This window comes from Aspergillus costaricaensis, assembly GCF_003184835.1.
Source record: "Aspergillus costaricaensis CBS 115574 unplaced genomic scaffold BO79scaffold_59, whole genome shotgun sequence".
NCBI classification, from domain to species: Eukaryota; Fungi; Ascomycota; class Eurotiomycetes; order Eurotiales; family Aspergillaceae; genus Aspergillus; species Aspergillus costaricensis.
In genome coordinates this window covers 1-138,681 of record NW_020291859.1, presented here as the reverse complement: position 1 = coordinate 138,681, position 138,681 = coordinate 1, and the positions used below count along the sequence as shown (strand labels likewise).

At 42.5% G+C, this 138,681-nt stretch overlaps 39 protein-coding genes across 39 annotated transcripts; 23 read left to right on the top strand and 16 right to left on the bottom strand.

Annotated features, from left to right (window-relative positions):
• Positions 1-6,821: 6,821 nt before the first annotated feature.
• BO79DRAFT_278171 (MCT family MFS transporter) lies at positions 6,822-8,232 on the top strand (the record flags this gene model as incomplete). Its single annotated transcript, XM_025687872.1, has 3 exons — positions 6,822-6,915; positions 6,949-7,178; positions 7,250-8,232. 3 exons carry the CDS (start codon positions 6,822-6,824, stop codon positions 8,207-8,209), a joined length of 1,284 nt encoding a protein of 427 aa, XP_025534147.1. The 3' UTR covers positions 8,210-8,232.
• Positions 8,233-29,748: 21,516 nt separating this feature from the next.
• On the bottom strand, positions 29,749-30,781 carry BO79DRAFT_222696 (alpha/beta hydrolase; the record flags this gene model as incomplete). The annotated part of the gene is made up of 2 exons (XM_025683565.1): positions 29,749-30,543; positions 30,674-30,781. The coding sequence occupies 2 exons, from the start codon at positions 30,779-30,781 to the stop codon at positions 29,749-29,751; spliced, it is 903 nt and encodes a 300-aa protein (XP_025534146.1).
• Positions 30,782-32,243: 1,462 nt separating this feature from the next.
• On the top strand, positions 32,244-40,317 carry BO79DRAFT_278164 (putative polyketide synthase; the record flags this gene model as incomplete). Its single annotated transcript, XM_025687871.1, has 15 exons — positions 32,244-32,628; positions 32,706-32,823; positions 32,912-33,028; positions 33,082-33,101; positions 33,203-33,513; positions 33,575-33,658; positions 33,718-33,841; positions 33,907-34,530; positions 34,623-36,032; positions 36,120-38,170; positions 38,229-38,306; positions 38,373-38,447; positions 38,531-38,868; positions 38,926-39,406; positions 39,472-40,317. 15 exons carry the CDS (start codon positions 32,244-32,246, stop codon positions 40,315-40,317), a joined length of 7,062 nt encoding a protein of 2,353 aa, XP_025534145.1.
• Positions 40,318-41,222: 905 nt separating this feature from the next.
• On the bottom strand, positions 41,223-43,070 carry BO79DRAFT_278163 (nucleotide-binding domain-containing protein; the record flags this gene model as incomplete). Its single annotated transcript, XM_025687870.1, has 1 exon — positions 41,223-43,070. The coding sequence occupies one exon, from the start codon at positions 43,068-43,070 to the stop codon at positions 41,223-41,225; it is 1,848 nt and encodes a 615-aa protein (XP_025534144.1).
• Positions 43,071-43,378: 308 nt separating this feature from the next.
• Positions 43,379-46,508, top strand: BO79DRAFT_291329 (acetyl-CoA synthetase-like protein; the record flags this gene model as incomplete). Its single annotated transcript, XM_025688982.1, has 2 exons — positions 43,379-44,000; positions 44,062-46,508. 2 exons carry the CDS (start codon positions 43,379-43,381, stop codon positions 46,506-46,508), a joined length of 3,069 nt encoding a protein of 1,022 aa, XP_025534143.1.
• Positions 46,509-46,806: 298 nt separating this feature from the next.
• On the bottom strand, positions 46,807-47,648 carry BO79DRAFT_278156 (GNAT family N-acetyltransferase; the record flags this gene model as incomplete). Its single annotated transcript, XM_025687869.1, has 2 exons — positions 46,807-47,567; positions 47,621-47,648. The coding sequence occupies 2 exons, from the start codon at positions 47,646-47,648 to the stop codon at positions 46,807-46,809; spliced, it is 789 nt and encodes a 262-aa protein (XP_025534142.1).
• Positions 47,649-48,110: 462 nt separating this feature from the next.
• BO79DRAFT_161236 (aminotransferase class I/II-fold pyridoxal phosphate-dependent enzyme) lies at positions 48,111-49,586 on the top strand (the record flags this gene model as incomplete). The annotated part of the gene is made up of 3 exons (XM_025679012.1): positions 48,111-48,933; positions 48,978-49,120; positions 49,170-49,586. 3 exons carry the CDS (start codon positions 48,111-48,113, stop codon positions 49,584-49,586), a joined length of 1,383 nt encoding a protein of 460 aa, XP_025534141.1.
• A 326-nt stretch (positions 49,587-49,912) lies between these two features.
• Positions 49,913-50,812, top strand: BO79DRAFT_161304 (type 1 glutamine amidotransferase; the record flags this gene model as incomplete). Its single annotated transcript, XM_025679016.1, has 3 exons — positions 49,913-50,150; positions 50,225-50,460; positions 50,525-50,812. The coding sequence occupies 3 exons, from the start codon at positions 49,913-49,915 to the stop codon at positions 50,810-50,812; spliced, it is 762 nt and encodes a 253-aa protein (XP_025534140.1).
• Positions 50,813-51,061: 249 nt separating this feature from the next.
• Positions 51,062-52,781, top strand: BO79DRAFT_278155 (H+/oligopeptide symporter; the record flags this gene model as incomplete). The annotated part of the gene is made up of 3 exons (XM_025687868.1): positions 51,062-51,332; positions 51,384-51,750; positions 51,797-52,781. 3 exons carry the CDS (start codon positions 51,062-51,064, stop codon positions 52,779-52,781), a joined length of 1,623 nt encoding a protein of 540 aa, XP_025534139.1.
• An 884-nt stretch (positions 52,782-53,665) lies between these two features.
• BO79DRAFT_241300 (uncharacterized protein) lies at positions 53,666-56,637 on the bottom strand (the record flags this gene model as incomplete). Its single annotated transcript, XM_025685105.1, has 5 exons — positions 53,666-54,312; positions 54,371-54,659; positions 54,710-55,136; positions 55,188-56,093; positions 56,631-56,637. 5 exons carry the CDS (start codon positions 56,635-56,637, stop codon positions 53,836-53,838), a joined length of 2,106 nt encoding a protein of 701 aa, XP_025534138.1. The 3' UTR covers positions 53,666-53,835.
• A 465-nt stretch (positions 56,638-57,102) lies between these two features.
• BO79DRAFT_278151 (uncharacterized protein) lies at positions 57,103-64,791 on the bottom strand (the record flags this gene model as incomplete). The annotated part of the gene is made up of 4 exons (XM_025687867.1): positions 57,103-58,480; positions 58,532-58,947; positions 58,999-59,283; positions 59,341-64,791. The coding sequence occupies 4 exons, from the start codon at positions 64,786-64,788 to the stop codon at positions 57,109-57,111; spliced, it is 7,521 nt and encodes a 2,506-aa protein (XP_025534137.1). The 3' UTR covers positions 57,103-57,108.
• Positions 64,792-65,629: 838 nt separating this feature from the next.
• Positions 65,630-67,370, top strand: BO79DRAFT_278148 (MFS general substrate transporter; the record flags this gene model as incomplete). The annotated part of the gene is made up of 2 exons (XM_025687866.1): positions 65,630-65,836; positions 65,898-67,370. The coding sequence occupies 2 exons, from the start codon at positions 65,630-65,632 to the stop codon at positions 67,368-67,370; spliced, it is 1,680 nt and encodes a 559-aa protein (XP_025534136.1).
• Positions 67,371-67,615: 245 nt separating this feature from the next.
• BO79DRAFT_161248 (NAD dependent epimerase/dehydratase) lies at positions 67,616-68,752 on the bottom strand (the record flags this gene model as incomplete). Its single annotated transcript, XM_025679013.1, has 1 exon — positions 67,616-68,752. The coding sequence occupies one exon, from the start codon at positions 68,750-68,752 to the stop codon at positions 67,616-67,618; it is 1,137 nt and encodes a 378-aa protein (XP_025534135.1).
• Positions 68,753-69,005: 253 nt separating this feature from the next.
• BO79DRAFT_278136 (uncharacterized protein) lies at positions 69,006-70,486 on the bottom strand (the record flags this gene model as incomplete). Its single annotated transcript, XM_025687865.1, has 4 exons — positions 70,233-70,486; positions 70,112-70,175; positions 69,704-69,943; positions 69,006-69,424 (listed from the first exon to the last, which is right to left on the bottom strand). Exons 1-4 carry the CDS (start codon positions 70,269-70,271, stop codon positions 69,006-69,008), a joined length of 762 nt encoding a protein of 253 aa, XP_025534134.1. The 5' UTR covers positions 70,272-70,486.
• Positions 70,487-70,734: 248 nt separating this feature from the next.
• BO79DRAFT_69374 (uncharacterized protein) lies at positions 70,735-71,173 on the top strand. Its single transcript, XM_025689622.1, has one exon. The coding sequence runs from the start codon at positions 70,774-70,776 to the stop codon at positions 71,047-71,049; it is 276 nt and encodes a 91-aa protein (XP_025534133.1). The 5' UTR covers positions 70,735-70,773; the 3' UTR covers positions 71,050-71,173.
• A 2,620-nt stretch (positions 71,174-73,793) lies between these two features.
• BO79DRAFT_278134 (F-box protein) lies at positions 73,794-75,495 on the top strand (the record flags this gene model as incomplete). Its single annotated transcript, XM_025687864.1, has 1 exon — positions 73,794-75,495. One exon carries the CDS (start codon positions 73,794-73,796, stop codon positions 75,453-75,455), a length of 1,662 nt encoding a protein of 553 aa, XP_025534132.1. The 3' UTR covers positions 75,456-75,495.
• Positions 75,496-76,375: 880 nt separating this feature from the next.
• Positions 76,376-78,067, bottom strand: BO79DRAFT_278133 (putative isochorismatase family hydrolase; the record flags this gene model as incomplete). Its single annotated transcript, XM_025687863.1, has 1 exon — positions 76,376-78,067. One exon carries the CDS (start codon positions 78,065-78,067, stop codon positions 76,376-76,378), a length of 1,692 nt encoding a protein of 563 aa, XP_025534131.1.
• A 352-nt stretch (positions 78,068-78,419) lies between these two features.
• On the top strand, positions 78,420-80,407 carry BO79DRAFT_278131 (class I SAM-dependent methyltransferase; the record flags this gene model as incomplete). Its single annotated transcript, XM_025687862.1, has 4 exons — positions 78,420-79,241; positions 79,412-79,479; positions 79,523-79,655; positions 79,718-80,407. 4 exons carry the CDS (start codon positions 78,420-78,422, stop codon positions 80,405-80,407), a joined length of 1,713 nt encoding a protein of 570 aa, XP_025534130.1.
• A 4,342-nt stretch (positions 80,408-84,749) lies between these two features.
• Positions 84,750-86,746, top strand: BO79DRAFT_161290 (monooxygenase; the record flags this gene model as incomplete). Its single annotated transcript, XM_025679015.1, has 5 exons — positions 84,750-84,981; positions 85,044-85,120; positions 85,192-85,514; positions 85,599-85,933; positions 86,004-86,746. The coding sequence occupies 5 exons, from the start codon at positions 84,750-84,752 to the stop codon at positions 86,744-86,746; spliced, it is 1,710 nt and encodes a 569-aa protein (XP_025534129.1).
• An 8,094-nt stretch (positions 86,747-94,840) lies between these two features.
• Positions 94,841-96,508, top strand: BO79DRAFT_278128 (sugar porter family MFS transporter; the record flags this gene model as incomplete). The annotated part of the gene is made up of 2 exons (XM_025687861.1): positions 94,841-94,956; positions 95,015-96,508. 2 exons carry the CDS (start codon positions 94,841-94,843, stop codon positions 96,438-96,440), a joined length of 1,542 nt encoding a protein of 513 aa, XP_025534128.1. The 3' UTR covers positions 96,441-96,508.
• Positions 96,509-97,354: 846 nt separating this feature from the next.
• BO79DRAFT_241297 (DUF453-domain-containing protein) lies at positions 97,355-98,681 on the top strand (the record flags this gene model as incomplete). The annotated part of the gene is made up of 2 exons (XM_025685104.1): positions 97,355-97,795; positions 97,860-98,681. 2 exons carry the CDS (start codon positions 97,355-97,357, stop codon positions 98,679-98,681), a joined length of 1,263 nt encoding a protein of 420 aa, XP_025534127.1.
• A 119-nt stretch (positions 98,682-98,800) lies between these two features.
• On the bottom strand, positions 98,801-101,148 carry BO79DRAFT_205071 (C6 transcription factor; the record flags this gene model as incomplete). The annotated part of the gene is made up of 4 exons (XM_025681830.1): positions 98,801-100,470; positions 100,544-100,875; positions 100,929-101,014; positions 101,077-101,148. The coding sequence occupies 4 exons, from the start codon at positions 101,146-101,148 to the stop codon at positions 98,801-98,803; spliced, it is 2,160 nt and encodes a 719-aa protein (XP_025534126.1).
• Positions 101,149-101,416: 268 nt separating this feature from the next.
• On the top strand, positions 101,417-102,548 carry BO79DRAFT_278114 (mitochondrial carrier; the record flags this gene model as incomplete). The annotated part of the gene is made up of 5 exons (XM_025687860.1): positions 101,417-101,449; positions 101,509-101,577; positions 101,645-101,788; positions 101,843-102,015; positions 102,071-102,548. The coding sequence occupies 5 exons, from the start codon at positions 101,417-101,419 to the stop codon at positions 102,537-102,539; spliced, it is 888 nt and encodes a 295-aa protein (XP_025534125.1). The 3' UTR covers positions 102,540-102,548.
• Positions 102,549-102,959: 411 nt separating this feature from the next.
• On the bottom strand, positions 102,960-103,872 carry BO79DRAFT_278109 (uncharacterized protein; the record flags this gene model as incomplete). The annotated part of the gene is made up of 4 exons (XM_025687859.1): positions 102,960-103,178; positions 103,233-103,426; positions 103,519-103,614; positions 103,680-103,872. The coding sequence occupies 4 exons, from the start codon at positions 103,870-103,872 to the stop codon at positions 102,960-102,962; spliced, it is 702 nt and encodes a 233-aa protein (XP_025534124.1).
• Positions 103,873-105,246: 1,374 nt separating this feature from the next.
• Positions 105,247-106,368, top strand: BO79DRAFT_278105 (SDR family oxidoreductase; the record flags this gene model as incomplete). The annotated part of the gene is made up of 3 exons (XM_025687858.1): positions 105,247-105,453; positions 105,522-105,980; positions 106,028-106,368. The coding sequence occupies exons 1-3, from the start codon at positions 105,423-105,425 to the stop codon at positions 106,366-106,368; spliced, it is 831 nt and encodes a 276-aa protein (XP_025534123.1). The 5' UTR covers positions 105,247-105,422.
• Positions 106,369-107,420: 1,052 nt separating this feature from the next.
• BO79DRAFT_212018 (TauD/TfdA family dioxygenase) lies at positions 107,421-108,958 on the bottom strand. Its single transcript, XM_025683122.1, has 4 exons — positions 108,626-108,958; positions 108,077-108,563; positions 107,703-108,008; positions 107,421-107,640 (listed from the first exon to the last, which is right to left on the bottom strand). Exons 1-4 carry the CDS (start codon positions 108,873-108,875, stop codon positions 107,481-107,483), a joined length of 1,203 nt encoding a protein of 400 aa, XP_025534122.1. The 5' UTR covers positions 108,876-108,958; the 3' UTR covers positions 107,421-107,480.
• Positions 108,959-109,802: 844 nt separating this feature from the next.
• On the top strand, positions 109,803-111,954 carry BO79DRAFT_260362 (fungal specific transcription factor domain-containing protein; the record flags this gene model as incomplete). Its single annotated transcript, XM_025686404.1, has 5 exons — positions 109,803-109,813; positions 109,882-110,657; positions 110,757-111,150; positions 111,203-111,494; positions 111,553-111,954. The coding sequence occupies 5 exons, from the start codon at positions 109,803-109,805 to the stop codon at positions 111,952-111,954; spliced, it is 1,875 nt and encodes a 624-aa protein (XP_025534121.1).
• A 438-nt stretch (positions 111,955-112,392) lies between these two features.
• Positions 112,393-114,267, bottom strand: BO79DRAFT_278097 (uncharacterized protein; the record flags this gene model as incomplete). The annotated part of the gene is made up of 5 exons (XM_025687857.1): positions 112,393-113,320; positions 113,382-113,530; positions 113,584-113,625; positions 113,681-113,882; positions 113,939-114,267. 5 exons carry the CDS (start codon positions 114,265-114,267, stop codon positions 112,393-112,395), a joined length of 1,650 nt encoding a protein of 549 aa, XP_025534120.1.
• Positions 114,268-116,292: 2,025 nt separating this feature from the next.
• On the top strand, positions 116,293-116,907 carry BO79DRAFT_183341 (uncharacterized protein). The gene is made up of 2 exons (XM_025680266.1): positions 116,293-116,427; positions 116,488-116,907. Exon 2 carries the CDS (start codon positions 116,499-116,501, stop codon positions 116,700-116,702), a length of 204 nt encoding a protein of 67 aa, XP_025534119.1. The 5' UTR covers positions 116,293-116,427; positions 116,488-116,498; the 3' UTR covers positions 116,703-116,907.
• A 2,484-nt stretch (positions 116,908-119,391) lies between these two features.
• On the bottom strand, positions 119,392-120,888 carry BO79DRAFT_161228 (uncharacterized protein; the record flags this gene model as incomplete). Its single annotated transcript, XM_025679011.1, has 1 exon — positions 119,392-120,888. The coding sequence occupies one exon, from the start codon at positions 120,886-120,888 to the stop codon at positions 119,392-119,394; it is 1,497 nt and encodes a 498-aa protein (XP_025534118.1).
• Positions 120,889-121,638: 750 nt separating this feature from the next.
• Positions 121,639-123,279, bottom strand: BO79DRAFT_212016 (cytochrome P450). The gene is made up of 2 exons (XM_025683121.1): positions 122,186-123,279; positions 121,639-122,079 (listed from the first exon to the last, which is right to left on the bottom strand). Exons 1-2 carry the CDS (start codon positions 123,239-123,241, stop codon positions 121,723-121,725), a joined length of 1,413 nt encoding a protein of 470 aa, XP_025534117.1. The 5' UTR covers positions 123,242-123,279; the 3' UTR covers positions 121,639-121,722.
• A 1,564-nt stretch (positions 123,280-124,843) lies between these two features.
• Positions 124,844-125,305, bottom strand: BO79DRAFT_260358 (EthD domain-containing protein; the record flags this gene model as incomplete). The annotated part of the gene is made up of 3 exons (XM_025686403.1): positions 124,844-125,008; positions 125,078-125,150; positions 125,232-125,305. 3 exons carry the CDS (start codon positions 125,303-125,305, stop codon positions 124,844-124,846), a joined length of 312 nt encoding a protein of 103 aa, XP_025534116.1.
• Positions 125,306-126,048: 743 nt separating this feature from the next.
• BO79DRAFT_241293 (Zn(II)2Cys6 transcription factor domain-containing protein) lies at positions 126,049-128,171 on the top strand (the record flags this gene model as incomplete). The annotated part of the gene is made up of 3 exons (XM_025685103.1): positions 126,049-126,066; positions 126,366-126,446; positions 126,504-128,171. The coding sequence occupies 3 exons, from the start codon at positions 126,049-126,051 to the stop codon at positions 128,169-128,171; spliced, it is 1,767 nt and encodes a 588-aa protein (XP_025534115.1).
• A 198-nt stretch (positions 128,172-128,369) lies between these two features.
• Positions 128,370-129,500, top strand: BO79DRAFT_205056 (Kelch repeat protein; the record flags this gene model as incomplete). Its single annotated transcript, XM_025681829.1, has 2 exons — positions 128,370-128,568; positions 128,638-129,500. The coding sequence occupies exons 1-2, from the start codon at positions 128,409-128,411 to the stop codon at positions 129,498-129,500; spliced, it is 1,023 nt and encodes a 340-aa protein (XP_025534114.1). The 5' UTR covers positions 128,370-128,408.
• A 404-nt stretch (positions 129,501-129,904) lies between these two features.
• BO79DRAFT_161283 (uncharacterized protein) lies at positions 129,905-130,432 on the bottom strand (the record flags this gene model as incomplete). The annotated part of the gene is made up of 1 exon (XM_025679014.1): positions 129,905-130,432. One exon carries the CDS (start codon positions 130,430-130,432, stop codon positions 129,905-129,907), a length of 528 nt encoding a protein of 175 aa, XP_025534113.1.
• A 1,404-nt stretch (positions 130,433-131,836) lies between these two features.
• On the top strand, positions 131,837-132,082 carry BO79DRAFT_205054 (uncharacterized protein; the record flags this gene model as incomplete). The annotated part of the gene is made up of 1 exon (XM_025681828.1): positions 131,837-132,082. One exon carries the CDS (start codon positions 131,837-131,839, stop codon positions 132,080-132,082), a length of 246 nt encoding a protein of 81 aa, XP_025534112.1.
• A 930-nt stretch (positions 132,083-133,012) lies between these two features.
• On the top strand, positions 133,013-133,904 carry BO79DRAFT_241290 (WW domain-containing protein). Its single transcript, XM_025685102.1, has 2 exons — positions 133,013-133,183; positions 133,262-133,904. The coding sequence occupies exons 1-2, from the start codon at positions 133,116-133,118 to the stop codon at positions 133,794-133,796; spliced, it is 603 nt and encodes a 200-aa protein (XP_025534111.1). The 5' UTR covers positions 133,013-133,115; the 3' UTR covers positions 133,797-133,904.
• Positions 133,905-135,341: 1,437 nt separating this feature from the next.
• On the top strand, positions 135,342-137,150 carry BO79DRAFT_291317 (aminotriazole resistance protein; the record flags this gene model as incomplete). The annotated part of the gene is made up of 3 exons (XM_025688981.1): positions 135,342-135,586; positions 135,658-136,167; positions 136,233-137,150. 3 exons carry the CDS (start codon positions 135,342-135,344, stop codon positions 137,095-137,097), a joined length of 1,620 nt encoding a protein of 539 aa, XP_025534110.1. The 3' UTR covers positions 137,098-137,150.
• Positions 137,151-137,475: 325 nt separating this feature from the next.
• On the top strand, positions 137,476-138,375 carry BO79DRAFT_212013 (seipin co-factor family protein). The gene has a single exon (XM_025683120.1). It carries the CDS (start codon positions 137,590-137,592, stop codon positions 138,268-138,270), a length of 681 nt encoding a protein of 226 aa, XP_025534109.1. The 5' UTR covers positions 137,476-137,589; the 3' UTR covers positions 138,271-138,375.
• The last annotated feature ends 306 nt before the right edge of the window (positions 138,376-138,681 follow it).

Sequence of the window (138,681 nt, the reverse complement as noted above, 5' to 3'; positions counted from 1 at the left end):
TATAAAGTATATTTTATAAATAAATAATTAATTATAAAAATAAAATTAAAAAAATAATATTAATTAATATTACTTAGCTAGAAGAGCACCTGTTAATAAATTATAATATTAATTATTTTAATAATTTATCTATTATATATTATTTTGGTAATATAAAAAAAATAAATAACTTATAAATTTATAATATAATTTATCTATTAATTAAAATCTATATAAATCTTATTATCAGAATTTATAATTATTGTACTAGTAATAGACTCTGCTTTATAATTTTAAATAAAGTAATTAATTAATCAGAGAAAATAATAATTAATATTAATAATAATATTTTAATATATTATAATATTAATTTTAATCCAGGTTAAATAATTTTAAGTCTCCTGCTAAAATATAATCTGAAAGTATTTTAAGATCTATATTTATTATATTCTCAGATTAAGTTTCTAAAGATAAAATAATTTTATTATAAATAATATATCCTTCCAGTTCTTATAGGCTGGATTATCTAAATATATATTTATTAAATATTTTATTAATATAGTAATTTCCAGTTATTAAATAAAAAATAAAATTAATTAGAAATAATAAATTAGTAGCTCATCTATTTTCTAAAAAAAATAATAATAAATAATTTTAATATTATTATTAATATAAAAATTTTTATAATATATATTAGCCAGGATCACCAGACTATCTTTAATATAAATAATATAATAATAATTAATATCTATATTTATATACTATAAATTAAAAAGCTTAGAAATATATACTAATTATCTAGCTGTTATATAAATAAATATAACTAGTTTCTTTTTAAATTATATTATTTAAATAAAATATATAGTTATCTTAAAAAGATAAAAATTATAAATCTGGATAAATTTATATTAAAATATTATTTTTATCTGTACCTATGTAATAAGCTAGTAATATTTTATTATAAATTATATAATATACTAGTCCTGTAGAAAAGTCCAGCTAAAAAAGATATAATATAAATTATTATAAAGATATTATTATAAGATAATAAAAGAATTCTTTATAAATAATAATTATAATAAAATATTTTTAATCATATTTACTAGATAAAATAAAAATTTTTATAAATAATTTATAATAAATTATATATTTTTATATAGAATCTTATTATTTTTTAGCTATATAATATATCCAGATATATTAATATTATAATATATCTATAATTTATAAGTACGCCAGTTAAGAAGAATCTATATAAATTTATATATTTTCTAAATTATAAACTTTTATATTATAAATTTAATATATTTAGAAAAGATACTGCCCAGTAGAAAATATATAATAAATAAAATAAATTATTATATAATATAAATTAAAATACTAAAAATAAAACTGAAAATAGAATCAGACTATTAAAAAAAATATTAGAATTAAACTAGCTATTATATTGATTATAATCTATACCAGTAATAAAATCTGCTAAATTCTTATTAATACTAATTAAAATTTATAAAATATTATTCTACTAGTGCTGCCAGACTATAATAATCTGTTATATTATTAGATTAAATTATAGTATTTTTTATATAATAAAAAACCGGGTAAACTTAATTATATTTAATAAAATTAATAAATAAATTTCTGAATTTTATTATTTATTTTCTCTACAGTTAAGAATAGTTATTATATAAATAAGAATATTTTTATATTTATTACTACAGTAGTGTTGATTAAGCAGTTTAATATAAAATTTAAAATAAATTTATTTTTATAGATTTATTAATTATAATATCAGAAAATCCTTCTTGTGGATAATATTATTATTATAATTATTATTATTATTAATAATAAATATATTATTAAAGATCTGTACAGCCTGCTACAACTATATTTATTTATTTTATTATTAAATAATAAATATATAAAATAAATTATATTATTTATATAACTATTAGATTTATATAAAAAAAATAAGTATTTACTACTATAAAATCATATATTTATAGATATTTTATATATTTATATATTCCAGTAATATATAATATAATAATTTATTAATTTATATTTATACAGTCTTCAGCTGGATAATAAATTTATAATATTAAATAATTTATTAATTCTTCTATACTAGCTAATTAAGAATATATTAAAGAATTAATATAATTATCTTTATACTAGAGTTAGTATCAGGAATCTTTTTTAATTAGAACCAGTCTAGATAATTAGACTTTGGTTAAAAAAAATCTCTGGTAAATATTTTAGATTTTAAATTATAATTTATTAATAAAAAAAATAATACTAGTCTAGATAATCAGAATCAGATTTTAATTAAAAAGAATCTCTAGTAGATATTTTAAACTTTAAGTTATAATCTACTAGTAAAAAGAAATAGTATATAAGATTTATTAAATTATATATATTAGAAAAACTAATATTATAAAAAATATTATTAAATTAGATTTCTTATAGATAGATTATTTATTATTTAAATTATAATTATAGATTAGTATCAGTTGCTGTATCTGGTATAATAATATTTAAAATTTATATATTTTTATAGATTTTTTATATCTAGAAAATATACTCTACAGTCTGTTATATATTAATTAATAATAAAGATATTTTCTCAGATAATTTTTTAAGTAGATTAAGAATATAGATATAATAAAAGTTTTTATATATAAAAAATATTTATTAATAAATAATATAATAAATTTATATCTGTACTTTAATCACAACAATCTATATATTAAATAATATTAGTTTATTAATATACTTATATTAAGATTATCTATAGACTTGATATCAGTAATTATATATAATATATATATTATATATATTATATAAACAGGACTGGCTATTATAATAATATTATAGATTATTTATAAATTCTAAAATAATAAGAACAGATTCAGAAAAAATATAAAAAAAAATAAATTTAATATTAATAAATATAATACTATTTTATTTCTAGATAAGGAATATTATTAACTACTATTTATTAAATATAAATTATTTTATATATTTATTATTAAGATATCTATAAATCTTATTTAATTATATTTTATATTAATAGTCACAGTATATAAAAAGATATAAAAAATAATATATATAAAAAAAGGATTCAGCTTTAATATTACTAGATTTTATTATATATTTAGAATAGCTAAATCAAAAAAAAAAAGAAAAAAAAATATAGAATAAATAGAAATATAAGATAAAAATAAGATTAGAAGAGAGGATTAGACTACAGAAAGTAATTATATTATATATATATATATATATATTTTAACTAAGTTTATACATGATTAGAATTTAGGGTTAAAAAAAATATTATTTTAATAAAAATATTTCTTTATTAATTTATTAAATTTAAATATAATTATTTACTTTACCAGTATAGCAATACTGCTGAGATTTAAAAAAATACTAAATAAATAGTATAATTCAAATATATTAAAATTTTAATAGAAAATCTTTTTAAAATATAATAATATTATAATCAGAAATATAATAGTATTATACTCTCCTGTTCCAGTAATCTGACTAATCAGAGTAGATTAAAATATTTGGGATTTTTATACTCTAATAGTATTACACTGCAATGTCATTACCCCTCTGGTATAGGTGGGTTAGAATTCTTAGAATCTATAAGTATATTAATATATTAATTAGTATAATATTTATTAGAGTAATGCTTATAAGTATAATATAATTAATATTTATTAAAGTAATATTTATTACTGTAATATTTATTTTTATAATATTTAATAAATTTAATTAGGTTTAATGCCTGTGGAAAAGTATATTAATCTAATTTAAATTTTTATTATATATACTAACCTGATTAAATTTCTGTTATATATACTAATTAAATTTAGAAGTATATACTGCTATCTTTAAATACTTATAACTCCTCAGAATAATGGAATAAAGAGATAAAAGTTATATTATTATATTCCTTGTAGAAAGTCCTATTGAATAATATTATTTAAAAACTTATCAGACATCATTTGACCGTTGTCCTGTTGTGACAATTTCTCTACTAGAAAGTAAAAATTGACAAGCTTGGTCACTCCTTTCCCTGACAGCTGAGCATGAGCTGCCTTAGAGCCTCCTGACTGCCCTGCTTACTCCGTTGCTTCACTTGGGTATCAAACAAGACTATTAGGACCTCTTAGCTATTAAGGAATTTACTAATCTCACCCGCCTGCGACTTCTCAGCAGCGACCCGCTATTCTCCGGTGAGCATGGTCGTATGTATGCACAAATCTCGCTTGCTACAGTGGTTAGGAATCACCAAAAATATTGTAATAAAACAAACAACAACCTGCTTCTATGGAATCAATGACTTGCTAATTGATTTATTATAAGTTTCAACCATTTTGACACACTGATTATACATTACCAAAAGCAGTGCTTGCCCGCGGAGTAAAATATCAGAAGAGGAAGAGTTGATTTTGTTACTATTATGAATAACACAGTCATATTGCACTTGAACTTTCCTCTATTATGGTATTTTCCGTGACTACAGATCCTTCTGATACTTCGCAGATGCCAGCTGCATGAGGGATGTTTTGTCTCCTAGCGTAGGATCTCTTAGTACTAGCTGTTCTGGTAATGGACATTCTGTCATAACAATATCTCAGTATCTATGTCTCTCATCGATGGGCTTCGACATGTCGAATCTGGCTCCAAGATAGACCATCTGTTACAGAACCGCAACCCAACCCATTTTCTTCTTCTCTAGAGAAAAACATTTCCATGGATGATAATGCCTCACGTAATTAGTAGTCCCAGATCCGAGCCTGAAAGAGGGGTGATTCCTGTGACAGGATGCACATCTCCTTAATCAAACACTGATTAGGATCCACTAGCAATGACCGTAATAAAACCATTTGACACGAGATTAGGATCACTGATAAACTAATACAGATCAGGGCCAGGCTTCCTTGCTCTCTGATCAGATGGTTTGGTAACTACAAACAAGTCGCATTCAGGCTCTGCGCCGATATCTGCTTGATCCCACAGAGGAGGTAGCAGAGATGGTTGCGCAGTTGATCGCAAGATATGGTTGAATTAATGAATCAGTACTGTCCCAGATAGTTGTGGATTTGTTCCTAGCACCGCTGAGTGTCCTGGCAAAGTTGTTGCCATGTCTTCCCTTTCATGTCGGCAAAGCTCTCCAGGCCAACCTGCGGGTCCCAATCCTCTTCACTGCAGCGGATGATGTCCTCTAGTTGCCGAGTATCCCCAATCGTTGCCGGTAGCGAGGACTCCAGACTCACGTAAGAGATTAAAAGAAGGAGTTGGTGGAATGAGAACCGTGTTGTGATTATAGAATTGGCACCAGGGGGGCTGATTGATTGGATCATTTCAACCTGAGATAAGAAGTTCTTCGTGCAGGGATAGTTAGAGAGGGAGTGAGAATTTATAAGTCTATGTTCTATAATTCATATGCCGCATCACTCACAATGCCTTAGTTGTTTCCTAGGTTCTTTACCTTTCATATGACGTATCATGAATCGTGATTGAATCTGCCTTGTATGCAAACCCATAACAGAGCTTCTATAGCTGCAAGGAGCGTTACTCTCATGTCTAACATCCTTCCCCCTAAGCACGCTAAACTCTGCTAACCATTTGGGCGAACTGGGAACAGACATGTTACTATTACACTAACAGTTCAATTCCCCATTGCCTTTGGCAAACCATGAGACACCAGACATTATCATGTTTATTAGTTATATAAGAATCTATAAATTATAATAGTTAATTATATCTGAATAAAGCCTGTGTATTTATAAGAATTAATAAATTAAAAAAAAATTATTCATTTTTTAGAGATTAAGCTATTTTATATATTTTTTAAAATTAATTTTTTTTAATAAATTCTATTCTTTCTCTATTAATCTTCTACTAACTTTCTATTCATCTTTTAGTTTTTTTCTTTTATTTTTCAGCTGGTTCCTGTCTTATCCCTAGTAAATCCTATATTTTAATTATCTTCTTAGAAATTACTGTTAATAATTCTTTAGGTTTAAGAGATCATGTAACCTGTATATGACAGCCATGTGATAAGGCATGGAATGACCAAGGTCTCACACATATTATGCAGTAACAGAGATGGAGGGATGGACAGGGAAATAGTAAATTGCTTTTATTGGTTGCCTAGTAATGTTTTTGACTTGGTTCGCATTATTCACCGACCAATGGATGATCATACGCACATTCCTGCTGTTGTAGATCCAAACAAACCAGATCATGTTGGCTTCCGTTTTCTGGATATAAAGGTTATTTTTTCCCCTCTCTATTGAAAAATAGGTTCATCATTTTCAGTTACCTATAGAAGGCGAATCTTATTACAACTATGCAACAAATAATCGACATTAAGGAACGTGTCCTATCGATAATGGGTAACCCAGAAATGCTAAGAGATAGCCACTGTAGTGGTCAAGGCTGAGGAAAAGATCATATGGCCAAGGGGAAATAATACACAGAAAGTGGAAAAGGTTTCTTTGTTCCTGATGTTCCGAACTACCTTCGGAGATCGGACCTCCAGACTCCGTTTCACCCGCCCTCAACAACAAACCACACTCGTGTCCTGTCTACTACTAATGCATCTACTAATACTATTACGGAATACAACAGTAATGCTATATGTCCACCCGAGATGATTGTCCGAGAAAAAGAAAAAAGCAATAACCTGTGGTCTGTTGATCACAATTTCAGCTTGTAGCATATATAGGATACCGACGAAGTGGTAGTAGTGTTCCAAATGAATATCGTTGGCCCTACACTGACAATTTCTCTTCCATTTCGTATCGCTGTCATTTATAGACACCATGGGTGCTGAATGGGAGGCTTCTTTGGAGGGAGAGACGCAGGCGACGACCAACGTCGAGGCCAGCGCTCCGGACAACATACAAGCTGACGAAGGTCAATCCAATGCCTCCCTCGCTGGTGATCAAGCCCCCGATGGTGGCACCAAGGCATGGCTAGTTGCAGTGGGCGGAACATGTATCTTCTTCGCAACCCTGGGCTTTGCGAACTCATACGGTGTACTGCAGGAGTACTATATGGCTCACCAACTTCGAGAATACTCGGCCGACGATGTCACCTGGATTGGATCAGTTTCTGTTTTCCTTCAGTTTGCATTTGGCTCTATAGGAGGACCAATGTTCGATCGGGTAGGCGCATGGGTAAGTTAGCTGACTGTTCCCTGAACAAAGAAGGATCTTTCACATCATCCTAACATGAGTTTTCCAATTAGCTCATTCGACCCGCCGCCGTTCTTTACGTCTTCGGTATGATGATGACCAGTCTCTGCCACAAGTACTATCAGTTCATCCTAGCCCAGGGAGTTGTGCTAGGCATTGCGAATGGCTTTCTTCAGTTCCCCGCCATGGCCGCCGTATCCCAATACTTTGACAAAAACCGCGCTGCTGCCCTCGGTGTGGCCGTCTCCGGTTCTTCTATCGGAGGCGTGGTGGTCCCAATTGCGTTGACCCGAATGTTTGACCACACCTCACTCGGATTCGGCTGGTCCATTCGAATCATTGGCTTCATCATCCTTCCCCTCCTCGCCTTCGCATGCCTCACGGTGACTGCTCGACTCCCGCCTCGCCGCACGAATTTGTTCATCGCGGATGCCTTCAGAGACCCAACCTACCTGATGATTGTCGTCGCTCTCTTCTTCATGTTTCTCGGAATGTTTCCTCCTTTCTTCTTCATTCCCACCTACGCCGTTACTCGTGGTATGGGAGTTACCCTAGCTTCGTACCTACTTGCCATCCTGAACGCCGCCTCAACCTTTGGCCGTGTCATCCCCGGCATCCTGGCCGATCGATTCGGCCGCCTGAACGCCTTTGCCATCGGCGGCATCACCAACGGCATAGTCACTTTTTGCTGGAGCCGGGCAGAGAGTAATGCAGAATTGATTGTCTATTCGGCCGTCTTTGGTTTCACCTCGGGGACAATCATCTCCGGGGGCTCTGCGGCCTGCACGATCTGCACGAAATCTTCCCAAGATGCAGGCACGTATCTTGGCATGGCGTTAGCCATTGCCGCTCTGGCAGCACTGGCCGGTCCGCCCATTGCCGGCAAACTCGTGGATGTCTATGGAGGATACCTCGAGGTTTCCATGTTCTCCGGTGCTACTTGCATATTTGGGGGTATTGTTGCACTTCTGAGCAAGGCAACCACTCCACAAGGACTTTTTGGGAAGATATAGGATTTTCCAACATTTACTCCGTGGCCACCTTATTTTCCTCTTCTTCTTTTCGAATTTCTCTCTGTTACTTTCTTCAAAATTTGTTCGTAATCCAATTCATGGTCATTATTCGTTTTCTTTCACCTCATTGAGCGTCCTGTATAGGATTGTACTGTCTTTCCCTAACTTCGAAGTATATATATGAAAAAAGCCGAATCAATACCGCAATCAAAACATATGTAGAGTTAATCAAATAACGAGGTACTGATATGGACATCAACAAAATCTTATCATTACCTTCTCACTCATGTCCAAATTGGTAGTATCATAACTTTTATCATCACTTTCTAGTAAAAGCTTCCTTATTCCTGGAAGCACAACAACGCCAGTAGAACTGTAATATGCATTTGCCGCTCGTGAAAAAATAAGTACGTACAACTGGACATCTCAACCAAGAACGAATCACATTGTCACATCATGATTGAACGCCCTATAGATTGACTGGGCACGGGGTTCGGGGCTTACAGTCCGGCGATCGGGAACACGGAGGTCGGAGACCGCATGACCGATGCATATTGTATTCCAAATGATATTCCAAACTTGCGACCGGCATTGCGAGGCCTGAACTCCTGACTTGCATACTATCGTCGATCGAAGAAGTTTCGGGCTTCGCCGTATGCAAATCGACGACGCTATCGGCAAGATGTGCTTGCGGACTTTTGTCCACGTTGACTACTTACTTACTCTTGCAAATCCTCTAAGCAGCTCGTGAGATTTGTTAGGATCCTTACTGGTCCGTGATTTGGACGGGATCGGTGGATGTAGTATCTATCTATTTAGTAAGTTGGCGATAAGCTGTGTTTCTTGCTTTTCGTTGGAAGTCTTTTGTCCTTGCCCGCCCAGCCACCGCCCCTTCGGTTGTCTTCTTGTCTATGTAGATTATAATGTAATCTGATGCACAACTTTAGTATACTGTATATATTGAGTGGCGGAAAAACACTTATCAGATTTAGATAGTATTTATTAGTCTTTTATTTTCAAACTTACAGTATCAGTAATCCGCGTAGTTGCTTTAGATAATGCATTTACTCCATCGAAACTCCGATATACCTAGAAAGTATACATTCTCAAATCGATAGACAAGAGTGAGAGTTTGGGTGTAGATTATATAATTTTCTCGTGTACATTGCCGAAAATAATATCCATATGATATGACTTCATGCATCTATTAGTTCACTTGTAGGTGATATACCATATATGCTACTGCTTTCTTATAGATTAATGAGATAAATATGGATACTACTATATCTACATGTTGACATCAATTTAGATAACTGTACATATTGCATAGTGATTGATATCATTATATGTTCATATGTACAGATATAATTTCGTTATTTTTCAACTAGAAAATATATGAATAAAGAAGATTATGAAGGATCATAATATGATAGGATCTACTTGTCAGGATAGAAAGCCTGTTGACTAGATAAGAAATCAGTTACTGAATAATATAGATTTATCTAATAATAATAAAGATAGCTCAAATTTATAAAATAAAGTAATTCTTAAAAGATGATTAGTTCAAGTAAAGAAATCAATATTTTATAAATATTGAAAAAAGTCCAAAATCACTATTAATACTTTTATATAGTTATTATTATAATAATATATTACTTCAGTATTTTTACTCCTGTCAACTGGATTATTTTAATATGAGAAATATTTTTTTGCTGGAATAAGTTATCTGATCTAAGTATGAGAAAAAGTCTTATACATTCCTGGTTCAGAAGAATAGAAATCTAATAATAAAAAATAAAAGTCTTATAAAATATATGCATGATTTCTGTATAATTTTATATATATTCAAATATATTTATATTAGTAGACTCTCAATAATATAAATGAGATAAAAGTTTTCTATCTATTATTTTTCTTTTTCTTCTCATTCTCTTTTTTACAATGTGGATATTGTTTTATTATTATTATTATTATTATGAGTATTATTATTATGAAAAAAAATTAATGGTATATAATTTATATATCAAGGAGTGATTAAACTATCTAAATTGGAATATATATGTTGTTTAATGTTTATATATTCTTATAAAACAGTTTAAATGTAAAAACATGGAAGCCCAGGAAACCTTTAATCTTAATTATATTGTCAATATAATAATTTTTCATAGTAATAATGTTTTAGTTATTAAAAATTAAAATAATTATAACGTAGTAGAATAATTACAAAGTAGTAAACACTTATTCAATGTTTAAACATATTTTAATTAATATATTTAGATACCCACTGCTACTTTTAAACATAGTAGGCCGCTGGTGGAAGTTGCCGGGAGTTATGGCCAGTTGCATAACAGTTCCCAATAATTACTAACTAAGATAAATTATAAGTATTCTGTTATACTGTATATAATAATTATATTAATATTTATATATTACTTTGAAACTATATTCAAGAAAATAATAAGAGATTAATTATTTAAAGCTTATTTTATAATTATTTATTACTATTAAAAGTCTATTACTTTTCTATCTTTAATCTATGTATAAAAAATTATATTATTATTTCTCTTTTATACTGACTGAGTTTTCTATAGATTATTTATTATTATCTTATTATTAATTTATTATTATTTTACTTTCTTCTTATATATATTATATCTTTTTTTCTTTTTACTCTTTTACTTTTTCTTCTTTTTATATTATTCTTTTATTTTTTTTTCTTTTTTTTTATTTATTTTATTCTCTTTCTTTCTATTTCTCTTATTTCTGTTTTCTCTTTCTATATTAAAGTAAAATAACTAAAATAATAATAGATTAAATTAAAAATAAGCTAGAAGACTTTTATAAATAATATAAGAAGATAATATTAATATAAAAAAAATAAATAATAAAAGCAGTATAGAATCCTTCTTAATAAATAATAATATAATAAAAATAATTATAGCAGAGATAACTGCAGTACAGAAACTAATTAAAAAAAATAAGAAAAAATTATAGAAATTACTAAAATTTAATTCTGAAGATAACTAGAAAGACTGATTACTATCTAATTTAATTAAATTTTACTAGCTTAAACTTTAGAATTATATAATAAAGAATTTAATTAATAGTCAGAAGCAGGAAACCAGGCTTACCTGGATTTAAAAGTTTATAATTAAAAAAAAATATAAGATATTACTAAATATAGCTATTAATATATTAATAAAATAGAATAAAATCTTAATAAATATCTTATTTATTTCTTATATAATATAAGATTAGAAAATATACAGAGACTAAAAAAAGTATTTTATTAAAAAAATCTTTTTAAGAATATTATAAATATAGTAATATAGACTTTAAACAATATTCTAATATAAATATATAGTTTATTATAAATTAATAAGCTAAGTAATAATAAAGTTATTTTCAGAATAATCCTACTAGATGAGAATTCAGAAATATTTTATAAAAGATTTTTATAGCTAATTCTAATAATTAAAATAATAAAATTATAATTTATTAAAATATATAAAATTAGAATATAGTAAGTGGCTAAGATAAAGACTAATTCTATAATTAAAAATAAGTTAAATATAAAAGAGATTCTAAAACCAGTATTAAATAGAAAATTCTTATTATTATTATTATTATTATTTATTACTAATAATAAGTCTTCAGGTTTATTAAAGACACAGTAATTATAAATTCTAGTCTAAAAATATAAATTATTAAATAATTAATAAAAATTAATTTTTAAATACTAGTTAAAGATATTTAATTTTAAAAATTTATTTTAGATTTATACCCGCATAAAAGCTACTCTATAATTATTAAAATCTTAAATTATAACTTAGGCAGAGAAGATAATTATAATTATTAAAAATATTAAAAATAATAAAAATACTGAAATTACTAAAAGTATTAAAATTAGTAAAAATAATAAGACTATATTAAGAAAATCTAAGTATATAAAGAAAAAGATAGATATTTTAAAAATATTTAATAATTATATATTTAAATTAAATATATACTAAGTTACAGAGAATCTGTAATAATCTTTTAATAATAATATAGATTTAAATAATCTACTTATATAACTGATATTAAAAGATTATAAAAGGATCTTAATATATAAAGAATAACTAGATATTTAAAAATATTAATTTAATAACTATAAAAAGACCTGCAGGAATCTGTATATTAAAAATCTAGTAAATTTTTATATAAAAAAAATATTATATAATTAGAAATTAAAATTCTAGTAATTTATATATATTAATTATATTATTAAGATCATATGACTTGGTTTATTATATAAAATAATTATTATAGATATTATTAATATTAAGAAGATCTGGAAGGCTGTTATATTTCTTTTATATATAAATATTTTTCTAGAAATATATAAAAGACTTTTACAGCTGATATAATATAATAATTAAATAAATTTAAATATAAACTTACTATAATTAAAAAAGATAAATCAGACTCTCTGAAGAACTATTTTATAATTATTATTATTTTATCTTATTTTATTAAATAGTGGATAGATGAGATTATATTAATAATTAAAAAATTTCAGATATTATTTTATTATAGTAATATATATTACCAGACCAGAAACTATATTAAGAATAAGCTAATAAAAAAATATAAGATCTTTAAAGATAAGTTAGTAAATATATATATTATTATAATAATTTTTTATTAAATATAAAAAGCCCGCCATGGTCTTTAAATAATAAAAACTTAGTATATTAATAAAAAAAAACTATATAATCCAGCTAATTCTTATATATTTATAGATTTCCTAGGTAATCTGGGGGGATGCTTTAAAATTATTATATTTAATAAAATTTATTTATTATATAATAAAAGATTAAATATCTTATTTACTTATATTTAATTATATATTAAATTCTGTATTCTGTTAACAGCTATATTCTTTTATAATAATATATATAATTTTCTAGAATATATAAGATTTCTTTTACTCTTAAATCCTGATATAAAAATAATATTTACTAGTAATTATATATAGTAAATTATAAATACTACTTCAGGAATATAGGATAATTAATTACTTTATAATTAGAAATTTATAATAAAATATATTCTTAATAAGGAAGTACAAGATACTAATATTATTTTATATTAATTAAAGAAATTATTTTAATATTTTATAATTTAGTATATACAGAGCTCTGTACTATTAATTAAATTAAATAATAAAATTAAAATAAATATTTTTTTTATATTTAAAAAAATATTATATCTAAATTTTAAATTAAAAAAGTTTGCAGTGTACCAGGCTTATAAAATTATAAATTATAAAAATATTTTTATTATTAACTAGAAAAAGCTAAGCTATATTTATTAATATATAAATTATTTTTATAAATTAATTCTAGATTTATTATAATTAGATTTTATTAATATAAAAAGCAGTCTGTCTGCTTTTATTATTATAAAATTATTTAATATTATTAAGCAGTATAAGTAGATAACTTATATATATTTAAATCTAAAGATAAAGACTATAATAAAAAAGAATTTTATAAAAAACTTCTATATATAGATAAGAAAACATTATTTTACTAATATTTTATTTAATAATAATAATAATAATATATTATAACTTAATACAGGAGGCCTGGAATGGCTTCTATAAAATATTTTTAAAATATATATTATATTATTAATTATTTATAATCAGATATTTCTTAAAAAAGAGAAGTTTCTTATTTAGATTTATTTTTCTAAAGAGAAGATATATATTTCTATTATATTTATTAAAATTAACTTAAATTATATAATTATTTATATTAGATTAATAACCAGAAAAAGATTTATTATTATTAAATTATTTACTAGAAATTTTAATAAATATATAATACTAATTATGAATTACTTAATAAATTCAGCTAGTTTAAATTTATAAAATCTTTATTATAATTTATATTTATTTTCTCCAGTTATCTTAAAAGCTATAAAAAATTAAACTATAAATTAAATACTGTATATAAATTAAACTTATATAATTTTTATATATAAATATTATATATTTAAAATATTTAATATTTATTTAATAAAAAGAAGTATACAGAAAGTTTTATTAGATTTTATTATAATAATATATACTAAACTAGCCCCCGCGCTGGATAATTCAGAAAAGAGATTTTTAATTAAAAAATAAATTATATAAGATAGAGAACTAGTAATACTGAATAAAAATAAGAAATCTTAAAAAAATAATATTATAAATACTGAATTAATAATAAAGTAAATAATATATAAGATTATATATAATTTTATAAAAAATAACTGAAATCTTTATAATTCCTAATTATTAGTTATCTTAATTCTATTAATAATAATATAAAGTGTTCAATAAAAGACTTTTATAAAATATATTATAAATATAAAAATAATTATAAATTATTAATTATTCTAATATTATATTATATATTTTTAATTAAAATATATTAATATAGAATATATATTATAGGTATTATCCTGCTTGAGCTTATTTTCTAAATAAAACTAGATATAATTCTTATAAAAATAAAAATAAAATCCTAATTCTTAGAAATAATAATCTTTTAATAACTAAAAAATTTATATATAAAATAATAGAAAGTCTTAATAACAGCAGTATAATTAATATTATAAATATAAATAAATAAAATAATCTGGCTAATATTTATACAGGTAATAATATTCTAAGATTTATTAAAAATATTATATATACTAGTCTGGAGATAATCAGTATTAGTATAAGATAATATCTTATTAATATAAATAATATAAAAGAAATATATATAAATATAAAAATAAAAATTTTTCTTATTAGTAATCTTTATAAGACATCTAGATAGATATATTAGTAAATAAAAACTAGATATAATAAAATTAATAGATTAGTATACTTATTAATATAGATATAAATAGTTTTAAGAATCTTAAAGAACAGCTACTCATACTTATTAAAAATAAGATAAATATAAAAAAAAAATTATTAATATTAGTCTTTTTATATTTTAAATTAAAAATATAAATATTAAGATTAAGAATATTATAATTAAACCAGGACTTAGAATATAATTTTAATTTAAAAATTATATTAATTATTTTTATTCTTATATTATATTATATCTAATAAAAGATTTTTTTTTATATAATTATACCTATCTTATTCTTATAATAGTAGTAATATTTATTTTAATTACTAGAAATATAGTAACTATTCTTTTTATAAAAAATAAGATTATAATTATATTATAAAAGACTTCTGCAGATAGCTCATGAATAATTATAAAATAAATAAATTAAGAAATATAAGAAGCTGGTAGATATTAAAAATAATATAATTAATTAAAAAATAGATTAATAATAATATAAAGATTTATTAAAAAAATATATAGAATAATATAGAAAAGCTATAAATATATACTTATAATAAAAAATATACTTTATATATAAATATATCTATATATCAGATATTTTAATAATATCTGTTTATTAATATACTATTAATAATAAAAAAATAATACTTAAATTATAAATACTTTCTTATTTTTTTTTATTTATTTTTATTATATAAAAGCACTCAGTAGCTGGTTTTTATATTATAATATTATTATATTAGTATCCATCCTATATTCCTACCAATATTTAATAAATAAAGATAATAAATATTATCTAGAATAGATTTTAAAGATATTATTCTAAAATATATTAATTAATATTAATTTAATACTAGTTTTATCTTTAATAGATTTACTTTTTTTTTTAATTAAGATTTATATAAGAAATACTGCCAGCATCAAATATAATAAAATAAATAATATTTTTTAAATATTAAATATTTATATACTACTGATAATAATAACTTTTAAAAAAAATATTATAATTAAAGATATATCCTGAGTAAATATTAAAGATAACTAGAATAAAGAATAATATAATCTAATTCTTTTAAAATTAGATTTTTTTATATAAGATTACAGAGAAGAAGATAAATAAATTAAACTTTTTATTTTTTTAAAACTAGAATTTAACTAGTTTATTCTAGTCAGGATATATTACTATAGCTGTAATAATATTAAATACTATTATTATATTATTATTATTATAAAGTTCCCGGGAAATCTTAATATTTATTTATTTTTTTAATAAGTAAAAGCCTAATTCTGATAATTAAATTAGTAAAAATAATAATTCTTAGTTATACTAATAGTCTTTATAAGAATAGTTACTTGCTGATTATAATAATTTATAAAAAAATAAATTAATTTAATTAAAACTAGTTATTCCTATTAACTTATCTAATTAAATTAGAGTTTCTAAATCAGATAGTAAGATATTTGAGGAGATGACTTTTTATATATAATAATAATTTATTATTATTTTAGATAATAAAAGAATAATATAATTAATTAAATAAATATTTTCTAATCTCTCTACTACTTATAAAATATATAAAAATATAATAATCTATATCTATAATCTTTATAAAATATAAAAGAATAAGTTTTTAAATTTAATATTAAAAAAATTTAATAACTAGATTCTCATTCTCTTTTTTTAACAGATATAAAGAATTTATTAATTAATTAATTTTATTTTAGTTTACCAGGTTATAGCTAGCTAATTTAAATTTAATTAAATATTTAATATCTTTTCTTAAGTCTAGTAGATGTTGTTTATTAATAACTATTTTAATTTAAATAAAGATTAGTTATAATATAAATAAAGAGAATAATAAAAGATTTTTATAAATAATATTAATTAATATCAGATATTACAATCCAGCTTATAATATTAATTTATTTTATAAATATTAATAAATAATATTTTATAAATATATCCAGCACTGCTTTATTAAATAAATAAAATTATTATTTTATTCTGTATATCTTTAATAATTTATATAATTATAATAAATTTTAGAATAAGTTTAATATTAAGGATTTTTCCTGCTGTTTAGTATCTATAATTAAAATATATTATATTTATTTAATTATTAATATAAATAAATTTACAGAAGGTAATTCTGCTAGAATATATAAAAAAAAATATTTTTTTCTAAAAGAATCTAATAGATTAAATTACTTTAATAATAAAATAAATATAGCTAGATTTTATTTATAAAAACTGGGACTGGCTATTCAGAATAAAAATAAAATAATTAAAATTATATTTAATATTAGTAGACAGGGGCAATAGCAGAATAATAAAAATAAAGATAAAAATAAATATAATACTGATAATAAATATAGATATAAAAATAAGAATAAAAATAAGAATAAGAATAATAATATTAGATAAAAGTTAGAAGATATAAATAAAATAAAAAAAAAATATTAAATTAGAATTTAAATAAATAAATTATAATATCTACAGAATATATTAGATAATAAATTATATTAAATTATTATAAAATTAATAATTATAAAAATTTATATTTTTATGAAAAATTATATCTGAGTATTATTATCTAAATAATTATTAAATTATTCTTTTTTTCTATTTCTTTTTATTTTATATTTTTAATAATAATTTTTCTAAAATAACCTGCTATAATACTGATAATAAAATATTAATTATATATTAATTATATATTAATTATATACTTAAAGAGATATAAACTTATTTAAAATTTTTATTAATCTTAGATTATCTTCTTTATTTTTTTTATCTTATTATATATCTTTTTAATTTCTAATATAATATCAGTAATTTTCTTGATGACTTCTAGAATTATAATAATTTTTTCTAAAACTTTAACTAAGAAATCTAGAAATTTAAAAAAATTTTTTATAATAAAAAAAATAGATTTTTTTTTATAAAGGAGCAGGCTGACAGAAATAAGAATAATTATAATAATAATAATAACTATAGCAGTAGATATAATAGTAAGTATAATAATAATATAAAAGATAATTTAAGATAATAATATAAGAGTTAGACTTAGTAAAAGTACAGTAATAGAAGTCTTAATAGAAAAAAATAAGATAATAAAAAAAAGAGAAAAAAAAAGAGAAAAAAATAGTTTTTATATAATTATAAACAGATCCTGCTGCAGATTCTGTTATAGATTTTATAATAAATTATAGTAAATAATATAAAAATATAATTATAATAATAATACTAAGATAAAATTATTCAGATAATTATTTATAAAAAAATTGAAGACGGTAAGCAGAAGTAATAAAATAAAAATAATTAATAATAAATTATAAATAATATAAATTATATATATTACTAAGTAGATAATAAAAAGCTGTATAATTAATATTATAAATCTAGTAATTAATAATTAATTCTATCTATTATATTATAATAATTATAATATTAAGTCTTATTACTAAATATATAAAATCTTATGAAAGACTTTTGCAGAATCTTCTAAATATTAGAAAACTAATAATTAAATATTAATAGTAGAAATTAAAATTATATTATAATTATAATAATACTGATTACTAAATAGTAATAGTATTTAAATATATAGTACTAGTATTACTACTATAATATTATAATAATCTCAGATATATATCTACTACTTATTATAGTTAACTATTAATAATACTACTTAGTAGTAGTATTCTACTTATTATCTTTTTATTTATATAATCCATGATATATATCTATTTTAAATAAATATAAATATAATAAACTCTTAGTAATCTTTATAATGGTATTAATTTATAAATTATTAATATATATAATACTTATCTTTCTATAATTAATATTTTTAATATTAATATCTTTAATTACTATAGTAGTTATACATATAAATCTTTAATAATAAAAATATATTTAAATTCTAGAAGGTATTATTTATTAATAATATAATTCTAGATATTATTAAATTTTTATTATAATTTATAAAATTTATAAAAACTATCTAGAACTTCTATTTCTAACTATACTTTTTATAAATTAATTTTTATTCTTCTTTATGCTCTGCTATTTAGCTTGAATTATATTTTATTTTATTTAATTAATTTATACTGATTAATAATACTTATTATATCTTATTCTTAAAAGACTAGTTATTAAAAATTAAAATATAATATAAGTTCTTCCCCTGCCAGGTATCTAGATAATATTTTTATATAAATAAAATCTATTTAATTAAAGTATATTAATATTAATTTTAATAATAACTAAACCAGTGGCAGTTAATAATTCTAATATAAATAATTTCTATATTAATTCTGATATTTATACCAGATATATTATTAGTACTGATTCAGATAATAATATAAAGATAAATATTAATAATAATAATAATAGTAATACTAGTATAAATATTAATAATAATACTAGTTCCAGTAGTAATACTGATAATAATACTAATATAAATATTAATAATATTACTAGTTCTGATAGTAATACTGATAATAATACTAGTATAAATAATAATATTAATTTTATTAAAAATAATATATCTTTTTTTAATATAATTTATAAAAATATTTTTTTTTTAATAATCTAGAGAGTCTTCTGATCATACTTTTTTAAAAGATTTTTTTTTATAAAAATAAAAATAGCTAGTAGAAGTCTTTTATAAAATATTTTAGATTTAATATTAATTATTCTCAAGATTAGTTCTCTGAATTTATTATTATATTTAAATTATAAATTTCTACTATTTTAATTTCCTAGAGTAATTATATAATATTATATAAGATATTAGCCTTGACTATATTACTTAAAAAATTTAAGTTTATTTTTAAAAAACTAAATATTTTAAAGAGATATATATAAGATTTTCTATTTATATTATTAATAAAGATATGTTTTATCTCAGTTAATTCTAAGATTTAAAATTTAATTTTACTAATTATAAAAAGTTTTTTAAAGTAAGAGATATTTATGTAGTATATTTATAATCTATTATATTTTTTTTTTTATTTTATTATCTGATTTAGAATTATCTAAGCTATATTTTAAAATAATAAAATATTCTGATTATTTTATTAAGTTATAATATTATTATATATAAAACTTATTTTTTATTATTATATTCAGCTAGTATATCTCCTGTCTAGATTCTGGAAATATCTTTTTTTTAAATAATTTTATTTAATTTATTTTCTGGTTATAATAATACTTTAATATATTATTTTAATATAGCAGAATAATATTTATTAATAAAAATATTTAGTTTTACTTATATATATATAATTAAATTATTTATATTATCCAGCCTATTCTTAAACCATATTAGCTTATTAAAATTTAAAATAAATATAAATACTTTTTTAAACTTACAGATTCTTATATTAATAGTGGGTATTAATTAATGGAAAATATAATATTTAAGATTTTTCTTATATTAATTAATAACTATATTAATTTCTAGTTTATTTATATAGATTTTTTAATTATATTATCTGATAATATTATCTTTATTTATTATATTCTAACTCTCTGTACTAGATAGATATAATTATATATTTTTATATATTTATTCCAAATAAAACTTGAGCTTGAGATATTTAGATATAATTATTTTATATAATTATCTTATCAGTTATAAGTAAAGTCTCTCTTTTTTTTTTAATAATTTTAAAGTCTATTATAATATATTTAAAGCTTTAAAAAAGATTTATCTGATATTAGCTGGCCTGTCTTATTAAAAATAAAGATATTTAATTAATTTTTTTATTATAATACTAAGCCTTTATAATATTTTATTTCAGAATATTCTGGCTAATATTAATATTAATTTTAAGATTATTATAAAAGATTTTTACAATACTCTTTATAATAAATAAATAATTATTACTATATCTATTATAATATTTACTGGAGATATACTATAGTAAGCTAAGAATAATAATATACTTAGCTATAATATTAATATAGAATATTAGATTTACTACTACTCTTAAAAAAAAATTAATTTAAAATATAATATAATCTTCTATAACTAATATTATTTTTAATATTAATATTATTAAGCTGAGGATAATCATCAGGTAATTATTTTTAAATAATAAAAATATTTTAATATTAAAAGAATATAATCTATACTTTTATTAATTAAATAAATTATTCTAGCTTTTAATATTGTTCTGAGCTGTTTATATAATATATTTTATTTTAATTAAAAAGAGATTAACTATTATTTTCTAGAGTATATTTAAAAATTTTTTTTATTTTTTAATATTACTAGCTTTAATATAGCTTTATAGAGAGTAGTTTAATCTATTTATTAATCTTAATTTTTTTTTTAAAATATTTAAAAACCTGAATATTATCAGAGCTTGGTCAGAGAATTATTATTTTATTTATTATTTTTTAATATTATATAATTATAGTCTAGTTTCATACAAGATTCTTATTATAGATTTAATTATTAATATTATTTCTTTTTTCTATTACAGATTTATCTTTACTCCTTTAGTAGTTAATCTATATTTATATAAAGATTATATTTATTATTATACTTATTTTAACTAGCTAAGTAGTATTTTCTGATAATATATATATTTAAATATTCTACAGTTATTATATTTTCTAATATTTAATAATTATTATTTTAGGACTGACTAATTCCCAGCTATATATTTTTAGAACTTATAATATTTTATATAGTCTAATTCTTCTTTTTAATAAATTTAATTTATTAATTTACTTATATATAACAGGAAAATTACTGCATGATTTTAGTATAATAATAAAGAATAATAAATAAATAAAGTATTTTAAAGTACCTATTATCTATGCTGGTTTTTATTTTTATATATTTATTATTAAATATAATTTATTTATAAACTATAATATTCTAGTAGATGAACTGAAGTATAAATAAGTATTTATTTAAATATATATAATCAGTTACTGATACTTCTTATAAAAATATTTAAAAAATAGATTAATTATATCTTACTGCCTCGGCTTATAACTTATTTTTTTTAATTAAATTAGTTTTATTATTCTGTATACCTGGGCCTCGCCAGTTTCTAGTAAAATAATTATTTAATTTTATTTTAAATAATTTAAAAATTATATAAATCCTGCCCACGTCTTATCCAGAAATATATTTTTATAAATAAATTTAATATTAATATACAGGTTTTAATAATATATTTTACTGAATTTTATTATTGCTCTTTTTCTGAGTAGAATATATTAAATATATTATTTTCTATTTATTAAAAAGAATATTTTATCTTAATATATGTTTAATATAATAAATCTAATTTATTTTATTATTATTATATTAAGTTCTATTCCCGGTGAATCTTTAGTTATTTTATAAGACTATTATAAAAGTCTTTTATAATAATCTTTTATATTAATACTATATTAATTATCTTTTTATTTATAATTATTCACAGATAATTACTACTGGAAATTTTATTAAATATAGATCTTTATTAATATATTTCAGCTATAATATAAAGTATTATTTTTAATTATAAATTTTCTTATTTCTTTTAATATAGTATTAGAAATCTAATAATTTAGATTAGATAATAATACTCTCTTACTATTATTTTTCAGAGAATTAATTATTATTAGAATTATAAGATAAGATTGAACAGGCATTTATAAAAAATATATATAATAACTTTAAATAATTATTAACTAGTAATAATAGACTGGATTTAATATATTATTTATAAAATATTAATTTTATATAATTATTATTCTTAATATAATTTTATATAATTTTCAAGATTCTTAATTATAAGAATATATTATTACATGAATAATATAATCAGTAGATCAGAAATATTTATAATTTATATATATTATTTAATCCTATAGTATCTTTTCTGACTGTAAGTAACAGATATTATTAATATATAAAATATTAAATAAAAAATTATTTATTTTATTAATAGAATTTAATAAGTATTATCGAACAGTATATAACTTTATAATAGTAGAATGTAATTATCTGATTTAGATAAGATTTATTAATTTAAAATAAAATTTATCTAAGAATAATAGTAAATAATCTTTTTATAATATATAAATAATTAATTACTACTATATATAACTGTTAGTAAACTATACAGTAACAGTAAATAAGAATAAGTAATTACAGGTAATAATAGTGAATGATAGTAATATATTATTATTAAATATTATTAAATATACTACTACCCTCACTACACAGCCCTTCGGGCCCCTATGAAAATATTATTAATTTAATTTATATTCTAAAATAGTTTTTTTTATGACATAAAGAAAAAGCAGAATAAAATATATATAAATTTTAATGAGAAAAACCCTCTATAATATTACGCAGTATATAATACTTTTGAATGAGCTTTTTATATAAATGTTATCTATATATTAATATTATCATAGACATAGCTTCTTAATACTATAGAAATCTGTATACAATATGAAACTTATTTATAAATTAACATATTAATATTATATTAGTCATCTACAGTTAATTATGAAATATATCTACTTTATTATTATAAACTTATTAGAGTAAATAGTAAAAACTTTATTTTATACTAGATAATAGAGTGGTTAACAGCCAGGGTAGGGTAGGTTAATGGAAAAATTTATACCTGCTGTCAGATTAATGGTTAAGTATAAGATTTTCTTATATTTAATTACAGAATAGCTAAAAATAGGATGATTAACTATTTTAATTATTTTTAATATTAAGATTTATCTATTATATTCTTTTAGGTTTTAATATAGGTAAGATATACTTAGATTAATAATTATTTATTTTAATTATTTATATCTTTACTAATAAATAATATAAGACTAATTTTCTTTATTTTATCTTAATAATTAAAAGAAAGAAAATAATATGCTTTATTTTATTTTTATTTATTTAATCTAATATTATCTCAGGTGGTAGTAATAATTAAATTTATAAAAAAATTATTTTTATAATATAAAATAATAATAAATATATATATTTATAGCTTTATTTTAATTATATATTATTAATAAATTATTAATATTTTTTAAATTATTTCTCCAGGCTGGTAAATCCCTCTAAAAACTATTCTATATAATAATAAATAAATTTATTATTTTTTTATATATTTAAAATACCGTCTAAGTATTTATAATAAATTTAAAAATTATAAATTATCTGTATTATTAAATTATAATATTTTATATAATTTTATTTACTTAATTTATTTAAAAATCTGTATTCTCTATAATCTATTAATTATAAATATAAAAACTCAGATAATATTTTTTAAATAAGATTTATAAAAGACTTTTACAGACTTTACTAATAATATTATTATAATAATTATAGAATATCTTTATAGAATTTCATTTTATATTACTTAATAAAATCTGATTATCTATTATATTAAAAATATTCTATATAATAATTACTAGATGCTGCAAACTCTTATCTATAAATCAAATTAAAAAATATTTTTAATAAAAATTTATTATTATTAAATATCTCTAATATATGCAAATATAATAGATTATATTTATATTAATATATATTTAAAAATAAAATAATATTATACTAGTTAAGTTTTTCTTATTTTTTATTTTCTTTAATTTCTTGTACAGATGGATAATCTATTATAAATTAATTATAATTATAATTTATTAAATTTATTTTTAAAAAATATTATTAAATTTTTTTCTTTTATCTTATAGTTTTTTATAAATTATAATAATAATCAGATAAAAAATAGCTTTTCAGTTTATATTATCTTTTCTTTTCTAAATCTTAATATTAAATATATTATAAGAAATTAAAAAATTATCTTATATCCAGCTCTTCTGGAAAAGATTTTTATCTTTTATAATTAATAAAAAATAATTATTTTTAGTTAAATTTATATATAAGATCAGAAGCCATTCTTTTACTTTAATTAAGAAAATAATAATAGTATAGGCTTGCTTTTAAGAAAATATATTATTTTTTAATAATATTTTTTATATTTTTTATATTATATATTTATATATTCTAATTTCTACAGTATCCAGCAGTTAATAATTTCAGGATTAGTTTTATAAATTATTATTTTTATAAAAATTATAAAAAATAAATATTCCAGTATATCTCTAAGTGAATTATTAAATAGATACTAAAGAAAGAATTATTATAGATATATAATTATTAATAATATTTTTATAAGTAGGTCTTTTAATAGATTATTATTATTAATATTTATTATATTATTTTTAGACTTCCACTGTCTATGATAAAAGAAATTTTTATAATTAAATATTATATTTTTTTATTACCTGCTGCCTGTTATTTTATATTATTAAATATATTTAATTTAAATTAAATAATTAATCTTATTATTCTAATATATTTTTAAATATTTATTCTTTCTTATCAGATACAGATTAAAGACTATTTTTAAAACTATTAGAGAAAATATATATTTAATTATTATTAAAATTTCTAGATAGCGGGTGCAGGTTAATTATAATTAATTATTAAATTAATATAAATTAAAAAATATTTCTTATTTTAACTAGATACTTTCTAACAGAGAATATGAATTATTATAAGATTCTATTAGACTTTTAATTAATATCTAGATTTTATATTAATAAAAATTTAATTAAAATTATTTTAAAAATTTTATAAAAATACGACTTGTCAGCTGTTAAATATAATTACTGATAATATTAGTAATAATAATATTATATTTAATATTATTATATTAGAACTCTGGGCTTAACTCAGCTAGAATATTTATTTTTATAATATTTTAATAAATTCTAAATTTCTAATCTTATAAAGATTATTTAAAATTAGTATTATATTTTCTGTCTGGTTTATATTATCTAATTTTTTATTAATATCTTTCTTCAGAAACTCTGAATTAAGACTGCTAATAAAGCTGTTAAATATATATAAGAAAATAATAATAAGAAACTAGAGATCTCTTCTAGTATTTTTTAAATAATTAAGAAAATATATAATAAAAATTATTTATAAAAAACTTTTACAGGATTTCTTAAGAATTATTCATAAAAGTCTTATATATTTTATTTTTTAATCTATAGAAGCTCTCTTTAACTGGAGCTGAATCTTAATTCTGATTTTAAGAGTTTTTTTAACCAGAGCTAAGCCTTGATTAATTCTGATTCTAGAAGTTTTTTTTGACTAGAGCTAAGTCTTGATTAATTCTAACTTCAGAAACTTTTTTTAACTGAAGCTAAGTCTTGATTCTGGCTCTAGTTAAAAAAGATTTCTAAAATCAGAATTAAAATTCAGCTCCAGTTAAAAAGGGCTTCTATAAACTATAAAATAAAATATATAAGATTTTTATAAATAATTTTTATATTTTATTTATTATATAATTAAATTATGTCTAGTTATCAAGAACTTTATCTAATATTAAAACTATAATAATATTAATTATCTTTATCTTATTTTAATAAAATAAAAGTAGTTAGAATACTTACTTAAATTTTTATATTTCTTTTTTTTTATTTTTTATTTATCAGAGAACAGTGGGCCTATAATCTATAAAATTTATAATATTTATAAAATCTTTCTAATTATCTTAATTAATCTATTAATCAACTGGCACAGAAATAAACATTTTAAAAGAAAAAAATTCTCTAAAATCTAGAAAATATATATTAGAAATTTTATAAATATTATTACTAGATTTATCAGGCTAAAAAATATATTTATATAATTATAATAATTCTAGATCTTATATAAAAACTTAAAAAAATTAAAAAGACTGCCTGGCTAGATAATAATATTAATTAATATTTTAAATATTAAATTATTTTAAATATTAAATTATTTTAAAAAAATCTTTTATTTTTATTATTAATAAAATTTTATTATTAATATATTATTTATAATCTCTAGCATATTTTTACATCTAGATAAGATCTTTTATAATATCTTAAAGTACTAGAAATTCTTATCTTCTGTAATAATTTTTAAGAAATTTAAGATTTATCTTAATATTAAAATTATATAAATTATTAAAGATTAAAATAATAAATTAATTATATAAAAAATTATACTTATATTAATAATTATCTAAAAATTACTAGATACTCTGATATTCTTACTTATTAAAAATCTTATTATAATTAGTTTTAGTTTTCTATTCTCTACTACATAACTAAGAACTTTTTAACTGTTATAATTAATAATATTAATATTAAATATTTTTTTTATAATTCTTAAGATATCTGCTATTATTACCAGAATTATCTATATTTTAAAATTGTTAAAGCTCTTATATTCCAGATATATAATAATTATTTTATTATTATTAAAAAATATCAGAATATTCTTAATAATTGTTTTTTAAATTTTATTATATTTACAGCCAAGAATTAAGAAGATAATAAATTAATAATAATCTTTTATATTAATAAAAATAAGAATATAGATAATCTTAATAATAATTCTAAAAATAAAATATTATTAAAAAAAATCTAGTTTTTCTTTAAGTTAATAATATTATATATATCTAAATACAGATAAATACTTAAAGTATATAATTTTTTTATTATTATAATTATTGACCAGAATAATATAAAAAATAATTTAAATAATAATTAATATATTCTTTTCCAGTAATTTAATCTAATTATTATATTCAGATTTCTAATATTATTTATAAGAATTTAATACAAGAGTTATTAGACTGCTAGCTACTAGCCAGAAAATTAGATTATTATTAATTAATAATTAATTTAATATCTATTTTAATAATATAATAATTAAAAATATATTACTACTAGTATATTATTCTTACAAAATCTTTATATAAATTATTGATTAACCTATAATTATTAATCTTTTAAATATATCTGATTTTCCTAACCAGTAGTTAAAATCAGTTAAAATAATTTCTTAATTATAATCTATCCTTAACTGTATAGTTAAGAGAATTTCTATACCTTAACCTAACCGTCAGGTTACAGTTAAGGTTAGGTTAAGGTATAACAGTCAGGTATAACCACTCTATCATTATCTAATAAATATATAAAACATATTATAAATTTATTCATATTTCTTAGATAAGTATAAGCAGTATACTTAGAAACTAATATACACCTATAAAAAAACTGTTAATCGAGTATTATGTATAATATATAATATAATAAAATTACAAAGTATGATAAGCAGGAAGATTAATCTATCATAATACTCTACCTTAGTAACAACTTAACAAGAAATTTATAGATAGAACAAATAAAAAATATTATCACATATCAGGTACAGATTAGAATAGGGTTTAAATCTATAAATCGAAAAACTAGAATGTAGATCATTACAGGTATTGAAAGTATGATTGAAATCAAATATATAATTAATAAATTACTAGTATTCCGCGTGTCTACTCTAATGAAAATATTATAAGACGAGTAACAGAAATACTGAGAAAGTTCGTATAAATCTTTTATTTTAATATACTGAGAATAAAATATAAATCTTACAAAGAACTTCAATATTCTTATGACTTATCACGATATTTTGAGCTGCATTTAGCTTCTTGGAAATATAAACCAGGAATACTAAAATAATACAAGGTTTGAGAGAAAGCTTAAAGAGATCCCAGGTAATAATTCTATGCTTTTTATACTGGTAGTACAGCCTACACTGAGGACCGGGATCAATGCATTGTGCTTGGCTGCGCTGATGTTCTTGAGAAAGTCATCTCCTGTTGATATAGACTCAACCAGGCAGATACGTTGAATCCAAGTAGCTGGAGACGAACTCTGAACTTGACACTCATGGACACTATGTTTGATTACGTGCCTTGTATTGGATTCGAAGGGGCGGTTGTATGGTGGAATTCATCTGGTCAGATTAGCGTTGTTCGATATACCTTGCCAGAACAAGAAGTCATGAAATAAGGCTCCATACTGGCGTATCATGGTGTGATATGTCATCTGATATTAGATATTATGAAATGAAAAGCAGATGTAACCTACAACGTGGTCCCTGCCCAGGTCGGCTATTCATGTGGTGTTATACAAAGGATGCCCTATTCAAATTAGGATATCCCAACAGTACCGACAGATCGAGGAGTAGGATAACCTTAAACATTCAATATCCGGAGGTTAATTTCCATCGTAAGACTAATTCTCATATATCGACGTAAATATTTGTTCTACATTATTGAACTGGTCAGTATACTATACAATTCTTGATTGAAAGATGCCTATCAATATTTAGAAGATAGATATATATATATCAATGTGATAATTGAAATCAGCTATCATGAGTCTCTAGTCATTGACATAGTAGTTCAATATGACAAGGACATCTTTCAGATGGCATTACATTGCGCTGCCAATACTATCCTGAAGTACCCGTCCTCGTGTCAATTTAGTTTTAATGCTGCTGCTGCTGCTGACGATTATCTTACTTTGACTAGATCAGCTTTTTTTTACGACTTTTATAAGCACAACTTTTTTTTTTTTTTTCTTTCGTTTTCCAATCAGGCAACGGTATTTTATGTCGAATACATTTGATGCATGTCTAGTATGTCTAGTATTTCGTATACTCCTCGAAACATAGCCTTGGTAGATGTGGGAGTCGAATTACCACCACATCATCCGGCCATCTGGCATAATCAGGGTTTCGGCCCAAAGACTTCCCATAAATACTCAATCTGCTTCTGCAGACCCTCCTCCGCATAGTCACCCGTTACCACACCACGATGTGGCTGGCCCGGGGCCCAGAATAATCTCTTCGGCCCCGGCACGTTGTCGTAAATCTGCTTCTGCAGGTGGGCGGGCGAAATCTCGTCGAATTCGGGGGTTAGGAGCATTACCGCAGTGTTTGGACTGAGGAACCGCATAGTGGACACAGGGTCATACTGTACCAACTGGAAGTATGACTGAAGGGTCATATCGGGGCTGAAATTAGGCGCCACGCTATTGCGAGCGCGTTGCGACAGTTCATAGTCGTCCTTGGAGTAAGCAGGGCCGAAACCAACGGGGTTTTTGCCCTCCTCGTTGACTATAGGCACATAGTAGGGTGGGTTGCCTCTGACAATCGACTCCCGGTCCTTCATGGCATTCTTTAACATTTTCATGGAGGCTGGGGAGGGGTTGATATCTTGGACCATGGGGCACACGGAGAGGACGAGTTTGGCGCGCGGGTCGAGGGATGCAGCCCCTAGAGCGACGGCACCGCTCCAGGAGGCTCCCCAGAACGCGATCTTATTGGGATCGACCATGGGAAGACCTTTTAGGAATGTAAGTGCATCACTGTAGTCAGTGACGTTGCGGATAGAGTCTATATGGTTGCGTGGTTGACCGTCGCTATCACCGTAGTTACGGGGGTCATAAGCCAGTGCGGTGACGCCGTTGCGTTGGTACTGTAACGCGATGTCGCCGGCCAAAATCTCCTTGACGAGATGAAACTAGGTGAGTAGTCAGCATGTGGTGCTTTGATGGAGACTATGCGTTTCATAATCGATTGCCCAGCACGGTGGTAGGGGTTGAGACTTGATAGTATATAGATAAAATAGAAGGAGTAGAAGCGATACATACCCCTGGGGTGATGATGATGGCCGGCCCACGGGTTTCAGCTGGATAGAGATCTCCCCTCAAAGTAAGCCCATCGAGGGTCTTAAACTCTACCCTCTGCCTACTAGACATAGTAGCTGGGATGGTTCGGGATTCCCGGAAAGAAAGAGTTTTTGACAAAGTTTGGCCGCTAAAGATGCTTCAATGGAGATATTAGAAGAGCGAATTCAGCTATCAGATGAGAGGTTTTCCTGTATGATTGAGCGTTCAGCACGGGAAGCCGTCCTTTTATAACCAGGGCCACGTTGTAGGAGGATTAGGGCACGCCAGGGAGGGCGGCGACAACCTCTTCCGTGCGATATGCATGCGTTGGGTGACTAATCAGCTCGATACAGATTTCCCAAATCTTTGTGGCCGCATGGAATTGTGTGGGTTGAAGGATACGATTCAATTTGCTCCATCGGGGAAGCGGAAAATCATCTCACAGCTACAGCTGGCGCCACGGCGATGTTTTGCTTTCCTTTGTTTTGTGCTTACTTACCTCCGAAGGCGGCCGGCGGACATTCTTTGTGCCTTATTTGCAATAGTTTTGTTTTTTTGCTTCTTTTCTTCCTCTTTTCTTTCTTTCCTTTTTTTGATTTGCTTTTTATTTTCTCCTTTATTTCTGCAATAAAACTGCAGCCATCATCACACATTCTACCAGTGTGCCCTCTCGTGCTTACTTGCATTTGGAACCATTGGCAAGGCTGCAGGCCAGAACTCCTATCAGTTGTCGTTTTGTCCAATCGCCGACTTGGCATCGGATTACCGGCTGTAAGAGGGAACTTCAGTGACGAATGCTCACGGTGAATCCGTAGCTTGGATTCGGATCCGAAAAGATGCTCACCGGTTACTAACCAAGATTAAGTTTGATGAGAGCTTGAGAGCCCAAGACAAGCTACTTAGACTCATGTGCGCCAATCCGGGTGTTAAAGTACCAACAAATACTGATATCTAGTTTGCCTGAACACTATCAAGAAGCTCTTAGGCGATACAGCAACGTAAACGATGGCGGCCAGGCTGCTAGTAGGGGAAGCTGAAAACAATGCCGCACAGCCCCATCTGCTGCAATTCAATAGTCGATATGAGGGCAATGTCGTACCAGGATGGATCTGTGCATAAATCTGCATGCATTAGCTACCCTAATGCCGTGATGATCATGTCCGGCCTGGGCAACATCAACAGGCCAGAGCAGGTCAGACCTCCTCCACACAGCCTGAAAACTGGGATTACCGCTTTAGCACCCAACATGTGGAAACGTAGCATTCAAGAATCGCCTCGGTTGAATTAATTCGGAATATTATTACGGAGTTGAGAGAGTTAGTGATGAGATAGCAAAGGTAATTTGTCATAGAACCTCTGTGAGTGATGCCAAAGTATGCAGGGAAGTTACTACATTCAAGTAGCATCAAAGTATATATAAAAGTGGCTGTACACCTCCCGAACCTAACCCTCAACTTCGCAACCCGAACTGAATCCCGACTTCCCTTCCCAAAGTCATCTAATCTTGGACATTTGCGAACCCGACTTAAGACCAACTCAGACAAGCAAAGCAATGGCTGAACCAATCGCTATCGTCGGCATGGCTTGTCGCCTGCCTGGAGAGAACTTCTCGCCATCACAGTTCTGGGACTTTCTCAAACGCGGTGGCCTTGCTTCCAGTGAGGTCCCTGAGTCTCGGTTCACTATTGATACTCATTACGATGAGACGCGAAAGCCTCACTCCATGAGAACTCCTGGTGGCAAGTTCCTCGAAAAGGTCGACTTGCGTGACTTCGATGCCGGCTTCTTCAATATATCTCCGGGTGAGGCAACGGCCATGGACCCGCAGCAGCGCTTGCTGCTGGAAGTCGTTTATGAGTCACTGGAGAATTCCGGTATCTCTCTTAGTACTGTGAACGGGGCACAGGTGGGTTGCTTCGTTGGGTCATTCCTCTCCGGTACGTAACCCCTCCCGGAAAGAGGCCAACAATTGGCCTGGTGATATGCCACTGACAGCTGCGTGCGTGGTATCCAGACTATGACTACATACAAGCCCGAGACCCCGATAACCGGCCAAACTTTATCTTGACTGGCATCGGGCGTGCGATTTTGAGTAACCGTATTAGCCATGTCCTGAACCTCAAGGGACCCAGGTAAGGGCAAGACGAAGTTCAACTTTTACGTTTTCTAGAGGGAAGCCCTATCGAAGTGCAAAGCTGACCCATTATTCCATGGCAACAGTATGACAATTGACACTGGCTGTTCGGGGAGTTTGGTAGGCGTCGACGTGGCGTGTCGATATCTGAGTGCTGGGGATGTGGATTCTGCCATCGTTGCAGCATGTAATCTGTTCTTCAGGCATGTTTAGCCCGCCTCTATGAGTACCTTCTTCCAGCTGACGTTTAAAATAGCCCAGAACATACCACTGACCGTAAGTGGAGCCATAACTTCATGATATTCCCCATCCTCCACCTCCCATGCCCCGTCCTGACAGTTGACTGGCGGGATGCTAATGAATCTGGGTCGTCACAGCAAGTTCGACGGGTGCGATTTATACTGGGACTGGACAGTGCCACACGTTCGATGCGAAAGCCGACGGATATGCCAAGGCAGAGGGAGTGGGGTCGGTAGTACTGAAGCGCCTCAGCGATGCCATCCGTGACCGCGATCCCATCCGTGGCGTCATTCGGGGATGGGCTGTCAACAGTGATGGTCAGACCGCAGGTATTTCCACACCGGATGCCGTGGCGCAAGCCGAATGTATTCGTGCTGCTTATGCAAAGGCTGGCATCGAGGATCGTAGTCTAACACCGTACGTCGAGTTTCACGGCACGGGCACCAAGGTAAGTCAATATGCCATGCTTCTGACCCTTCGCGTACTGACAGGAATTGTGAACCCCATAGAGAGGCGATCTGACCGAAGTGGAAGGCATAAATCTGGCCTTTAATCCCGCAGAGAACAGAGATCAACCTCTTATGATTAGCTCCGTAGGCCCCCCTGAAAACCCCCCAAGGATGCCGGAATTATGCTAAGTTTTGGGGACCAGGTCAAAAGTAATATCGGACACGGTGAAGCAGTGGCCGGTATGAATGGTCTTCTCAAGGCCATCTTGAGTGTTGAGAATGGCATGATTCCTGGCAACCCGACATTTCTGGAGCCCAGCCCACTGAGTAAGACTAGAAAAGATACCAAAGATATTGTTACAGGAACCACATGGCTGACAATTAGCTCACAGTCGACTTGAAAAAATTGAATCTACATGTCAGCAACAGGGCCACCCCTTGGCCGCAGGATGCTCTGCGGCGTGCCAGTGTCAATTCGTTTGGCTACGGAGGTACCAACTGCCATATCGTACTAGACGGGGCCGATATGTGGATGGGACCTTCGGGTCCGTTTCATAAATCGTCGTACAGCTCAAATAAGGGAGGTCTCATGTTGGATGACGACAGTGATGACGAGGACGGAACCGAGTTCAAGCGACCCTTCCTGCTTGTGCAATCCGCTAGCGATGAATACTCCCTAAAGAATAACTGCACGGAGCTGGCCCGACACTTTTCTAAAATCAATGTCAAGGCTGAGCTACGGGACGTGGCTTATACGCTGTCGGAGCGACGGAGCCACCACATGCACCGGGCCTTTGCCATCACCGATCGGTTGCAAATCAGCGAGAATGACTTTGTGCATGGCAAAGTCGATGTGCAGTTGCCTCATATTTGCTTTGTCTTCACTGGACAAGGAAGCCAGTGGCCACAGATGGGCAAGGAAGTCCTTCAGACATTCCCTGTGGCCGCTGATACTATCAAGGAGCTGGATGCGGTCCTACAAACACTTCCGGAGGCCCCCTCATGGAAGCTCTTGGGTACGTCTTGCGCGCTGTTTCTTATTTCCCCATCCTAATACTGCCATCATTTAAGGAAAGCATTCAGTTGCCACTGACCGTAAGGAATACAGACGAACTCACCGAGTCACGAGACGGCAGCCATATCCGTCAACCGGAGCTATCACAACCATTGGTGACCGCTCTTCAGCTGGCGCTGGTTGACCTGTTCCGCAGCAGTGGGATAAGTCCCAAAGGGGTTGTGGGTCATTCTTCTGGAGAAATTGCGGCAGCCTACGCGGCCGGCTACGTATCCAAAGCCGACGCCATCAAGATTGCTTTCTACCGGGGTTATGCTGCCAAGGTGCACCCCATGGATTCGGTCGGAATGATGGCAGTAGGACTAGGCCCTGAAGCAGTGCAGCCATACATCGAGAAACACCAGGATCTGGTCCAGATTGCCTGCATCAACAGCCCTCAGAGCGTCACACTATCTGGGCGTACCGACGGGCTGGAGGCTGTGAAGGAGCCTCTTGTCGCAGATGGCCACTTTGCGCGCCTGCTGCAGGTGGACCTTGCGTATCACTCGCGCTTCATGACGGAGATCGGCGAGTCCTACCACTCCCTCCTGCTGTCAAATATCGCGTGCGGTGAAACTGGGACCGATACTACCACAATGTTCTCCTCAGTGACCGGATCACGCATGGAGGCCATCCCCGACGCGACTTACTGGAAGCGGAACATGGTGTCCCCAGTCCTCTTCTCAGGCGCCATCCAAGAGATGGTCAATGCCCACCGGGGTAGCAATTTCGTCGTTGAGATTGGCCCCAGCGCCACGCTAGCGGGGCCGATTAAGCAGATCACCGAGAGCGTGACCCAGGCTGGCATTAACGTCAGGTACGCCGGACTGCTCAGTCGGAAAGAGGGCCTGCTACCACTCTTCCGGACGGTGGGCAATCTGTACAACTCAGGCGTGTCCATTAAACTGGACTCGCTCAATCGGACGCGCGATGACGAGACTACGAAGCCGGCGGTGCTTGTGGATTTGCCCAACTACTCCTGGAACCACACCACCAAATATTGGTATGAGACCCGGCCCAGTCGCGACTGGCGTTTCCGCCGGTTCCAGCATCACGACTTATTGGGGAGCAAGATCCTTGGAACGGCGTGGCAGTCGCCGTCATGGTCCAAGATCCTGCACCTCCGTGAGCATCCTTGGTTGAAGGATCACAGAATTGGCGACGATATTGTGTTCCCGGCGGCCGGATATGTCTCTATGGCTATGGAGGCCCTGTACCAGGCCAAAGTGGCCACTGACGCAATCCAGACCCAAGACCGTAATGAGTTACAGTACCAAATCCGGGACCTACGTTTGACCAAGGCGATGGTATTAGATGAAAACTTACCCGCAGAGATCCAGCTGGTGCTGGAGTCGCATATTTCACCAAATGGCCCCTGGTCCCGTTTCAAGATCTCCACATTGAGGGACGATGTTGCGGACGTAAATTGCACCGGATTGATTCGCCTAGATCAGGGCGCGCCAGGTATGCCTCCCCTGCTTGCCTCGTCCCTGTTGGGAAATGCGAATAACTTGAAAATGCTAACATAATTAGCGGCTGTACCACCCCAAGACCTAACGATGAGGGGCGCCCAGACCCAAGGCGCCTTGTGGTACTCGAGCCTGACAAATGCGGGCCAGAACTACGGGCCAGCGTTCCAACGCATCAAAGGGGTGAAGTCTCTGCCAGGGGTTCAGCGAACAGTATCAGAGCTGCTCATCCGGGACGAGGAGCAGGAGAAGGGCCAGTCGTCTTATCCCTTACATCCCGCCCCCATGGACACGATCTTGCAGTGCATACTGACCGCTATCTGGCAAGGGGACCGCACGTTAATCCCGGGGCCTGCGGTCCCCGTGCAAGTCGACTCCTTTACTATCTTTCCTATGGCTGGGTCCTCACCTTACGCTACTTGTGTGGCCACTTCCGGCTACAAGGGTCATGGCCGACCTACAGATCCCCATAGTCTCAAAAGCCATGCATATCTGCACGATTCCCAGACAGGCGCGGTACTGGCGTCAATCGAAGGCATGGTTATTCAGTCGCTGGTTAGCTCTGGGATCAACCGGGTAGATACGTCTCCTGTAGCACCAGTGTGGCGCCCCGATGTGTCACTCTTGCAGGACCCAGCTCAAAGCCCCAGAGCCACCATGGAGATGCCGACAATGGAGGTGCAGGCCTTGATCGACCTCATCACCCACAAAACTCCCTTCATGAATGTGGTCGAGGTCAACCTCACCCAGGTATCGACCAGCCTCTGGCTTGGAGGCGCCGAGAGCAAACGGAACCGTAAGTTCCGTGATTATCGCTTCTTGCTGGGCCATAGTGGTGCGGCTGAAGAGGCTCGTGAGCAGCTGGCGGACCGAGGCGTGCGGGTCGGATACATTGACCCGGCCAGCTCCAAGCTGGGGACGGTCTCGGGTGAAATCGACCTGCTCATCATTCACTACGAATCAGATACCCAGCTCCAGACATTGCAGAATTTGGTCCCCGACGCCTTGAACCTTATTTCGCCCAACACCGGCACTATTTTACCAGTACAGAAACTGACTCCCCATGCCCTGATGAATGGTAATACTCCCACAAAGCCCTCAGAGGTCCTTGATCAGATCCTTCAAGCTGCCAGCTACACCGCAGTTCTGACTGCTGGGGATCCAGCTGGCGAGGCCATCCTGTGGCGAGGCTCCAATTTGGCCCTCATTCCAGAAAAGACACGCACAGTTGCTATTGCGCGGTTCCGAGGGGACGCTCTCCCGTTGGGGTCCTTGGCCAAGGCCCTTGGTAGGTACAACTATGACTTCCAGGAGCACTTCTATCCGTTTGCCGAAATCCCCACGGACGCCATAGTCCTGGTTGTTGATGAAGTCCAATCCTCACTGCTCGCTGAGGCAACGGACAAGATCTGGAACGGATTCAAGACACTTGTGGATAGACACTGCCGCATGGTCTGGGTGACCCGAGGTGCCCTGGTCCAGGTCAGCAATCCAACGAACGCGGTCAGCCATGGTCTGCTCCGTACTGCTCGTCTGGAGGACCCGTCTCAGGCCATTATCAACCTTGATATCGAAGGCGACCTAGGGTCTGCCGCAGGATGTGCAGCCATCGTGGAGATGCTCTTCCGCGTAGAGCATCTAGAGCGTGCCAAGGCCGCCGATTGTGACTTCGCCGAGCGCGGTGGACTGCTCCATGTTAGTCGGCTCGAAAATCAATCCGCCATTGAGGGCTTCCATGAGCCCCTGGGCGGCTCCCAGCCATTGACGGAGCTGAAGATGCACGAGTCCGATTCCATTATCCGTCTGCAGACTGGGACCGTCGGGTCTATTGAATCCCTGCGTTACGTTCAGCTCCCTTCCAATCTGTCAGAGCTATCAGAGGATAAGGTCGAGGTAGAGTTGTACGCCTCCGGTCTGAACTTCAAAGATATCGCCATCTCCATGGAACTGGTTGATGAGGATGAGCACATGCTCGGCAGTGAGGGCGCAGGCATTGTCCGCCGGGTTGGCCGCAATGTCTCGGGCCTCCGATGCGGCGATCGAGTCGCGGTGATCTCGCAGGGCTGCCTTGCCAACCGTATCCAGGCTTCTCCGTCCAACGTTATCCGCATCCCCGATAGTATGTCCATGGAGGTATGGAACCGAGTCTATTCCATGCGTTCGAGCTTCATATCGCTAATGATCCGCACAGGCAGCGGCTTCAGTTCCCGTCGCTTACTGCACGGCCGTCTTGTCACTCCTCCATCTGGCCAGTCTGAGGAAATCCCAGGTAATCTCCTTCCTTCCCATCAGACTGCTCCATTGTCTTTCTTTAAAACCTACTAACTATTTCTAGTCCGTTTTGATTCATTCCGCCACAGGTGGTGTTGGATTTGCGTGTATCAAATTGGCGAAGTATATTGGTGCCGAGGTAGGAGAGAACTATGCACTTCGTTTCTCCGCAAAAAACGCAAGCCTATGTCCGGTGACTGACCTGCTCCCGTGCTCCTGTAGATATTCGCGACTGCTGGATCGGACGAAAAGAGGAGCTATCTGCATGAGGCCCACGGCATTCCAAAAAGCCACATCTTCTCCTCTCGAGACTCGTCCTTTGCTTCAGGCATCATGAATGTCACAAACGGCAAGGGCGTCGATGTTGTGATCAACACTATGATGGGAGAGATGCTGGAGCATTCCTGGCGTATCTGCGCCCAGGATGGTGTCCTCGTCGAGCTTGGAAAAGCCGATATCCGGTCTAAGGGTTATTTGTCTCTCGAGCCTTTCGACCGCGGTTGTTCGTTCCGAGCCCTGGATCTGACCCTGGCCTTGGCTCAACCTGAGAGGGTTAGCAGGTATTATATGATCCCTTAAGCGAACGAGTTTACATTTTCTGACGGGTTCGACTCTAGCGTCCTACGAGAAGTCTTCCAGCTCATCGAGGCTGGTCATGTGCCCCCTGTCGAGGAGCGGTCGGTGTACACATATGACAAGGTCAAAGATGTCTTCGCGCAAATGCGGTCGTCCCGTCATTTGGGCAAGCTGATCCTGTGCAATGGTGAAGGCCAGGACTGTGTCGTACCCGTACAGACAGCCGTCCAGCAGCCAGCCATTCGAAAGAATGCCTCCTACCTGATTATTGGAGGCCTGCGCGGAGTCTGTGGTCGCTTTGCCATCTCCCTGGCGCGTTGGGGGGCCCGTAACTTGGTGGTCATGTCGCGCTCCGGTTTGGGCGATGAAAAGTCCCAAACCATCATCGAGGCTTGCCGTCGCTTGGGCTGTACTATCGAAGACATCCACGGCAACGTCCTGTCGCCGACCGATGTTGGTCGTGTCTTCGACACAGCTCGACTCCCCATCGCTGGTGTCATCCAAGGTGTCATGGTCTTGAACGTAAGTTTCTTTCCTGTGTTTCGTAACACACCCCTGACTTTGACCCGGGCTCTAATATCGATTAGGATAAGCCTTTGGAAACAATGACCCTGGAAGAGTTCCAGAGCACTTTGTCTGGTAAGCTCCACGGAACGTGGAACGTTCATCATGCCGCAGTTGAGCGCGGATTGTCCCTGGACTTTTTCAGCATGTTGTCCTCTATTCTCAGTGTTATGGGACATGTTGGGCAGGCCAACTACGTTGCTGGCAATATCTTTCTGGATGCCTTCGCCGAGTACCGCCAGAGCCTGGGCCTCCCGGCGCACAGTATCAACCTCAGTGCCGTCGAGGATATTGGGTATATCGCTGAAAACCAGGGTAACTGGCAACGCCATCTTCCACTGAACGACATTTCCTTGATCCGCGAGATGCACTTGGAATCCATCCTTCGAGACTCCATTCTCCAACAGATGGATCCAAGTCAGAAGCGCCCTGGAATCACCCAACTCGTTGTGGGGATGCGCGAACGAATCAACACAGACTCCCAATATGCCCGAGACAACCGATTCCTCCCTCTCATCGCGCAAGGAGACGAGGGGGGTCGCGCTGACGGCCCAGGGGGGGGCAGTGGTGAGTTGGCTAATTTCATCGATGTGGCTACCTCAGCTAGTGACCCGGCCGCTGTGGTCGGTCATGCGGTCAATCTCTTCAACATCCAGTTGACCAAGTTCTTGCATTTGGCCGAGCCCATGGAGCCCTCGAAGCCGCTGGGCGCCTACGGTTTGGACTCGCTGACTGCGATGGAATTTCGGAACTGGCTGCGTGATACTCTGGCTGTGGAAATGTCTACTCTTGACATCGCTAGTGCTGGGTCCCTTTACTCCTTGTCCGAACGCTTTGTGTCCAAGTTCCTGGCCGCGCGTAAGGAGTAAGGGACAAACCTCGCCGTAGTCGGCCTCGTTTCTCCAGCCCCTATCATGTATATTCGTCCCAATTGAGAAATCAGGGGGGTAGTTAGTACAGGACACAATGAAACCTCATTTACTTTCCCCCAGTCTTGATGATCTATCAAATCCTCTTTATAGCTATCTACACCCTCACGGCTTTCCCCCACAGCTTTCTGCCTATACTCCTCAACCTCCAATCTGGCTACTAACAACGAACGTTTCAGTAGGATCGGTCGTCGCATCCTGGAAGTCGGATATATCGAGAAGAAGAGAAAATACGAAAGCTTCAAGCAAGGAATGGATGAGAGCGGCTCACCGTGCAGCGCAACGACTCAATGGTGCTCGGGCTAAAGACTACATTCCCACATTTGGAGAAAACGGTGCAAGCTTTGTCTGGCCAATAGAAGTCAGAAAGAGTATCACAGATTACTCCAAACATCAGATACCATCAAGGTACCTGCAAGAAATACTGAACAGCACAACTTTCCAATAGCATTACAAATCAGGATGTCAGGAACCTGCTGCTGAGCACACGGAAGTAGCCAATGCCCTACTGAGTGAGTCAGGACTGTCGGCGTCGCAACAACGGTCGCAAACTAGATGAAATGTTTGGATACCATCGGTCATGTAGACTGTGTTATGATTACGCCGGATGAAGGGTCAAAAATCACATTAGGGACCGTAAATGGAGGATGGATGAGGGGCGGATTGTGTTAGGGAATGGAGGTGATGATTGGAGAGGAAGAGAAGGCGGGGATATGAAGTTCAAAGCTTAGATGAAAGATGAAGAGGAACTATGGAGGGAGGAGCCTGTGGTGATCACTTTGACAGATGGGTTACTCTCTAGACTATCTCGGCTTATCCTAAGCTTATTATCGTCTTTGACTGTGCTATACATCCTGGATCCCTCTAGCTGTCTGCAGACTGGCATTACTGTATTGCACGGGGGAGACCAGCTTGCTCCGATGGGGGTTGAAGAGCACATGGACGGGGTCGTGCTCCCCAGCAATGGCGCGACACACGGCACGTGCAATGGCGGGCGCTTGGGCAAAGCCGCCGGTGTTGTTCCCGCCCGTGATGAGGAGATGTCCACCCCCTGCAGTGACGATGTCCTCGAAAATACCCAACCCCGTACAAGTGAACGGTCGAATGCAGAATTTCCGTTCCCCCTCCGGCCACAGGGTCCCTCGCTCCTTTGCCAAGCGATATCCCGCCGGGAAGTACGTATGCGCCACTCGCTCGAGCTCGTCAAAAAGGGCCTGCAGTTCTGGAGTCTCTGTGGACGGGTGATCCAATCCAACATACCCGTATCCGCCCCCAAGAAGGAGCACCTCTTCCTTCGTCTGAGCATTTCCCGATACGGTCACATTGATGTCTTCGACCAGCGAGCCGCGGCGATGAATTTTAATGGAATTCCGGATCATCGGGTCCAGGTTTGGGAGCTGCAGCCACACGCCTAACACACCATGCACCAATCCCTCCGAGGCCGTGCCATCTAAGAGTCCATTTCTCGTCACCCCTGTGCTGATCACGAAATGATTCCCATGGAGAGGTCCCACCTGTGAACCCAGCAAAGCTATCTCCCCAGCAGCGTTACGGCGGATTCTCTGTACCGAGCAGTTCCAGGTGAACTCTCCACCGAGCTCCATGATTCGATCGATCAGCTTCCCCACGAACAAGTGGATGCCGAGGGTAAACCCTTGCACGGCAATCGCACCGGCAAGTTGTTTGGACCTGACAGCCGCAGCAAACCCGGGGTAATCCCTCACGAGCTCGGATTGGGAGATCTCATCCATGAGCGACCCTAGGCCTCGGTTTACCTCAGTAGCCGCATGAAGAGCGACGTCTTCGGCATATAAGCGCAGAATGTCGGCGTGGAGCGAGACACCATTGAAGAGCTCCGGGGTGCGGTCCATGTACTCCTCCCAGAGCTTTGCAGCTTCCCGGTTGATAAAGTAGATGTCTTCTTTCATCGATTGTGCCAACCAAGTCGGAGTCTGCTCAAAGGAATTGACCCAGGCGATCTCGGCCGCCGTGAAACTCGACGGGGCTTTCAGACTCCAGCCGCCGTTGAGACTGGTCTTGCGGAAGACATGGCGCATATGACGATAGATGGAGCTTCTTCTCTCGTTGTAGCTATCCGCTTCGGTGTACGTGAACATGCGGGCATTCAAGCCCCCGTGGGTAACCCCCAAACGAGACCAGTCCTTGCAGGTCCGGGGATCCGGGTTGGCGTCTATAATCCGCACTCGAAATCCACGGGTAGCGAGGAACTCTGCCGTGACAAGATTCATAATCCCCGCACCAATAAGTACGACCGTCTCGTCGGCATTGGGGTCGTTTTCGTTGTGGTGGAGTGCGCCGCGGGCCCAACCCTGAGCATAAAGCATCTCTCCTGCCTGGAGCGTCGACACCACCCAGGACGCATCTGATTGATTTTCTTGTTTGGGTACTGCGTGAATACCAGTCACGCGATTCTTGAGCAGCTTGTCGACCTCAGGTATGTGCTTGGCGTCGCTGACCAGCAGAGCTTTTGGGGAGTCCTGATCCCGACCCAGCCACTGATCCAGTAGCTCCTCGGTGACTTCACCCCCCTCGCATACCCAGATGTCTATCGCATCGAGACCGTTTATTTGCGCCGCGAGTCCGGAATGGTCTTGGCAGAACGAAACTTGAAAAGACTCATCGCCGAGCACAGACCGGAATTTTGGCACGTGGGCGCTGATCAGGAATTTCATGTTAGGCTAGACAGTGGATTTGCCAGTTTATCATTCTCGTTGCGGCTGCTCAAGTATTAGAGGAGGATCGTGCGTATCGACATGCAAGGCCTGCTCCAGCCTCTTGACCGGGATCTGCGCAGTGATGCTTACTCTCTAATTCTGCCGTGCTTAGTGAGGCGTACTAAGCAGTAAGCACACTATCTAAAGTCCGTCGATACTTTAGCTTTACCTTGTTATATTTCTATCTTTTCTAATACGGTATACAACAGAAGAAGTGCCTTCCCTGGGACTACTTCCGGGGGTGTTGGCTAGAGTTTACCCCGACAATGGCCATCGAGACAACCGTTGTTGACCTCGTCGACGCCTGGGCAACGTGCACACCAGAGGCAACTGCAGTGGAGTGGAACGGGCAAAGGCTCAGCTATGCCGGTTTACGAGATGCATCCCTGCACGTCAGTCAAGCCCTCCTTTCAGTCGGAGCTGGTACTGGCGACAAGATCCCGATCCTCTCACAGATGTCCTTGGAGCTTCTGCCTGCTATTTTGGGCGTCCTCAGGGTTGGTGCTTGCTATGTGCCCATTGACATGGCAGCCTGGAGCAATGCAAGAATCGACGGCACGCTCGAGGACATCTCGCCGCGGGTGGCCATTGCAACCAGCCAGCCAGACACCCAACGCGTACCAGTGACTGTCTTCTTCCAAGAACCATGGCTTCAATCGTCGTTTTATAACGTGAATGATACGTGCAGCCAGTTGGACGCCATCCGTCGGGGTCTTGATACGAATGCACTGGTGTATATCACTTTTACGTCTGGCACCACGGGAAAACCAAAGGGGGTGATGATCTATCATCAGGCTCTCTCCAAATTTGTGTCATTGACCGGCGGGGACTGTTTTAACACGGCTCCCGGGGAACGTGTGTTGCTGGCCTTTTCCATTTCGTTTGATGGTAAGCGGCATAAGTCCCTGCATGGGCCTACCCAGTGGTTTGGTAGCTGAAGATTAGCCAGCATGTGCGGCGACCATTTGGACAACAATCACCAGAGGTGGAGCCTTGGTTATGGCGCCTTGGTCAACATTCCCCGAATTGGCCACGACCTGCGATATTCTAATAATGACCCCGTCGATGCTTGCCACGTTGCATCCAGCTGGGCCTTTTGACAAGGTGCGCAGTCTCTATCTGGGTGCCGAGGCCCCCAACTTCGACATCGCGCGTCAATGGATTACCCCCACGCGAAAAGTGATCCATACTTACGGCCCCTCAGAGGCGACCATTGTTATCGCCTTTGGAAGAGTAACAGCAGACTCAGAGCCAGACCTAGGCGTGATTATCCCCGGAGTGCAGGTTGATCTTGTAGATGAGAACCTGAGGGAAAGCGGTGTTGGCGAGATCTTGATATCGGGTCCCTGTTTGGCCGCGGGATACCTAAACAACCCCGAGCTTACAGCTAAGAAGTTTATCAGCTGGAATGGAAAGCGCGCATACAGGACCGGTGACTTGGCTAGGAGGACGAAAACAGGACTATTGTGGATTGGTCGGATAGACCGCATGGTAAAGAATCGTGGATTCCTCATCAACCTGGAGACGGAGGTCGAAACTGGGATGCTCCGATTCAGCAACGTTCGGGCAGCGTCTGCTTTCATGTGGCGCAATAAACTAATGGGGTTCGTGCAACCGGCTACTGTCGACCTCGAGGGGCTACGTGAGTTTATGAGATACCACTTTGACCAGTTCGTGGTCCCGGATGAGTTCGTGACGCTAGACCAATTCCCTCTCACAGCGCATGGGAAGGTGGATCGGGCCGCGCTGAACGGTCAATTGGAAGATAGAATGGCGCAAGAGGACGCAGATTTGGACACCTTTGTATGTAGCTCGTCCTATGATGCGCTGCGGTGGGCGTTCGCCAAGTGCCTTCACGTTCCCTTCCAAAATCTCACCAGGGCATCGTCCTTCAGTCGACTTGGAGGTCACTCGCTGGCGGCTATACTCGTGTCCAAGGCTCTGATGCAGCAGGGTTATGCTACCAGCGTTCTCAAAATAATTCGCGAAGACACCATCGACCACCTGGAAACGAAGCTCACGAAGATCGACGCACAGCTCAAGCTAGTCGAGTGCAATGGTAGTGGTAATGGTATCGCACCATTGTCAGATGCAGCACCAGCTACCGACATGCACAGACTGATGTTGGCGCAGTCTGCGCAGAACCCCATGTCAAATGCTCTCGTCGTCAGTGGCAGGTTTGCAGGGACGCAGGATGCCGTTCCAACGCCCCGCGAACTGCAAGTCGCGTGGGCAACGACTCTCGCGGCGCACAGCGTGTTCAAGACGCGATACGACCTGCACACATGGACACTGCACGACTTGGACCACGTGAACCTGGATTGGCAGGAGGTTATCGTCGAAGCCGACGACTTCGACAACACCCTCCTGTCCATCGAGGAGCAGGTCTGGGCTCACCACCGGAATCTGCAGAGTGTCCGTCTAGACGTCCCATACTCCGACATGACCTGCGTCTACGCGCCGGGACCCAACAGCAGCTGCAAAGCCATCGGTTTCGTCTGGCGTCTACACCACGTCCTCATGGATATCTTCTCCTTCATCAATCTCACGTCCGACCTGGAGCAAGCCCTCACCAAAGGAGTAGTGACTCCGGGCCCCCGCATCGCCGACTACGCTCGGTTCATGGCAAAATACAAGGCGGACAATCTCGACGCTGCCACGGAATGCTGGAAGGGCATGATGGAGCCGCTGTGTAAACAGTCAATGTTCGACATCCAACCACCGCAAATACCCGCTCCTTTGAAAAGCGACGCCTGGCACAGGATGTCATATACGACCCGGGAAACCGTAGCCTCCATAGAAGCATCAGTGAACGGGTACAACATATCCAGCGCGACCTTGATCTTCGCTGCATGGGCCCTCGTCCTAGCAAACTACACCGGCCATCCTACTGCCTCATTCTTCCTCAGCCGCTCAGGCCGCATGGTCCCCTGGCCTGCAGCACCGTCTCTCGTCGCAGCCATGAACTGCCGCGTTCCGTTCACAACAACTCTGCCCGCCACCTCAACAGTGCAACAATGGCTGGGCGAGATGCACAGCACACTCCACCGGGTCGCGGAGCTAGAGAATCTCTGCCAGTCACTCGACCGCTCGATCTACCCGGAGCCGTATTTTAACACCGGCGTGCAGGCGTTCCTGTATATGCCGTCGGGGCCGCGCAGCTGGGAAGTACATCATCGGATGACAGCGCAGGCGGAGTCGGTTGGCATGGTTTGGAGGGTGCAGCCGGCGGAGACGGGGGCGGGGGAGATTCAAGGTGATCTGGAGATTGATACAAGGGTGGTGGATTTGGGGTGGGCTGAGGAGGTGGGTGCTTTTGCGGTGGGGATGTTGGAGAGGTTGGCGGGCGCTGAGGGGAGTATGAGGCTGGGACATTTGATGAGTGGCAGTAGTTAGCCAGTATGTGAGTTCATATTGATTTATTAAGTTCTATGTATTTCATCCCGTAACTGTCATTCGCTTTGAAGCCTTCACCCGGCAAATCTATTTGACGGATACGGATACAGATATTGTTGGCTACTGTGCACCTCTATTGCTGTGAAATGGCTTGACGTAGATGTACAAAGCAAGACTGCGCAAAACTGGCTTGACCCGAAACACGAGAACTCGAACGAAGCTACAGGAGCTAAGATACATGAGATACCCTTTGTCCCAAACACCCCGTCCCAGCGGGCAGACAAGGACACCATCCACCCTAGAGCAAGCTCTTCACCTTCTCCTCTCTCTTCCTCTCCTCCTCCACCTCCCTCCTCACCTCACCCATAGACTTGACCTGCTCCCCATCCTCCCCAAAATTCCCCTTATCCAGCCACCGCCCCACCACGACCTTATTACCCTTCCACTCGTCATCCAACATACTCAGCACATCCGAGTCCCGCGGCGTGCCCCACCGACTCACATTATCCTTGCGCATCGTCCCCTCAAATACATACCCCAAGCGCTCCGTATGCGCGCGGGGTTGGACATTCATCGCATGCGACTTGAGCCACACGCGCGCACACGTGAAGTCTTGGTGCTCGAAGAGATGCACCAATTGCAGGTAATGCGCTTCGGTGGAGGCATAGGTGCGCTGGAGTTCTGGCGCGAAGACGGAGTCGTCGAGTTGGATGGTGCGGCTGGGTGGGTGGGTTCTGTATCCTAGAATTCCCAAGACAGCGGTGTGGGAATCTGAGGCCGTTGTGGGCGTTAGGGTGGGAGGGAAGGGCGGGTTCAGGACGTGGGGATTTGCGCGCAGGGCGAGGATGGTTAGCGACGGGTTTTGGGAGAGTGTGCTGGCGATGTGGGTGGCGAGGTCGGATTCCGTTTGGATGTAGGGGAAGTTGGCGATGTAGTCAATTATCGGGTTGTTTTTGGGGAAGTTGAGGCCGCGGAAGAGCGAGGGGATGTGTTGCGGGGTGATGGGTTCAAGGGTTACGGCTAGGCCTTTGAGGGGGAAGGGGGAGAGGGAAGAGGCGGCTGGGTTGGAAAGGTGTTTAGTGCTTGATGGTAGAGGGGATGTGCTGTCTTACTTTGTAGGGCTGATGCTGGGTCTGGCATTGTGTGATGGGTGAGGAGGATGGATGGCAATGCTATCTTGGAGAGTTTGTGTCTGCTGGAGAATTGGGCCTCCTGTCTTGTATGGGTTGAGTAGAAAGGAATGCCCCGAACAGATCGGCACTCGTAAGCTAGTGGCATAGCTTACGGCTTATGGCTTGCAGATACACTAAATACAGTAAGACAACTTGGCTTATGCCATGGCGCTGGTCTGTATGGATCTAGTAAGCTCAACACTAAGCTCTCAACTAAGCAGAAGCAATAAGCCACTAGCGCTGTAATGGAGACTCGAGTGTCCGACATGGCAGTCTAGCCAGTAAAGATAGTTACAGTAGCAATATCCTCAATGTGCAGTATCCATATCGCCTGATTGAACACCACACCATCCCTCCCATCCTATCCCATCTTACACACCTGACCCTTACCCCACCGCCGGAATCCTGATTCAATCGACCAACCCTCACAATGTACGCCGACCGCATGCTCACCCAATGGCTGCAAGACCACAAGCCCCGCGCAACAAGCATGAAACACCAACCAGCCTTCTACCGCAACCTTGAACAAGCCATGGACCTCGCCCGCGCCGACCACAGCCTCTTCGTCGCCAAGCCCCGCTGGGACGACTCCGTCCTCGACTTCACCTCCAGCGACTTCCTCTCCTTCAACCGCACCGGCCGCATCCGTGAAGCATTCCAGGGCGAGCTAAGCCAGTACGAGGACTTCCGGCTCAGTGCCTCGGGTTCCCGCGTCCAGTACGGCAACTACGACTACCTCATCCAGACGGAGAAGGAGATTGCGGCGTTCCATGGCGCCGAGACAGCATATATCGCGCATTCCGGGTACATGGCCAATGCGGGGACTGTGGCGGCTGTGACGCTGCCTGGGGATGCGATTGTTTACGATGAGGCGGTCCATGCGAGTACGCATGAGGGGATGAAGGCTTCGCTGGCCCAGCACCGGTTGGCGTTTCGGCATAATGATCCGGATTCGCTAAGGGGGGTTCTTGGGGAGGTGAAGGGGTATCCGGGGTTTGCGGAGGGCCACTTTTCGATTCTCATTGCGGTTGAATCAGTGTATAGTATGGATGGGGATATTTGTCCGCTCGAGGAGATGTTGCAGATGGTCAAGGACCTGTTTCCGCTTGGGAATGCGCAGTTCATCATCGATGAGGCTCATAGTAATGGGGTGATGGGGCCGAGGGGGGCAGGGCTGGTTAATATGTTGGGGCTGGAGAAGGAGATTGCGATTCGCATCCATATGTGCAGTAAAGCGTTGGGGTCGACTGGAGGTCAGTGAGCCGCATGAGACGGGACTGGGCTAAGTTCAGTACAGGTGTGATCCTCTGCAACAAGACGATTCGAGATCGGCTGATCAGCAATGCCCGGTTTGCCATCTACAGCGGCGCACCGTCGTTCCCCATGGTGGCGTCCATGCGCGCTGGGTACCGCTTGCTGGAGAATAACGAGGCCGAAGAGGTATCTCCTCCCTTCCTGGATGAGACAATCTCTAGCTCACGAGCTCCAGCCAATACAGAAAGTCCAGAGCAGTGTCCGGCACTTTCTCGAAACCATCACCGCCCATCCGGTATGGGATGAAGCCGTGGACCAGGGGATCCTCAACATTCCCCTCGCCGAGGACTACGAGAGCATCGAGCACCTCACTCACATAGTGCCGGTACTGACTCGTCCAAAACACGAGCTGTACCTCTTCTTCCATCTGATGATCAACAATATCAACGCTTATAACATATCCTTCCCGGTAGTACCGAAAGGGAAAAGTCGGGTGCGCCTGGTCTTCCACGCCCATAATGATCTGGATCAAGCGGAGAAGTTGGCAAATACCATTTGCGAGTGGGCTCAGGAAATGTTGGTGATTGAGGACGGCCAGACAGACAATGTCTTGCCGAGTGCGGCACGCCGGGTGTATGCCATGAATACTTGAGACGTAGCTAGTCAAGAGGCTTTGTTTGCAAAACAGCGTCCCCAGTTGGACAGGAGTAAAATTGTATTCAGCATGGTAGGCCAATACCTACTGGTTGCCTCCGAGTTTGTTAGCATAAGACCTACCCTTACTATAACACAGTAAGCTAGATGACTGAAGGCAGCCATTCACCGTAAACCTGCTAGGTCTGGTCTTTCTGATACAGTGTCAATCCTTTCGATGACACACCTAGGCTGAGGGGGCACCGTGCAGGGCTAGGATTTTGTAGACATATATATTTCCGATTCCTATGCTTCACGAAACGCTCCATCCGGAGGTCAGAAAAAATGCGATCAACTTTGCGCATTGCCATACTCATGTGCGATGAGCTGGCCGGGAACCCCAAGAAGGAACACGGAAGCATCGGCAATTTCTACAGAAAGTTCCTGGAGGCCGGGGCGCAGAAGCTCGAGGAAAGTGGTCTCCACAAGAGACCCAATATTGAATATTTCTTCTATGACGTAGTAATCAAGCAAGAATACCCAAACATCCGGGAAATCGACGCGGTATTCATGACAGGTAGCCGTGAGTGACGCCGCCTTTATCTTGCCCACTTCCTGCTCAGAGACTACAGCTAATATATCTCTTCTTTCGTTAAGGCCATGATTCTTTCACATCAGGCTCGAATAATTGGATCTTGAAGCTCGTTGACTTTACCAAATCGCTGCTGCACGAGCAATCGCGGGTCCGAATCATGGCCGTCTGTTTCGGGCACCAGATTGTCGGACGCGCATATGGAGAAACAGCTGAACGGAATACTTTGGGCTGGGAAGTCTCTGTTACTTCTGTCACACTATCAGAGACGGGTAAGAGAGTCTTTGGCTGCGATTCCCTGGTATATTTGTTCACTCCGTGGCTGGCGTGTTGGACAGTGTTAACGAGGATCAAATGGCTGGCAGGCGCTTCATCAGATGCATCGCGACGTCGTCCGGCGGTATCCAGCGTCCGTCAAGAAGCTAGGCCATTCCGACCGGTGCGAGGTGCAGGGAATCTACGTCACGAACCGGGTCATGACTCTGCAGGGACATCCGGAGTACGATGCCACGATTGCCTGCGAGTTGCTGGAGCGGAGGCGCGGATCTGTGCTAGATGAAGCCACATACCGAGATGGGATAGATCGAGTTCATCATCCGCATGATGGGGTGCTTGTTGGGGCTGCCTTTTTGTGGTTTCTGATAAAAGAATAAAGGATGAAGCAGGAGTGTGGGTGTTGACATTTGCGTGGCGATGAAGCGGTGGTATTATGGTATTTGGGAGTTTCGGCTTACAGTCAACTATACCGCTCCGGTACAGTTAGTAATCATACCTTACCAGGTACCACCAGAAATATATATCTCTGCAAGCCCAGACATCCTCTCTTGTTATTTTTCAAGTCACGTTCAAAGTGTTCTTCTAGGCTTCACTGGGTATCTGTATATGATGCAATTCTTTCCAACATGTCTAGACCTGAACCAGAAACTGCGACTACATTAAACGCGACCCATCGCACTCCCCTCCTGCCAGCCATAGTAGAGGACATTCCTCCACCATCTTCCATCGCCAATGGCCACGGTCATTTAAGGAAAGTTGCAGACAACTTCCCATTCACCGTCTGGGTCATTGCGAGCATTGAGTTCTGCGAGCGATTCGCCTATTTTGGGGTCCTGGGACCCATGCAGAATTACATCCAAAACCCACGAGATGACCCTATCCGCTCTGGTGGAATCGGTTTGTCATGCTTATCCAGCCAGTGCAACATAATCTGACGCGAATACCTAGGACTCGGACAGGCTCATGCTACTTTGGTCAACCAAGGCTTCATGATCTGGTGTTTCCTGACGCCTGTATTGGGTGCGGTTGTCGCCGAGCAGTATCTCGGCCGGGTGAAAACCATCCTGTACTCTGCTGCTATCTACGGCGGCGGATTGGCGACTTTGGTCCTATCCTCTCTACCTGCTGTTCAAGAAACGGTCATTTCATTGCCAGGATTGCTTCTGTCTCTATTTCTGATAGGCGTCGGCACTGGTGGCATCAAGGCGAATGTTAGCCCGTTGCTTGCTGAGCAGTACACGTCTCCTGGTCAAGTTATCCGTCTGCTCAAATCGGGTGAAACAGTCATCATTGATAGAGAGTTGACGGTTCAAAGGTCTGTCTCTAGACTTCCTTCTTATGCAAAGTCTGACATTCGTCAGGATTTTTGCAACTTATTTTCTCTTTATCAACGCCGGCTGTCTTGCTGCTCTGGCTTCAGTCGAAATCGAACAATCCTACGGGTTCTCGGCAGCATTCGCCATCCCGATGGCCGTCTTCATCATTGGCTTCATAGCTTTCATGACCAGCAAAGACCAGTATAAGAGTAGTGCGCCGGATGGATCCATTATACCGAACGTCCTCCACGCTCTCTGGATCACAATCAAACATAAAGGTAACCTCAACTGCGCCCGACCTGCCCTAGAACCAGTCGAAAGCCCATACCAAGAATATCCCTGGTCCAACTCCTTCATCGACGACCTCCAAACAGCCCTCAGCGCAAGCAAGGTCTTCCTCCTCTACCCGTTCTACTGGGCCGCCTTCTCCCAGCTCTTAACGAACTTCATTTCCCAAGCCGCGACAATGCAAACCCACGGCATCCCCAACGACATCCTCCCCTACATGAACCCCATCACAACACTCTTCCTACTCCCCCTACTCGACCGCCTCATCTTTCCCACAATCCGCAACCTCGGATACCCCGTCCACCATTTCCCCCGCATCACAGCGGGGTTCATGGTCTGCGCACTAGCCATGCTCTACGCCGCTTTCGTCCAGCGGACTATCTACGTCTCCCCGCCATGTTACGACCATCCACGGTCGCCCACCTGCATGCATGGACAGGTCCCCAACGACGTCTCTGTGCTCCTGCAGGTCCCCGCGTATATCCTCGTCGCTTCATCAGAGTGTCTTGCGTCGGTGGCAGGCCTGGAATACGCGTATGCCAACGCGCCCAAGTCAATGAGGTCGCTGATCATGGCGCTGTATTTGTCCACCGTCTCGGTGGGGACCTTCCTTGCTATGGCCGTCTTGCCGCTGACCGTTGATCCTAAGATAACGTGGATGTACATTGTTCTCGCAATGGCGGTTTTCGGTGCCGGGGCAGCGCTCTGGAGTGTGCAGGTTCAGCGGAAGAGGGCTGGCTAGCTAGCTAAGCCAGCTGGTGGAGGGGAGAAGAAGCCCATACGTCCCAGATAAAGTAACTTGAGACGCCCTTCGGTTTGTCTGAGCGTCTTTTGTCTGGTCCAGAGATGGATAGATAGATAGAAGCTTTCAGCATAATATTCCAAGAAGTCAAAACATGTAGCCATCATGGTGGACAGGGCCGTTTTGTTTCCAAGTTCAGAAGTTATATGCGAAGGGTATTTGGGTCGTGTATTCGGCGAGAGTAGATGTTTCTCAATTCAGACCGTCTGCTCTACCTTCATGAAAGGAACATGATGTTGAGCCACTGCCTTCGCAGTGGGTAGTCTAGTTAGTAACATTCGTCTATCGGTTAGGCTCCTGAATGGTAGCTTTTAATTTCTATCCCGCTGGAAAGCTCGTCGTGGAGACCGGGGAATGGAGACTTCCGCCGACCCTGTCATTGCCCCAAAATGAGATGCTTCAGTCCATTGCTTTCCCGTTATTGACTCTGATCCCTAGGTCAAGGTATCCAGCGCAGTAAATACTAACCCGAAAGCCAGCCAAGGAGGAGGCCGTGGGCCGCGATAGGTGTTTACCGGCCTGAGCTTTGCAAGCAGTCTTGTTATTTGGTGAGATCTTGACTACGGAGAGAGGAACAAGGATTGGTCAGCACAGCAGAGAGAAGGAAGTGGTGATGGCATCTTGGCTGCGTGGATTTCGATGAGCTGATTCATTGCCCCGGCCACGTAAATGATCATCTAAAACATAGACTATCACTATTAGGAAACCAGATACAAGGATATGATTGGGTTCGCATGTTCTCGGTTCTTGCCCCACTCGAGAAACGTGGTATGTCCGTATCGTGGAAGATTTCATTGCACGCGGGCAGCACGAGGTCCGTTCGGGTCAGAACTAAAAGCCAAGCATGTTGTGCCCCCTTCTCCTAGTGAAATTGTCATGTCTCTGAGCGACAGAGAGCACTGCCTGGGGTAGAAATATTTCACCCATTGTTAGGCATTCCGAACGACGGGTATGAATAACTGGGCGTTGCAGAATTCGGCAATGATTGCGAGTTCTACATCATTGTCCACTCGCTGGCCATGCTTCCAAGGTCAAAATCGATTGCCCAAGACATTAGATCGGGATTGTCGTAGTCATCCAGATTAAAGGTACCGATCTCTCTATCCCCATCTCCAGCACTGTCTCCACCAGTGAGGGAAGCGTCAAGATCAGTGGTCGGAGTCGGCATCGAGTTCATTACGTCAACCCTTGTCGCAACATCAGCAATTGTCCGAGCCTGAAACTTTGACGTCGCAAGCTTGTCCAAAATCCTGTCCAATTTCTCCGTGATCGCCTTTGCCGCCTGCAAGCAGAAGGCTTGATTTCTTTCCCGGGAACTGGCCACCCTTTCGAGGTGCGACGTAAGGACGGCAACATTGCGAATGACGGATGATGTTTTTATGCCAGGCGGAAGGATACTTGACAAATCTTGTGTATTGTTCTCTAGTGTAGTTAGGAGGACTGCCGCAGACGGCAAGCCGCAGGCCAGAAGCTTCACCCTGTCAGCTATGACAAACAGATGGTCGGTACGGGGGTAGAGCAGCACATACGATTTCAGGTAGATCATGCAAAGTAAAGGCGCCCTTTCTGCGAGTATTTCCCATCTGAACCACTGTCTCCAGAATGTTTGCCGATACGTCGAGCAGCTCGGGAAGCGGAGTTGAGCTATTCTCCCCAAGAAGGTGGTGTATCTGGAAATGAATTTGGAGATAGGCTAGATGCACCTTCGCGTGCATGTAACAAGTGCTCAAGGGCATGTCAGATTCCCAGCAGTCCTGAGTATATCTTAGATGAGGAAGCAGGTTATCCCACGTCTGACGACATCGAGAAGACAATTCTCTGAAACAACCTTAGTGCTGTTCAACCCCTGTACGACTGATTGTACACACCTCAGCTGGGCAGGGTCAGCGGCCTGTGATGCTTGAAAATTATATTCCACAATTCCCTCCCGAAACTGACTCAAAATATATCGCAATCGAGCCCAGGTTGCTGCTCTAAGCTTCCCATCTGTGTTCCAGCCATCTTCCGTGAGTCGACCTTTTGCATCCTCTAGGTCCTGGGGAGTTTGGGCAAAAAGTTCGTCATCTGACAAATCAAGGGGGAGCTTGACGTCCACATATCGAGAGGTAATGCGAGGAGGTAGATTGAATATCAGGCCAAACATCTTCTCCAGGTAATATTCAGTCACAAAGCACCTTCTCCGGCACTCTGCAAGAAAGAACGGGGTTCTCTCAGGGGAATATGTCGCTTCCCTGTTCAAGCCCAGAGCCAATAAATCAGTCGAGAGATCGCCCACCAGACGCCACACGCCGAGGCCTGCAATCAATCAGTATCCACCCATTCACGATATGTATAAAAGTGACTCACTCGTATCTCCTTCAAGGAATGACCTGAGCTGTCCATTCTCATTCGCCAACCATATAATGACGTCGTTTGACAGGGGTGCAAGGTCTCGAGCTAGTCGTAAGATTACCGTGCTATACCAGACCATGTCTGGGACGAATGCGGCATCTTTACCCTCATCGCAATCAATGAAAAAAGCCGAAGCACGGGCAGCCATAGTATACAAAAGACCGAGAGTCTCGACTCGAAGATTCGGACCAGAGAACAAGGCTAAGAAACCATGCAGGTCCAAGGATGCGGTGATGATAACCTCTGTAGAGGAAGAAAGCAGTATAGATTCTGATAACCGCGAAATATCGCCCAACTCGACTCGATCTCCCGTTTCTTCAAGGATATAGCCCGACGATACTAGATCTGTACGGAGCGCATTGAGAAGGTGCAGAACGACTGGTTTCGGTACAAGTGAGTTATGCTTAGCAGCGTAGTACTGATGGAGGCACTTTTCAATGACAGGAAGGTATCTTAACTGAGACACAATCTCCTTCATGGTGGCTAGATGGGCCTCATAGGCCTTGCGGTCATGCGAGCCCGGCAAGGGAGTGTCTGGCAGGTTCCCACTATCAGAGACGGTCGACATAAAAGGCCATGTGTGGAATTTGGGCGGTCCAGCCGCAGAGCGTCTGGGATGTATTGCGCTGGAACTGCTCCACGATGGTGCAGCAATGGTTGGTTGGGATGGCGTAGGCACGGCCAGTCTTTGTGCACTTGCACTTCGAATTTTAGTCAGAGGGGCAGGATGGTAGTAACACCGAGAGTCGAAGCCACGACGCCGGCAGGAGGCACAGACTGGTTTGCCGTGATCGCATCGAGTTTTCCTCTCTCGGCAAGGTTCACATGAGGCGAGGGTTCGATTGCGCCTGGTTGTGGGTGCTGACATGCTCAATGACCTGTGTGTAATGAACTCAGTGCTCCTTCGTTCGCTTTCCAGGTCCACTGGATACGATTCGGTATTATGCGGACTCAGTATCCCGGTTCTTGTCTCTTTTCCTGGTTTCTTGGAGAGATTGCGTCAGGAGGAACACTTGCCCAGCTGCAGGTGAGAGTGCGGTCTCGCTATCAGAGGCTCGTCAGCTGACTCTTATTCCGATACAAGACCGGTAGTAAGCTATGTATCGGACTATATCCCGGAGCTGTACGGCCGGGCGTATCGGACCTGTACTGGTATTGTGAAGCTGTTATCAACAATACCGGACCTGCTACTATCCTAGTAGCACCACCCCTGCAATTCCGGGATTCTCCCAAAGATCCCAAGAAGCCGAGTTAGGTAGATGAGATTATAGAGGTCTCCGACCTTCAAGATACCGCAGTGCACTAGCTAGTATTCCCCAACAGAGCGGGTCAGTGGGGACCAGCGCCATTCTCTGAGAACTCAGATCGCGCCGACCAGTGCCGGGAATTTGCAACTACTAGCCATGGTCTTTGGCTTGCTGTTAAGTGTACGGATACCATGCCCGGAGAAGCTCCGACGGACATCGTGGGGGCACTTGCACTTGGAGATACGTCGTCCTCCTATGTGTCCCCTGTATCTGAGCCGGAGCTTCACGTGCGATTGCTAATTACGGATCGAACAATACGCTGGCAATAATAGTGGCAGACGCCTCTTGGACCATGCTTGTGATCTTCCCTGCAAGGCTGGAGTCTCATTGCTGCGCGTAGGTTGCTATGCAGGTGGCGACGGCAAGTTAGTCCGATACTATGAGTTCCAAGGGCTTGAAATAATTCCAATTTACCAAGTGCTTGCTTAACGGTTAGATGAGATGGATAAAGAAGAAAGATGATATTTATCCTCTTCGTGGAAATGGCACCATCCTTGCTGTACTTGTTTCGCTTTCCAGCGGAAGTGTGTCTATTAGTAAACGCCGCCACGCCTCAGCCTGAAGTCGTTCTAGTGCTCCCACAGCCCCAGCAAACCATCAGCAGCCTGCTTGCCTAGCCTTTCGAGCGTTCCCATGCCCAGCATTTCTAGCACACTGATATCTAGCCCAAACATCTGCTTCCACCAGGCCTGCATCTCTACCGCCACCATCGAGTCCAGGCCGAGTTGCGCAAGCGGCAGAGATACATCAATCTCATCATCCGGAGACCGCAGCACCAAGCCCAGGAGCTTCTTGCCAATCTCCTGCGCTAACAAGGCAACTGACTGGGGTGTGTTAAGCGTTTCTGGGCTGGCCTTGGCTGCGCTCAGGAATTGTCGCAAACCGTCGCTGGAGGAAGTCGCATGGCCTTGGCTGCGGATGTTGCGAAAGACCGACATACGAACGTCTTTGCGTAACCTGGCGCTGCTGTCAGGACTGCTGAGGGGGGTTACTGGTGCAATGCCCACGAGAGTAGTGTTTGGGTCGACGAGGCTCGGCTTTGGCGGTTCATCCTCTGTGACCTTAGTTGTTGCCGAGAGCATTGCGGTCCCCAACACCTCCAGTAACTCTGATTCCTGCACAGGCCGCCACCCTGCCCCTTTCATCTTGTTTAGCAGTTCATTTTGCTCGACCAGGTAGCCCGATCCCTCCACGGCACCAATGTTCAGCGACGTACAAGGGAGCCCCTTGCTTGTCCGGAACTTCACAAATGCGTCGAGGAAAGTGTTTGCACTGGCATAACCAGCCTGTCCATGCTGACCCACAATTCCGGAGAGTGAGCTAAATAGGATGAAAAAGTCGAGGTTCTGCAACTGCGTCTCGTTATGTAGGTTCCATGTTCCTTTCACCTTGGGCGCCGTCGTTTCGTTCCAGTCGTCGATGGTCATCTTCTGCCAGGCTTGGTCATGAAGCACCATTGTCATCTGGAGTACCCCTTTGAGGGGTGGAGGGGACTCTGCAACTGCCCGCGCTACGTCTGCCGCGTGAGTGACGCTTCCGCGTACGAGATGCACTTCACAGCCCATGCTCTGGATCTCAGTCACGAAGAGCTTGTGTCTGTCGGTTGTCCCAGCGCTGCGCGAGAGGAAGGTGAGGTGCCTCGCTCCGTGTTGGACCATCCACACCGCTACAGACCGCCCCAAGCCTCCAGTTCCACCCACGAGCAGATATGAAGCGGAGCTGTCAAGCACGGCCGTAGCAGACATTTTGACAGCCTGAATCTGTCCAAGCTGGAGTTCGGCCGATGCCAGGTCGCGGAATTGAAGCACAATTTTCCCAATGTGGCTGCCCTGCTGCATGTGCTGCAACGATTCTTGGATTTCGGAGCAAGGGAAAACCTTTTCGATCGGGATGGCTCGAATATGGCCACCGCGGAAGAAGTCCATCATGGAACGGAGTAGTCTTGCTGTCATGTTAGCCATGGACCTCATGGCCGTAACGGCCGGCACTCACGGGCTGATCATCTCGGGTCGCTCCTTGCACATCTGGTCAATGTCTACACAACGGTAGCTACGATTGGCAAGGAACAATTCCATATCAAGCTTGCCTCGGCCGAGAAGATCACGCTTGCCAATCTCTACCAAAGTCCCCCATTTCGCAACGCAGCGCCAAGTTGCATGGAGCAACTCACCCGAGAGTGAGTTGAGCGCCAGATCAATACCTCTACCGTTGGTTTGTCTTAGCAGATCTTCTTCGAAGCTCACCCTCCGCGAGTTGAATATGTGATCTCTCGAGATGCCAAATTCCTGTACAAGGAAGCCAATCTTCCTCTCACAGCTGACCGTTGTGAAAATTTCGGCGCCAATCATTTGAGCTACTTGGATTGCAGCTAGGCCCACGCCACCACATCCGCTATGGATGAGAACAGACTGACAGCAGAATCAGAACCACTACTTTGGTCAGACAGGATTTTGACATACCTGGCCTCGCCGAAGTCCCCCGACGTTGATGAGCGAGTAAATGGTCGTAGCAAAGACCAGCGGCATGGAAGCTCCGTTGATGAAGTCGAGTTCATCAGGGAGCCTTTCGCAGAGCTTCTCGGTGGTCGTGACAGTCGATGCAAAGACATCAAATCCTACGAGGGCTACTCTGTCCCCAACGCTGAGCCTTCCTGCCTTCGGGCCAACGCGACGCACAATCCCCGTGGCCTCGTAGCCAAAGGTAGGCGGGGTGACGTCGATGATACCCATCGCCACCAGAACATCCTGCCGGTGTTGTCAGTATGTCTGCCACGTTGGTAGGATAGGAGGTGAGTTATTTACGCGGAAGTTGAGGCCGGCGGCGTGGATCTCGACGTGAACCTCATCGTCCTGGAGTGCTTCCCCGGCCACAGTCGCACCTTCCCAATGCAGCGTGTCAAGCCGCCCCGGCTGACTAATCGTCAGCCGCGCCTCACTGGTCACCTGACCCGCCCCCCGGCCGCTTGTGGAGGAGACGGGGAAGAATCGATGCACTCGCGTCACCCCATTCTCAATAATGTATTCGAAATCGGGCTCAATCTCTCCATCGTTAACTCTTTCGGAGAAACTTTGAAACACGCTGGCAACAGTTTGACACCCCCGTGGGCTCTCCATGTCATCTGCCTCACAAGTCGCAAAAGCAATGCTCAGCTCGGAGCGGATACACCGAGCCAGACCGTGTATTTGCGCGAAGTGTGGGTCTGCACATTGACTCCGCGATGGCTGCGTGACCCATAAAATCCCAGAGTTAGCGATATTGTTGATGAAAGCTCTTAGCTGCTCAAGCTTCGTGGCATCCAGCTGCTCCAGGAACGATGTCTGCCCGTCAAGGAAGGCGATTATGTTTTGCCCCGGTGGGGGAATATCTGCAAGGCTGCAATAAGAAATCTCATACCCTCGTGAGAGTAATTCGTCGATAACGGGATGGGATTTGGAGGAAACAATTGACGATCCGGAAAGAACAGTGGCTTTCCTCGCCGGGAGGTGGTCACGTCGGGGTCTCCCTACAATAACATGACAGATGTGTCTTGGCCCGTCGGAATTGAGACCAAGCTCGCCAGTGATCTCGAAGCCTGCCGTGGCTAACTTCGCTTGCCAGGTTTCCATATTGACATACGGCTCGGTAGATCGGCCGTCATCGACCCCATTATCCCAGCTGGGAAGAAGCCCAAGGACATACTTGGACCACGAGAGACCAGGCCGTAAGGACTGCAGCAGAAGCCGTCCTGATAGGGTGAGAAGCTGACGAACTTGTGTGAGGGACTCTGAAAGCTTAGGAGTACTGTGCAGCACTCCTGCCGCAATGATAAGATCGAAGTCCCTCTCATCGAAGCCCTGGGATTCGGCTTGAGTTCCAATGTCAAATACGTGAAAACTCATATTGGGGAAGCCTTGGAAGCGCGCCTTGAGGACTTCAACCATGCCTGGAGATGGATCGGAGACAGCGTATTGCGAGAAAAGCACCTGACCGTCAGGCCGTGTCAGTGTCTCAACAATGCCAGCTGTGGCCGAGCCAACGCCTGCGCCCAACTCCAGAACCCGGAGGTTAGGCTTCTGGAGGCCAAGGCGATTGAAGAATGCAGATCCTTCAACTTCATTGAGGAAGCGAAGGAATTTCCCAAGCGTGTTTTTTGTATCCAAAACTTCAAAGGCCTTTTTACGACCAGAAAGGATAGCACCTGCATTGTCTGTGACTAGGGTGATCGCTTTGGCAATGTGCGCAACGGGTGTTGACCCCAGTGATCTTGCGACGGCTTCAATGCGAGTGTTCAATGTAGCATCACACAGTTCTTCTGAATAACAAGGGACCTCGTCGAGCCATGTCTTGTATCGTCGAAGTTCTGGAATGACATCTAGACCGGTCGTCGATCTTCGAGATGCATCTATTGAGTAACTGACAAGCTCATCTAACCTTGCCGCGTGATCTTCGTCTATTCGCGTCGGCTTCACAAGAGTACCGAGAGCTGCGGTCTCAAAATGTGGCACCCACTCACTTCGGGCGGTGATAGGCGCGTGTTCCTCTCTGGCACCATTTGTACAAGATGTCAGACGGACTTTCGAGAGCTCGATGATGGTCTCACCACTAGCTGAAACAGTGCCTGTTCCACAAACCGCGGTACCGGTCGGCACAGCTGTCGCTGACACCAAAAGGTTGTTGACAGAGCAGCGGCGGAGAGTCAATGAGCCCACACTTGCGGGAATGACTTGATGGTAGTCATACGTAAGTCCGTACCGAGCGGCTATACTAAGGAGTTGAAAGTAGGAATCTAGGATGACAGGATGAAGGTGGTAGAATTGCTCGTCTCCATGCCAATTGTTGCGGACTCGTGCACGAGCCATTCGTGCGCCGGTTGTTGTCGTTGTGATATCTTCAAGACTTTCGAAATGGTAGCCATAGTCAAGGCCCTCGTTGCGCATGGTATCGTACCAACGCTTGCTGGAAGCTTTGCGCGGCAAGTTCTCCTGCTCGCCAGCCCAATTTCTCATGGCGACTATTTCGTTCCAAGCCCGAATCTCGCCGGAAGAGTGTTGTATCCACGTCCGTCCATTATGCGATGAGATACTGAACTCCCACCATTCGCTGTCCAGCGAATCTGTTAGACGGAGGCGACGGAAAGTTGTCACGATCTCTTTTGTTGAGCTCTCGTTGAGGACTAAGGCGGTGCGTACCGCAATATTTCGAAACTCCACGGCTTCTTCGATCCCCGTGATTTGACGGATAGCTTCAGCCGCCATGGCTATGTATCCCGCGAAAGGGAATATAATATCCGTGTTGATTCTGTGGTCACGTATCCATGGAGCATTCTCAATGTGCAGCAGATTTCGCCATACAGGCTCAAGGTCTGTGGTTTCAACGACCTTTGCGCCTAACAGGTCATGGTGTGGGTATTTGCGCATGCGCCACTCATGGGCGATGCGTGACTCGCTCCAATGAGTGCGATGATGATCCCACTGGTAGGAGGGCAGATCTGAGAGGGGCTTTCCAGTGGGCATCAAAGCCTGAAGATCAAAGGGTACATGCTGAGCAAAAAGTTGGCCAAGAGCCGACAGCCAACTTTCAATGCTGTCAGTTCGTCGGGTCAAAGATGAAATGTATGCTGCGCTGCTGGAGCTGTGGGTTAGAATCTGGCGCATTGGCCCGGCCAAAGCTGCATGGGGACCAACTTCAAGGAACACCTGCTTAGAGGGGCCAACGTGCTGTTTGATAGCGGCCCTTACAGCTGACGTGAACAACACGGGGCGTTCCAAGTTGGTCTGCCAGTACTCAGGTCCGAATCTGTTCTTTGCGATTGGGACCAAGTATTGACCTGAAACACTTGAGAAAAATGGAAGAGTGTGCACGTTGCCCACGACGCCGGCGTCGGTCATACTCGCTTTGTATTGAGTCCCGATCTCAGCCATATGTGGCGAGTGATAAGCCTTGTCAACAGTGAGCACGGTCGTCAGGACCTTAGGGTCCGACTGCTTGATGTTTTTGATTATCTCTTCCAATGGACCTGCGTCTCCGGATATTGTTACACTGCTCGGCGCGTTGTCGCAAGCGAGCACTACGCCAGGCACGAGATGCTTTTTGGCAGCTTCCCAACTCATACCCAACGCTACCATGGCGCCCTTGGAACCCTGTCGCGTTGTTGCTAGTCCACGCAGAAATGCCACGATAATAGCCTCACGGGCGCTGAGGCCACCAGCGGCGTAGGCGGCGGCAATCTCACCGCTGGAGTGGCCAAGCACCGCGGCCGGGCGGATTCCAATCGAAGCATATGTGTCGACCAAGGCAATCTGTAGGGCTGTGCATAGAGGCTGAGAGTATTCGGCTGCATCAACCCGACTCTTCCGTGCAGGTTTGCGGAGCTCTTCGTCAATCGTCCACGATGGAGCTAGCGGGCCTAGCTCCTGAAGAGCCTTGTCGAGAGATGCGATGGTGTTACGGAAGACAGGATTGCTTTTGGAACGGAGGATCTCATAGCCCATGCGTGGCCATTGCGCGCCTTGCCCTGTGAAGACCATGACCAGAGATGTGTCCCGGAGTTGTGGGGCCTTGGTGGAGGGAAGGGGGGCTGGTGGCATGATCTTGTCACTCGTGCAGATGGAATATGTGCGATATGGCAGATGTTCTCGTTTGTTAGCCAGGGTGTATGCCACATCTGGAAGCAGGTCTGGATATCTCTCAAGGAAAGCCTCATACTTTTCACCCATGGCCTTGAGAGATGCCGCGGTGTTTGCGGAGAACAGCAGTAAATATGGTGTGTTTGAAGCTGCTCTTGTGGAATTTGGCGAGTCGATGAAGCTGGCTGCTGACTCGATGATAGCATGGGCATTGGAACCTCCAAGGCCAAAGCTATTGATGCTCACGCGCTTATCACGGTCTTCTGGCCACGGTATTGGCTCAGTAGGAATAACAAGATTTGCATTTTCAAATGGAATTGCAGGGTTGCGTGGAAAGCTTTTAATATTTGGGGGAATAATGCGGTTTTCTAGGGAAAGAACAGCCTTGAGAACACTGACGAGGCCCGCCGCACCCTCGGCGTGGCCGAGATTACCCTTGACTGAGCCCATATGCACACCGGCTTTGCCGAAGCATGCAGACACAGCCGCCACTTCAATAGGATCCCCAGTTATTGTCCCCGTGCCGTGACACTCGAAGAAGCCTGTCCGGGTAATCTCTGTAATACCAGCATTCCGGTATGCCTGCCTGATTAGCGCTTCTTGTGCCTGAGAGCTGGGGTATGAAACTGTTGGTGTGTGACCGTTGTGGTTGGCTGCTGAGCCGGTCACAACTGCGCGGATAGGGTTACCGTCCCTGACCGCGACCGCTAGGGGCTTAAGGTAAATTGCGACAATACCCTCACCGCGCGCGTAGCCGTTTGCGTTGGCTGAAAAGGTGTTGCATGAGCCATCGGGACTGAGAACGCCTTGCTCCGACTTGGCGGCAGTTAAAGCTGGGGCCATGATGATGTTGGTGCCGCCAACGATGGCGGATGTGCAGTCGCCGCGCGCAATGGACATGCATGCCTCATTGACGCCGATGAGAGAAGCGGAACAAGCACTCCGTAGCGTCACACTGGGGCCGTGCAGGTCGAGCTCGTGGGAGAGCCGATTCGAGACCATGAAATCGTTCTGGCCCAGGACTTGGTAGATACCATGGGCCTGCGTGTCCCTCACCGAGATGTCGTACCAGTCCTGGCCATAGCAGCCGACGTACACGCCAACATTGGTACCCTTCCACCGCGTCTCGCCGGCGTCATCGATGGCCTCGCGGGCGACCTCGAGAAGCAAGCGCTGCTGGGGGTCCAAGGTCTCGACCTCGCGGCGTGGCATGGAGAAGAACGAGGTGTCCAGCGCGGCGAGGTCGTTGGTCGAATCGAGAAAGTACCCCTGCTGAGCAATGACGGTGCCGGGCTTTTTGTGCGGTGAATGGAACGCGGAGATGTTGTAGCGCGAAGATGGCACGGGGCCGCGAGCGTCGCGGCCAGCGTGAAGGAAGGACCACAGCTCCGAGGGGGAGTGGATGCCTCCTGGTAGTCGACATGCCATGCCGCAGATGGCAACAGGCTGAAAGGTTGGGGCTGGGCTTGAAGGTGAGGACGCGGGCTTTTGGTGATTGCCTGTCCCGTTGGTCGTTGATGTCGAGTCATTATGACCATTGGCATTGAGACCGTTGAGGCCGTTGTCCCCGTTCGGAGAAGTGTTTCCATTTGTTCGGCCCAGATGATTCGTGGACCCATTTGCCCCGTTGGAAGGGCCGCTCATGATGGTCTAGTTGTTTCCAACGAAATGGAAATGGGAGTGGAAATGAGTGTGGATGATGCCGTCTGCCCTATTAATCTCTCTTGATCATAGGTCGTGCGTTTCGATATCGTAATAATGCAGAGAGTGTCATGTGGTGTCCATAGCGCAAGCAAAGATGGCTCCAGCTATCTCGGAGCAATGTCTATGGTTACAAGATCATACTCTACTCAGCTTTCCAGGCCTGGGCTTGTTGTACGAATAGGAGGATATTATACTATGCCTGCTTACTCTGTTGTGCTCTATGTTCATTGACTCTGTACCTCAAGGTCGCCCATGGAATGGAAAATTACATTTTTCTGCCATCCATATGGTCTGTGCAAACCAAGCAAGCGCTTACCCATTATCCTCAAGCTCATGTCAAACTAACCCTGAGCACCATCAGCTTGGTCCCTTAGTAAGATCGTTTGTGCGGGCAAGAGTAAGATGGCCTAGTGTAAGACCATCGTTTCCAATGATACACCCGTCATTACCGCTTTCCCGTGATAATATATTACACAATACTAAGTTATGGTCTCGTATCGGAGTATTCGCGTAGTAAGCCCGTCAGTCAGCACCTGGCCCACACCCACATTCACCCTTTCACCTGCCCGTCCTGGGGCTCAAGGACCAAGAACAGAAGAAAGGAAGGACAATGGGAGGTCCGACGTCTTCCCGCCTCAGGTGTCTGCTCGGAGTCGGAGTAAAAGTAAATGTAGGAGTTCAGACGCGACGATGTGGCCCGGCGTGTGTTTAACTCCTGTATCCGCCTTCCCCCGTCAGGTCTGATTCCATCTCAGCTTCGACTGACAAGGACGAAGGGAGCATGGAGAAAGCCACGAGCCAGAGTCAGGGCCACGACCAGGATCCGGAGGCCAGAGTGACCCGGCAAGACGAGGCCGCGTCCGGGTCCCAGTCACCAACGCCGGCACCGCCAAAAAAGCACTACTCCTTCTACCTGTCGATCTTGATGCTGGCGGTGATTGCACTGATCGTGTCCTGGGATGTGACGGCCCTGTCGCTGGCTTTGCCGGTAGGTCTTTTGCCTCGCATGGCCACGGCGCTTCTGTCAAGCTAACCAATTCATCTCGCAGGTCATAGCCGACCAGCTGCACGGGACCAACTTCCAGTCCTTCTGGGCCAACATCGCCTTCATTCTCGGCGTAGCCGTCACCCAGCCCGTTTACTCCAACATCTCCGATGTGGTGGGCCGCAAATACGTGCTCTACGCCTCCCTCGTCCTCTTCGGGATCGGGTCGATCGTCTTCGCCACCGCAACAAACATGGACATTATCGTCGTCGGTCGGCTGATCGAGGGTCTGGGGTCTGGCGGGCTAGACGTCTTGCAAAGTATCATTCTCTGTGACATCACGACCCTGAAGGAGCGCCCGTGGTGGCTGGGTGTCATGTCCATGGCAAATGCGGTGGGCGCCGTGACGGGCCCCTTCATCGGCGGCCAGTTCGCGCAGGAGGTTAGATGGCCCTGGCTGGGATGGATTAATCTCATTACCGCGGGTGCTACGGGCGTTCTGGCCTTCTTCTTCCTCCATCTCACTCCGTTAGAAGGGAGCGTCAATGAGAAGATCCGCAGACTTGACTGGCTTGGCTTTGGGCTGTTCATCGTCATCGGTACAACTATTGCCCTACCGCTCAGCTGGGCGGATACCCTCTACCCCTGGGGCTCATGGCAGACGCTCGTCCCGCTGCTCATGGGCCTCCTGCTGATCGTGCCCTTCGGGTTCGTCGAGAAGCGAGCCGTAGCGCCCATGATTCCATACCAGATCTTCGACAACATCTCCATCATCACTGGAACCCTATCCGGTGCGTTCTACGGCGCCCTCTTGAACCCGGTCCTCCTCTACCTGCCGCTCTTCTTCGAAGCCGTCTACCTGGAAGCACCGATCCAAGCGGCCAAATCCATTCTCTCGCTCTGCTGCCTCGTTGTGGCAATGAGCATCATAGTCTCCCTGTTCATCGACTGGAGACGCAAGTACCGCATCGCCCTCTGGACAGGCTGGTTCATCACCGCTATCTTCCTAGGCCTAAACTACATGGTCGACGCAGATTCCACCCGCGCACAAGTCTACGCTTTCCAAGCAATCCTAGGCGCCGGACTTGGTACGACTCTCGTCGCGACAATGATCACTGTCCTCGCGAGCGTGCGAAACGTCAACGACGAGGGTCTCGCAGCGGGAATGCTGGTGACAGCGCGGTTCGTGGGATCCCTGCTCGGCCTGGCGATCTGCTCGACAGTGTTCAATTCCATGTTCGAGCGCGGAATGTCGCCACTGACCGGGACCGGAGCCGAGTTGCCCGAGTCCATTTCCGTGCTGCGCGATGCAAGCCAGTCGGTAGGATTCATTCCGCGGATGAGGGAAATTCACGATGTGGATGCAGAGGTGATACGGGTGGTGACAGATGCTTATGAGGATGCGTTCCATATTATCTGGGTGGTTTTGGCGGCGATTGCAGGATTGGCGGCGGCACTTTCGTTGCTTACGAGGCAGAATTCGTTGGAGAGGGAGGATGCTGGGAGGCAGGGGTGGAAGGTGCCGGAGGGTTCGTAGGCCATGGAAGTGGTCTTGGACTGATCGGTCTCGGTTTTGATCTTAACTGAGTAGGTGGGGCTCTACTCTGCATTGAGATATATCTTGACTAGGACAGACAGTTCGAACGGAGCCCTGTGCATAATCTCCAATAAAACAAGAAGTCTACCTCGATAAATCTGAAGCCGTATACTAGGATACTATAACACACCAACAGAACGCACAAACTAACCATAACCTTATCAACCCCCTAATACCCTACCTACCTACCCACCTATCCCCGCAGTGCAATCCCCACCCCTCCGCTCCAAACACAAAAGGTAATAAGCAACCACATCCCTCACCTGCTCCTCAAACCCCCTAAACTCCATTCCCAGAATCTTCGCCGACTCCTGCGCATCAACCCTAAATACCGACGACGGCAGACTCCCCTTCCCCCGCAAGACTCGCCTCTTAACAGCCTCAGAAAACCACCGCGCCACAACCCCAAAGCACTCATCCAACTGCGTCCCCATTTCCCCGCCCGAGCTCAGAATGTACAGTCTGTTCCCCGGGATGGATGGGTTCAGCGCGCGAACGTGCGCTTCCGCCACGTCGTCTAGGTGCACTGTAACCCCTGGTTCTGGCGCTGGCGCTGGCGCTGTCTGCGTCTGAATCTGAAGGAATGATTCAAATCTAGATCCAGACTCAACAACAGCCCTAAGTATAATCCGATTCGACCCAGCACCCAGCAACTCCCGCGGGTCATCAACAAGCTCATTCACCCCAAACACATGCCCGGGCGCAAGATGCACGACATCAAACGCCGGTTTCTCCCATCTCGCCCAGTCCTCGACCATCTTCAGCGCGCCAACCTTGGCAGCGGTATAAGCCTCCGATGGCGAAGAGTACGGCGGGGACTGGACATTGACTACGCGCGTGGTGGCCGCGTGCACCGTGTCCTCTGTATCTTCTGCGTGGTCAATCAGGGCGGCGAGCGAGGATGTCAGAATGATGCGTTTGACGCTGCATTGGGCGCGTGCGGAGGAGAGGAGGTTCAGACAGGTGTTGATTGTGGGGTGGATGTAATGCGCTTCTAGGTTCTGGCCGATGGATGCGGGGTCTGCGGAGGCGATTGGGGCGGCGGCGTGGATGATGTGTGTTACGTCTTGTAGGGCGCGACCTGGGTCGAAGGCGGAGGGCATGGTTAGATCGGGGATTTCGGTGAAGGTTAGGTGAGTGGTTGTGAGGGTGGGATTGGTTGTGGAGAGGGATTTTATGGATGGCGTGTTGAGGATGCGGTGTTTGGCGCTGAGGGTGCGCAGGGCGACGCGGACTCGGTGGCCATGTTGCAGGCAGAGAACTAGTATGCGGAAGCCGATTAGGCCTGTTGCTCCGGTAAGGAAGATGAGGGTGGGCGGCATGGTTTGGTTTATGTTGGTGGGTGTTGACGTTGTGATACCTATGATTGTCGAACCATTCAATTTGGAATTTGCTTACTTTTCTCTTTGTTTTATAGCTGACTATCATCTAGTAAGCAGCTACGGTGTTAGGTGTAAGCGCCAGCGGAAGAGTTGCGTTATACGGACGTATTCGTACTTGTACTTGTGCTTGTACTTCCCTAGTTCTTTTACCCCTTCTGCTTCTCTTGGCAACTTCGACTTGTGCTGAACCAGTCTACAAAGCTGAATCGACTCCCCTACCGGACCCGGGGCCCGGGTCCGTCTTAGCCTGATGCTCAAGCAGCAGCTTAACAATCTTCGACCGGCCGTGCATAACAGCCCGCTGCACAGCCGTGAAACCCTCGCTGTCCTCCTCATCAATCAGGACCCTTTCATCTTGCAGCAGCACCTTGACCGTATCCAGATGATTCCCCGCAACCGCCATGTGCAGCAACGGAGTCCGTTTCAGACTCTGACTCTGACTCTCAGCGGTCCAGTCCCTTATCTCCAGTGCAAAATGCTCGTCTGCCGTGGGAGAAAGTTCAGCTGCGCTCAGTGGCAGTACAGGTACCCCTCCTGCATCGGACTTGGCTATCCCGTTCCCGTCACTATCCATCTCCATCTCTGCTCCTATGGGGAGGTGGAGACTTGACGCTGGTGTTAGAGGCTCTGCACCTGTTTCTTTTTTCTGTCTATTTGTCCTGGTTCGCGACCTGTTTTCTATCTGCTGCGGCTGCCATGTAAACGCAGGTACAGATGTTCTTAGGTTGGTCGCCGAGATCGGTTGCTGTAGATACTCCGCTGAAGCTACACATTCTTGCTGGTTCATGTAGTTGAATCGCGTGCTTCTTGGAACTGAGAGTGGTACCGGCATACACTGTTCCCTGCTTTCACTTGGTGCTTGTGGTTGTGGTTCTGCTTCTGATGGCGTGCTCATAGCTTCCCATTCGGGTGGAGGGGAGCAGCCTCCACTGCTCCTCCCTCGGTTTTCGTGCGGCAGTGGCACCTGCAGTGTTGATGGACTGCTACTGCTGCTCTGATGCTGTTGCTGCTGATATACGGATGTGCTCTCTCCGTTCCGTGCGATGTGAAGCCCTAGGTTGAGCTCCTCGTACGCTCTTAGCTGTTTTGTGAGTTGCTCGATCTTGTTTAATCGGTCGCGCATGTTCCGTCCTATGCATCGTTACACTTAGCATCGGCATATCTTCCAAAGGTAAATTGAGATAGGCAAGGTCAGGTGTCAGGTCATTATGGTAGATATGTTCTATGTGATGGTCAAGCTCCCATGCAATATAAATCTCTCCATTGGATCGCAGGTACAAGTAACAAGGGTAGACATACGATATGCACGCTGTGCGATGCGATTTTGGATCTTTCTTCTTTCCGAGGCGTCTGCGAGTTGCCTCTCGTATCGTGTCAGTACCGGTATGTCTAAAGTCAGCGGTTCATCGGACGATTTTACCCAATCTTCGTCGGGCCGCATCAAGTCTGTGTGCTGCATGGTCCACCCTGCTCTCGGATCGGCTGTCTTTTAGTGGTTTTGAACACTGCAACGCCTGCCAAACTTGGTGGTTGAGACCTTAAACCTTCGGTAAGGGCTAGAAGAGACAGTCCGAGTTGACGTGCTCTTGGCCAGGACGGTTATTGGCTGGCTTTTTCTTTTCGATTCCATTATTGGAAGGCTCATGTCTTGACTGCTGCCCTGCAACATGAGACTTCGTCCGCATTCGATGTAACCTAGTTATCTACGGAGGTATGCTCCTAAAGTCATTAAGTCATTAGCATGCGCTAGCAGGCTTGGCGGTTTCCTCACAGACCCTTACCAATCGATCTATCACATTCTGTAGCGTTCCTTCCCGTTTGGAAGAACGCCTCCCACCTCCCTCCGATCCGTGCTTTGTCTTCTTCCTCTGCTTTCTTCCATGTATCTAGAACAACAGAAATTGCTACCGATCGAATCAGAGTGCCTTTTGTCTGCGCTTTCTGCATCGTATCCCATACTCATGAAAATAGACTGCTACGGAGGCCTCATCACGAGGCAATGGAGCATCTTTACAGCAAAAAGCAATATGAAGCTATGTAAACTGGCTTTTATATTAATTGGATGCAATTCTTTCAACACTTCGATGTTTACGTGCCTGTCTGCCTGTTATCTGCATTTCAAGCGCAGATATCGAGGGTCAATTTTTCGTTGGTGCAGTGGAAATTGTCGGCAAGTTTTCTCGCTCGGCTGGATTCCAGTGCGACGTGCCAGCGGCAACTCAAGGTATATTGTGTGAGTTTGTGTAAGCGTTCAAGCGCTTACCTTGCGCTACCATGGTGTTCCTACTAGTCAGATTGAAGCTATTACTGGCATGGCTCGTCAAGCAATCCAGTAGTAAAATGAGAAAGCCAAACAACGCGGATTTAACCCTGTTAAATATCCTCAAATTCTTACAGTGTACTTTGATGTGATAGAATAGCTAGGCTATCGTGGTTGGGGCCAGCAGAATAAAATACTAGAATACATAATTAAGTTATCAGATTATCAATAGTAACTGTAACTTATTAGGATAAGTATAAGGCAGTGGCCTCTTATTATTGGACTATCAATTCTTTGGGAGTTAGTGTATTCCCTAAATATAGTCTATCTTTCTTGTATTCACTTAAATCTATATGATTTAGTAGCTAATGTCTTATCTAATATACAGGCTTTCCATCCTCACAAGTGACTCTACCACAATTGAAGAACATGCTCAGTGATCTGGACAATCAAAGATTACTGATTTTAGTTAAATAAGGAGTTATTGACATAGCCGTCACTTACCATGCACTTACCTGGGATGGAACACATTCAACGCCTCCAAGACGGTATCACCAATAATGGCGTGTACCAGGCTTGGACATATCCAGCGAATCTATTCTGTAGTGATTTTGGAGAACCCTTTCCTTGAAACACTTTTATGCTCGATAGCACAGGCGAGTATGTAACACTCCACACGTCAGTTGAAGAAGTGTTTGGAGACTGAGCGAGCTACATTGGAGGTGAACAAGTACCATACTAGGTTCCATCGCTAAACAAGTACTATCTCATATCCCCCACAACTTTTTCGACAGGTGCGATGTGTTTCGATACCAGTAGGTTGGATGGGCTTACCTCCTTCGGTAATTTCGCATCCCTAAAGAGTTTTGAATCGCAATGGGTTGAATTATCTCGTTTACCGACAAGCTCTTTCGGACATTGTTTTGATTTGCCCAATTATGCTGAAGGACAACACACTCAATGACACCTCGGCTGGTAACACCCTGCTGAGTGATATTGGCGTTCTTACTGTGACAGCGGATTTGATCGACAGGGCACATCTTAAGTTCCATCCAGCCTGGGTCCACCGTGATGTGTCTACAATTCCGGTGAATTTATCTAAAAGACTCTTTTCAAACACAAGATATCTCAACTATCATAAGACTAGAAGTCTCAATACTGTATGAATAGATTATAAATTATATGAATATAAATAGTCTCTTATCATATTACAAAATCTGTAATTTATCTGTAATTTCAGATATATCAATATGTTTTATATAAGAGAAATTTTTAAAAATCCGGAAAAACTGTATATGATTTAATCTGCTGTATATTATCCTTATATAAAGTTATAACTAATTAGATTCAGTATCAGTCGAGAAAAAGATATCTTTTATATGGGATAACCAGATGTCCGCCTAACCGTGTGGGCCGCTTAGCCGTGGTTTACGTTATAACTACTGTATAACACGGATATAAGCAATTAGTTGAGACCAGCTCTCAAATTGCTTATACTTGACAATCTCTTATACTAAAATGTATGTAAAATCGCTTAAAATTAATTAGTTACCTAGAAAAAAAAGGACAAGTTAGCTAAAATCATGTGTTTTAATATAATTTACATATATTATCCTATACATCTCTATATTTATAATATTTAACTGGTAACTTCTAATATATAATTAGCTATTCAAATCTACCTTACTCTGATAATAGCGAATTTATATAGGAGGTAAAAAAAAAAAAAAGGGTAAATATCTAATATTAAAGTGTCATATAATCTTATAAAGAAAATCAATTCAGAACAGTGATTTGGTCAATTTAAATGGAGGATTCCCTATATCAGGTATTGCTTATAACCGTGTTTTACTGTAGTGACCAGGTGGGATCAGAGCGGAAACACTGTGGTAGGCGGACAAAACATGATTGTGGATCACAGTTGTGAGTACCATTTCAGGATAACCTTGTTGTTCTGCCTTCGACATTGTACATAATGATAGATGCTATTTATCCACTCACACACTAATCTTATGATGGACTGCCTCTCCTTGGCGTTCGATCCCTATGCGCTCGGTACACGTGCGACAAAGTTTGCTTATCATAATACTGGAAATTATGTCCATTTTGCTTGGGCTTGGTAGTACTATAGCTCAAAAACTATGGGAAGCGCGACTCCGGCCATCTTTCATGCTGGAGTTCTTCAAAAGTGGGACCATACCTAATTGGGGCGCTGTACGACATTCTGGATCACGCTTCAGGTATAACTTCAACTGCGAATAGGACTTTGCAACCAAATGTCAAATACTTAAGGAAGTATGGTACCTACTATGTGGCACTCTCACTATGGTGCCGGCGTTGATTAAGTCACAACTTGCAAATTATTTTAGAACTATAAATGACATTGTGGGTATAGAAAATGGACTAGCACTTGAGTTGAGCAATCTTATTTCTCTCGCTGGTTCAGTGTGGTTGAGCCCTTAGTGGTAGGCTAACCTAGGCTAACCTATAGTATATGTGGCGCGCCCGTCTGCTCCCGACGCGCCCCGAAGTCCCAATCAAACCTAAACGTTGCTACGGACTGGAGGGATTTCCGGTCCTTAAGCATCTCCGGAATTGACTCTCCGCCGAACAACCTTTCTACAAGCCCCTTCCCACGCCAACCCTCACAGTGCGGGTGATTTATGATCCAAGGTTACGATTACCGCATATTTTGGTGCAGCCGAACTAAACCGGTGCAAGATGTCTATCTTAAGCCTGCCTCTGGAAATCTTGATTTGCATTTGTGAGCTTCTAGAACCTCAAGAGTGGGGTGCGCTCCGGATTACATGCCACCAAATATATGCCAATACACTGGAAGCCTATGCGACGCGCTACTTCAAAAGTCTCTCACTTCTTCTCACTCGTGATAGCCTTGACCATCTGGAGGAGATTGCAGCCAGTGAAGCTCTTCGGGATTGGGTTGAAGAAATTTGGATCATTCCCAATTTGTTTGAGGGTTGGCCACAAAGGGATAAGGAGAATTTCAAAAGTTCGGGTTTGTCAATGAGGAAACAGAGAAAAATTCTAAGAATGATGCGTGGCGAAAAGGAGAATCCAACATCTACCAATGCTGAAGCTGAGTTTGACGCTCTATTTGCTGCTTACGAAGGTATATTAGCAGAGCACCGTGCTATCCTTGACTCGGAACTTCATGGGGTTCTGGAGAAATGCCTCCCACGCCTCAAAAACGCCACCACGATCGCATTGCGCTCTTACCCCCTTGAATTCCTCCTGTTGAAAGCAAACTATCGTTCATTTCGCTGCCTTGGCTTACGGGAATTTAAGAAGTTCAACAGCGATGATGTACTGGGTCATTTAACATTCGCAAGTTTTCGCAAGGATATGTTGTCCACGCCTTTTGGTTTGGCAATCTCACAGGTGTTTCAAGCCATAATCAAATCCAATCGAAAGATCCGATCCCTCCATACGTGCGGCAATTACGCTTGCGGGATGAATTTGGGGTCCTTGAAATTGCCCGAGTCAAGGTATAACTTACTATTGCCACTATTGAGCGATCTGACGGCTCTGCATATGTGTATCCGCATTAAGGATCACGAGCAAGATAACTTCGAGGAAGAGACCTTCAAACGTCTTCTCAATATTCTGGTCACAGTTGCACCTAAATTGAAGATACTGGCATTTGCTCAATGGAACCCCTGGGAAGAATTATCCCCCCTGTACTTTGAGGATCTCTCCGGAAAGATCCGGTTTTCCCAGTTAGAGGAAATCCATCTCCACTCGATTGAGGTGACCGTGGATACGCTCAGGCAATTTCTTCAGACAGCAGCGCCGACGTTGAAACGGCTGAGTATGAATATTATCAGCTTGACGGATGCGATAATCGCAGCACGAGATCCAGGCCCGATAACTGAAGAGGGAAGTAGTTGGGGCTCTTCATTTTCCATTGAAGTGATAAATGAGATAAAGACGCTCTGGATGCGGAGCTTTCAGTTTATTGCAGATAACCTAGAGTTGCAATTTGTCCAGTTGTCTAAACTCGGTTACCGTGGGAGAGAGATAAAGTTGCAGGATGACTTATATATGGAACGTGGGCAGGCGGATGCACAACCGGATTCAAGTGCACAGCCTTCTATCGATCCGCACGATTTTTATTCTGATCCAACGGGTGGTCAATCGATAGCTTTCTATTTTGATGCCGATAAAGCGAGTATACCCCTGAAACAATGGATCATGCAGCTTCAAATGGAGATGTGCAATCCTTTGAGCCGTGCACCTTGCCGACTCCCAGGGACCAGCGGTATGAGCTTCAACCGGGAGGGGATGAGGTCCCCTATTATGTACCCACCTGGACCTGTGCCAGTGGAGGACCCTGGAAGACGGTCGGCGATTTTAGAGATCTAGGTTTGTTGGATAAGCGAGGATATATGTTGAAGGATTAGTGATGATTACAATAGACTCATCCCTTTCAGATATGCAGGTGTGAATATTGAATGAATTTCTAGATATTAAATTAGACTTACTAGTAGTGAATATACACTTCATAATCTTTATATATCTTATTAATTCATATCTTTGGATTCTTTAGAGTTGTAGGACAATACTGTGTAGTATCAGGCTTATGATTGATTACTCCCGACTAAGTACTAGAAGGCAATTTTTTGAGTTCGTAAATTATTAATATTTTAACTATACAGTTACAATTTCTTTGAACTGATTAAATATGTTTATCAATTTCTAGGAACACATCAATAAGGCACTCCACAGGCTTTTCAACAACCTTTATATAAAATGTTGGGACAGTAATCTCTCCATCGCTAGTCTGACTAGATGTGATATCTTGTTTTTGGTCTTGCAGTTAGTGCGCCGACATAATATCTTTTATTTATACTCTCACTTTTCTTTTAGAAATATCCATACTGTATAACAGATATTTGTCGGGTGCTAAAAGACTCTCAAAATCTTGACTACATATCAAAGCTTTAAGGTTAAGGCAAGGGTACAAGTAGGATTTTGGGGGGGGGAGATATATATGGTAGCTTCCTAATCATGATTTTATATCCTGAGTACAAAATCAATTTTGATCTGGCTGTTGAGGGCTGTTAACCTGGCAGCAGGTATGACCTGGCCTGACCTCGCTCTTTGCTACTCTAGCCTCTCTAGGTGCGACCCCAGGTCCCTATGATAGTCAGTGAGTTATGCACTTCCTTGAATCGAAACTACTTCCTTCTTTATATATTGATCATTTAAGACGTTGTAAACGATGGCTTTCTAATTGTATGAGACATGTTTCTTCCACACAAAGTAAAGAAAACAAAATATTATCACACAGCCATCCCAACTAGCTCCGTCAGCTTCGACACTCTGGCTCCGTAGAGCTTGGTCATAAACTGCAAGTGATCAGCCTGCTTCGAATGAAGAGCGGTTGTGCAATCCTCCAGAACCGTAACCCTCAACCCCTTCTGGAACGCGGTTCTCGCAGTTGAATCAATACAAACATCTGAGAACAAGCCCGCGAGAACAAGATGCTCAAAGCCCTGTTCTTCCAAATATGCCGTGAACTCTGGAACCAAGAACGGATCCAGCAATGCTTTCTTATCAAAGATGCGTTCGCCAGGCTGAATCGTCACCCCAGGGCCAACCTCCGCACCCCACGTCCCCTCGACGCATTTTTCGGGTTTCTGGAGAACGGCGTCCCGGTGCTGCCAGCTGGGGCTTTGGTAGGTGGTGTTTCCGAGTAATCTAACAAAAATGACGGGGCGGTTGTTTGCGCGGGCGAAGTCGATCGCGCGAGGGACGTTGTTGACGACGCCTGCCATAGCAGGACTGGGGTTTCCGGATATGAAATCGTTCTGGAAGTCGATGACTACCAGGGCAGATTTCAGGCCAAGGAAGGCTTGGAGGTCACCTGAGGCGGTGGCGGTAGATGCGATAGATCGTGTGGGATTTGTGATGGCTTGGAGGAAGTAATCGACTGTTTCCTCTGTCTTCAATGAACCGCCTTGGTCGGGGGTAGTGAGTTTGCGCTGGAGGAGGTTTTGAATAGCTTGCTCTGTCAGCTTCTGGATACCTTTGCCCCCAGCGTGTCGCTCCAGGATCGCGGCTGCGGCACGAATGGTAGCAAATGGGTTGACAAGGCCCTTATCAGCGATGGCATCGGCGGACCCATGGACAGTTTGGTACTCGCTGAGGCCGTTCACGTCTGGGCGCAGGTAGACGTTCTCAGCGTACATGGTCTCGGGTGTCGATTGACCGAACCAGTTGAGAAAGACGGGCTGGATGACATCTGCGTATTCGTTTCCTGCAATGATGATGCAGCGACCCTGGACTCCATTTGCCATTAAGCTGCGATTGAGCGTGTCAGGCTGAACAAAATTGAACTCGATGCCAAATTGGGCTTTCCATTGGGGTTCCCAGGCTTGGAACACGCCGTCAAAAAGGTGGAACTTGTACGCCATGGTCACCTTCTTGGGGACGTTGTCCGGACCCCAGTTTTCGGCCGCCCTGTCGAGTGCAAAGCGGATGATGCGGTCGAAAACGGGCTTACTGAAGCTGGTGGTTCGTGTGATGCTCAGCTGGTCGGCGCTGTATGCGTTATCGCCAGCGTAGAAACCCTGTGCTTCATCGCGAACCATGAGAAGGGCGTTGCCCTCTCCGAGGCTAAAGTGCTCCACCTTGGCCGCTTGGAGGTGTTGCCGAACCAGGTAGAGAGATTGGGCGTGGATGGCGGTGCGGAAGATTGCCGCAATGCCAGCGGCAGCAGCATTCTCACAGAAATGCTGATAGTCAATTGCATCCTTGGTGGTTTCATCTGCAATGTGCGTGATCAAGTTTTTGTCCTCGCCGGAGACAGTGAGGGTGTGATAGGAGTGGTAGGTAGAAGAAGAGCGAACAAATTCAAAATTGACCGAATATTGTTTGGCGAGTGTCTGAATGACCCGTTCAAAGACGGCGACCAATTCACGGCCGGTGCCATGGCCAACGGCAAGGCCAAGTCGAACAGTTTGGATAGTCATGTTGAGGGATGAAGAGAATGGTTGTTGATGATAGAGGAGTATTGAACCCTTGCGATACGAGTATTTATAGACAGAAAACTTGTGTATCTTGAGGGAATGTGTCCTCAGCTACGCCACAGATCTTCAGCTGGGTGGATCGATGCCAACACATACCTATCTGCCGGAGACATGAGCTGAAGTAGTTGAGGTTGCTACGTATTCGAGTGGATTCCCAGTGACCTGTAAACGAAATGTATAAATCGGATGATCCCATGCAGTCTCAGGTCCACCACTTGAGTCCATTTTGCATCTGTGCCTTACCAGTTACACTTCGCTGACAATGGAACCTGAAACTATCAACTCCGGCTTCAACATGGGCAACGAACTCGACTACATGCTGGATCGTAACTACACAGCAGCTTCACGCCTCAATTTCCAATTCTACCTGTGGAAAGAATCACTCCAATTCAACCTCCACCCCTCCATCGACCTCGGCCCTGCCGGTGAGACTGTCAGAATCGCCGATCTAGCCACGGGCACCGCAATCTGGCTTTGCGACCTTATGCGGGACCCAGCCATGGCGCCATACACTCTGCAGCTGGACGGTCTAGACGTGGACCTGAAGAATGCGCCTGTACCAGAATGGGTGACGCCCTCCATCAGTCTTCGCCAATGGAACATCTTTGACGAAGTCCCTGAGGACCTGCGCGGAAAGTACGACGTCGTCCACCTACGCCTTCTCGTCCTGGTCGTGCAGGAGAGCAACCCTCTCCCCATCATCGATAAAGTTTTTCAGCTCCTGAAGCCAGGTGGATACATCCAGTGGGACGACCTGAACTATCCTGACACGATCGTGGCCAAGCCCCCCACTGCACAGCTAAGCAACCAGGCCAGCCCAGCGTGCGATGCATTCGTGCAATTTGCCCAGTCCAACGGACGTAATGATTGGGTGCTGGATCTACCACAATCGTTGATGGATGGACATGGTGGGTTCGTTAATGCCGATCTGTTTCATTTTATCGATCGGCCGGAACTCTGCAAGGCGAATGGAGACCAGTATATACTCGTGCTAGAGGAATTTGCAGCTCGGCTGAAGTCTGCGGGAAAGGTGGAGGAGGCGTCTCGTATCTATGACATGATTTTTGGGCTGGCTGAAGAATCGCGAAGGGGGTTCCACTTGTCTATGCCAAGGGTGGTCTGTGTGGCTCAGAAGAAATCGTCGCTCTAGGATGGTGTCTGCTCCATAACGAATCCTTCTACCCTGCTAGCTAGATCAATGAATCCAGATATATAATGCTAGAACGGCTTGTGTGTCTTTTCCAATTGTGCTTATGGCACGTGATAAGTGCTTCTTAGTATACATAGCTGGCTTTGACCTCTTCCCAAAGAGGGGCAATTTCATCTCCATCTTCGATATCCTTAGAGCACCATTTGTGTCCATAGCGCTCTTATGAACCCGAAAACAAACTTAAACAGTATGGCCGAGATCGACACATCAGTCTGGTACAAAACAGATATTGGCCCTCGACTCAGCCAGCCCATGCGGGACATTTTCTCTCAATGGAGCGGTGTAAGCGAGGGTCAGCTTGACGCCCATCTTCACGCTGTGGTATGTCTGCCTAAATATTTCCATGACGGTCAACACTACACTGCACGTATTAACAATCACAGCGCGACAAAGCGTGGCAATACGGCAAATACCCCTGCGTAGGCCAGTGGATGTTCTTACTCCCCGGCATTGCCAAGTTCCCCCAATTCCCCGCTGTCGTCGATCGCGCCCTCCAACCAAGCACAACCATCATCGATCTCGGCACAGGGCTAGGTCAGAATCTACGTCTGCTCGCCGCAAATGGCGTCTCTCCGTCTCAGATGTGGGCCCTCGATCTCAGTCCCGAGTTGTGGCAGTTAGGTTACGAACTGTTCAACGATGACGATCGAATGAAGGCTGTCTCCTTTACCCCCGCCCACTTCCTCACCGATGAACCGGAGCAGCTGAAAAACCTCCGTGGAAAGATAGACATCATGATCGCGGGGCAATTTCTCCATCTCTTTTCCTGGCAGGGGCAGATTGACGCTGGAAAACGGATTGTTGAGCTGTCCCGGCCAGGTACCATCCTTATCGGATATCAGCAGTCGCGTCGTGCCGCGAGAGAATATATCCGGCCTTGGGGAATGATGTTTTACCATAATCTAGAGAGTTTTCAGAAGCTCTGGGCGCTTGTATCGGCGGAGTCTGGGACAGAGTGGAAGGTTGAAGCCACGTTGGTGGATTTGGTAGATTGGGGTATGGAGACCGAAGATACCCAGTGGATGCCACCAGACCATCAGGGGTTAAATTTCTATTTGACACGGGTGCGATGATGTGTGATGTTCCGATGAAGAGCGGAAATCATTCCCCTGCACATCCTGTTTCTTCACAAGTCTCTCCACCCAGCTGAACTGCTGCAGGAAAGAATCCAGAAAGATCCACATAGTTCATTGAATTAAGCCAATAAGTGTATGACAGCTGTCAATGAGTGAAGAAGATCGATAATGGGCTTTAATAGTTCGGTCGCTTGCGGGGTGATGCATCCAAAGTTTATTCTCCACGGCTATCGCTGATAGGCCTCCTATACGCTCGCTTGGGTGGGGTGAAGAGTAGTCTAACCGTGAAGAGGGTATCCACAACGTCCAGAGTCACAGCTGTGCAGGTTGAGGTTGTGGCGATAATAGTTATAGCTAACAATGATAGCTGCTCTTTTAAATGGGTTTTTTTTCTCCAATACGACATCATACGGTAGGATTGGGTGCATTAATACATGTTCTCGTTGCTCGTCCCGAAAGAGGAAACCTCCACACTGTGGTTCTTTATTTGATAAAAGAAGCAATCTAAGCATGAATGCGGGCAGAACACATGACTTAAGATAAGGGTCACTAGATTCCAACTTGAGCAAACTACCCACGCACTGTACTCGGTCGTATTGTATTGATTATGCCAATGCCCAGGCAACCCGCAATTGTTCAAGCACTATACTTTGTTCGTTGCTCCCTCGATCTTCTTCCCCTGCGCCGCATGACAGATATAGTAACAGATAACGGGCCCTCGCCAAACAGCCGTAGGCATGAATACAACCGATTATCCCGGTAGGTCTACATTGGAAGTTTATAATCATTGATTTATTTAATTCTATTTCAATGTAGTCGACAAATCTGTATTTCTACACCCTTTACCTTCATCTATTTTTGGGGTGCCACAGGAGGGGGTAGGAGGGAATAGGAGGGAGAGAGAAGAAAGCTGGCTGATGTGTATTACTGAGTAATTGCCTTTACCACTATTTCCAGTTAGAGTGCTCCTTAAGTTTGGAAACCCTTTCTGGCGCCATATTCTGGTTTTACTCGGGAGTCAAAGCTTCTTTTCCCATAAAATTCGCACTAGCGAGAGGCCTCAGGCAAATCTAGAGAATAAATGTAAATGCCATAGAGAAAGTGAATCTCCGATACTCAGTTGAGCCAAGTCCAATCCAGCATGATCGACCATGCCTTTGCAGATTGCCTTAGAAAGGGTGGACTGGATATAGAGATTTGCCACAAGCCATTATGCGCCCGCTTTAGCTGACGCTGCAGTTTCATTCCAAACATTCAAACTTATTTATGCTCAACCACCGATAAGTAAATCCTCTCTTAAAATTCATCTGCCATTATACATCACTCCAGAAACGTAGCGAGTAGTCCAGGGCCCCAAATTGCCAACGAATGTGGCCCCGCAGGGACATATCCAATCGGCGTCTCCGTATCCACTAAGTCGCCATGGGCGTAAAGTTCGACCATATTACCCGAGGCATCCCACCAGTAATCGAAGTTTTAAGAACCCAGCACATGATGTCCCACTCCCGAGGCCAGCCGATATCTCTTCTTGACCAGCCCCTCATGGCCTAGCTACTGTGTATGGTAGTCGGGGGACTCAAATGAGCAATGGCAGATGTGCGATGTTTTCAGATTGGCACTGAGGAAGAATACATGGTCTATGGGCTCTTTTCTCAGATACAGATGCTTGAATACCGTGACGGGGATCCGCTGACCATGTTCAGCAATTGATAAAGTCAGTTATTATGATATTGAATGTTGAGGTATAGAACTGGGACTAAGACTCGAAAACCTGCGTTGAAAGGCTGAAGTAACCCAGCTGAAGTACGGATTTAGCTCTCTATATTCTCTAGACCGGGATATTGGATTCACCCTAATAAAATGCAGCTGGCCTGAATTCAAAATATCTAAATATTCATACGCGCGGCTTCTCGCTCAGGAACTTCAGAATGATTTTTTCCCGTGCTGGCTCTTGGCGGGAAGGATGAATAGGATAGTAATTATAGTTTATATTAAAGAGATATTTTTTGGGACCAGTGATTATTATTAAGGAGCCAGCACCTGGAGCATCTGCTAGTTTTTGTATTAGAGCAGCACTGGGCAAGGTAGCTGCTCTGGGGTCTATTAGCGTGATAGGGGTCTATAAAATATTACTTGTGAAGTGTCTGGTTGCTTGCTATTTAAAGTCTTCTGGATGAGCTGCTTTAAAAATGTTTTCTAGAAACTTGCCAAGGGCCTTGTGCGGATTATATATATATAATTTTTGGGGTCAACTTCTGCCGGATCAAATTTGTTTATCGGCCTGGTACACAGCTGGAATTCCAAATTCTAGTATGAACTGATATATTTCATCTAGCTTGAGCTATTTATATTGGATATATGTCAGCTTCTTGAGATTTATACGGTTATCTGCGTTGATGTTCCGCTTCTGCAGCCAGTTGAACTGTGACTCCAGGTCTTTTCCCCATCGCCGCGGTGTCGAGCAGCGCGCCTCCGCGATTTGATCAAATTGTAGATGGGGACATCTTTGGCTGACTGCAATAATGACTGACTTCTGCTGTTGTAAAAGCTTGAGTGTTGCAAAGGCCTATTGTGATATCGGCTGAGGCCTCATCGGTGCCGTCATTCAGTGATTATCTTTATATTGTTTGATAAGTCCCACCTGCTTGCCGCCGGTGTCAAGATGCGTGATAAGTCTATCTATAATTATATAAGTCATGGAAATCCATTATACTTTAGATCTCTGTGCTTGATATATTCTGTTGAGGTAACTGCTGGGGTAGGTATAGTCACATTTCTGGTGCTCAGGCTGTTTATAAATGATTTCTTGCTTTATTTTGCTAGAGCATCTAGATAGCTACTAATTTAACTCACTCTTTTACTGCAATTCGCGCGTTCGTTCGCTTCTTTTTTTACTGTTTTGTTGCTTTGTTAGTAATTTTGTGTTTCAATATATTCTTCTTTTATTATTCTCTGTCGGCGATCAGATCTATTATGGTGAACTGATCAATACTGATGGTAATAAGTATACGGTGCAGCAGCTCGACGGTACTCCCTTTGACAAGTTGCTTTGGGCAGACAAACTTCACACTGTGACTGATGTATTTTATGCTGGCCTTGCAAACACACTCACTCAAATCTCACAAGGAACAATAAGTTGGCTTCTATCGCCCGTCCCGAGTACTGCCCTGGTTATCTGTATCGGGCTTATCTACAAAGAACACGCGAAGGAGACCAGTGTAAGGCCCTCACTTTCCAATGCACACGGACCCATTCTACTGATTAAATGGCCTGCATAGTTGAGTGTCCCGACCTACCCTCCAGTCTACACCAAATCCACGGACGACCTCTCTGGCCATTTGAAATTACCCCATTCAGCGTGATGCTCAATCTCACCTCGACTACGGGGGCGAATTAACTGTCGTCATAGGCAAGGATGCGAAAGTATTGTCCCGGATACACCGCGGGGATTGATCTGGCGAGGGTGAATAACACGGTGAAGTATCTTTAGCCAGGACCCGTGAGTACTACCAACTTGGTGTATGTGTTTCTAGGGCGGAATAGGCCCACAGTCCTTATAGGAAGTCCGGGGAAGTATACGACAGTTACGTATCTTTCGATAGCATCATCTAAACTTACATGCAATTGACAAAATATCGCCATACAAGAGATAAATAGTATTCGGTTAACGAGCAATTCCACCGTGATTGCATACTACGTGCAGGCACTCGTTCTGCTCTCAATAGTGGCACTTACCTGCTGTGGGTGTATGTGGGAAGCCGAGACCGCCGACGGGACGCCAGTTGTGGGACTTCTCCAAGACTTGAGTCACATACGGGTAAAGCTAAGGTATCAGTAAGGGGGTTGACGTCCGAAGCTCACACTGCTCCTCTTTACGCGGGGCCTTAATTGTAGGTATTCCGATTTACTACCCCGCCAAACTTGTGTCGATCTTCACTTGGAGGTTATTCCCTCATTCGATTTCGACCATGGCGGTCCCTCATCCCCCGCCCCCGCTTGTTGGGCACCGAGCTTTGGGTGTACTCTGCTCATTTGACGTCTATAATGGTGCTTGAGCTTGCCCCGCTCCCTCTTTACTGATTATATGGTAGGCAACCGAGGTCCGTGGTGGGAACGGTGATTTCTCTGATTAGGATACCCCAGTATAGAGGGCGGACCAGTCGACACTACTTATTGGCAACGCCCTGTGCTTCTAACTACGTCCAATCGAAATACTCTATTTATAGCTGTATTTCTGACGCTTTCCCCCAAAAGCTGCGGAAATCTCGATCGATAGGTAGATCAGTCGGGTCAGGCAACATCCTAGCATAGTCACTGGCTCCGTTCCCACGGTTTCACCATGACAAAGACCACCGTCGATATGCCACACCAGGTGAAGGCTCCTGTCTTGGTAATTGGCGCTGGACCCATCGGAATGATAACGGCCTTCCAGCTCGCAAAACGGGGCATTCGAACGGTTCTTGTGGAGCGCAACCTGGAAACTACGAAATGGCCCAAGATGGATATTACCAATTCACGATCAATGGAGCTGCTACAACGTCTAGGGCTTGCGGATAGGCTACGAGAGAAAGGTTTCTGACATTTTGCTTCGCTTACAGATGGAGGATTTAACTGATATTTTCGCTCTTTCAAGGTGTACCATCGCAGTTTCCGTTAGACTGCATTTTTAGCACTGGACTATCTCCTGGGGGACAAGCTCTGGCGAAATGGGTATGAAAGCATTTTATTCGTCTTCAGGCTGAATATTATATGTAGCGTTTTCACATGCTTATTGGATCCAGGATCTACCGTCTCCGGATCAGCAGGCAGAGAAGATACGGAGTAACTGCGACGGGACGATGCCGCGTTACCCGTATCAGCGATGTTCTCAATCCATCTTCGAAGCCTGGCTAAAGACTCTTATCCAAGAGCAGCCGCTAATTGATTCCTACTTTGGGATGAAATTCGAATCGCTGACCGAGTCGACGGAAAAGGTTCTATCGACTGTGACCAACATAGTTACGGGAGCGAAACACGTTATCGAGAGCCAATACGTCGTTGGCTGTGATGGCGCCAGTAGTCGCGTGCGAACCTCCACCGGAATAAAGCTTAACACGTCTCCGATGTAAGAATTCGCTAGTCGTGATCCGATCGGTGTCCGCCCAAAGTAACATACCGCTGTGCTAACGTGCATATCTGTTGTCGGCAGCTCCGGGCCGACACTCCTAGTTCACCTAAAGTCCAGAGACCTTGAAGTTATTCACCGCCAGGGTCAATTTTGGCACCTTTTCCTGTCGAAAGGAAGTGTGGTGATCAGTCAAGACGAGAAAGATACCTGGACGATCCACACTCCCATTTCGCCTGACACGGACATTGCCGATATTGACCTTGAGAAAGCCGTTTATGCTGCGCTTGGGGACTCGGGTCCGCCACAGCCAATCAAAATTGACAAAATATTGGTTAGTAGCATATGGAGGGCGAACCTAGGTGTCGCAGAGCAATTCCGCTCACCACAAAAACGCGCCTTTCTAGCGGGTGACTCAGGTACGACTGTGTATAACCTATAGCACTGCACTAGGGTCTAGGGGCTTTCTCACTGCTGACACATCGACAGCTCATCAGAACATTCCTTTCGGTGGATATGGCATGAACACTGGACTTGGAGATGCCTATGATATTGGATGGAAGCTGGCCATGTTTCTGAATGGCCAGGGCGGCGAACGGCTACTCGAATCGTATGAGGCTGAACGGCGGCCAGTCGCCGTGCGTAATGTTGCGATGTCAGGTCGACATGCCCAAGTTCACATGGATTATGCTGGATGGGTTCGACAGACAAGCGAGGGAGAAGTTCGCAGTGACAGTCCTGAAGGACAGGCACTTCGTGAACGCATCCGATGCCATGTCGATGCCAACGACGGGGAGAATAAGAGTTTGGGAATCGAGATGGGATACAGGCTCAGCTCTTCGATCATTCTCTTGGAAGAGGACCCAATAAATGAGCCGAGGTGTAGTGAGCGGGACTATGTCGCGACTACATGGCCTGGCTCTCGAGTGCCGAACATCAAACTAAGTGACGGAGTGTCTATTCACGACCGCCTTGGACCCGATTTTACTCTGGTCGACTTTACGATTGATGGGGCCTACGCAAAGGAGTTCAACAGGGCAAACCCCCAGGTCATGAAGAGGCTGACTATTATACATTTGCCCCAGGAGACCATGGCTCGGAAGTTGTGGGAGAGATCTGCTGTTTTGGTACGCCCTGATATGCATGTGGCTTGGCGGAGTGGTGAGGCGGACGGACCCTGGAGCAAGGAAGACAGCGAGAGCGTTCTGAAGAGGTGCTTAGGATATCTATAGAACCAGTGGCCCCTATGTAGAGTCAATAGGAGTGAATTGCGCGCTGAGGAAGCGAACTTGTTCGGGATGAATCTGATCGGGGGTGGTTGGCGGGGTCTATGCTCTCTATTTGATGGGGACAGATTATGTGTGGACAATAGTGTAAAGCACCGAGATGGGGCCTACACTTGGTGCTATTCCTCGTGGATCAATGGTGATTTGAGGTTCTTTTTTTCGATAACAGAATCTTAATTCCCAGGCGACTCATATACCCAGAGAGCATCGCGCCCGTCGGACACATCCACAAAAGACGACATCCGCTGTTTCGTATGGCGCCAACAACATGTTCGTTCAGAGGTCGTCGAGCTGACCCTTTCCGAGTAGATTTCTATTTTCTTGCTGTGTGGTTACTAATGGGGATAATGCGGTAGTTGAAGAGATACATAACTATTTGAGCAGTAGCAGCTCGTCGGTCCTTCAGGTGGCCATATCCGCGGTGGAAATGTCTCTTGTGCCACTGATAGATCCCATATCTTGTTGAAGGTATTCATAGGGCTATAGGTCACCACGACGAACTCTCTCGTCCCATTTCCCTCCCCGGGTTGAGTATGGAGACTAGCCCCACGGCAGGGCTGTGGCGGATGTACTCAGCTTTGCCGAATGTGGGACCTACTCGGATTGGAGGCTTGGCATACACTGCCAACATTCCACGGATTTACGGGTGTCCGAGCAAACACTATACTCCACTAGAGTGTGGACTTTCGTGAGCGACGCGGCATGCCGCGAGACGACAGTCAGTTAGGCAACCCGAACTTGCTGGAAATATTCTTTAGCTCTCTTTGAAGATGTTATAGATGGTCGGAGGATGTCCAGCCAATGAGGCTAGATCAATGAGGCTAGATCAAAGCAGGTCAGGAATAGAAGGTGCCCCGAGCAAGTCGCGTCCACCTTCGTTTCCTACAAAAAAGGCTGTAGTATCAGGGAAGTGGCTCGTGGCCGTTTATAGCTAGATCTATCACTCTGATAAATCGATTAAACAAGACAGTAAGAAATATATCGCATTTTCACGCAGGATAGAAAGACTTTTGACTCTGTTTAAGGTCAGCCAGTCCCTCTGGCAGCCCAAATAACAAAGACGCGTGAGGTTATCATCTCCTGGTATTTGTTCATATAAGACACCGTCGGACTAATACGTCATGTTTATAAATTTGAAAATCCTTGCAGGGCCTGTCCTTTCTGCTGTTATGAATAATTCTTAGAGAGGGTATGGCCTTCATGTAATACGTTATTGTAAGAAAAAGAAAAGATCGACGCCTTGCCTGTGATATAGTGAGATGAAAGACGATCATATATAGGAGGAGGGATAATAGCTCTGGATTACATCAGTCAATGAACTGTAGAGATAAAGCTCAGAGTATGGTAACCTTCACATGAATTTTATTAATAGGACTGATAGCATATTTTAATATATAGCTACATCAATTTGATCAGTTTTCGATTCCTTGACATACCCAGGGCCCAGCTATCTTATTGATACAGATCCGTATATAGTAAAATTTGACCAGACAAATCACGATCTGACTATATACTGTGTTTATCAATCCCAAAACCAACTGCAATGATCTAGGTAACAGCTCAGATAATATTCTGACAGGAGATGAAAAGGGCTAGGCCCTGTCAGCCATCTGGAATCAGAATATCTATATTCTGACCTGTCTGGTTCTGGATCTTAACCTGGAGATACTTATAAAAAGAATAGAAATTTCTAGAGTAAATAAAAAAATTTACTAGAATTATAAAGAAAAACTCCTAGAAGAGTTATTTATAAGAAAAACTAATTTATTTATAAATTAAATAATTCTTTCTTTAATAAATTTAATTTTTTTATTAATTATTATATTTTATATAGTCTTTCCGGCTTCTTAACCTGTTATAATTTTAAATTTATTTTTTTTTAAAATATTTATCAGATAATAGACCAGTAATATATAATAATTATAATAAATTAATAGATATCTCTAATTATTATAAAAATATTATTTAAGCTGATATTATTAACTAATTAATTAAATATATTAAAGAATTAATAATTTAGAATATAAAAATATAATATATTATTTTTTAATAAAATATAATAACAGATAACAAGATTAGGACTAATCTTAAATAAATTAAATAATTTATTAATATCTAACTTTTATTTTTTTAAATATTTATTATAATATTTTTATTTATATTAATATTAATATTAATATTAATACTAGTTTAAGATCTAGTTAATATAAAAAAACTAAAATTATTAATATCTATAAATTTTAATAGAAAAGATAAAAGTAAGTTTCTAAATTAATTTAATAATATATAAATAAAGATTAAAATTAATTAATAATTTATTAATATACCAGCTGAACAGGTCTGGTATATATTTATATTTTTAAATAAAAAAATTAAAATAAAGATTAATTTATAAATAAAAATTAATTATAAGATCTTAGTCTTCTTAGTTATAATTTTAATTAATTATTTTAAATTAATTTATAAGAATCCAGCTTAATAGAAAAAAATTATTAATAAATTATTTATTTTTAAATAAAAAAATTAAATAATTAATAATCTTTTAATAAAAATTAACAGCCTGCTAATTAAGACCAGAAAATATAATTAAAAAAATTTAAATAAAAAGAATTTTCTATACTAAATCTTAAATAATAATATTTATTAATAAATAATAAATATTAAATAAAAATTAGATTTTAAAGATTTTTACTGATAGATTAAATAAGTAGTTAATAAATTTATAAAAATAAACTAATTTTTAAAAAAATAATTAAAATATTTAAATATCTAGACAAGTAATATTTTTAAAAAAATAATTATAAATAATATTATAAATTAAAAATTTATTATAGCAAGTACAGGACCTACTTAATAAATTTTATAAATATTAAAAAAAATATTAGTTAAATATTATAAAACAAAACTTTATCTATATTATAAATTCTTAAAATACTATATTATTAGATATTTTTATTTATTATTATAGTATTTCCAAGATTTAAAAAATAAAATTTATTAAATTTTATTTAAAAATAATCCAGCTAGCAAAGTTAATTAGATATTAAAAAATTTAATTATTTAATAATTTTTAATTTTAGAAAAAATCTAGCTTTTCTAGATTATTACCTGAAGAGATATATATTAATTAATTATAATTATAAAAAGTTTAAAAAAGAGATTTAAAAATTTAAAAACTATTATATCTTCTCTATATTAGAATTAATTAATAAAATTTATTTTATAAATATTTTAATTAATACTAGTTATATATCTTATAGAATAATTAATTAAAATTTTATAAATAAAAATAAATTAAAGCATATTTCTATTAAATCTTAAAATATTAAAGAATTTAAAAGAGAGAAAGCCTGTGTAACTAAATTAATAAAAATATTATTAAATATAAATAAAAACTTATAAAAATATATATATCTCTATATTTTATTATATATATATAAATATGATATTATATTAGGATTTTTATAAATAAAATATTAGAATATAATACTTTAAGTTAAAGACTCTATATTTAATATCTAGAATATAAAAATAGAAGTATAATATAAATAAAAATAGAATTATTTTTTAATATTATTTATAATCTCTGCTAACATGTGGTATATTTAAAAAAATTAAAAAAAAAAATTTAATAAAGCTGTTTATAATAAGCCTAGTAGATATTAATAAAGTTTTTTATAAATTTAATTAATTAAAAGATTTTATAAAAATAGAAAATAAATTATTAAGCCCCTATTATAAGTACTTAAATATTTTTAATAAAATTATAAAATAATAATAAATATTTTATTATTTTATTATCCGGAGATAGACCATGCTATTAAGATAATTAGAAATATTAAAGAAAAAAAAAAAGATTTCTTAGGATTTTTTCTATTAAATAAATTAATTAAAATTTTTAGTACTACAGAAAATCTTAATTAATTTTTTAGAAAAAAAATTTATAAGAATTAATAACTCTCCAGCAGCCGCGCCTGTATTATTTATTTTAAAATCTAGTAGTAATTTATATTTTTATATAAATTATTAAGTACTTAATTAAATAACTATAAAAGATTAATATTTCTTGCTATTTATTTAAGAAATCTTTTAATATATTTTAAAAACTTACTATTATATTAAACTAGATATTATTCAGGTCTTTTACTGTATTTAAATTAAAAAAAAAATAAATAAAAAACTATATTTTATATTTATTTTAAATTATTTAAATAATTAATAATCCTGTTCAGACTTGTTAATTATCTAAGTATATTTTAATAATATATTAATTAAATTTTATAGAAATTCTTTAATAAATTCTACTCTACTTATATTAATAATATTTTTATTTTTATAAATAAAAGTTTAATTATATATTATATCCAGGTATAGTAAGTACTAGAATATTTATAAAATATAGATTTTTAAATAAATATTAATAAATATAAGTTTAAGATGACCACTACAAAATATCTAGAATTTATTATTAAAATAAAAAAAAAAAATTATATAGATTTTATTAAGATCTAGATTATACAGGACTGGAAGATACTAAAGATTATTTATAATATTAAAATTTTTTTAAAATTTATTAATTTTTACTGGCAGTTTCTTAAGAACTAAAGAATTTATTTAAAATTTTTAATATAATTTATTAAAAAAAATATTAAGTTTAACTGGATATCAGAGACCTAAAAAATATTTAAAATTCTTAAGAAAATCTTTATTATTATTTTTATTCTTATGTATTAGAATTCTGAATAAAAAATATTAATAAAAATTAACTTTTCTAGATAATATACAGAAGAGATATTATTTTAATAAAATAATTAAAAAAATTTTTATTTAATAATATATTTTTTAAAAAAAAATCTGCCTGCAGAGTACAACTACTAGATTTATAATAAAAAATTACTAGTAATTATCTAAGTTTTATAAAAATAGGAGCTGGAGCTTATTATATTTTTTTATTTTAAAATTTTTAATAATTATTAAAACTTAAAATATTTCATAACTTAACAGTGGCTTATAGAATAATAAATATATTAAATTTAATTTTTAAATTATTTTAATTTTATGATTAATTATTATCCAGAAATAATAAATATTTAATTAAATATCTTATTTTAAAGATCCCAGGACATGCCTAAAAAAAATAAATATATTATAAATTAAGAGATCTAGCTATTTTATCCTGTATTTAAAAAAGAATTTATTTATATAATATTTATTAATAAAATTTTTAATAAAAAAATCCCTGCCAGTCCAGAGCCTAAGAAATTAATATTAAATAATTTATAAAAATAAGTAGAATAAGCTGATAAGAATCTAAAAAAATATTATAAAATAATAATTAAAAATAAATCTAAATTTTTTAAATAATTAAAATTAAAAGTCTTTATTACAAAGTACTAGCTAGATATAAATTAATATTTATTTTTTTAAAAGTAAGTCTAGATTTTTAATTTAAAGTTTTTATAAATTTAGATTATTTAAGAAATCTATAATAGTATAATTACTAGATATTCTAAATAAAACTAGATTTATAAAATAATTACTTATTATTATTATTAATTAAATATAAATAAAAATATTTATTAATTCTACTATAATTATAACAGCTATAAAGTTAATTATATTTAAAAAAATTATAAATAAGATCTTTTAAAACTATTATTAATTTCTAATTAATTTTAATAAAATATTATTATTAATTTCCTGGTAGATCTTCCGGAGTCTTAAAATTATAAAAATATTATAATTATTACTAACTAGTTAACTAAAAATATTATTATTAAAACTATTCTAAGTATAGATATAAAGAACTTTATAAATATATTTATTTAAATATTTTATAATTATTATGGAGTACTCTAGTCAGTAATTTTAAATTATAATTTTTAATTTATAAATAAATTATAAATAATCCTATACAAGATCCTGAATATTAAATAATATTTTTTTATTATTTATTATTCTAAAATAAATAAAGTAATAAAGTACTGAATTATAATTATTAAGATTTTTTTATAATACTTTGTAAATTAATAATAGATTAATTAATAAAAATTATTATTTTTAGTATAGCTAGTTTTAAATAATTAGAATTCTATATTAATAGAAATAAGCTTTTTTTTTATAATATAATTTTTATATAAAGTTCTTAGACTTGAATATTAAAGCAGATTTTTTAAAATATAATTAAATTAAAAATTCCTAAGAATAAACTAAAATTATTTTTAGTAAATTTTAAGAAGCCTGAGATATTACTAGCTTAATAATAATAATAATATAAAAAATATAAAAATAATATATTAATTAATAGTAAAATCCTGTTTCCTACTATAAAGAAAATAATAAGATCTAGTTAGATCTGAAAAATATTATAATTAATTAATTTAATAAGAAATTAGACTAATAAAATATAAAATTTATAATATTAAAATAAATTAAAATATATATATACAAGCTGGATATATTATTTAAAATTTATTTAATATTTTATATTAATTTATTTTAATTTATTACTACAGACTCTTTATTTATTTAAAAAATAATTAATTAATAATTAAATACTATTATCACAGAAGACAGTATTAAAAAATATATTATTAAGAAAATTATAAATAAGAAAAATATATTCTAAAAAAAATACAGCTATAAAAAAATATTTTTAATTAAATAAAAAAAATATATTAAATTTATATAAGAACTAGTAACTAAGCTTTATAATATTAAAATTTATAAATACTAGTATAATTTTATTTATTTATTTTATTTAAAAAAATCTATATCGGCTCAGCTGTATTATAATAAAGAGAATAATAATTAAAAAAAATTAGATTTTATCAGCTATCTAGAATCAGAATATTTATATTTTAATTTATTTAGTTCTAGATCTTGACCTGGAGATATCTATAAGAAAAATAGAAATTTCTAAAATAAATAAAGAAGTTTACTGGAATTACAAAGAAAAATTCTTAGAAAAATTATTTATAAGAAGGACTAACTTATTTATAGATTAAATAATTCTTTCTTTAATAAATTTAATTTCTCTACTAACTACTGTACCTTATGTAGTCCTCCCGGCTTCTTAGCCTGTCACAGGAGATAGATATTTCTTTACTTTCTAGCTATATTTCTATACCTGCAGAGTGTCTCTAATACTATACACATAATATAATCACATTAGCTATCCCTCCAAATAATCTGATAGTGTGTAATAAATGTATTTCTAAAATACTCGGTTATTTCAACATAGCCGCTGTCCAACAGGCATTAATAGTCATACTCTTACCAACAGTAAACACTTTGCTATGGATTATACATACTAATTATATATATGGGATCCTAGACTACTATATTACAATATACAAGTGATCTTATAGTATTAATTTCATTCTAATATAGATAAGATGGATCTCTAGATTTTTGGGACTTCTTCTACGTATGAATTCATCAGTAATTACATAATCATATATAACATCTTTATATTTCGTTACCCATAATAATTATATTTTATCTGGAGATATGATAACATCACATCTCCAGTTTCTTTAACAAGCCAATTAATCAAAGGTTTTTCGGGTCAGGTACTCTAATAGCATCAATGATAATAAACAATGAAATGCTATGTCTTTCTAGGTATCGAATTGTGGTGCATAAACCGGAATCTTCCGAGAAAGAACTGGGGCCGCCAGGCAGCTCCGAATGTACAAGCAAAATTCTGTATGATTTTAGCCGGCAAGGAGTTAGCCATTTTGCGCCACGGGATCTTAGATTCCGCGGGAGGACACAATCGAACACCTCTGAGTGGCGGCTTATTCAATCCCCGCACACGAAAACTGGGGTAAGAAGACTCACAGTTAAGCGAATGCTTGGACTGGGACTCCATTAGCAAAGTCCATGTCTTTCAGCCCTGAATGGCATGGCCAAAGCATATTGCGGGGTCCCCGGATTTCTAGAAAAATTCTGACATGATATAAAATGCATTGACATCCTTGGCTCAATCTGATCAGCATCATACTTGACAGGCAGCTGATACTGACACCATTCACTATGCTTCGTGGAAAGTCGCTCCACCTCGCACAGGTCCTTCTCACGGTAGCTCCCGCATTCATTACCTACGGATACAACCAGGCCGGAGTAGCACCCCTTGCCAGTCTGCAGTCATGGTAACTCACCCCTTGAAGATGTTATTGGAAGATTTGGTTCGGCTGATCAATTCTGTAGGGTCACCACATTTCCAGAGATTGACACGGTTAACACCCATGGTGCCATTAAGGAGAGAAACTCAACGAGGAAAGGCGCAGTCATTGCCTCTTATCAACTGGGAGGCCTTCTTGGGGCGCTTGCGTGTGCGCATATCGGTGACCGCTTCGGCCGGCGAAGAACTGTCTTTATGGCTACTATTCTTACGATCATTGGGGAGCTGCTTCAGGCATCTTCTTATAGCATCATTCAGTTCACCCTGGGTCGAGTCATTCTTGGCATCGGGGTCGGGCAACTGAGCGCCACTGTACCAGTATGGCAGGCTGAATGCAGTTCTGCAAAGCATCGTGGTCAGCATGTGGTAGTAGATGGGATCTGTATGGTCCTAGGCTTCGTGATCACAAACTGGGTTTCCTATGGGTTCGGGAAGACGGCGGGTGAAACCCAGTGGCGTGTCCCATTAGCCTTGGCTCTTGCCTTTCCCCTGATTATCCTCGGGTCGTTATTTATGATTCCGGAATCACCAAGATGGCTAGTTATGGTATCCAAGAGGGACCAAGCAGCTCACAGTTTAGCGGCGTACAGGGGTCTTCCCATCGACGATGACATGGTCCAAAGGGAAATTGCGAGCATTGAGTCATCGCTGGAGCTCACAGAGCAATTCAAGAGCTTCACCCTACGAGAGCTATTTACGGGCGATGATAAAGAACGTCTACTGTACCGGTTCGCCCTTTGTCTTGTCATCCAGTTCTTCCAGCAAATGTGCGGAGGAAATTTGATCTCCACCTACATTTCCACCATCTTTGAGGAGAATTTGCACCTTGATAAAGATTTGTCCAGCATACTAGGCGCCAGCGCACTCACATGGAAATTCGTATGCAACTTCATTCCGTTCTTCGCAATCGACCGCTTTGGCAGGCGCAAGGTGTTCATGCTTAGTGGTGCTGGAATGTGCATTTGCATGATAGTATTAACTATTACGACCAAGTTCTCTGACGCCAGTCGGGGCCTCTCAATTGTCTCTGTGGTCTTTATCTGGCTTTTCAACATGTTCTATCCCATTGGATTCTCTGGCGCAAACTTTCTCTATTGTACCGAAGTTGCTCCTATGCGTCTGCGTGTGGCTATGTCGTCCGCATCAACCGCAAACAAGTGGCTGTGGAATTTTATTGTCGTGATGGTTACACCTGTGGCTCTGGATACAATCGGGTGGAGATACTATATTGTATATGCTGTTATCTCTGCCTGTATCCCAGTCACTGTGTATCTCTTCTACCCAGAGACCATGGGCCGCAATCTCGAAGCCTTAAACGAGGTGTTCCACGATGCTCCGTCCGCATGGCATATTGTGGCGATGGCGAAGAGGCTTCCGCAAGGAGACGTGACAGACGCGAATGCGCAGATCGAGGACGAGAAGTGTACTGTGGAGCAGAAGGAGCATGCTTGACTTTCCTGCCATTATTGTCTCTGTTTCTACTTTTTGTTATTTCCATTTCATTTTCATTCTTTCCCGAGCCGCAATAATGCATGTTTAGTTGTTTAAATGAAGATCACTCTGCATTGGCTATCCAGGTAGACTCCTATCATATTTATGCAGAATAACGGAATGCCAGATACAGCACAAGGCACCAAATTCAAAGTATCTCAATTGTGACTGTTCAATCACATAACCCGAGCCTAATGTTCACTATATATAACCAGCCATGGCTAATAATAAATAGGGAAGGCGGAGAGGTATCCAAATGAACTAATGCTATCTCGTACAACCTAATTACAAGAGCCCTGACAACCCTTCATAGTATCGCAATATAGCATATTTATTATATGACTTGATTTGCGAGTTCATAGGGACCAGCAACTTTCGGTCAACTACTTCAGCACGTACTAACGAAACAGGCATTGATGTTGGGCCATGGTGTCGCGAGGTACCAGTGACCGAGCGGGAATGGATTTGTTCGATGCTCGGACTTATTGCCTTCTGTTGCCCTCATGTCCACATGGGGCTGCGGTGGCGTGATCCGTTCCGCGGAAGCCCCATGGACATACAGTCTTTCAGCTAGGCAGTGGAGTGGGTACATAGTTATCATGGCTGACGGACGGAACATGATATGCCGCGGAATAGTACCCATGGGAATTACATCAGGAAGCAGCTATTCTTTATCTGAATTCGCATCCCTGAAGCCAGTTATAATCCTAAGACTACTACTATAATGTAAGATAAAATATATAAACGAGGTATATGGTATAACAACAGGTTTTTGACATCTGTGAAAGTCAAATACCACACTCTAACTCACGCGCTGGGTACAAAGCATTTTAAGATTTCATGCAAGAGACCGTCCATTTCGACTCGAGTCAATCATGACACAGACATATTCAGTCACCCGCAGTGAACCCATCCCCGTCTTACCGAAAATAACATACAGGTCGAAAGAATCAGTTCGGAAATCCATTCCAGCGGTATGGATGCGTGCCGGCACATCCAAAGGCCTTTTTCTTCATCGCCACCATCTTCCCGCGTCGCCAACGCTCTGGGAACCGATTTTGCTATCCGCGATGGGCTCCAGTACGGGTCATTCTCGTCAAATTGACGGGGTAGGCGGTGCCTCCTCGACAACGTCCAAGGTCGCCATTGTAGAACGGTCGAGTCGTCCCGGTGTCGATGTCGAGTATACGTTTGTGCAGGTGGCGCCGGATCAGCCACGGATCGATATGACTGGGAACTGTGGCAATATTGCATCTGGAGTGGGGCCGTTTGCACTGGATGAGGGTCTTGTCAGCGTCCCTGAGCGGGAAAAAGAGGTTTGTTTTCTTTATGGTTCTCAGTGGGACGGTGTGAGGACGGCAGAGACTGATTGAGCCACAGATCAATATCAGGATTTACAACACCAACACCGGTCAACATATCGTTGAAACAGTCCAAGTCGCGACTGACGGCTCATTCCGAGAGGATGGCAAATATGCGATTCCAGGCGTTGAAGGTACAGCCAGTCCTATCAAAGTTGCATTCCTCAAGCCATGCGGTAGTATGACGGGCCACATGTTTCCGAGCGGGAGGCACCAGGAGATGCTAACGGTGCAGTCCCGGGGATTTGGAACACTATCCGTGCGAGTCAGCCTTGTTGATGCCGCGAATCCGTTTGTGTTTGTTGATTCTGCGTCCCTGCCGCGAGAAGCCTCGTCCGCTATCACGGATGCTGCGGATCCAGCCTTCCTGGCATTGATCGAGGATATCCGGCAACATGGTGCGGTGCGGTTTGGCCTTGCTGAGAATGTGGATGCTGCGAGTCAAGTCCGCGGAACCCCGAAGATTGCTATTTTGTCTCCCGCCAGTGATAATGTAGACGGCGTGGACATCGAGGTGAAGGCGTTCAGCATGGGAAAACCCCATCCAAGTCTGCAGCTGACGGGTGCGGTATGTCTCGGCGCGGCGACAATCATACATGGCACCATTGCTTGGGACCTGGCCCATATCAAAGAAGGGAAAGAGATTCCAAAGCATGGGATGTCGCTAGGAGACCACCAGATTGCGGGCGCGGTGCCGGTCGGCATCCGCCATTCAGCTGGGGTAATCCATGCGGAGACGGTCCTGGGAATAGACAGGAAGGGCGCCATCGACGTGGACCGGGTAGCGGTATATCGAACGGCTCGGCGGCTTTTTGAGGGCCGTGTTTTTTATAGACCTTAAGACACAGCGGTTACGGGGTTCGCTGGAAATAGATCATGCCATCACTGGTCCATTATAGGATGCGGGGAGTTCCAATCGACTAGACCGACATTCATAGGTAGGCAAGGAGCAAATACATTTTAGTGGTCCGTGAATGCATTATCCTGCGGAGAACCGTTGAACCCAAATAGCATATCGTCAAATCTGGGATAAGAGTACGCGTCCTCGTACGGCCCTACAACGGGAGCTATAGGAGCCGGAATGTTCGAATGAGATACCGTTGGACCAAAAGAGAGATCCATGGCTTCGCGCATCAGTCCGTCTGCGGGCCTGGGTTGTGTTCCGATAAAACTTTGAATTACCATTTCAATGTCCAGCTCGGACGGTTCAATCTCTGGCGGAGAATCGTGGCTGATTGCAGGCGCCGGTCCCAACGGTCTTTCGGTTGGGATTGTCAAATCGTCTGATCGGCCGTCCATACGATTCGGACTGTCGTCGACTACAGTCGTGCAACCATCTAAGCGAACACCCATGCGGTCCATCAGGTGTAAAATCACGTTGTGGGCTCGCCGCACTGCCCAGTTTGTCTCCTGGTTCTTCTTAAATATGTCGAGGCAACTCTGGAGGCTCGTATGGGCCCTGCTGACACGCTCTCGTTGGGCTGCGACACGCACGAAGATTGTCGCTGCTACGTATGTGGCGTATGATATCAAGTACGGTGCTCGTCGAATGGAAAATGTGTTATCGTAGGCCTGCAGTAATTGAATGATGCTGGAAGCGGCAGTGGTGCAGGTGGTAAACGAGCTCTTGGCCACTGATGGGTCGGCAGTGTAAAGATGGCCCTCGGAAACAAACGGTCGGTGAAGCAGGATGACCAAGACATTGTAGAGAGCGAGTAACGAGAGAACGTGTGGTGGCGGCACTATTCCCACAAGACTGTTGTAGCGCAGGTGATCTGGAAGGCTTTCGTACCAAGTTTTCAACTGCCCATCGAGTCTGTTAAGGGTAGCGATGAGATCGTGGGGCGACCGATTGGAACTTCTCTCTGAATAAACCTTATTCAGAATCTCATTCAAAACTAGCGACAATTTACACAGCCACGTGAATGTCGACACGCTATATGCCGGGGATCCAGGGTATGACTGCACATCAGAATAGGCAAAGGGTTGCCAGGGCTCCAGCTCCTCATAACGGTCCAGGAAGGACAAAAGGACTTTGGTATCAAAACTCTGAAGACTAGCGGGTCGCCCCTGGTATAGGGACTGGATCTTGTCCACAACAAAGGCACCCCAGAATACACGTCTTCGGATTTCGAGGTCTTCTGGCGAAAGACGGCGCATGTTGGGGAGCATCGTGGCGTCGACGTGCATGCCGAGGTCAATAATCATTCGAAATGCCGTGCCAGAATAGAGCCATGCGGCGCTACGTTCATCTCCCAGCGCGAAGAGGGAGCTCGTCATGACTAGCAGTGCCTGGATGGTGGTGATCTCACTTCGATCCAAGGCACTCCCGAGCAGCTCCTTCACCCTCATGCGAAAGGTCCACCCAGCCGTGCGAGCATCATCCGGGTCTCTACGCACCTCGGGACGATTACTGAACTTGGCCGCCCCAAAGTATATCGCATTCAGGAGCAGTTTGGAAAAGTAAGGCCCGTTGGTGGCCATATCACGCATAAAGCTCGGGCGATGCGTTATCAGGAAGGAGTGGTGCTGGCGATTCCAATGCAGGGACAGCAGGTGCATCCCCAACTCGGGATCTACGCCATCAAAGTCCAACTTTCCTTGTTGGAAGTTCAACGTTTCTAGCTGCCCTAGAAACATGAGAACATTAGGGTCCGCGACCAATTTCGGTAATGGGCAAGGACATCATGGATCGCGACTCACTTTGATAAGCGGCCTCTCCCATCAGTTGTTGCTGAATGGGCTCCACAGGACCGGGGCGATTGGCCAGTTGGGCCGAGCCATGACGGCTGACGGGGGCACCGTCAAAAAGGGTACTGGTGAGGCCATGGTAGCTGGAGTCTCCGTTGGCGGAGATAAAGATGCCGGATACAACAGACTGCGGATGATCCATCTTGGTGGACTCCGACTGTTGGTGGAGATCTGCATCAGGGGTTGCCTGTTCTCCATGCGCCGGCGCGGCACCTCCGTCGCCAAGTCGCTGCCGAAGTTGCTCATTTTCAGTCACCAAGTGAGCGATCCAGGCTTTGGATGGCCTAGGTGGGTCAGGTAATCAGCATCTTCTGCAGACGGATTCAATTCCGCGCACCTGGGTCTTGCAGGGCTGGTCATGTACACGCATTCCTTGCCGTAACCTTGACAATTGGAGCACGTTGGCTTTTCGTCGCAGCGCAACTATAGCAGCCGTGAGCGGTAGGGCACGGTCGGAGGGGGCGAAACAGTGGATCTCAACTCACCTTCCTCCGGCGACAGAAGCTGCATGCCTTGGTTGCTCTGCGAGAACGGGACGACGGAACCATTCTTTCCATGGCTTGACAGGGTCTCCGTGGAGAACACGAGACATGGATAGGGGAAAAGAAGATGGAAGATGGCAGATGGAAGATATACGTACCGGGTTTGCACGGAAGGACAGGTTCCGCGGCAATTCATCCTCCGTCGGCAAATCCCGCAATTATTGTGGAGATTTGGTATCACAGTTTACTAAGTACCTCAATATAGTTACTATAAGTTGGTGCAAACGATTGGACTACTCAGCAGCTAACCGTTGTCGCTCTATTACTGGTACTTGGTATTATCATGGCTGCCCCTGCCTCAACAAAGCCGCAAAAGGTCGGCTCATCTCCCTCCAGCGACCGGGAAGGACATTAACCAATTTAACTTGTTCGCAGCATTACACTCCACAGTGGGTCTCTCTGGTTGCTGGCGGAGTGGCTGGAGGGGTGGAAGCTGCGTGCACGGTAAGTAACTAATTCCTTCGGGCTTGCAGCATGTTAGATGCAGGACTGACAAGATGATGAATAAAAGTACCCCTTCGAATACGCAAAGACCCGCGTGCAACTCTTGAGGAGCAGCAAATCGACCCCCTCCAACCCATTTCAACTCATATATACCGTTGCGCAACGGGAAGGCATCGGTGCTTTATATACCGGATGTTCTACGCTGATCATTGTGCGTTCTGATCTAATCCTCTTTCGCTAGGGATAAAGATTTAATAGTTCGCAGGGCACGACGGCCAAGGCCGCTGTGCGATTTGTTTCATACGACACCATTAAGAACTCCCTTTCCGATGAGCGTGGATCGCTCTCCCCAGCACGGGGCATTCTGGCCGGCGTTGTCGCAGGGGCCACAGAAAGTGTTCTGGCCGTAACGCCTACGGAAAGAATCAAGACAGCACTGTTTGTGTCCTGCTTTCCACACAATTCTCAAAGCCATTTTCACTGATTGACGAAGGATCGACGATGCGAAAAACGCCAGGCAGTTCCGATCGAGTCTCCACGCCACGCAAGTCTTAGTTCGAACCCACGGTTTGGGCGAGCTCTACCGGGGACTTGTGTCCACCACGCTAAAACAGTCAGCAACATCGGCCGTGAGAATGGGCACGTACAATATCCTCAAAGAAATTGTCAAGGCACACGACATTCCGCCGACTTTTCTCACTACCTTTTGCATGGGAGCCGTGGCGGGAGTCGTCACTGTGTACGCGACGCAGCCTTTTGACACGATCAAGACGCGGGCGCAAGGTGTCCAGGGGGCAGGGCTTGTAGAAGCCGTCCAGAACATACGGAGTGACTATGGAATTCGGGGTTTCTGGAAGGGCAGTTCAATGCGGTTGGGCAGGCTGCTTCTGAGTGGCGGGATTGTCTTTTCGGTGTATGAGAAGATGACGTTTCTGCTGCATCCGAGTGTGCGGGTCGAGTGAATGTTCAGCAGATCAGATAGAAATATACTTCTTAATTTCATCGTTTCTGCTAAATAAAAATATAAGAAAAACAGCAAAAGGAAAAGGAAAAGAAGAAAGAAAGGAAAGGGGCAGAAAGGGGGAAAAGAAAGAACGAAACAGCCCGAAATCTTGTAGAGTTTCAATGAGTGTAGTTTCTAGAATCCCCATGTAAACAATGCTTATAGACTTCCTTCAGTATCCGGCCAATAGGATCATAGGAATATATCTATTCAAATTCTGCTTCTCTCATAGTAGTTAATCTCTTCTCCAAAAACCAGAAGCCTTTTGATATATATATTACCGCCCAACATACATTATATATCGATGGTTAGTTTAACTTCTCACAAGACGTTACAAAAGTATAATGCCTTCCAAGCATGACCAGTCCAATCCGTCCATTTATGAATAGGTGATCTCAAAAGTCCCATCTTTCCTATGTTCTACATTGGCGAGAAGCGCGCCATCGGTATTCAAAAATCGAAGCATGCCCGCATGCTGGATCGCGTTGGTAAAATCCACTATCTCACCTTCCTCGGCGTCATATGCACAAACCCAAAGTTGGATTACGGGCGCAATGACAGCAAATTGAATTGCATTGGCATCGGTGGGAGCCGGATACTACAACTAGATTAGCTGCTTTTTACCATAGGACAAGGGAACGGAGGAACATACATAAGCAAAAGGCCTCGTGCCCACACTTCCATCGGGCAACCTGTTGCCCTTGGCCATTCCATACACGATGTATTTCCCATCCGATGGAGAAAGGTCACCACCGAAATCAAACCGTACCATGTCCATTGGTGCTGTTTTCTCTTTCACCGTCATGAGTGGGTCGCCTGTTTCGTTTTTCGTGAGGCCAAAAGTACCTGTAATACCCTTATTTAGACTCTAGTCACACTGCTTATTCCTTCCAGCCTTTGAAAACTCCTATACAGCGATGATAATGGGATATACATACTTGCAGGCGTCGTGGGAGTCGCGGGATCAGCATCCTTTACATCGATCGATGTTACCTTCACGCCAAACCCGGGTTTCTCAGCGGTAGTCCCAACCCCTTTGCTGATATTAATCTGGTGTATTTACTGGGAAGTGTAAGGGTGGGTAGAGTATGTCACACACATCCGTATAGTTGATACGTGGTTGATGTATCCCACGTCTGTCCGGTGTCGAGTTCCTTTGCGTGCCAGACAAGACATCCCCCGTCATGCTTATTGTTGTTGCTTCCGAGGGTCATCATGGGTGGACCGGGAATAATGCCATATTTCTGTTTGCGGCCGGAGTTGTTCACGACGTGGATGGTATGGTCAGGCATGTTTCAAGGCAAGTGACTGAGTTAATGTAGAAGGCAGGACTACTTTGGCCGTGAGGGTCAAAAGGTAGTAGTCGTTGGTGCTACTTATATCCCTTTGATGTGGTATCTTTTTCGTTATTTTAAGGGCAAGGTGCGGTAGTCATGAATCATTAGACGCCGTGAACGGTAGTTGCATTTATAAGGAAGGTAGCATCGGGGTTTCCCAAAGGTGGAGCTCCTAGTATCATCATTACATTTACATTGTTTTTTTGTTTCATTCTGGTGAATTATATGTTTTTGACTGTGAATGTGGCTCTGCCAGTTATGAAGAAGACTGAATGACGAGGTAGCAATAGGCTGTCCACACTTTTATGTTGTCTATGTTTCGCCTGTTCGTCATCCGAGAAATTCGGGCGCTAACACCGAAGTAGCATCTTCCTATGAGTTGCCCTATCACCCAAATGTGTCAGGTCAGATTTAACACACTCTTACACCCCAAAACGAGACGGAACCTGTTAAATCAAGCTTATTTATTCTGGGGTATATCGTCAACATCATCAGGGCCGTCTTTGGTCTACCTACTTCCACAGATTGATGCCTTATTAATGCCTTCTGAAGCCGAGGCCCCACCATCCGAGCTGTGCCAACGAGAATAATAGCCTTCCCTTGGCCGGCTATTGTGAAGACACTCGGGCATTGTTAGAAATGCTAATCTGTCCTTATTACCATTACAAATCAATTAGACTCCCAAGATAGTGGGTCAAGACGGCTGTCCCAAGGTTGCCGACATTTCGCAAGCCACAGCCGTTCGCAAGAAAATAATACCCTCAGTGAATCATAGTAAGGAAAATAACCAACTTGTATTAGTTGCCTTCTCTGGCCAGCAACTTACATGAAGCGTGTGTGTGCACTTTCATCTATTCCCTTAAAGCTAATATCTCAGCTGGGCTGGTCTAATAATAGTTACTCCGGACTTAATTTCCGGGCTGACTCAGGATGAGGGGTTCAAAATGCTGCAATGCTGGAGTCATGTGACCTCGGCTAACTAAGTACTTGGTAATGGGCTAGTATTCCATTCCAACCTCTCATAATATTTATTGATGGGAGGAGATGCCTCAGTTGAACCTTATTGGGCCATTATGAAGGAGGGGGCGGGGAATGTGACCGTGGAATTACATTAGTTGAGACAGTATCAGGGATTGACTGACACAATCCGATGACACAGTGTCCACTGGTCAAACGACCTTCTCATTTATAATCTACAAGGTAAAATATAGGAAATAGTGAGCCGAGTGTAACGCGTGACTAGAAAGGGTCAGAACAATTGAAGTTGGGTCACTGTTTACTGTTGAGCTGATCGGCAACAACAGCAACGAGGTGAACAGCACTGGTAACATTCTTCTTCAGCTATACCCACATTCTATTCCATCTTTGTTTAGCATATTTCGGTAGTTCGCACAAACCCTCTTCCATCATGATCGCCATAGGAAATATAAATCCATGATGTTCTTGTTCTTCTAGTACTTCACTTACCACTGATGTCATCAGCATTTCTAACCGAGTAATACAGTATGGTTTTGGTAGCACTTATCACAGGAGGAAGTAAGTTACCATCCCCATATGCCCATGATACTAAGTAGTAATGGCCGACCGTGAATAACCATTCATAGCCAGTGGCATCGGCCTCGATGTCGCTCAACAACTTGACCTCACCGGCCTCTGGAAAGTTCACATCATTGGTAGCAACTTGGAACGCGGCAAAGCGGCCGTTGTGTCGCTTAAAAATACCACATTTCACCAGGCTGATGTGACAAAGTACGAGCAGCAGGGCAATACGTTTCAGAAGATCTTCAACGAGGAGAAGAGATTAGACTTTGTCTTTGCGAATGCCGGCGTCGCCGAAGACACGGTCTTCTTCTCCAAGCATGAAACAGGAATCCCGCCACGGCCTGATATTGCTGGACTAACGGATATTAACTTGACTGGTGCCATCTATACAAGTTACCTCGCCATGCACTATTTTCGCCGATCGCCGGAGGTGACGATGGGGAAGAGGAACCTGATTATCACGTCGAGCATCGGTGGGTTATATCCATGCATGCATACGCCGGTATATTCAGCGACAAAACGTAAGTACACGATGCCGCCATGGCGGATGCAAAGCTAAGAATTCTAGATGCTTTGGTTGGGTTTACACGCTCGATCGGTAAACAATTGTGGAACGAAGGCGTGAAAGTGAACGCGATCTGCCCAGGAGTAGTCATCACACCCTTGATTACACCAGAGCTGAAGGCGTACTTCTCGGAGAAGATCCTGATCACTACAAATGATGTGACCAACGTGATCTTCAAGCTAATCTCGCAAGACGACGTGACAGACTCAAAGGGGACGTTTGTCTCGCGCGATCAGCTTCATTCGCAAGCAATCCTAGTGTCCGGGGAGAAGTACTACTGTGTCGACATGCCAGAATATTTTGATGAGGAGACGCAACTAACTCATCAGCAAATGATGGGTTGAAGATGCCGGACGTTACTCTTCGTTTATATAGTTGGCAGGCGTCCAGGGGGTCTTGCTTCTCGACGATTGAAGTAATAATGACCTTGGAAAGCCGAGTGGAGATGGTTTGCACCTCATCATTAGTCTCAGGTCATGCTTTGACAATATCCATTTTGATAGAAATTGGACCCACCAACAAGCGCTGATCGATCCTGCACATATTTCACTGTACCCACCAGTTCATCGTGTTTCCAAATTGCGTAATCAGTCTTCAGTCGGAACGTATTTTGCATGATGGGCGATAGTAGTGGAAAATCAGTCACTATATGGGCCGGGGAAGGATTAGCTTTGACTCGACCATCCCTCTTCCTTGATTCCCCGCGCCTCTTAAGATGAGATGTAGGTCGCTATTGATTCGAATGGCTGATCTCAGTTCGCTCGCTTACACTCATAATCTCTCTACCTGGGTGACGTACGACCTTTTACATAAAGCATACAACGTGATGACCGATGTGAGGGTTACTATTGCTCTTAGACCCATATAAATAATAATGTCTGTACACAGATATCGTTCCCGATAAGATCAAGTTAATAAGAATAAAGGGAAAAAAAAAAGGGGGGGGGGGGGGGATTACTCTTTCTATGTGGACGTAAATGACTGCGTGCCGGTAAAGCTTTATTAGTGTGTTCGTGAGGATTGCAGCAAGAAAGGATCCAGAGTCTAGTGGGCCTCATCGAGCATAGTCCCAGGACTGACCAGCTCTGTAAGGTGACCAAGAGAAGCCCGATATCCTCTTTCTGAGCCAAGGGATCCCATTGCCTACTTGGCGATCGCTATAGAACTTCACCAGTGACTGCTCCCATGGGATTAGTGTGAACGAATTGAGCACTAGAATGAAGTAGCATCTCCGAAGCGTCCAGACATAGCTCCAATATTGAAGTCACTATCTTGTATGCATTACACGATGCCTTGATTTGACAGGCCAATTATCGTCTAATTTATTAATTCTAGACAATAGTTCGCTACACGAAGTATATTTTCGTGGTATTTTTTCGCAATATCGCGTCTGTGAGGGCATTACAGGCTCATGTGATATACTATACTCCACGACACTGTCATAAATCTGTGGTCTCTATGTAGCCACGTTGCTACTACGTATGGTAGCTTCCAGCGGATAGACTGAATTCTCAACAGTTACGCCGTCATAGACCCGGTCAAATCGCTCCTTCAACTCAGAGGGCTTCTTCCACTCATATTCTGGATCACGCAGCCAGAGTCGCAGGAGGTGCCGCCTGTCGAGAAAGGATAATCAGCTCTTCTTCTCTTTTAAGCATCTCGACGCCAGGATACTTACTGTTTCTCGTTGGAGTCGGTGAAGGCACCCCTAGCGTGTAAGATGCTCAAGTTATTGGCAAACTGAATGTCGCCCTTGCGAAAATCCAAAGAAATGGAGTGAGCCTCAGCAGTGAAATGAATCGCGTCAAGCGCTTCTGCCTGGGCCTCAGTGAGTGGCGGTATATGGGCTGATCGCTTGCAGTCCATGTACCCTGTCAGATTTCGCCGCGAATACTGAATCATCAATCGCTCTGGATCGTTCCCGGTGGCAGACTGGTAGTAGAGAAGTGGCCGTAGCTTGTATACATCGCCCGTCGGCGCGAAACTAAATGCAGACAAATCTAATTAGTTCCTTTCACCGAGATCTATGGCCTTCTGTAGCAGTGGACTCACTCATCCAACGGCCAAGGCTCAGACAGCGTCTTGATCAGGTCTGGTCGTGTAGCAGCTAGGACATTGTACACGTGGCAAGTACTGGCAAGGTAACTCTCACCACCCCAAGCACCCTCATTGAGACAGAACAGGGCGATGACATCACCAGCATCCGTGTGGAACACTTGCTTGTCAGCCGTCACCACCGGACCAGGAATATCCTTGGAGTTGCATGATTGACTCAGATCCTTGACGTGAGCTATCATAACGTCGGCTGGCCTTCCTTGCCACTTACTATCCTGGCGACCGCGGATCGGGGCGACGTGTGATGAAAGACCAGTGTAAATTATAACGTTCTCTTCGCGTGTGTACTTGTCGACGGGCAGACCCCGGATGACTTTGAATCCATGACCTTCGTGAACCTGCTTCGAGATATCGCGCAATGTAGTATGCAAGTTTGGCAGTGGGAAGGTGTTCGGACAGATTTCGCCCATTGACTTTCCTAGGGCTGATAGAGATTAGAATGAGTTGGAGCCGATGGTCCAGGAAGGAAGGGAAATAACCACATACACTGGAAGTATCGGAGAGCCCCATCGATCTCCGAAATATCCCCAGTGCTGAGTTGATAGTTCCAATCATATCTATCAGCAATGGTTCTTGCATCCCACACTAGGTCACCTGACAGCTGTGTAGGGAAACCCTCAGGAAGATGCATAGCCAGCTCTTCGGTTTCCTGCCTGCGCTTACTACGCGCCAGATATTTGTCATAGTCAGGCATGTAGTCAATATCAGCCTGCTGGGAAATAGTAGAGGCAACCATGGTGGGCGACATATGACCAGGTGTTCAAGGCACGTAGGATTGTAGGAATCCGATGTGGATAGAGACGTGACAGGTGTTGCATCCAAGGACACTGAGTTTTATATTACTCAGGGAGATGTATGGCGTGATAGTACATCGTGAAGCTGGGCTACCTCATTTGCGATCATGTAGGGCTTTCTAAGAGAACTGTCGAATGGTTGGACTTAGAATGTAGTTCTCTGTAAGGAATGGCAACTGCGGCATGTCGGGGTCAGTATCGGGGTGTCGGCGTTACTGTCGGCGTCCCAAGATCTTTGCGGCGTACGTGTAGAGGACCCGCTCATCTGATGAGTTGACGCCATGAATTCTAGTAATAGACTATCAGTCCAGTTTGAACCCTATGAATTACCACCGTCTCGTGTGAGTCGCCATAGTGTTAAGAAGGTTGAATGAAGATGTTGCCCACTGTGATGCTAACTAACTTGTTGTTCCTTGATTAATTAGTCATATTCCCGTCGAGTCTTTGATTGTCGACCCCCTGCCTGGAACCGAGACCTAAGAACATTAATTGAAGGCAAGCAAGTGTAATTGGCTGTTCGGCTTGAATATGCTCGTATCTGAGCGCCATAATGTCGTAATTTTGGAGCAAAATTATGTGATTACTTTATACCGATGATGTTAAGTAGGCCTTCTCTCCTACTGCTCCCATTTGAATGCTCGCGAGACCCTAATTTCGGAGTCGGAGTAACAATCGGAGTCTCACGAGTCACAACCGTTTCCGCCGGAGAGAATAACATCGCACAGCGGGCGGTGTGGCATTCGGTGCAGAAATTTGCAGTCACCGATGCCTCAGGATGCCGACTCCGACATCATCAAATCGACTAACAGCGAAATCAGGCAAGCTCCCTGCCTGTGATCCATGCCGAGCGATAAAGCTGCGGTGCGACCATGACAAACCGGTTTGCTCACGCTGCAGGGAGCGTGGCCGAAGTGCTGATTGTACCTATCGTTCACGACCTTTCAAAAGACCATCTGCTCGGGCTGCAAACTGGCGAAGGCAAGAGAATGATCAGTCTCATAATACTGGAGTCACGGCCGATGAAACTGTCAACCCTCCAGCAGCTTTCCAATACCCCAACCCAGGCTATTTAGGCTCGTCAAGTCATACAACATTCTTCGATCAATTGCAAATCCAGAAGACCGCAGAATTAGGCCCCACGACTGAAATCAATTCACACCCAAATCCGGCCGATGACTATATCTTCGATGACACCTGTATCGCTAAAGGTGCCGAGCTAATTCTCGAACTGCACCGAGAATCATTGATTCCACAGTTCACTCAGCTTTTCAGAAGATGGATAGCTACGGGGACCAATCTTGCTTTAGCTGGCCCGTTGACTACGCCCTGCGCATCTACAACTTCTCACCTAATCTCAAACTTTGATGGAACACATGCATCGGCAACGACTATTTCCAAGCGCCTCTTCTACAATTCCCGCTGTTCTCTCCGTCTCAACCATGACACAACATTGGACGAATACTGTGCTAACTTTTGTGGGCCTCATGTGCGATGGGAGACCTTGGGTCTTTTTTGTACCGCTGTCTGTCGAGCCTCTATTGACTTGACTTATGCAGAACCAATGTATGGCTCGGAGCAACAGCGTCGTAGAATTCAGAAGTTGACCCTCTCGTACTCGGATCAATTCTTGGATCTATGTTTACCCCTTGACTGTATGAATGACCTTCAACTTTTTCTAACCTACGAAAACTTCATATCTCATTCGCAGGTTGATGGCGACCAAAGTATGTGATCCCGATTCCCGACCCCCAAAAGACAAAGGAAAAATGAAATTCCAGCTACACATGTATTACTAAATACTGATTTGATATGAATGATTCCAGGCTACTTGTCCTGGAGGAAATTGGGGGATGTCGCAGCGGCTCTTTTTGCCCTTGGTTACCACCAACAGCAAACAGAATCCTTTCGTGCAGCTCCTGCATTCCTACGAGATCTGCGTCAGGCCGCCTTCTGTCGAGCATACTCTGCCGACAAAAATGTTTCCATTTTTCTTGGCCGCCCACCTCGAATCCTACGTAGGTTCTGTCATTTTTACCTACCGGGTGATCTTGACGCGAATTCACACGAGGCATCCCGCAGCCCAGCAGTTTGGCTTGATACTCAAAAGCTGGACTTTGCTACTGATTCGAGATGGGCTGGTCTCTGTGCCATTCTGAAGGATGATATATTGGACCTGTTCACCGAGGACAATTATGATGAGAGGGCCCGAAGAGCATGGTAGGTTGAGTTCTGTGTATAAAACCTTAAATGTAGTACTAACCCCAATAAGGTTGATAGAGGCTGATATTCAGGCCCAATGGCTGGCGGTTCCTCGAAGCTGCCGGCTGGAATGTGGCCTTAAAGCCTGTGATCGACGACCAGTAGAACGAGACTTCATGGTTAATATGAAGTTGAACTACCTACATGTCCAATTCCTTCTAAGGCTTGCATTAGTCCGACCTATGTCTACGGAGCCCGACTCCGACTTGCTCGATATATCCTTGAAGATGCTGGGCCTTGTTGCAGAAACCATTCTACTCAAAGACCAGATAGTGAACTCTGGTACATCGCTCGTATGGAAGGTGGGTTCCGTTTGCATCCAAAGTTGCAATATCCTGTCTAACGAGAACGACTTCGAAGGTCGCATACTACGGCTTGTCCGCTGCGGGAATGATTTGTCTAACTCTTGTCAAACGCTCATTCGCCATCCAGAGCTTCACAACAAGCTTTTCCAAGATATTCCAAGAACTAAGCATCCTTGCCGCAGAAATCGAACGCGGAACCTTAGTATATATAGACTCCCCCAACTATGCCTTGCTAGCTCGCGCGACCCAAACCATAAAGGCCATCCTGGATCGGATGATGACGCCTTCATCAGACAATACGATGGTCGCCTCAGATAACCGAGTGCAGCATCCACCTGCCTCCGAGCAAAGGGAAACTCTAGATGACGGATCCTGGTGGCTATGGGACAATACCAACCTCCAAGAATTTGAGCTCAGTTTCTGGCACAATCTTGCTGGCCACCCGTCGCTAAACTAATAAAACGCACTTCCATACTGGTAGTACATTGATTATGATCAGGTATGCATTGGTTTCGCGTTAGGGCTTATGTGTGGCGAGCTGTATTTATCAACAAAATGACGTGGATGTCACACATGGTAGAATCCAAACGAAGAGTACAACATCGGTTCCTTGTCTGCAGATTGCTTGGCGGATTCTACTGCCACTCAAAGGTTAAGTAAAGGCCTTGACACTAGTCTACTGGCCTTTCTTTGTGCACAGGTACCACAGCTCGCTGCTGTGCATTATTTACACATTACGGTATCCTGGCATTTACAATTTAATCCTTGTCGGAAGCAGAGCTTTACTGTTCGATTTGAATATAGCCCCGAGTCTTCCAATACCTTGTTGTAGCATATGATGCTATTACCAATCTATGTAATTTGGCCATTACTCGCCTAACATTGATAAAATCTTTCAAAACATCCAGCGCATGACTCCTTTGAGCAAAGCTAACATCCATGTTACGCACCTTAGCCGACCATTGTTCGGACATCCCTCGGAGACATGCAAGCCGCGATCATCAACGTTATCTTCCCGCTGGTATCGGTCCGTTTCCAAGTCAATCTCACCAAGAGGAACAAGCTTGGTTCTCTTGTAAAGCTTCCAAATCAAGAATAGGGAGCCCATGATTGGGATCTCAATATAGTATGATACGAACCCAGCGGCATCGAATCTTGGACTAAAGGATTTCCAGCCCTGTATGAGTACCAGAAAGAGATTCAACCCGGCAGCTAGCGCCGGGCCCCACGGATACGTGACATTTTTGAAAGGTAGCAGGTGTTCGAGGCTTTGATGTCGGACGGCGGACCGGAAACGCAGCGAAGTCAGGCAGATGAAGAACCATGATATCTGGTTTGACACCCCCACCAGGTTCTGCAGCCACGACCAGACCTGACCGGCACCAATTTTACTTGCCCCGAAGCAGAGGGCACTGATAGCTGCGGTCGAAAGGACTGACACCCATGGGACATTGAATCGGTTAAGGTGGCCCAAGAAATGAGAACCGGGGGTGTGACCGGTAATGGCAAGGGTGTAGAGAAGGCGTGCGCCGGCGAAGAGGGCGTGATTGGCAGCAGATATTGCACTGGTCATGATTACAGCATTTATAAAGCTGCCCGCCACGGTACTGCCGGCTTTGTCGAAGACAATGGTGAAAGGACTGGTGGAAGCACTCTCTGTCGATAAGCCAGGATAGTTGTAAGGAATATCGAGACCGATGATGATGATAGATACCACGTAGAAGAGAAGAATGCGCCAGAAGACATTGCGGATGACACGAGGATAGGTCTGAGATGGATTCCGTGTCTCGCCAGCTGTAACGGCCACATTTTCGGTTCCGCCACTAATACTTAAAATCAGCGATCATAATCCAGATTTGCTTGGGCCATACATGTGAGTGTTACTAAGCGAAGGAAGCTGTCACAAAAACGGAAGCGAAGCCTCCAATTCCCCCGACAAAGGGCGCGTCCCCGGTGTAGAAGTATTTAGCACCCAGGTATGTTTGATCAGTATTAGCGCCACAGTTCACAGCAATCCCGACAATGATGAAGACCTAAATGTCATAAGATGAAGGCACGGATGTAAATGACGGGCTTGCGCACATACAATGATGGTCACGACTTTCAGTAATGACAGCCAGTATTCGATCTGGAGGGATGATTAATAGAATGTCACATCTCACTCTTCGTTCTCACCACAATACCTCTCCAAAGATCCTGACTGAGCAGATATTCAGGGTCAGAACAAGCGCAAGGCAAATGAGGCTTAAGCCCCAGCCAGGGAAATGCTTCGTCCAATATTCCAGCAAGACTTGCAATGCTATAATGTCTGAAGCTGTGGAGATAGCGTCATTTGCCCAGTAATTCCACGTTAAGGCGAATCCAAGCGCATCGTCGACGAAACGCCTAGTCAATGTCAGCAAGAAAACCGAGAACGACGCTTTCATTGATGCTCGGCATACCCTGAAAAGGTGCAAAACGACCCTGCAACAGGCATGAATGCTACCATCTCTCCCAAAGAGAGCATGGTAAGGAAAACAATGCCACCGCAAATAGTATATGCCAACAGTATCGACGCAGGTCCTCCAGTTGCCAGCGCCTCGCCTGTTCCCAAGTATAGCCCTGTTCCTATAGTACCTCCAATGGCAATCATCTGAACTTGTCTAGGGGACAATTTTCGAGCAAGTCGATTCGGTCTAATTTCCTCTAACTCTCCATCCATAGGACCAGCTGGAGGGACTGGTCTCGGAGTACTGCCGGGTTGCAGCTTTTCGGCGTCGAAAAATGACATTTTGGTGGGCGAAAGCAGCGGTGCTCTTAGGAATTCATTTACTGCTGGTCAACGAGCGTTGCTTTGTATATATGTTACCGGATGTGAGGATGCATTCAATACTAAATGATTGCCACTGTTGGATGCTGTGGGTCTATCAATCCCCGCTAGCCAGTCGGCGGAAGGACAAATGAGCAATCCAACCTTCCTGCTTTCGTCATTCGACACTCCGAAGCCTAGGGTCAATGGGGTTAGCTGATATTCTATCCCGTGGCCGCTAAATGCAACATTCTTTTGACATATTGCCAACTTGCATGCTATCGAGGTGAGCGGTAACCATGTGTATATGCTAACGGTACTACCAAACTTCCTACAATGGCATTTGATTATCAATATAGAATCGAACATGACCGTATAATGGGAGTTTGGGTGTTCACACAAATGGAAGCTAAATTTATATAGATGTCTTTCATGCGTATGTGCATCTCAATCACATACAGGTCGGCTTTCTTGCCTGCACATGTTCTTCGTTACTACCTATTTTAGTAGTATGAACAGGACCTCAACCGTGACTGCGCCCAACAAAGTATCATAGCCATTGATATGCTCCCGTGTGCTCCCTATGTTACGAAACTTAGAGGTTTTACCTGCTACTTATACCTAGAGCTGCTTTGAAATCTTCGTAGGTAGCTGGTTTACTTGAAGATTTCCAGGGAATCCCAGATCCTTCGTAGTATAACACCTCCAAGCCAATTAGCAAAGGCCAGATGCATGGTCAAAAATACAATGAACAACTAGCCATTAAACTTTCAGGCATGCGGGGATCGCAATATAATGATGCATGATGAGGCAAAGTAATTCTGATTGGCGTTACCCAAGATAAAGAATATGTCTGCAGCGTGGGATCTGATACTTAGATTAATGGTACCTAGATTGCTCAGTATGATCCTCTTCCTGCATGCTTAGGTTGACGCTAGGGAGAAGCCATCGCGTGTCACATTATTAGTCTGGAAGAAATAGGTCCAAGCTATGCTGTCAGTATATGGAAACTGTGAGACTTGTCTTGCTTTGGCTACTTCGAAGCTCATGCTGGATCGGGTTGTTCGGGGTAGTCTAACAGTACTAAAAGTCATGTCTGGGCTTTATTGGAGTATTAGACGTCTAGTAACATTAGGGAGAATATATGAGTATTGATACCCAAAGCGATTTCCCAAAGCGATTTCCCGTAATATTTTCTGTCGAGATTCCGGGGATATGGTCTGCAAGCCCAGGAGCGAAAAGGCTTACTCTGAGAAGAAAAGGCACACGATGTAGATGTGGCAAACAAACATCTGACCGGATAGTTTGCCAGTCTAAATGAAGATACTGTCATTGTGGTAACATACTGTCATCTGTCCGGGCGGGCTTCAATGGTCATCTACGATGGCCCCTAAAGATGAGGACCACCACAAATCCTAGCTACTCAGCCACTGTCATAACCTATTTAGCTAGGGAAGCTCTGATAAGCGGCATATATCCTTTGGATTTCTGTAATTGCATCATGTTTACATTAGACTGACGCAGCATTGAACCTTGGTGCTGACTCTGTTCTTTAAGGGATAGCTAGCACGCTATGCGTATTACTGTAGGCGGATATATTTGTAGTACACCCCCCAGTGCAGTCTCTCGACCTGAAACAACTGACTGCTACCACCTAGACACCTAACGCTTAGTCTGACACATGATATGAGTCATCAACTACACACGTAGCGGAGCTTTAAGGCGCACCTCTTGGAAGAGTTCGGTCAGAGTACCTTGGATGTTCAATGACAGAAACAACCGTACTATACACGTCAATCAGTAGCCAGTACAGAGCTGTAGTAACCTAAATCGCGCACCCACAGTGTGCTCAATACCCGAGGATCATCTTCGGGGATGCGCAGGTGCAGCCACAAGAGACTAAACACTAATCGAGACTAGGGATCGGCTAGTTCTCCGATAATGTCGGGGGAATTGAAAGGGGCAGCCGAACACCGTTAGTCCAAAATCATCTCTTATACCATGTTCCTTTCCTTTCCTCTCAGTCATTTAATACCACTCTTCCGAAGGACGATTGTGTTCTATGATTTGAACTTTTTCTGCCTCTCGATCAAATCCATCCACCCCCATTGGGCTGCATACGTCCAAGGTCTCCGGTTTAATGTAAGTCCTCTATCTGCGAGGCAGACATTTAAACAAGGCCTATTCTAACGCTCTGCGAAGACAGCTTGAAGATGATTGTGACGCGCGGAATATCATTGACAAACTTTGTCGTGGCATCGTCGGCACTCGCATTCCAAGTCTTTGTCCTGTATCCATGGCACAAGCAGCTCGACGACGGGTTCGAGGCCCTTAAGAAAGAGCACCTTCGAGTCTTAAAGTCTCTCGAACAGCTACAACATGACAGTCGGAAGCAGCTTGACGAACGATTGGCTTAAAATATGGATGGATCATTACGGCAAGATGTGGCGATAGAATAGACGGATTCGGTTAATAAAGCACAGCATAGACACGGCCTCCTTCTCGATAGTAATATCGAGTTACGGAGCCAACGAAAGGTATATACTGGGGATAATGTACATGGGTCTCACAATGAGCTTATCGAGTGTCTTGTACTTCCCAGACTATGAGAAACAATATAAGACTTCCTTAAAAGATGACAGCCTGTAACATTAAGCCACTCTTCTTACTTGATGGCCTAGATACGAAAGTGATGTGTCAATTAAACTACGATGCATTATGTGTCGAGGAAATGACTACCGCAGGAATTGAAGGTTTCTGGCGCGGATATGGCCGCTATGATCGGAGCGAACTCCGGTCGGCCTTGGTTAAAGACACACATAGCCTCCCCCCCTTCCCCCCCTTGGGTAACGGGATAGGCGTAAGGTAGAAATTGATTATTATCTCATAATAAAGCAGGCATTGATATTGCTCCCATCATTGGTCAATGTGGGTCTTTCCGCTGTATCCCAAAATACCAAACCCCTTTTGGATGATCTGGCCGGAGATGGTTCGTATCAGTCGGATCCGACTGATAAGGAACCTCGTGTCAATCATTACCCCAAAAGACAAGAATGAAGAATAGGTCCTTACTACCAGTAGGCTCTTACATACTTCCCTGTCCCTTCGTAGACAACGTCTTCCCGGCTTTTCCACACGCCGGCTAACTAACTACTTTTTATACTGTGTGACTTATCAGCTGCGATTGTCAAGATTTATGCCACAGGCATTATTTCCCAAGCGTCGGGAACCTAAAGGGTTCGTCACCCAGAGAGTCAAGTCTTACTTGTCGGAGAATGCAGATACATGCATAATAAAGTCTTTGTCTTTTCCATGACTTGTCTTATTGAGCGAGCGTCATTGGGATCCTCGCGGAGGAAATGGGACTATCTGCCGAAACCGGAACCCTGGCCAAATTGCAGGGTCAACGAGCTACTTGGGAAACGGAAGTCCGTGACTCAAGTCCCATGCAGAAATATCATGTATGTGGATTGAGCCAACGACTACTGGCATGTTGAAATGGATGAACTTGAAACGCCACACTGATAAAAGCAAGCCTGTTTACCAAGATCTTCCTCGGCTGTTGGTTGAAACTGTGGCGGTAAACTAGTTAGCTATCGCCGAATACCTAATGCATAAGCGAAACCTGCAGGTCACGCCGACCGTGGCCGGAAGGCATTGGAACACCGATACGTTCCATGTGTTAGGGATGTTTCTCCATCACGCATAGAATATCAACACGCCGCCCAGAAGAATCTCTGTTAACTGTTAACGAGTCATATTTCACCGGTGAACAGGCGTCCACGCGAAAGGCAATGCAAGTGAATGACTAACAATGAGGTCTGGATGCGCTAGTGTCTTGAGCATGGAGCGGATCCGAATACGAGGAACATGAACATATATCAGGATGTAGCAAGTCAAACTGTACGTTTTGTCTCAATGTCCAGGGAGCTTGCCTTGGGAGCGTATAATGCTAATGAAATCAGATTGGACAAGTAAACCGCTACATTACGTACCGAGTACCTCGTCATTATGTCATTGTCGATTTTCATGTTGAAGAATATCGTACATCTAGTAGACATTATGAGAGTCTCAGCCACACGATGAAATCCGATCAAGGATCCATGTAACACTCTAATCCGTACAGGTTACCGATCACATCTCTGGTCATGTTATGAAATACGAGGCTACTCTCTAGACAGTGACCTCTGTCCCGATAACGCTGTGACTGTCGCGGATAATGCTGTCCTTAACCCACGAGCCTGCATTGAGTATGATATCGAAGGCGGCACATACCTGGAGACCAGAATATTGGCTGGTGATTTTTATCATGATTTTCTTAGCGATAGGGAAGACCGCATTCTATAACCATTGTAGAAACAAATGCGGAAATGAGTAATCTGTCTGAAGCTTCCTGCTCAGTCATTCCAGACAAAACATAGGTTTCCCAGTGTTTGTCGCCTGAACAATAAGTGTGATGCAGGCCATAAGACTGTGTGACATGTGCTCTACTCTGTCAGGCAGTTATCTAACATGGATACAACACCGTCGGCGGCTAAGAAATAACCTGATTCTGTGAGTTTGAGTCGTTCTTTTTGTGAATCAGGTGATTATGTGGCACAACGGCCCTTGCAGCGTGCAATTAGGGGCACAACGCCACAACCTTATGGTGAACCGATGACGTAGCAGACAGGTCATGACAGAAGCCGGAGAGGAAGTTGCGCAGTAATGTACTCTACATGGCTTATAGCTTCAGTTGGGATGGTAGTATCTTCTTATGGTGTATTGCTGATGGTCGCCGTGTGTATAATGGGTGAATCCATGTATCTAACATCCCAAAACGTGTGACGCTGAAGGTCACTACTACTTAGCTAACACCATATGACTTCGTTGTATGCAACAATCAATGTAATCTTATTCAAAAGTCGTAGAAATAACACTGGCATGAAATGGTCATCCGTCATGACGACGGTACGGGGCTACTAAACAGCGAGTTCCCCAACCCAATTTCCTAGGCTTTCCAAACTCAGAATTAGAAACGCAATTCAAATAAGATTTAATCACAATTGAACCCCGAGGGGCAAGGGGTATAAAGCGGGTCAAAATCGTACATCTGACCGTTCCTGCTTACCCCCTATCCAACTTTCCTTTAAGGTTGCCATCGTCTAACAAGCTGCCAAACATTGCAGCTTCAAACAAGTAATTGACCTGGAGTGCATGCTGACAGGCATGGGCTATTAGCCAGCTCATCTCACTGACCAGACCCTTCGAGTATGTTGTTGCTATTGTAACTGAGAGCTGTTCAACCAAGTGCTGCTCCATTTCCTCGTCAATATTACCAGCTGCCGCATATTGCAGCACTGCTGGTGAGAGGAACCACCACAAAGTTGACAGGCTTGGGTCAGACCATGATTGCAGCTGTTGCTGTACATGATCGCAGTATACATGCCCATTACAGGAGTTCTGGAGAGGTCGGCTGAAACCAGTTGTCCGGTAATCGCTATCGAATGTTTCGCCAAAGTCTGCCTCCTTCTGGCAAGTATATGTTTTCCGTGCCTTGGGGTAGCCGAGCAACGCCCTGCGAAGGAAATTATGTCTGCCATTAAGGATGTGCCAGGGGTATAGTATCATGGCCACTTTTGCACATGGATCGGACCAGCGTTCAGTCAACATTCTAGCACTGTTATATGCGTATGCATCATAGACACGTCTCAGCTTTTCCTCAGTGATTACGTCCTCATCACATATATCTGCTGTATTTAACAGTGCGTTGAGGAGCTCTGAGTTGAGAATATCGGATCCAACATCCACAATGTCTGTTAACGAAACACTCTGCAACAAGTCATGTGCTGTGGCAGCACAATCAAAGCCGCGTGCTATCGCCTCAACGCCACACTGCCAGATAGAACTCTCGCAAATCCATAAAGGTAGCGCCTGGTCACGATTGACGCGTGCCACTTTACCCGAAAGTTGTGTGACGTATTGCTCCTCTAGTGATGTCTTTTCTCTCGTGTATCGCAGGGCCAAACCCGCGGCGGTCCTTCGATCTCTGCCGCCTGGCGTAACTAGCGCCTGGGGGTCATGAATTGCCTGTTCGAGGGTCTTCACAAAGTCGGGAAACACTTGGTGATAGGCATGCTCCCAAAAAAAAATCATGTCAACACAGTAGTTCGAGTAGAGTGTGTGGGCGTCGTAGGCTCCACACAACATATTGAACAGGCCACTTCCGAAGAGTGCGGCTCGCGTTAAGAGCGGCTCAGGCCAATTCCGTGCATTCAGCAATTCGACTACCTTCTCTGGCACTCGTGCCAGTCCGTTGCCTTTGGGTGGTAATATCCACCCATTATGTTGTTGATCAATCCGCCATTGCTGCAGCTCTGGTGATAACTTGAGATTGACTACTGGGCAATGAGTAGTATTCGACGTTGAGGGTTCATTTATTGACTCGAAGATAGACCTAAGTTTCTGCAGGCCGCTATCAACCATTATTTCAAGTCGAGCAATGGAACAATCACCCATTAGGTTCCGACATTCTTCATATCCGGCCACTGGAGGAGGTTTCGGCACATGGGTATTGCCCCAGAAATAAGGTGGGGTTTGCTTGACAGCGTGGGTGGGCTGCATCGTGTTCTTTGAGAAGGTCTCTTTGATCATATCTTGCTGGGATTGGTTTGAAGGAGTCATTTGAATACGAAGTATAGAATCCACTTAGAGTTGACGGAATGTAGTGAGTGATGCTTCAAGAAACGTTATGCTGCGCTTGCTGTTTATATGTGTTTATAGACTAGCGCTAATAAGTGTGACGTTGATAAACATTCCAGGCCGATGTTGCATTACTAGGTCCCAAGGAAAATGATAGTAACTACATCTAATCTGCTGGCCGCGTAAGACCCGGGTTCCAGTAACTACTGATGTAATAATACCCGGTCAGGAAACATTGGGTTGCAATGATCCGATTTTCGCGCAAGGGACTGAAGATCAAATGGCCCTATCTGGTCACACACATATTGAGACCCATATCTCACATCCCACAATTTGCTCTTGCCCCTCCAATGATCTATTGGATAAAGCGTGAAAATCTAACGTTTGGTCTGTCCAATAGCCAGTGATGTAGCTGAGTGATGGACGTTTCCTCTGCTACTCAGTATCGGTGTCCGTTCTTATTGATAAGGTCACAATTTGCAAATCGGTTGCTACTGCCAACGGACCAATCGTAGTTGTTGCTTAAATGCAACGTGCTCAAATCCGTAATGAGCATCGCCCATAATTGTATGAGAACATAGTCATCTCAACCTATTATTTCACGCGCGTTTTGACTATCCCTATCACACCACCAAGTCTACCTAAGTGCAGGGACTGCAGATGATCAGCGTCATTTAGGTGGTTATTTTTGCTCTAGGAAATGCCGCAGCCTCGACATACATCAAAGTTCGCTTGGATGCCTTTTAAAAGAAACACTCATTTCATATCCTCTCTTGTTCTCAAATTCACTGGCAGTGGAGTCTTGACCCAGACAGCATATGTCTCTTGATCCTCCCAGCGTCCGAGTGGCCCCTCTGGCTGCACGTCAAAGTGATACAGAATTTTGCCCAGAATGAGGACGATCTCCATGCGGGCCAAATTCTGACCGATACAGTCCCGCGGGCCTTGTAGGAACGGCTGCGTAGCATGTCGCCGGTCCTTCTCGAAGGGGTCATCCGGCGGAGATGAAACCGACGGGCGCGAGTTGAGCCAGCGCTCAAGGTGGAAGGCCTGAGGGTCGGTATAGTTCTGTGGGGAGACATTGGCAGCCCATTGCATGTAGGAGACAACGGTCTGTAATTTATCGTTAGCTTCTATGAGTCTAAATTGTCTCCTTTCCCCACTCTGGGCCAGAGCAGACACGCAAGTAATGAGAAAGGTGGTGATAATATTGACTTACCCCCTCTGGAAAAAATTCCCCATTGATGGTATGGCCCCCAATGGGAACCAGTCGAGTCAACCCCAGGGGTACGGGGGAGGTGAGACGGATGCCTTCCTTGATCGCTGCTTCTAGTACGGGCAGCCTGAGCAGGGTTGACACGTTTATCTGATCGGCAGAGGGAAATGCACCGCGCACCTCGCTTGTCAAGCGATCCATTATTGTTGGATTCCGAAGGAGGTGAAAGAGAATGCCAGTGATGGCGGTTTGAAGTGTGTGGCTCCCAGCAACAATGAGAGTTGCGGCGTTCACTACCATCTCGCCTTCGGAGATTTCCCGGCGGGATTGCTGCTGCACAATGTGTGCTAGGAAATCCGGCCTAATAGCCCTTGGCGCATCATTGACTCCCGTACTGGCATCGCTTTCCAGCTGCTGTAACCGGTGCTTTACCCTCTCTTTGGTTGTGGCTTGGTGTTGGGCCATGAGCACACCCGCAGATTTTGGGAGCCGCTTGACAAGGTAGTTAAACAGCCAGGGATAGAAGCGGCAGGAGGCTAGCTGGACTTTGGCTTTGAGCGAGTAGACGAGTTGGCCCACCCATTCGTGGTAGCGTTGATTGTCCAAACAGCCGAAATCTTCGCCGAAGCTTAATTTGCAGACGATATCAAAGGTGCAGAAGCTGATCCACTCTTGTAGATCAACCTTCTGCGTAGCTAGTTTGCTCTGGGACTGCATCTGGGTGATCATCTTGTCGACGTAGCTGGCAACGAGCGGCTCCTGGGCGCTTAAGGCCTGGCTGCTGAAGGCGGCCGCATAGGCCTTGCGGAGTCGTGTGTGGTCAGCATCGCCCGCATCGAGGATGCTAATGGGCTGCCCTGGCCTTGGAGGTGCCTGGCGGATGGGATCTTTGGGAAGTGACTTGAAACCGCCGCCGCTCGGTCGGCGCTGATAGATGTCTTTGACAGTGTCGGGGTTGATGAAGGACACCTCATTCGGGGCAACGCGGACGGTCTCGCCATAAACCTCGTGAAACGATTTTATTTTGTGCGCTAACTTCCCATTCCGAAATGCCAGCATATACGGCACACGGGTTAATGCCCAGAGAAGCGGTCCATTGTACCGAGATAGCGGGTGGAAGTAAAGCCGCTTCAGGGCCAGGAGGATGGGAAGCTAGAAGGCGTGGGTCAGAGAATGGAACAAATTTCTAGTCCTTGAGGCCGCAGTGGGCGCGAGTGGTCTTACCAGTAGGGCGGTGATGAGAATGGCATTAACTGATGAAGGGGCTGCCATGATCGTGCGCAGGATGTAACAGAAGCAAAGAGTAAGAGGCGAGGGAAGACGGCCCAGGAGAGCTGGATCGCGGAATTGCCATAGTATTTAATATAAGCTGCCGCGCAGACAGAAATCATAAAAGTCGAATCTGGAAGGCATTGGCGTGTGTCTCCACTGAAGCTCAATAACAAATGAGGCCCAAGCAATTGACAAGCCTTCGTGGGGAGCATTCTATGCGGATGAGAATTTAGTGTGGCCATTAGCTTGAATGGAGAGACCTGTGTGTCCAAGAGGCTCTATCATCCATCCAATACTACTCCGTACTATTAAGAATGATGGCTGATTGATGGGGGATGACGGTGTGCAGATCCGTTGTCCCGTGCTCAAATCTAGTCTATCAGGCAGCAGTAATTAACACCATTAGAGGACCGACCATCAGCTAGGAAACAACCTGGTGCATTCGAACAAAGAGAACGCCGATCTCTTTGAGGGCTTTTGGCCGAGTTGCTGAAGTGGGAAGGCAAGGGCACAGCGGGCGATCCTAAATCCTGTTAACAGTGCGGCTCCACTGCCTCGTCGACAAGCTGAGCCACGACAACTAACCCTTGACTCGCCTCGCGATCGGATTCGACTTCCCTAGCTATATTGTCGACGAAGTAGGAATAGTTTAACAGGATATGTATAATCCCCGTGAAATTCATTGTTACGCTCTAGTAGAGATTTTACTTGTGGAGTCCCAAGCTGCTGCGCCTGTTGCTATGAAAGGCCATCCTGGAGCCAGGCATCTTAAAGGACACCCGTAGGACAGCATCCTCGTCCTGTGCCAGTCAAGGAAGCCAACACCTGTCATGTTGGTGCTTGGCCGCCAGGGCAGTTGGCGATGATGAGTTAACCTTTCGGCTCCACCCGGCAGCGTCCACGGCCCCCTCTCATAATAATGGTATCTGATCTCCCACTCGAGATTGGTTAACGCGACATGAACCCCTGCTCCCTATGTTTGAACCAATGGAACTAGCAGAAATGAGCCCTCCTAAGCGAGCCACGGAGACTACTCATCTCATGCCGATCGTTTGCCCGTTCCGTTGGGCGCTAAAGAAGGCCGTCCAGGTTTGGGCGGGGAACGTGGCCGGAACTCAGGGCTGGCAGCCTACTACGAAGTACTATGCCAGCTAAGTTTAAAGGGTGCATCTTAGGGTGAGACAATCTACACCTATCCCGGAATATCACATACTGGATGATGGGATGGCATCCTCTAGACTACCTATACACCATGAAAGATACTCATTTGATTGACCCGAGACAAGGGTCTGGAAGAGGAGATAGCGACTTTTGTTTAGTCGGCAGCCTTGCCATCTGACACCCAGACCTCCTCATATCCCACCCTTCTCACAACAGACGCCTTATCGATCAATTTAGCACCTCTTGATAGTAGGGATCTGCACGCAGGCGGCTCAGAATTTCCCAGTTTTCTAACACAATCTCCGCGTGTCCGTCAAAGGATGCCATTACCTGATCGCTGTCGGCGGGTCCCTGGCCCAGGTACTGCTGGGCCATGACTGGTGGGGTGTGAAACTGGTCGAAAAACGGTATTTAGTACTGGAATAACATTGGGGAGTTGACGTGGGCCTTTGGAGAACATACAAGGGTATAGCGGTATACGCCGTGGCGTGCCAACCAATTCTTCAACAACGGAGCGTGACTAGCAGTCCAGGTGCTTATGAGAAGCGATAAAGAGCGACAGTGTCAGCACAAGCTTTCCAATATGGCTTGTAGCTGGACTTCGAGCCGAGCTTACTGGCGAAATTCTTCCGCAGTGAGAGACGGATGCCGCTTCACATAATTGTCGAAGCGAATTAGGTGCTTGGTCATTGTCATCTTCGTAACTAAAGAGAAAACGACATGTGTTTGCCTTGTGCTAGAAGTGGGAGCAACGGGCGCAAAGGAAAGGGCTGTGAGAGAGCATCTGTCGGTCAGGGTAGTGCGACTCTTATATCTTGCGGTGCCCAACAAGGATAGAATCAGTACCATAGTACGCATTACCCATCTGCCGGTGTCTATAGGTACGGTCTAAAACACCGAAAGTGAAAGATATCCATGGTGAGCCAATCTATCTCGTTACTCGCTCTTGAGTTGGTTGCGTCCCGTGGCTTATAGAGTATTCCTAGCAGTATTGTCCCGCTCTGTAGGATTCGGGGGGAAGACAAGGACAAATGGAGCCTAACTAATAAATCATTGCGTACTTGTGCAGGAACATTGCACTCTCCGCGGACCAACTCCGCCTCTCCACCCCAGGCTAGTGCTGTTTAGGTGGAGTCAGGGCTAAGCGACAGTGTGGAAAGTATTGCGGCGAGATCTACTATGATCCAGCCCCTCTGTAAAGGCACCGTGCGACGTAGATATAATGGCGATTCTTGTACATTTCCCAATCACGGTCCTCTCATGAGAAAATCTTGGAATGTTCTCTTGTTTTGGCCATGACGACGATAACATCCACGCGGATCAGGGCTTTTGTTAGGAGTCCTTGTCTGATAGGACATGGCCTCATAAGGCCTCGAACGCTTGAGAGTCTGAGGAAAAAAAATTATCACTACTTCTATGCACTGTTCCATACTATGACTTCCTGTGATAAAGTTTGGAAGAGCTGCCACCCACTACTACAAAAGTTGGCCGACGGATTGAGTACCATCTCATCCTCAGCACACCGGTATTATTGACAAGTACCGTTGGATGGCCATGCACAGGACGAATCTCGGTGGCATACTTAAAAACCGCGGTAATCGAGAAGATTGGGGGGGTGTAATAAACGTAACGGAAATGGTAACGGGCGTAACCAACTCGGTCTCCGAAACCGGCTCGGAGCAAACACTCAATTCTTCCCTCAATAACCTCCGATCGCAATTCATATCCACATATGCCTTTACGAGATCAGGGCATGGAGGACACGAGCAATCGGCCGCGAATCACAAGAAAACATTCAGGCTGCAAGCCTTGTCGACGGCGAGGCAAAAAGGTCAGTTGTCTCCAGGGGTATAAGTAATCGGAGTAATCCTGCTCACTATCCCGACAGTGCGATGAATCAAGACCGCGTTGCCGAGCTTGCGCCCGGCTATCCTTGGAATGTATCTATGGCATTGACTACAGCTTCCATCACATCACTCCGACGAACTTGCAACGACAGCCGACCGCTCTGGCAGTGGGATCCCGGTCAGCTCCTCTTACCCCAAGAATCGCCAGAGCTCTGGACTGTGGGGATAATCTTGAGACGTGCTACATAAGCCACTTCCAGAGGCATGTGCGACATCTCCTCCCCGCTTCCCCTTTTCCATCTGCAGACACAACATTCCACTCCCCATACCTCCGAGCTGCGGCCTTGTGCATCTCCGCATCCAATCTCTCGATGTTGGACGCACAAGTACAGAGCCGTATCCTCGTGGGAAGCCATCGTCAGTCCTGGTTCAGTCCACTGGTCAATAAATTGCATCACGCCAAAGCACGGGACTATCATGATCGCGCATTACAACTCTGCCGCATGGCGGACATGAAAGAGCTCTTGGATGACGCCCCTGCTGTTCTTGTAACACAAATTCTTCTGGCATACTACCATCACGCGTCGACCAACCACCAACGCTTTCGGTCGGCGGTGTGGGATACTGTTGAATTTATCTCTCGGAATAGGGAGTACATCATGCGGTCCCGGGGGGGTATGGAGGCCCTGCAAATGTGGCATCGCTTATGTGTTTCTCATCGTCTGTCTAAACCACCATCACTGCTTCTGGAGGGAGAGGGCAGAAGTTCGTTCAGTCCAAGTTGTTTTCCAGACGCCACGGACCAATTATATCTTGGCACCGTTTTGGGGATGAGCATGGATGACCTGATCTACGACATTCTTATCAAATCTATGGAGATCCGCTCGCGACTACTAGTGTTCCGCTGTGTTGCCTACCATTACCGGATTCCCGAGTCATCAAGAGAGGTTGGTGGTCTCGCGCACGGTCTCCTGACCCAAATGTTAGGCAGACCCTTTGTCCTCGAGGAGCTTTCCGAGGCCCAGAAAGGCTTTGTGCGTGGCTCGCACCTACTGGGGCTGTTGCAGGTGCAAAAGGAACGGTTATCTGTGTGGAAATCTCTCCGGCACACGGAACGATCGCCTGTCAGTCGCCAGGCAGACAACCATCGTGATATTGTGTCTCCAGAATGGAGCCTTGCAACTCATCGATATGCGATGAATACCCTGTATGAGATACTTTGCGAGATGATCTTTGAGGAAGCCTACGCAGTGTATGCACCTGATTTTGCGTTGGAGCAGCACTCTGCCGCGACTGCGCTTCCTCGTCTGGCACAGAACTTTTGCCACATTGTGAGCACCTTAGATTTTTCTGCAGTAGGTACGGCCGATGTCTACACCTTTAGTCTGACCGAAACTTTCCTCCAATTGGTCGTTCTCTGGCGGTCCGATAGCTTGTTTCACTTTATTCTGGACGTTGCGTGGCCGAACATTGAGAGGAAGACTCGAGGCTTCGAGCACTCGCACTATCCCACTCACCTCGCGAAGCGGATCATCTCTCTGGTGGCGGACTATTGGTCCCGGGGGCAAACTGTGACCCTCGTGATGCCCGCCGTGCCAGAGGATATCCCGAAAGTGAGACTCCTCGACCTCAACCATCCAATGGAGATGGTGATATGCGGACATGATCCGGATCACACTGCGTGGATGAACAAGATTCTTCTCCCTTGAGCAAGGGAGCTAATCCCAATCGGGTCAAATTATACGCGGTAACACCGTTACGCGGGGAGAGTGGACACACCCTGCGTACTTCCCGCATTGCTGGTCATGTTTCCATGTTATCCATGTTTCCATAATACTACTCGGTACGGTCGTGGTTATAAAGGCAGCGGGTTGACCATCAAGATTTCGAGTCCCATTCACTCATCACCTATCCCCTCTTTTTAAACTCACAGACATCTTCTCGCCATGCCACGTGCTGTTTGGACCAAACTCCTGTCCGATGTCTCTATTAAGAGATCATCCCAGACTCTCGCAATCCTGGCCAGCAATGCATATATCTATGGCGGAGAGCTGCGGCCGCGAGAACCAGTTGATTCTGCGGTGTACCGTTTGTCTTTGGACGCTTGTAAGTCCCCCATTCTCCCTCCTCTCGTCAGGAGTCATTCAAACAATGCTCGGGGTTAATACAGACTAGCAACATCCAGCAACCGCAATGTCATACAAACTCCCCCGTCTGCCAGTTACCCCCAACCCCGCGTAGGTTCCGCCTCGACCGCGCTTGCTGGGAGACTCTACATCTTCTCTGGTCGGGGCGGTATCGCCATGGCCCCGATCGAGGAATCTGGCACCTTCTGGGTCTTTGATCCGACCCAGAACAACTGGTCCCAATTGGCCCCTGCAACCTCGAACTCGCAATACCCTGTGGGCCGCAGCTACCACACGCTCACCAATAACGGCACGGACACCATCTATCTGCACGGTGGCTGCCCATCCAGTGGTCGTCTACGCGACCTTTGGGCCTTCAACATCCATTCTCGGCAATGGCTGGAGTTGCCCCCGGCACCCGGCCCGGAACGAGGCGGCGCGTCGATCGCGTACGCTGATCAGCGAATCTACCGGATGAACGGCTTTGACGGGACCAGGGAGCAAGGCGGATCCCTAGACGTGTACAATGTACAGACGAACGAGTGGACCAGTTACACTTATGCATCGGATGGAATCTCCGGGCCTAGTCCGCGAAGCGTGGGCTGCTTGCTCGCCACGATGATTGGTGGGAGGCAGTCACTGGTAACAATGTTTGGCGAGCATGATCCCAGTAGCCTGGGACACCAGGGTGCCGGAAAGATGCTGGCGGATATATGGGCGTTTGATCTCCAATCTCAGCGGTGGGCACAGGTGGATATTGCGGAGCCAAACAGACCTCCGGCGCGTGGCTGGTTTGATGCGGACGTCATCAGCCCTAAAGCAGATGCCAATCCTGGAAGCATAGTAATTCACGGTGGACTTGCTGAGTCAAATGAGCGGTTGGATGATGTGTGGCGACTAGATTTTGTCTAGTCCTGCTGTTGTTAGGCAATGGACTATTGTAGGTCTAATTTATACTACATTGCGGTTGTATCTTCACTTGGACTTATATTTAATGATTCTGAGTGCGAAAGCATGTCTGGATGAAACAGGCTGGTAGGAGAATAACAGTCAATGATTGGATGGCTACACTATGTAACATGAGAACTCAAACTGCAGACCATCCAAATCATCTCATGAAGATATCTTGACAGCATCCTCAAAAGGAGAGGCCTTACAACAAGGTTCTGGCTGCAACTGGCTCAGTCAGCACAGTAGAACGCATAATTCTCGACCCCATCAAGTTTACCTTTGTAGTGTTTTAGCGAACGATCTATGCCAGATGACAGTACTTCTCACTTCCCTTCCTATAACTTGCAGGTTCACGGGGCCGATCTCTAGGTACATGATATCTGAAAGCTCCTGTAAAAGTTCCCCTCCTGCCCGCTCAACCGGCCTCCTCCTGCTGCAACGATACAGGCAGGGGTAGCCAACTTCTCAAACTCTCTAAAAGCACCGGTACAGTTCTCCTCGGCGAAAAGATATGGAGCACAGTTATCTGCCAGCCTGGTCACCCACATATCAAAGCTCTCTTTCACAGACACACAATCACCCGGTAGTGTCGTTTGGCCGGTGATAGTTTCCGCAGTAAGGCTACTGCATGCCGGTGCATCTGGTCCACTGTTTGCAATAGCATAGGCTGTGCTATTGAAAATGCGCTCCAGGTCACTGATAAAGAGCGAAGACTTGAAATTCTCAAGCTTTTGTGTCTTTTTCATTGCGATCGAGGCGACGATGAGTGCCACTACAGCGCAGAGGGACAGAATAGTGATGAAAATGTTGTAAAGTAGGGTCTTCGTCTTTGACATCCTGGAATTTCTCTTGGACGAGATTGGGATCTGCTCGACAGAAATGGGTTCAACCATTGCGCAGGGTTGGGTGGCCGGGCCCAGAACAAATCTCTTGTTTCAAATTCTCAATCTTTCATACGCTTTACTTGGGCAGTGTTGTAATTTCTTACCGTCGCCGAAAATCTGAAACTTGTGGCACTTTCAATGAGTGCAATTCAAGTTCTCACGGTCGTTGGGTATTTCAGTACAAAATCAAAGTCTCAAAATATTGACGGAGTGGTTGCTGGTATATCGGTCAATCACCCTCGGACAAGTGGGTCGAACATATATCCTTCTCATGCTATGGATCGCCTTAGGGGGAATGATAAAGCTGATAGAAATTAAATGGCAACCCCACAGAATCCCTCACACATGATCACCTGTGAGCTCCTGGTCCAACGAACAAGGCACCCAATGGTAGAGAGCATGCTGGGACTCTCAACTCAGGCTATTTGTTAGGCTATATTATTTTGAAACCTACCCTATCAGAAATGAAAGACGTTTTGTCAAAATACCTCACCACAAAACGCTCTGCCGCTAATGTAGGGGTCCAAGGGTTCCAGCGATAGGAAGACACCTGCCCAGTAGAGATGCATCTTGGTAGCTCCGCGCTCATGTAGGAACTAAATACTAGGCAAACCCTGCATGTAAATTAAAACATCGGTGATATATCATCTATTTTAGATGAAATATTTCGGTGAACTCCTGTCTTGGAAGTGGATCCCACGAGTGACCACGTAGCATTGGCGAGGAGATCGCACATGGCGTAGATAAATGCCCGCCTAGATTATCCCATCATGAACCAAAAATGCTTATTGTTTTGGCGGGCCAGTAACTGTGCCTCAGCTGAAAGAAGATACTATGGGTAGAATGATATTACTTGTGGGTCTACCTGCATACTAGGTCAGCAAATTGAATCCACCCGCTTATATGGAGAGACGTCTGAGAACCGGACTCCGTCGGCCATGCTGATCCCCACGAAATTAGCCAAGGTGGCCCGTCGAGTAGCTGAAAATGAGGGTCAATGAAATCAACCAATCTGTACCTCGTACGACCATTCGGATTTCTTCCCCGGGCAGATAATGTTAAGTCGTACGGCATTTTGCCGTTCAAGGTTATTTGCTATATTCGTAGAATCAGGTGCAAACGTACCTGTGGCAGGGTAGTCGGGGTTTACTCCAAACTCGACTTTTCTTGACCAGAATAGCGAACAGGGTCTGAGAAAGTCTTAGTTCGAGAGCATAGGCAGAGACTCATACTTGTGAATAAGATTAATTGTCTATCCTATATAATTCATCCTCTAGCATATGTGCAGCGACCGTATTATATAAAAGTGACATATTCGCCCATTCGGTGAGTTGAGCGGTTCACAATAACTCCCACTATATTCCCCCCGAAGAAAGCATACTAATCATAACAGCAGATCGAGACAGCAACAACATGCAAAGGCCGAAAGAAGGCCTGTGCAACATTCCTCTTCTCCTGACGCTTGGTTACTCTGCTGTATACGTCCTGGGGGGACTTGTTGAGCCGCCATCGGGGCTGGATATTGCATCGACTGTGGTGGTGGGCCTTGTGGTGGATAAGCCGGCCCTTGAGGGTATCCATAGGTTGCAGCTGGTTGGGGCATTTGGGGAGGAGGGCCCGCGTAGAAATTTGGTGGAGGACCAGGCTAGAGGCTGTTAGTCGACTGTCTCACCTCACATAAGCTTTCAAATCTGACCGGAGGCTGGTATTGACGTTCATTTTCTGCCATGTTTCCTTATTCGTGGATATATGACAACCTATACTAGACTCCGAGGGGCTTCCAAGCTCCGGACGACGTGTATGGCTGCTGATTTGCACTGGAGGGAGAACAATAGTGTAGAGTAAAATCAAGAGATAGGTTTACAAGAAATATGAACCCACTAATGTACGCCGTAAACATCGCCGCCGGAAGAATATAACTGCCTGTTCGCACGGAGAAGCCGGAACCCAGTGGATACTCCCGTTCGTCAGGCCTCAAGAACCTACCAATCGCCAACTAGATAACCCAATTCCGAGGTATACACCATGGTTGAGCTATTATCACCTATACAGGGCCAGATGCTGGGATCTATCCAGGAAATGTAATGGGGAAACAATCCGGCGTATGCATAGAGGTGATGATAGTCCGCCATAGTCGAGGACATTACTTGGACTAATGTAAGTTGCGCCGCCAACACACCGACAGCGACATACTAATTGTGAATCTCTTCAGAGGTAATACTTCAAGGCTGGGAGGAAGTTCTCAGGAATAATCGGATCAGACTGAAGCTATCGCGACGGGATGGGTTCCTTGTGGCTCGGAAATTCACTGGAAGGCTCCCTGGGATTCGTTGCCACGTTGACTAGCTGCACCGCCTCCGGCAGGACTTTCGGCCGGCTGAATATGAAACAGGATGCGTTGGATGCTCTCACCATCAACAGTGTGGTTCCCCAGTTGTTCAGCATGGTATAGACAAGTCTCTGCGGTGTTCGGGATGATGTCAAGTGGCGCAGGCGCCTAAATACTTTGCCGGCCAACTCGGCCCGCCATATCCGATGCCTTATTTAAAGGAAGATATAGATCCACTCGGTATGTCCCGTCTGTCATCTTTTATTCTCAATCACAACATAGACCAGTAGTACTTACTTCAGTGCTTACGTTCATTTCATCAAAATATTCCCCGAAGTTATCCCAACTCATAAGGCGTCAAGAATGCCTCCACCTGCTCCTATCGTTCCCGAGGGCTGGAAAGCCGAATTTGATGACCGATATCAGGAATGGTAAGCACCTACCGTGATGTTTTTGTTTTTCTTTTTCCACTCAACACTTCCCGTACTAATGGCCCTGTTACCGTTTAGGTACTATGTCAATCTTCACACCGGACGCTCGCAATGGGAACGGCCAGACCGGCCAGCCCAGCCTGATGGCGCGGCTCCTCCTCCCCAGGGTCCCCCGCCCAGTTACGAGGCCACCACGCGTGATCGACAAGATCCTGATCCACGAGCTCGGGATCGTCCGGATGCCTCCTACTACGTCTCCCCGCGACCTGCGTCGCAGTCCAACTATGTGCCGAATCGAGGGGAAGGGCCCTATGGCTACCCGCAGCCCCAGTACGGGTACAATGGCTACGGCTATAACCCTGCGTATCCCCCGCAACCTGCCTACCCCAATCAGTATCCCAATGCCTACCAGAACGGCCCCGATCAAGCCCAAGCCCCGCGCAATCAGAAGCAGAAGAAAGGCATGGGCAAGATGGGGGCTGCTGCCCTAGGAGTGGGCGGAGGATTGCTGGGAGGATTTCTGCTCGGAGAAGGCATCGAGGCGTTGGAGGATGATTTTGATGGTCCACCACCGCCAGGACCGGACTTTGACGACTTTGGAGGAGGTTTTTAAACCTTCTAATGCTTGATTGTGGTTATTTTCGCGACGACGACATGATGCGTTGTAGGAGAGATGTTTATGCCAACTCGATACCCAATAGACTTCAATACAGACTCCTTCAGCCACTATATCGGTGGATATTAAGCTTTCGATTGATTTAAGATGGAAAAGTGGGTGTATTCGTACACTGCGTTGAGGGGTGGAAGATACAATTCATTTTTTTTTCTCTCCTCCCTTGGTGGGTTGACAGCGTAATCTAGAACCCCATTAAATACTCACTGCAGGCAGTGGCAGCCAAGATGCTGTCATACCCAGCAAAGTTCGTCCCGGTTTACATATTGGGAGAGCGGGACAAAATCCATTTCTTCCTCTGGGTATTATTGCCATGGATTGTCCGTGCATACCAATAAACAGGGGAGGGGAAGGGTATGCCCCCCGCAGTGGGCTAAACCCCGATCCAAGGGACGTCTGGTAGACGGTGCCCGGGTCCACCTGTGGATGAAACTTTAAATAACTTTGAATCTCTCAGAGGCATATTAATTCCGATGGGAACATAGGGTCCCCACACCCCACAAGACGCAAAAGATCACTGTTAATGTCCGCTGGATGCCAGCTGGACCGAAAGACCCCACCCGACATGTCTATCATATTAGACCAAAGGGTGTAATGATAGATTCTTCATGTTGCTTGGTGACTCATTTGTGACTTGAGTCCACCATCCTTTTCTCCTGCAGAAGGCCTCAGCGATTTATCTCATGGTTGAACAAGTTGGACTCCGATCGGAAAAGAAAGCCAGTGAGTGGTAGAATCCCACCAACCATCCCCGTATTGTACTTAGTAGACCTAGGGTGGGCAAGAATCGGAACACAACAACCACTCAATTCACCTCTTCGACACCCGGGTATCCCCAGTGGCAGACCAGTAAGTTGTAAGTGATCCTCGTGTTGTGATTGCTGGTATTCCCGGACAAGACCTGCAGCTTGACTGGAGCTTACGGGTCTCGGTTTCCGGCCCTCCTTGGCTTTTCTAGCCCCGATACACGATGATCTGACCGACACCCCGGCTTGTTGGTGCTGGTGCATCTTTGGAGGATTAGCAGACCAAGAGAATTACAATTATACATTGATGCCATCTTATGCTCTCCAAGTCTACAAAGTTCTCACTACTTTGGACAAGCGATCAGCCTTGACCTCAGTCTTTCTCAACTGGCGGTGTCAACCAAGCAGAGTTGAACCAGTTGGCGGGTTTGCCGATCTCGCTGCGGAAATTCCCCGCGTCTTTCGTAAGCCGCGTGAGAAGCGACTAGTTAACTAGTCTAGTTAACTAGTTTACTGGGATTTTGTTTAGTGAATAATTAAATTGCTGTCTATACCTTTCTCTTTCTTCACTGGTTCTTGGGGTGGCACCAAAGGTGGCACCAATTACGCCTTCCTCTTTTCAATTTCCCCCCTCCCACCGTCAGCTATCCTCGGACGGCTACTTACTTCTTCGACGGTCTTCCCTCAACCCTTCGCGCCATCGCTCTCAATGGCGAATATGGGGGAAATGGAGTCCAACATGTCCAGCGAGCAGGAGAAGGACCCATCCTCTACCACGGCACTCCACGAACCACCACTCAACGATGAGGCTCGTCCCGCGGTCTTTTCCTCCACCGTTCAGGAGATCCTCTTTGTCGCCGTGGCCACCATGGCCATTGCCATGTCCTCGCTCCTGACCGGCAGTGTCACCGTCCTCACCGCGCAAGTGCAAACAGATCTGGGCATGACCACCGCTGAACTCACCTGGCTGGCCGGTTCCTCCTCGTGCGCCATCCCTCATTTCCTCCCCTATGTCCCTTCGCCTATCCGTGTATCTAATGATGAGCAATCTCTAGGCTCGCCTGTGGCTCCTTTCTCCTCTGCTTCGGCCGCCTGGCAGACCTGTTTGGCCGCAAGACCCTCTTTCTCGGCAGCCTCATCTTCTATGCTGTGTTCGCTCTGGGTGCCGGATTTTCCCAGAAGCCCCTGCAACTGGACGTGTTGAACGGTGTGATGGGTCTGATGTCGGCTGCCTCGATTCCGCCGGCGCAGGGGATGCTGGCCAACCTCTACCCGCGCCCGTCCAAGCGCAAGAATCGGGTGTTTGCCTGTTTCAGCGCCGGCAATCCTTTGGGCTTCGTATTTGGGACCATCTTCTCGGGTATCGCGACCCAGCTGTTCAACTGGCGAGCGAGCTTCTTCTTGTTGGCGATCATTTACGTCGTGGTTGTGGCGGTCGCAGTCTGGGTGGTGCCGACGGACCATGGGGCCAAGGAACCTCTGTCCCTTCTCGCTCTAAAGAAATTCGACGTCGTCGGGACCATTCTGACCATCGCCGGGATTGGCATGTTTTCTGGCGCCTTGAGGTGCGTTACCTGACTGTCCTCATCATATCCTCATCTTTCAAGACTGACAGTGGAATCGGTTCTAGTCTTGGCTCGGATGCCCCTTCTGGGTGGAAAACACCATACGTGCTCGTACTGCTCATCCTGGGCGCGCTGTTCATAGTTGGCTTCGTCTTCTGGGAGCGTTGGTATGAATACCCCTTAGTGCCCATGTTCATCTGGCGCGACCGGGACTTCTCCTTGGTCATCACGATTCTGCTGCTGGGCTTCCTAGCCTTCCCCATCATGACCTTCTGGATCTCGCTGTTTCTGCAGGAACTCCGGCACTACTCCGCCCTCATGGTGGCCGTGCACCTGCTCCCCATGGCGATTGGCGGCATCCTGGTCAACATTGTGGCGGGGCTCATCATGCATCGGGTGTCCAACACGCTGCTCATGACGATTGGGGCCACGGCATACACGGGGGCCTTTCTGCTCATGGGACTGCAGCATTCGAGCAGCAGCTACTGGGCATTTATCTTCCCGGGATTGCTGCTGGCGGTGGTGGGGGCGGATTTTCAATTCTGCGTCGCAAACATGTATGTAATGAGCGCATTGCCAGCCGACCAGCAGAGTATTGCTGGTGGTATCTTGCAGACGGTGACCAAGCTGTGCGTGACGATCGGAATGGGCATCAGCACGGCCATCTTCGATGCCGTCGAGGCGGGCGGGCCCACCAGCCATGGGTACTTTGCCGGGGATGCAATCGCCCCGTACAGTGCCACCTTGCTCTACTGTGCTGGAATATCGGCCATCGGTATTCCCTTGTGTGCCTTTCTACGTATCGGAAGACAGGGACATGGTGGGGATGACAAGGCGCAGGCGGCGGTGGGGAAGCGAAGCAGTTGGTGTGGGCGACGCAGGACCAAGCAGGAAGCGATCGAGGATGAACATATAGGTTCTACAGTATAGGCAAAAGATAGGGGGTACCTCATGTGCCTTGTATCCCGTATAGATGAAAATCCAGCCCATTATGCCACACATGCTTATTGTGATTCCCTAGGATTGTGTTAGGTACCAACTATCCCCAAGGATGTGCTGCAGGAGGGTAATGACGTCACAGACGAAGGGGAGCCTTGTCCTAATGGAGGGAGAAAAGATGGTATGAGAAGCAGTAGATTAATAGGTACCAGATACCATTTGGAGACAATTTAGAGTTCTACAGCGATGACTGTCAGTTGGTTGTGTCAGTCCATCCGTCAGGGCAACCCTGGATTCCCCCGCCCTATACGTCATTGCTTCGCTACTCTTCCTACTCCCCTTCCAGATGAAACTATCTGTCCTCGAAATCTCCCTTTGCAATCTCGCTTCCTCTTTTGATTCTCTCGACAATTTCATTTCATCTAACCTTCCCTTCTCCCTGACCTGCTGGCTCTCGTTCCGCCATCTCCCACATCTCCCGCCATGTCTCTCAGTTCCGCGACCGGCAACCTGGCTGGCCGTCCGCCCAAGTTGACCAATGACCTCAAATCCACCGTCCAGCAAACCCAGGACACCACCACGCAAACTGCCACTCACTTGTCCGACTCGGTCCTCCCCGGTGAATTTCCTGGTGATTCGGATCACATCCATGATGCACAGCGCGACGACACCAACAACGGACCCGTGCTGGCGCCTCTCCAGCAGTGGTGTCGCCAGTCCTTGCCCCGACTGCTCGATCGCTTCGAGGCCCATCTCGCCGGGCTACTCTCCTGGATCCTACCAGCACCACGCCAGGCCTGGCTGTACGATGAGGCCGCGCGCCGTCCCGCCAGCACCACCTTTCTCATCTGCCAGGCCATCTGCTGCGGCGTGCCCTTACTCGTCTTTCTCGCGGGGGTCTTTGTCTTCGCTGCGGTCGCCATTCTTCTCTGGGCGGTACTGTCGGTTCTCATCTTGGGGCCGGTGCTCCTGGTGGCTAGCATGATGGGCGTGTCACTGTGGGGTTGGGGTTGGTTGCTGTACGGCCTCGTCAAGTGGATCGATGAAAAATACCTGGGCGGGTTGATCTCTCGGTTCTGGTTATCGCGTATGCCATCGCCGGAGGGTCAGGATCAGCAGTCGGCAGAAGGACAGGATGGAACCCAAGAGAAGAAAGCACAGTAAGGTGATTAGTGATGCTGATGGTCCTTCATTTCATTGATGGTTAATGATTGATGATTATCTTAATGCTCGAATTTGTCAGTTCTTCTTGTATCTACTATAGTCGGTTAGTTCTATTCAGATTGTATATATATATTTGAAGCAGTAGCTCGTTCGGGATGTACACTTGAAGTGCACATTCGTAGCCGTTGACTGCATCAAATAGTAGTATATGCGATATGATTGTAGTAAATAAACATCTGAGTCTTTGACTACTAAGTGAGCAGTACTACTATCAAGTTGTTATAATGAATGTTAGTAATGAGTTGTTCCTGTCTAGCTCAGAATCTCCGAAGCAATTCCGCTGACACACACAATCTCGGCTACTGCGGTCAAATTTTTCTTTCTTTTTTTTTTTTTTTTTTTTTTTTTTTT

Bases quoted from the DNA above. Each gene is read 5' to 3' on its own strand.
- BO79DRAFT_69374 (XM_025689622.1), top strand. From the start codon at position 70,774: ATGAAAATAGACTGCTACGGAGGCCTCATCACGAGGCAATGGAGCATC.
- BO79DRAFT_212018 (XM_025683122.1), bottom strand. From the start codon at position 108,875: ATGGTTGCCTCTACTATTTCCCAGCAGGCTGATATTGACTACATGCCT. The intron at 108,564-108,625 runs GTATGTGGTTAT...AATCTCTATCAG, and splicing joins GGCTCTCCGATACTTCCAGT to CCCTAGGAAAGTCAATGGGC. The intron at 107,641-107,702 runs GTAAGTATCCTG...CTTTCTCGACAG, and splicing joins ACCGACTCCAACGAGAAACA to GCGGCACCTCCTGCGACTCT.
- BO79DRAFT_183341 (XM_025680266.1), top strand. From the start codon at position 116,499: ATGATTGTGACGCGCGGAATATCATTGACAAACTTTGTCGTGGCATCG.
- BO79DRAFT_212016 (XM_025683121.1), bottom strand. From the start codon at position 123,241: ATGCTGGCATTTCGGAATGGGAAGTTAGCGCACAAAATAAAATCGTTT. The intron at 122,080-122,185 runs GTAAGTCAATAT...GATAAATTACAG, and splicing joins GGGAATTTTTTCCAGAGGGG to ACCGTTGTCTCCTACATGCA.
- BO79DRAFT_241290 (XM_025685102.1), top strand. From the start codon at position 133,116: ATGCCTCCACCTGCTCCTATCGTTCCCGAGGGCTGGAAAGCCGAATTT. The intron at 133,184-133,261 runs GTAAGCACCTAC...GTTACCGTTTAG, and splicing joins GATGACCGATATCAGGAATG to GTACTATGTCAATCTTCACA.
- BO79DRAFT_212013 (XM_025683120.1), top strand. From the start codon at position 137,590: ATGTCTCTCAGTTCCGCGACCGGCAACCTGGCTGGCCGTCCGCCCAAG.